This window comes from Castanea sativa, chromosome 11 (genome assembly GCF_040712315.1).
Source record: "Castanea sativa cultivar Marrone di Chiusa Pesio chromosome 11, ASM4071231v1".
NCBI classification, from domain to species: Eukaryota; Viridiplantae; Streptophyta; class Magnoliopsida; order Fagales; family Fagaceae; genus Castanea; species Castanea sativa.
The window spans coordinates 5,154,299-5,298,477 of NC_134023.1; the positions used below are offsets into that span (position 1 = coordinate 5,154,299).

The 144,179-nt window shown below is 34.8% G+C and overlaps 3 protein-coding genes, 1 long non-coding RNA gene and 1 pseudogene across 4 annotated transcripts in view; 2 read left to right on the forward strand and 3 right to left on the reverse strand.

Moving 5' to 3' along the window:
* Window positions 1–1,511, reverse strand: part of LOC142615498 (uncharacterized) — a 3,431-nt gene extending 1,920 nt beyond the window's left edge. Inside the window, exon 1 of the long non-coding RNA XR_012840776.1 lies at window positions 1,462–1,511. This is a non-coding gene — a long non-coding RNA (uncharacterized LOC142615498). The remainder of the gene's footprint in view (window positions 1–1,461) is intronic.
* A 4,386-nt stretch (window positions 1,512–5,897) lies between these two features.
* On the reverse strand, window positions 5,898–67,798 carry LOC142615938 (beta-amyrin 28-monooxygenase-like; annotated as a pseudogene).
* LOC142615496 (beta-hexosaminidase 3-like) lies at window positions 34,129–59,428 on the forward strand. Its single transcript, XM_075788237.1, has 14 exons — window positions 34,129–34,624; window positions 35,284–35,358; window positions 36,373–36,408; window positions 36,537–36,648; window positions 37,393–37,463; window positions 40,126–40,256; window positions 40,345–40,410; window positions 41,566–41,666; window positions 41,860–41,919; window positions 48,032–48,065; window positions 49,231–49,329; window positions 49,407–49,466; window positions 52,512–52,762; window positions 58,853–59,428. The coding sequence occupies exons 1-14, from the start codon at window positions 34,292–34,294 to the stop codon at window positions 59,017–59,019; spliced, it is 1,596 nt and encodes a 531-aa protein (XP_075644352.1). The 5' UTR covers window positions 34,129–34,291; the 3' UTR covers window positions 59,020–59,428.
* Window positions 67,799–122,828: 55,030 nt separating the features above from the next.
* On the reverse strand, window positions 122,829–123,266 carry LOC142615939 (uncharacterized). Its single transcript, XM_075788841.1, has one exon. The coding sequence runs from the start codon at window positions 123,264–123,266 to the stop codon at window positions 122,829–122,831; it is 438 nt and encodes a 145-aa protein (XP_075644956.1).
* Window positions 123,267–136,114: 12,848 nt separating this feature from the next.
* The window catches only part of LOC142614763 (beta-amyrin 28-monooxygenase-like), a 16,918-nt gene continuing 8,853 nt past the window's right edge, over window positions 136,115–144,179 (forward strand). Inside the window, exon 1 of the mRNA XM_075787393.1 lies at window positions 136,115–137,057. Within this exon, the coding sequence (XP_075643508.1) occupies window positions 136,115–137,057 (943 nt within the window). The remainder of the gene's footprint in view (window positions 137,058–144,179) is intronic.

A 144,179-nucleotide genomic window follows, 5' to 3' on the forward strand; every position in this document is an offset into this window, starting at 1 on the left:
CTCAACCTACCACAGACTTTCCATTTGACATTCCGTGTGACAGATAAACTCATAAAAAGTACAAAATGTTGAAAATCATGCTAATTAGTACTAAAAAAAGGGGGGTATAGCCAAGCCAAAAATTTTCAATTTTGAGAAGAGAAAAAAAGACACCCATTGAATGAAAGAAATATTGGGTATGCTCCTATGCATTGAATCTGTTAGATTTGTAAGACATGTTTACTTCTGGCTACATGTAATGATTTAGACTAGTTCTGTGCACAAAAGTATTGGATCCAATTAAGTCTCTAAATGAATGGGGCCATGTTGGGTAGTAAAAGAAGAGCCTAGTTACAGGCTTATGGATATAACTCATTAATTAGTATGAAAATCAGGCAAATAAACTAAAATTCAAGGGGCACTTATTATTATTATTTTTTAAATTAAAATTGTTGATAGTGCATAATACAAATTCAATAATTTTTTTTTTAATTACCCTCTTAACAAATTAGAAAAAGTAGCATGTCCTCACTTGCTCCAAAAAAATAGATAGAATAACATCAAAGAATCCAAGATTCATATATCATCCCAAAGGAAATGAAAGTATATAACTAGTATAAAACATTAAAACTCCTTTGTTACGCAAGAAGTGAAAAAAGATAGGACGGATTTATTAATTAATAAATAAAAATAAAAGATAATTAAGAAGAGCAATAAACAGGAAAAGAAGAAGAATAACTGATACGGACAAAATAAAATATTTGAAAAACGGTGATTAAATTAAAATTATATAGCTTCTATTTTGCCTTAAATTTAATTATTTCATCCAAACAATTTTGCGTGAAATTAATTTCTCTATGAATAAGAAAAAGAAAAAAAAAAAAGGACTTAGAGATAGAGTGGATAAATGGTGATCAAGTATGAACAAATGTTTTTGTCATTTGTTGAATTGGGACTCATTACAAGGAAAAAAAATTATTATTATTATTTTAATAAATATATATTAATTATCACGTTCACACCTCCATTGACCAACGGTCATTAGAGGTCTAAAATTTAAAAATTAAAAAAAAAAAAAAACGATTCATCAGGGAATTCTAATTTTCTTTCTTCTAAACATAATTTTTTTATAAAAAATTTCATTTATTTATATTTTTATTTTTATTTTATAGATATGACATGATTTGAATCATATGTTATGAAAGCAAATCTTTTTTTTTTTCATGTTAGTGAAATTTGAAATTAAGTTCTTTTATTTGACAAAAAGAAACTTTACTCGTTTGAGTAAAGAAGATTATTTTTCTTCAATAATTCAACAATCGGAGAAGTGAGAATAGGGATTTGAACCAAACGTCTCTGTTGCAGACACTGAAAAGTACGAGTTGAACTATAAAACTCTCGGCTAGAAAACCATAATTTTTAAGAACAAGAAGAAGAACAAAGCAGTAGTAAAAGAAAGAAAGAACGATAGAAAAAACTGACCATCTTTGCGAGCCTTAACGCGAGCAGAAACAGCAAACCAAACACGTCTGACATGGACTTGGTACCATACAGGCACTCCTATTGTTTGGCACAGACTACATGTTTACTTGGAAGTTCACCTAAGCCAAGTTTCCAACGATTGGCAATTATCATCTCTCTGGTAATAGAGATTCCAGAGGATTTTGTTTATTTATGGGAACACAAAATCTTGTTGACAATGAAAGTAACATGGAATATTATTGCGGGACAACAAATTCAGGCTGTGTATCATAACAAAATCTCTTTTTAGCTAAACAATATATAGCATAAACAATAGCACAGTTGAATGTTCCAGTTGGAATATCTTTTACTGGGTTGAGTCCAAAGGCCTCTTTTACTATAGCTTCCTACATGCTGTAAGAAGTATCTTCTAACGTAAGTGTGGTACTCGAGTCAATTTCAACAAATCCCTTTTTTTTTTTCTCCAAATTTTGGTGATCAAGTACTGTGTAATCTTTAATGTATTTAATGAAAAACCTTGATTTAAAATATTTAAATAATATCAATTGTGATTAATACAATTTAAAGGATAATTACAAATGACTTAATGAATGAAGTACTTATCTTGAAGTATATAAATTTTCTTGATAAATTAATTTTTGTATATGCAAAAATAATATATATATATATATATATATATATAATAAATCATATTAAAGATGTGTTTTAGAAATAGAATTCATATATGTGTGTGCTATTTTGTGAATTATAAAAAATTATTGATATAATTATATTGGACCTCTGAAAAAAATTTATGTCTTTGCCAGTGAGTGACAAAAGTTACTATCATTCATTAAGAGAGAGAGAAAAAAAAAAAAAAGGAAAAAAGGCTACTATTATATGTAACCTTGTTACTATGAGAGGTACCATACTAAAAAAAAAAAAAAAATTGTGTAGTAAATTTTCCGTAAATCAATGTGTGTGTGTTTTTGTTTTATTTTTTATTTGAGAAACTGTGATTCTAACACTACAGGGGAAGGGGAAAGCTATGTAAACTGTAAAGCCTTTAAAGCAATTACATAACCCCCAAAAAGTACTACAAAAGTGCCTAACTCTTGTAGTGATAGATGTGGGTACCAAGTACCACATAGGTAGTGTTTGATTCAAAATTAATGTGTGTTTGTTCTTCACAAATTTGGCCAAAATATGCACTTGGTATTGGTAATGCGATGAACAACAAGGTACAAGACTTAGGCGATAAAACTAAATCTATTTATTTCAAGAAACTCTAGTATTGCTAAATATGTGTATATCCATGTTTTGGGACTAGTAGTTATTTTTATTTAATCAACAATAAACATAAATATGAAGATGGAGACTCAAAATATAAGCAAATGCCAAAGATTTTATCGGTTTTGCTTAAAAAATATCATGAATTGATGTGAAAATAAATGTAATAGTGTTATTCTAACCTCATACTAATCGAATTTATGTGGGTTTTTGTTAGCTCGACTGATAAAGTTTTTCTCATTGAATCAGAGATTTGAAATTCAAATCCCGCCTACACTAAAAACCATTTGGTATATGAAATTCAAGGCTTTAGGGTAACTCTATTATAAAATTCTTTCCATTCATCTTGAAATGAGTAAATTGGATTTTACCTTATCATCAACATTCAAAAAAATGTTGAGTATCATAATTTTATTTTCTAATTTAAATATTGATAATGTGATAAAATTTAATAACTCATTTCAAAAGAATGAGTAGAATTTTAGAAACTTCACAGTCAAGTTCTTTAAAACTCTAGAGGATCATAATTCGGTAAAGCCTTACAAGGTCCTAAATCATTGGTAGAAGTTTTTCCAGGATCAAAGAGTGAAGGGTTTTGATGATAGCATTGCACAAAAGGTGTACAATGTACATGTTTTGATTTGCTTCAAATAAATGATGGATGGTTGATGCCATAACCTAAACTACTTGGATTTGTGCCTGTGGATGATTTCTATGATAATGTACATTGGATTATGTACTGTGAAAAGATGCGTGTGACGAAAATATATATGTAGAGAAAAAAATGATAAAATCATGGCTAGGGATGTGGCTGAGTAAACTAGTGCTCTTAAGGCTCACTAATATACTGTAAACAAAAATTTGGACCTCTTTTCAGTTGAGATACTTCTTGCATTTATAGAGATATCTATTTTCCTTATTTTTAAGGCTATGAGGTCAAGAATTGGGTGGAATTACTAGAGTGTTGATTAGCTATGAGGTCAAGAATTGTGTTTTTCCATCATTCAAACCCTAATTCATTAATTTAAATAAATGCGTCATTTGATATATATATTATAAATTCAAAAATTTTAAAATTAATAAAAATATAATATTGTTGATATGGAATTTTTTATTGCTTGCAGGTTTACCATAATTAAAATTTTGAAACAATAGGATCTTAATTATATCTTTCAATTAAAATATCAATTAATCATTTTGTGGACCAATTAAAATTAACATAGGATAATCCTATGTACGCATTTGTATAATATGATCATGGATCTACCAATCACATTTAAGCATTCATAAAACAATTATTAGGGCAATGTTTCAATATTGAAAAGGACCAATTTACTCTTTATTTCTCTATGACCACTTAGAATATGAATTTTAGGATCAGGGACATTTACTATATTTTCACTTCCATAAAATTTCCTCATTACGACTTGTGCTAAGAAAGGGTACGTAGCAAAATATGGTATTAACAGTTGTAACCCTATGAAACCAACCACAAATCAAGTGAACTCGTTAGAGAACTATGAAGTTGGAGGAACAGATTGAAACCCATATGAGAGAGTTTTATAAAAACTACAACATAGTGGTTGTGAGATAAAGAGAGAGTATTTTTCAAGGAAGTCAATACCGTACCGGAGGCTGTACCGGTTTGGCTACTGGTACGATATATTTCGGATACCGGTCAATACCGGTGTCCCGTTTCGGGTTTACCGCTATTTTATATATAGATATATATATATACACACACACACACACACACACACACCAAAATCTCTAGAACTATGTTTATAAGCATATAGTATTTCACTTATATTATAGTAAATATAAAAGTTTATCATAAAACATTACCTCAATTCAGAACAAATTATTCATAATTTTAGACTTTAGTATCAATTAAAAGAAAAAACAAAACACAATATAAAAAATAGAAAGCTTAGTTATTCATTGCATACTAAGAAAACAAATTATGCTAATAAGTTAATGTAAATAAGTTACCATTATGCCCTTACGAAAATTCAAAAATTACAACAAAAAAAAAAAGCTTTTTTTTTTTTTTTTTGGTACCGGCCGGTATTGCCTGAAATTGGCCGGTATGGCTGGTACGCGGCCGGTACAGTCTGTATTTTTTTCGGTACAGAATAGAAGTGTACCGGTACCGGTGCACTGGCCGGTACGGTATCGACTACCCTGATATTTTTCACTCTCGAATAGGCACCCTTGTATCCAATATGGGGTTCGTATGGGAGAATCCTGGGGCTCAAAAGAATTTGGGCACCAAAATTTGAATTTCAAAATGGACAAAGTTTAGTTACAAAATTGGTTGTAGCTTAAAATTACAACCTTACTCAATAAAATAAATGTTATTACATATTTTGAAAATCAAACCGCTGAATTGTATGTTCTTTATATTTTTAATACACATGTCAAATTTTGTGTCATACTCAATAAAATAAATATTACTACATATTTTGATAATTCAATCGTTGAATTGCATGTTCTTTACGCTCTTAATACACATGTCAAATTTTGTGTCAGTTGGATTTTATTTACTTTATGATTTATAAGTTTCTATTTTATGTATAATTTTAAACTACAAAAACTTGTAATTCTTATAATTTAAGCGATTTATTGATGTCTGATGACATAGTTATTGATCTTTAATTTTTTAAAATTTTTGCAAATATGGAGGATATAAAAAGAAGATGTAATCCACTAGTTGATTTGTCAAAATTCACATCCAATATAAAGATATTGAATAAGGTTGTAGTTTAAGACTACAACTAATTTTGTAGCTAAACTTTGCCATTTGAAAATTAAGCCAACGTTATAAATTTACTCACCGGAGAGTGATTAGTGATGTTCATGATGCCTGAACGTTATAAAAAATGATTTCTATAGTTTTTTGTATTTGATGGGATTTCTGGCTGATGGCCTAGGGAATTAATTCACTAGTTGTCTTTGTCTATATAAGTTGCTACATGGAGAGAAGTTAAGCCGAAGCAGGATGAATGGTTTAAGTGGATAATATACACTTGGTTATGCAATGAACAACAAGGTACAAGACTGGGATGATAAATCAAACTTTTATTTATATCAAGAAACTCCGGTATTGCTAAAAAGGTGTCCATCCATGTTCTGATTATATCAAGAAACTCCGGTATTGAAGCAATTTAATATTTATGATTATGTGGCTTAAGGTAAACCGGTAGACCCTCAGCTGGATTAGGTGCTGGCTTGTGATTAATCTTTTCATCTGGAATTACTTTCTCCCACTTGAACCTTGTCACCACATCAATATATATATATAAAAGCAGAGACCTCATGCAGAAGTGCATGAGGTTCTACCACGTGGCACTTTGTATGAGTATTTTCTCATTTGGCTTTTCACCTCTCATCTTCTTATCAATAATTAGTTTAAGCCATAAATGTAGAAAATTAAAAGATTTGGTTCTACTCCCTTTTTTTCAACTTTTAATTTCATTAATTTAATAAATGAAAGGTTTTCTCAATTTAATGTTAGTTTTCATGTTCTTTTATATATTCCAGTTTCACAAAATATCAAAAGGCCAAAAGAAAAATAGGACTAGAGAGATAGAGAGACAAAGAGTGAGAAATTAGTGTCAAAAGAGTATGAAATTGCTTTTGGTTTTAGGTGCATATGCTCTAAACTCCTTAACAACATTATCAAAGCTTGATACAATGCTTTCACAACATATGAGGTTTCTAAAAGGTATGTGTTTTTTGTTTTTATTTATATTTTTGGAAAGTGTTTAATCTTTGTAAGTGATTAAGGTACTCAAATGTAAGTATAATTAAACTTAAGATATGAAATAGTATAAATTTATATTTCCCTGTTCAATTATTGTTTTTTTTTAATCTCTTCACATGTATATTTAGTTTTAAGAATTAGAAACCTTAAATCTTAGACGTTTAGAATTCAAAAGTTCATGTGTTTTCTTTAAAAAAATAAATAAATACTTCTTAAAAAAGAAAATGAAATAATAAAAAAATTTATATTGGAAACAGTCAAATGTAAGAACTATATACATGTACACGTGATCAAACAAAAAAGGGCATGTAGTGACATTTTTAGAGTCTAATTAATTATTGTTACTTATGGATATATTGTGTTACAATTTTTTTTCATTCATTATTTTAGTGATATATAATACATAATTGAAATTAATTTTTCAAACATTATAATACACATGAGTATTATAAAATAACTAATAACGAACACGCGCATCGTGCGGGACATCCACTAGTTATGTATAAACACTAGAATTTCTAATCGAGCGTACTCCCTCCCAGGGAAGATTCGTGGTCCTCCTCCAAATAGCACAAAAGTATAAGGTGCTGGGCCCTTCCCTTCAAATCTTAGAAGGATCAAATTTCTCAGGATCTGGAAAGTATTCAAGGTTTTTGTGTGTCGAATATGGAGACCATAATATCTGCAAAAATATGGATTTAGAACAGTAAGAATCACCATTAAAACATAGTGCAGATGTAGATTTTGGCTAATGTGATGGTATGAGTGTCACATACCTTCCCTCCATATTCCACACACAAAAACCCCGAATACTTTCCAGATGCTGAGAAATTTGATCCTTTAAGATTTGAAGGGAATGGCCCAACACCTTATACTTTTGTGCCATTTGGAGGAGGACCACGGATCTGCCCTGGGAGGGAGTACGCTCGATTAGAAATTCTAGTGTTTATACATAATGTGGTGACAAGGTTCAAGTGGGAGAAAGTAATTCCAGATGAAAAGATTAATCACAAGCTAGCACCTAATCCAGCTGAGGGTCTACCGGTTTACCTTAAGCCACATAATCATAAATATTAATGTTCCTTTGTTCCTGCTATAGGCGGTGTTAGTCTTAGGATCTCACAAGCCACATTCCAATAGTACTTCATCTTCTTAATGTCATCCCAATTTAACAAATCATTCGGACCTTTGGATCGGATCTTGCAATCTCCATTTGCTCTGTTAAATAATATTTCAAAATCACATTTATGAAATATGTCATATGTGTGAAGAGCTACATATAACATACTGAGTTTAAAAATGAAAGAAGCATTACATAATATTCATTTAATGGAAAGAAGCCATAATCCCATAGCATGTTTTGAAGAAATGCCTTTGAAGACCTCACTATAAACCTGAGGATACTCTGCCAGATACTTCATCACATGGTTGAGATCTGTGACACTCAAAAACAACCTACAAGCCAAAGAAAATGTATACTTCATGGTGAGTGGAAAAACCTTCACTTGTTTGTTCGGAGACCAATCTGCCTCCCTTTCGCATGGAGTCCATGATAGGTATGCAGTATTGAAGAGCTTCTGGCTTGAGATATTGAACTATGGCCCTCCTTACTTTAATAGAATCTTCGGGGACAAAGTTTTCAATAGATTCAGGGGAAAGCGTTACCTGATCCGCGGAACGTGGCCACCAAGTGGCGACAAAATTTTTCTCATTCGAGAATAGAAACTTGTGTCCTGAAGCACCACAACACACAACTATGTTCTCCCCAAACATTGAGGTTTTGAAGAGATCCTAACGCTCTGTTTGTTTCAGCATCAACGTTTTCTAGAAAATAGTGCATTTTTCAAAGAACATTTTCTAAAAAACTATATCATTTTTCAGTGTTTGGTAACGACCTTGAAAATGAGATTGAGAATGTTTTCTGGTGTTTGGTATGCAAATTTTTATTTTTATTTTTTATATTTCTTGTGTAATTTAAAATATGTGTATTATGTAAACCAACTAATGTAATCAATATAAATAATAAAAAAAAAAACCAAGAATGAATTTGGTTTTCATACTAAAATTTTGACAATAGATACAATCAAAATTAGTTGTCAAATTTTCATGATTTCTACCACTCATCTTGCTCATATATATGGACAGAAACATCCACACACATATACATACATACATACATACATACATACATACATATATATATCAACCATTTGTCTATATACATAAAATTGATAAGGGAATGCGTCTTTAATAAGTACAAATAACAATAACTTTTAATTTTCTACTCTTTTTGCTGGTATATTAATTGTCTACTATGGTCAACCACAAGTCTTTAATATTACTCAAAATTATGTATTCATATAATGCATCTACATAATATATCATCACTGCATAGTATCTGCATAATATATCTATCAACAAAAAATATTATCCTATGTAAAAGCAATTTAGAGCCATATAGGTACTGTGTTAAAAATTTTGACTTTTACTTCATTCATTCATTCTTTCTTCTTTTTTATATTTTTATTTTTTTAGCACTTTTATGTGCAAAAAAAACTTCTACCTGGAATCCATCAAACCAAAAATTTCTTAGAGAAAAAATAAAATCAAGTTTGAAATTCAAAGTAAAGAATTGAGATTTTGGTAGAGAGGAATGAAATAGTTACCATTGCAAATATGTTCTCTTTTGCAAGTTGGTAGAGAGGAATGAAATAATTATTGAGCAAATGAGGGGAAAAAAATCTACTCAGAGAACTTTGTTACAAAGGGGAAGAGAAATATAGAGAGAGAGTGAGGGAGAGAGATCTATGGAAGAGGAGAAAGTAGAGTTAGCGACTGTGAGGGTGTGAGGAAAGAAAAAGAAAAACGAAGAGAGAAACAGTGAGAGAGCGTACTGTGAGAGAGAGATTGTTTTCCAAATTTTTTTTTTGGAAAACAACCTATACAAAACAAGCTTTATTTTTATTAGGATTTTCCATTGACTAAAGATAGTTTTCCGTTGACCAGTTTTTCTTTGTACTACCAAACACTGGAAAATGTGGAAAACTATCTTTACAAAAAGTTTTCCAGTAAAACAAACAGAGCGTTAAACTCCATTTTTTCACTCACATAAAATAAAACCGGTCTGGTTTCACATATATATATATATATATATATATATATTTTTTATGGAAAGACTGAAACTTTTATTGCTAATGAGAAATCGAGTTTACATCATGGATAAGAACTTACTTCATACAGCAAGGGTTCTCTTCAATCCACGTAATATAGTCAACTATGCTAGATGCATGCTTTGCTAAAATGTGGGGCTAGTACTGATGATGCGAATAAAATCAGTAGGCTTAATGCTTCGAACTTGAAAGGACTACTAGTTGCCTTGGTGGTCTGAAAAAGAAAGAAAAACAATCAAAGGTAACTGGGGTTGCCGGCCAAGAACCCTCTGATGCCAAAACTAGTTTTCTCTCTATAATTTCGGAGTTCCAAATTTTTGGGAAAATGTAAAAATGTACCTTTGTTTGGTCTGAATGGGCGTTTATATAGTGTCCTAAAAACAGTTACCAAACTTGTAACCTCCCTTGGATTTAAGGAGGTGTGAAGGTTTAGGGATAACTTTTTTAACTGTTTAGGAGTTACATTTTCCTCACAAAACGGTCAATGGAAGTTATGCGTATGATACAGAGTTGTTATATTCACTTTAGGAATTTTTCCTAAGTGTCAAGGACTCGTCTAGGGTCCTCGTCCAAGGAACCTCCAGTTAGGCGCATCTTACTTCCAAGTGAGGTCATTCCCTTCTAGACGATCTCCCAAGACGAGGTTGATGGTTCTCTTTGGATGACATGGCATAGCGTTGAGAAACTTTAACCATGCAAAGCTTCGTCCACGCACCTTACTGCTTGGACGGCCTTATCCTGGATGAGGTTCCTACAACCTTTGCCTACCTGGTTTTGTCTTGGATGACCTCCATGGACGAAGGTGGAATTGTATTTTTTTTATACCTCATCAGTTGCCCCCTTGTCCATAGGTTGTCCAGGGAGTACATTAACTAACGTCATCTTTTGGACGCGTGTCATTATGTAAGCTGTTGTGGGTGCCATATGTCATGATCTAATTGGTGACCGGTCGTGTCAGCTCGTTTTTCGAGGGACGTGCCATTTGTCACATTTTAGTTGGTTGCGTCGCTTCGGGTACTAGGGTTCATTGCCTATAAATAGTGGAATTCCTCCACTACCCTTCTTATTTCTGAAATTTTATTCTTTGACATCCCTCTTCCTAGCGCCTCGTCTAGAAGTTTCTTGCGTCCATAATCTCTCTTCGTCTAGATCCAAGTATTTTCTCCATCCTCGTCCTCAGGTTTTTAGCTTTCTTTAAAAAATGTCTAAGGTAACCCTTTCTTCGTCTAGCGATAGTGTTGTCAAAGCCATAGACGAGTATCATGACTTTAGTAGTTTTAGTGGATTTAGTGATAGTAGTAGTGATTGCAATAGCAGTAGCGAGGGAAATACTACGGACGAGTATACGTCCAGCATCCCTGGAGTTCCCATAGAGGTACTTCAGGAAAGCCTTAGGACGAGGGTTGAGTCCAGGTCTAGGGCTGGTACGAGTGCTCCCTTGTCTTTTGCTCAGGATGAGGAGGAGGTAGTTTATAGTTGTGCTGTGGGGGTTACTTCTAGACAGACGAGAGAAAATTAGACATTCTTAAGACTTGGTATCAAATTCCTAAGGACTTGAATCCCAGGGTACCTATGCGTGGTGAGTGGTGTTGTCAACCCCGTTTTGGTGTTGGTATTTATGAGGCTTACCTCTTGGAGGGTTTGAGGTTGGCCCTTAATGCCTTTGCCAGGGAACTGCTTTCTAGGCTAAGTTTAGGTATATGTCAGTTTAACCCCAATGCATGGAGGCTGATTGTCGTTATGCAAGTTTTATGGAGGGAAGTGTTTGAGGGGGATCGTCCTCTTACTGTGGACGAGTTCCTCTTCTGCTATAAGCCCTTCGAGATTAACCAATCCCTTGGCTTTTATCAGTTTATAGCCAGAGGGAGAGATTATAAGTTGATTAAGTCCTTAGTCACCTCTGATAGGAAATGGAAGACAGAGTTTTTCTTCGTCTCTGGCTTTTGGGCTGGTCGCCCTATTGAGGTTGACAGGGATCCATTTCCTCCCTACACAGGAGAGTTAGGGAACCTTCGTCCTGAAGGTACGTCTGTAGCTAAAACTTTACTTTTTGTTACTTTTGATTGTGGTCGTCTAATCACTTTCCTCTCTTTTTTGTAGGTGCTAAACGACCTCATTTGAGTAGGTTTTACCATGAATGAGTTCAGAAAGCTCGTCTTCACCCCGAGAGGGACTTCCACTCTTTGGTCACTTTCCAGCGTCTCGTTACTTGGGGGCTTGGTCCTAAGCCTTCTCCTGAAGCTATAGCCCACGAGCGTACAGTCCGTAGACGTAAATTTTTACTTTGAGTAATCTTTTGTCATTTCTAGAAGTGATTTTAACAATCTTCTCTGCAGGAATGGCTACCATGAAGGAGAATAAAGGGAATGAGGTAATGGACCAAGATGTGGGGCCAGAGGTTTAGCCTCAACCTCGTCCTGCCCTTGGTGAGTCTCCTCGTCCTGTCCTAGAGGAGTCTCAACCTCGTCCTTCCACTGGGGATAAAAGGAAGAGCTTGTTTCTTGGAGTTGACTTGGAGAATCTTCCAAACAGACGTAAGAAAAAAAGGGCTAAGCATAGGTCGTCCAAGGCTAAAACGTCCAAACCAAAGACGACTAAACCAACCCTGTCCTCGTTCTTCAGGGTCATTCCGTCCAGATAGTAGATGTTGATTCTGAACTCAAGGACCCCTTGTCTGCGCAAATCCCATCCAAGGTCGCTGCCCCTGCCTTGTCTCAACCTTCTCAACAGGTGCCTCAGAACCTTCTTAGGGGTGAAGATCTCACCTGGGAAAGGTTTGAGAAAGCAGTAACAAACGAGGACGTGATGGCATGCTATGACATGTCTTTGAAGGATTTTGAACGTTCTGGCGTTCATGACCTCTTCAAGGTACGCTTTTTTTCTCGTACGTGCCTCGTCTTGTCAATTACATATATACATATTATAATAAAAAATTTAATTTGTGCAGGCAATGTCAAAGTTTATCTTCGCGTCTAAGTAAGCAACCGAACTAGACAAGACGAGGATTCTGCTAGAGAGGACGGTCTAAAGGGGAAGGACGAGTCTAAGAAGTGGGCTGAAGTGGCTGCCAAGGCCAAGGAGGATGCAAGGAAGCTGAAGAGCAACGTCGAGGGGTTGAAGACAGACGTCAAAGAGAAAGACGCTCATCTTGAGCTTCTCCAAAAGAAAAATGACGAATTAAGTGCCCTCCTTGCAAAGGCTAAGGAAGACGCGGTTGCAGGGTTTCAGGGGTCCAAACAATTCACTGATTTATTGGACTCTAACTACGCAGCTGGGTTTGAAGATTTCAGGATGGAAGCTGTGAAGAAGCTCCCTAAAATTGACTTTAGCCTTGTTAAGCTTAACCTTGGTGAAGCTGCTTCAAGTTCCCTCCTCCAGATGAGTTCAAAGGATGTTAATATTGAGGACGATGCCTCTACAAAGCCAGCTCAGGACAACCCCAATGCTAATGCTCCTCCTGCCTGAAGACGAGATTTTTGATGTTTAATTATTCAAAGTGTTTGTTTTGTTTATCTTTGTTTTGGTCCACTGTTTTTAGGACCTTTTTTAAGATGTATTTGAATACAATTCTCTTATCTAGAGTATTCTGGACGAGTTTATTAACAGTTGCCTTTTAAGGCTTACTTTGTAAGGATTTTTGGATGGTGATCGTCTACCATTTTTAATCTTTAATGAATGTCTATTTTCATCCTTTATTGTCATTGCATGGATGAGGTCACCCTCTATTACTGCTGTTATTGAGATTTTCATACTTCTATGTATTAGAGGGTCGTCCATATGCTTTTCTTATGGACGATGCTCGAGGTTTGTCCACACATCTTTCCTGTGGACGACCTGTTTGTGTATGGACGATTCAAGATAGCAACAGTCTTGTCAAACCTTTGCCTCGTCCATGGGCTTGACTTGGCATTTGCCTTTTGTCAAGACGCTTTTAGTGTTTGACTCGTCCTAGAGCACCTGAGCGTCTTGGTCGGATGCTCGTCCATGGACTAGTACTTCACTGTATGGCCTTTTATGCCTTGGCTTATTTTTTTCTTTACTTTATCCTCGTCTTGAGGAAAGCTTATGAACGTTACAACCATGCATCCAGAGATTTTCATTCGTCTTAGGGTTTTGCCCCCTTTGTGGGTATTATTATGGAAGTTAGATTTATGTATCAAATACATTGGAAATCCAAACCACATCATTATAGAAAACATTATTCACAAATATGGCACTTGCTTAGAAGCTAGTGCCTGATGAAAGTACTTAGAAAAATACTTAAGAAAAATACATAACCTCGTCTTTCACAAACTTGTTTGTAGACAGTGCAAAAATTTAAGAACTAGTGCATATTTTATTCTTAATACACACCATAGTAGCAATAAGAACACAGCAATAGATATAAGTAAATACATAGACCATAGCTGTAACTGTCCATAGCATCAACCTTGTCCCTGGAAAATTTTGTCCAAGCTCATCACTAATAGTACCTCCTCAGGTGTTCCACGTTCCAGGGGTGCTCTAAATTTCGTCTGTCCAGGGCTTCCAGGTAGTATGACCCCTGCCTTTTGTAGTTGATTACCCTGTAGGGTCTTTCCCAGTTGGGTCCCAATTTTCCATGAGCTGGGTTCTTGGTTGCCAAGGACACCCTTTTTAGAACGAGGTCCCCGACGTTGAAACGCCTGGATTTGACCATGGCATCATGCTGCCTAACCATAAGATTCTTAGATCTTGCTGTCCTCTGCTCCGCATCCATCCTTACCTCGTCAATGAGATCGAGATCAAGAAGAAGTTGTTCCTCATTTTCTTTCTCTTGATACTTCATCACTCGATGGTTAGCCATATGAACTTCTGCCGGTATGACGGCTTCACTTCCATAGGCTAACTTGAAGGGGGTTTCTCCTGTCAGGGTTCTCACAGTCGTCCTGTAGGCCCAAAGAACACCTGGTAACTCGTCTGGCCATATCCCCTTTGCCCCCTCGAGTTGAGTCTTGATAATTTTCAGCAGGGATCGGTTTGCTACTTCTGCTTGTCCATTTGCTTGTGGGTAGGAGGGTGAGGAATAGTGATTCTTGATTCCAAATTGTTCGCAAAAGTCCCTGAAGGGTACGTTATCAAACTGACGTCCGTTATCTGATACTAGTACCCTAGGTACTCCGAACCTACATAGAATATTCTTCCAAACAAAATTCTTGACATTTTGCTGAGTGATTTTTGTAAGAAGTTCGACCTCTACCCACTTGATAAAGTAATCAATCCCTACTACCAAAAACTTCATTTTTCTGGTTCCCATGGGGAAAGGACCTAGGATATCCAATTCCCACTGTGCAAAGGGCCATGGGGCCATCATTGGGGTCTAGTACTCCGACGGCTGTCTAGAGATATTGCTATAGTGCTGACACTGATCACACACTTTGACGTAAGCCTTAGCATCTGCCTGTATTGTAGGTCAGTAGTAGCCTACACGGACGACCTTATGGACAAGCGATCTTGCTCTTGAGTGATTTCCACATGTTCCTTCATGAACTTCCCTCAAAACATAGTTTGACTCGTCCGGAGCCAAGCACTTTAGGTAAGGTTGAGAAAATTCTCGCTTGTAAAGGACTTCGTTTATGAGGACGTACTTGGCTGCTCTGACCATTAGCTTCCTAGCTTCGTCCTTGTTTTTTGGAAGTCTTCCATCTTTAAGATAGATTACTATTGGACTCATCCAATTTTCTCCCCCTCCTATTTGTTGTATCTCTGGGAGGTCTATGCTTGGCATGTACTGGATCCTGTCGTACGCATCCATAACTTCTTCCCCCGAAGCTGCTTTCGCCAAGGCATCCTCTTCCATATTTTCCTCCCTTGGGAGTTGAACAAAACGGCACCAACTGATGATGCGAAGAAAATCAGTAGGCTAGATGCTTCAGACTTGAAAGGACTACTAGTTGCCTTAGTGGTCTGAAAAAGAAAGAAAAACAATCAAAGGTGACCGAGGTTGCCGGCCAAAAACCCTCCAATGGCAAAGTTAGTTTTCTCTCTATAATTTTGGAGTTCCAACTTTTTTGGAAAATGTAAAAACATAGCTTTGTTTGATCTGAATGGGCGTTTATATAGTGTCCTAAAGACGGTTACCAAACTTGTAACCTCCCCTAGATTTGAGGAGGTGTGAAGGTTCAGGGATAACTTCTTTAACTATTTAGGAGTTACATTTTCCTCATAAAACGGTCAATAGGAGTGGAGAAATGTTACATAGTACATTATAAACGACCAAGGAGTCTCCTTCCAGAATGACATCACGAACGCCAACATCTTTTGCAAAAAGAAGACCAGCTTTAAACGCCTTTGTCTTTGCCTCAGCTGCTCCCATTGGTGCTGTGATTTTTTTGCATAAAGCTGCCTCAAGCCTCCCTTTTTCATCCCTTATAACCACCCCAAATCCCACCGCTTTCTGTGCTGAGAAAACAACCCCATCCACATTAATTTTGAAGTCACCACCTTGTGGAGGGGACTAAGATGCAACCTGCCGTGACATAGGCCCAGCTGGAACAATTTGTGCAACTACCGCCCTGTACTCCATAAGATAGTTTGCTGCCCATCTGATCAGTTGTTGCCTAGACTTCCTCACGCCACCATATTTTAGCTCATTACGATTGTGCCACAATGCCCATGCAATAGTTAAGCTTGAGCCACCTAGTCGTCTCCTACATCGCCATTTACCAACAAATCCCACATGAGATCTTGGAAAGACAGGATTGTCCCTTCATTTTGCAAGATTACCAACTTTGAACACTCCCAAGCTTCTCTAGCTTTCGGGCAACTCCACAGTACGTGGCCCATTGTCTCTGGCGCTTCCTTACAGCTTTCATAGAGTTCCTCCTAGATGACCTTTCTTCTCAACAAATTGTTCTTTACTGGCAAAGCATCACGGCAAGCTCTCCAAACAAAATGTCAGATTTTATACGGAACGAGAATGTTGGAAAATCTAGTTTTATATCTCATACAAAACACATAGCGGAAGTAACAAATATTGATCTATTTCATTCATAATTGATAACATGCACAATGTAGATTTTAGAATTTAAGAACAAGATAGCGTACCTTGGTGCCGTGAAATTCAAAACAAAAGATTAGAAGTACTTGAAAACATTTTTAATCTTTACTTCAATTCCACTTTACGCCCAAGAAGTGTAGTCTCTCAATCAGTTTCCATGGGAGAATAATTGAGTGGCTTCACTTACACATACACACCATTTCACAATGATATATCTCTTTTTCTTAATAAAAAATTATGTATATTTCTCCCTTTATAACTAACTAATTATCTAATTGGGTTGGCCTATTGGGTCTTCCCAATTGGGTTTTAGTGTGTGGCTTGGAGTTGGACCAATAAGACACTAGCTCTAATGGGCCTTGGGCTTTTTTGTCAACTCTTGACAAGTCCAAAGTTACCATTAATTATATTTAATACAATTATACAAATATAATTGCACTCTAGGCCTTATTGATAAATTATATCTCAAGACTCTAATAATATCATTTGACATCTCCATGAAATATCCATAGTGAACAAAATCATAATAAATTGTCACTTTGTAAACAACTATTTTATCCTTGAGTACCTGGTTTAATCTTTTAGTCATTCACATTTATTGAAATCCAACTTTAATAAATATAAGCTTTAGTAACTCCTTACTAAAGTGAGCGCCCTGAATAACCAATTCCCATTAAACTTATTTCAAGGGGATATTTCGTGTCTCTATAAAAAGAGATTATGGATTCCATCTTGAGAATATGTGTTCCCTCAACTCTACGTGTGTTTACCCAACATACTGAGATATCAACCATGACTATTAAATCTCACTCTTGATATATCAAAGTAACCTACATTTCATGATCAGATCCACTACCCTCTCCAGGTTGAAAGTCTATGAAATTAGAAGTTGTGAGATTAATTATTCGGGTGACAATTGTTGATTGAATAATTAATCTCAAGGCGGTCCAATTCAATATGTCTTAACTCTTAAGACACATCAACTAGAAGTCTCCACTTCCATGATCAAGACAAATTAAGTTGATGTGTTATAGTCTTCGCAAATGAAACGCCCAATTTCATCACTGATTACGAACTACATTTTGAGTTTATAAGGAATTTATGATTTACATCTTCTATGACTTTTCACATAAATCGCATACAATGCATCTCATGGACTATGATAATGTCCCATTAGTTCATTTATAAATAGTCTCATATAATTAAACAATTTAATTATTTATGATATGCCAATAAATTGGATTTTTAGGGCATAAATCCCAACAATCTCCCACTTGCCCTCAAAGACAATTTACCATATATCCGACACTTATTTCCTCTTAGAGTAATTCAAAATCACTCTAAGGCAATGTTTGGAAACAAGTTTTAGCCTGATCTATTGTATAAATTATATTTTCTACTGCTACATCTCATGTACTCATATTTTTCTAATCAGATAATAATTACACTTAATGTGTATCTTCACCACCTAGGACGAACACATATCTTGAAGTCCAATATCATGAATCACAATCAAACTACAATTCAATATTTGTACAACCAGTAACGATCAAATCCTCACTTTGGTGGACAAGCATTTAATCCCTCATTCTCCTAAGATATTTGAGTACATGCTTTACTCCCACTAAATTAAGTGATCTTAGATTCAATTGATATTTGCTTACCATGCCCACCGTAAAATAGATATTTAGCCTAGTATATAGCATAGCATAAAGACTTCCTATTGATATGGTATAAGGAACCGTCTTAATATACTCTTCCTTTTATATGTCTTAAGACTATAGTCCTTTATAAAGGAAATTTAAACTTAAAAGGAAAGAATCATTTCTTGAAGTATTACATGCTATACTTGACTAGAATCTAATATATTTAAGCAGTTTAAGATAGACCCAACATCCTAATTTCTGAGTTTTAACAAAGTTTCAATTCTTAGGATGTGACCAGTCTTTCCCAAGTACTTTATATCAAACTAGACTAGATAACAAAAATCTCCATTGATGACAATAACTCTACATCATTCTAAATGATTAGAATGTCATCAACATACATTAAGAAATTTTTTATTCTATAGAGCTTTTACACACATAAGGCTTTTAAATACTTGATCAAAATCAAACAACTTGATTGCTTGACCAAAGATGATATTTTATGATTCAAATGCTTGCTTTAGTCCATAAATGGACTTTAAGCAACTTGAATACTAAACACTACTGGTTCTTTGCTATGAACAAGTCTAATTACATCAAATAGATGTTTTCTTTAAGATTGCTACTAAAAGAAGCTTTCTTGATATCTATTGTCATATTTCATCCAAATGAAATATAATGGAAAAGAGAATCTAGATAGGGTCAAACTTGACTATTAGTGAAATTTTATTTTCATAATCGAACCATTTCTTTTTGAATAAATCTCTTCGCCACTAGTCTTGACTTTGAAGGTTTGCACCTTCAAATCTATCAATCTCATTTACTTGTAAACTTATTTGAAAACAATAGGCTTAATGCCACTAGGCGCCTCTACAAGTTCTAGACTTTAAATAGAATTTAATTCTATTCACATAACCTTGATCCAGTAATTCATATTCATATCATCTATTACCTTTACGTAGGATTAAGGATCAAATTCATACCTTTGTGAAACGACTTCAAAGGTTTATTCCAAAAGTATGAATTTATTTGGTAATTGATAATCCCCCCACTATGATATTGTACCGTGTAATAGTTATCTACAGAATAATGTCTTGTGGTGTATCTAATACAACCATCTCATTTCTAAATGTATTTTATAGTTGTCTTACAACAAATTCTGACATTTTTCTTCTAGAACATTCTACCTTTAAAATAGTCATATTTCTCCTTTATGTATGCACTGACTTAAAGAAGTCATTGAAATTTTATTCCTTTATGAAAATGAGACCTAGATCATATTATCCTCTAAATATAATTCATAGACTGAGAATATAACAAAATAATGGTTCTAAAAGCCCATCTTTCACCAATCTTAAATATCATTTAGATTAATAAGATCTAGACATAAGTGCCAAAATATACAATACCAAAGGATGAAACTTTCTCTTTAAAAAGTAAAACATGTAAACTTCCATCTAAAAGACAATCATGGACAATGCTTAGCTTTACCAAAATGGAAACGCTTTACCAAAATGGAAACACTTTTGGTCATAATTTTAAGTCTAATTTCCTTTTGGCAACTACTATGACAACTAGCATGTCCAACTGTTTGGTATTATAATTCTTATTCTTGCCACCTTTTCCTTTCGGTCTAGGCCAAGAATTTAAATTAAATCATCTTGATCCTAGCCTTAGCTTTTAGGATGTCTTCCGTTGCGTAGAACTCACTCATCAATTCAGATAATATAAAAAGAATTTATTTTTAAAAACAATCTGAATTGATCAAATGATTTTAACAAGGACCTGTAGATCATATCCAAATGAGATTAACAATTAATCTCTACATCCAAGAATTCTAACTCATTTTAAAAATATAAATCATTTTTCATAAAATGATATAGAATTGGAACTCCTTAAGTCTTTTTTAGTACTCAATATGATTCATACCAAATATCTCATTTAGACTTAATATAAAGTCTAAAACTGGTACTAACTCTTGCATCTCATGCTTTAGTACAATTGAAATATAAGCCAATGTAACATTTTAGCATTTCTATGGAGACTATGATCACATTATAAGCTATATTCCATAAATGCATCATGTATAGGAAATTATGACAATGCTGAATCGAAATATAAATATGTACTTCAGCTCCTTTAAGTACTATGTCCAAAATTATTTCTTTGTTAATGTGATTCTATTAAAATAGTATTTAGAGAACAACAATTCATGACAACTTTATTTTGAGACTATGAACATAATTACAAGGACATTATATTTTGCATCCTTAACCATATAATGTGGAACTCGAAAACCATACTATACTAGTTGCAATGACAACCTAATCCTACAATTAATATTCCTCAGCATAGAGTGAATATCAACCACTATGATCAGGTGAGAATTACTCTTATTATTAATGCTATCATGATAACCCTTACCAAACAAAAATAATTTACCGCTCTTCCTTTAGCCTCTAAGTAATAATAGCAAGAACTCAGCATAGAGAATACTATCAAACTTAGTCTAGTGTATACCATTGCCTAGACCCATGTGTAGCCACATAACTCTACCCTTGTAAGGTTTAATCTTGTGGTACCATGATGCAAAACACCCTCCGCATGGAACACAAGGCTCGAGGCCAAGACGAGGTGCTTGCCCCACACCACTATAAACCGAGAAGTTCAATCTTGTAGTACCATGAAATAAACATCCTTCGCATGGAACGCAAGGCTCGAGGCTAAGACGAGATGTTTACCCTACACCGCTATGAACCGACAATGTAGGTCGTGAGATCCAACCCTTGAATCTCTCTCCCACTAAAAATTTTAGAATAAGTGGATTGTATTGAAATCATTGTGATCTTATCACAATTTTAACCTTACACATCAAATGTGTTTAATCGTTTAAATTCAATGTGATGTTACTAAGTCAGTCACAATAGCGTAACGAACATTCGCGCAATCACAAAGAAGTTTAATCATGTAATCCGTGAAGTAAATACCCTCCGCTTGGAATGCAAGACTCGAAGTCAAGACAAGGTATCTATTCACATTACAATAAACTTAACAAAAGGGTCATTTCAGCACTCCCACTCGTTATTTGGGTTTTTCTTAAATAATTGTGATCTCATCACAACTAATAACCTTGCACTTATTGAAGACTCTAATCTCATTAGAATCACTAACTAAAATGGAAGTCCTAAACTATTTAGGATTCCTTAAACACTAATGAATAAAAAAAAATTAGTTACATAGAACTCTATCCTTAATTTACTAAATAAAAGATTCTAATCTCATTAGAAATTATATACCTTTTAATTAGAATTTTAATCTCATTAAAAACCTCTAATTAAAATAAATTACGGACTAAGAGTTCTATTTAACTAACATCTTTGATCTTATTAGGTCTTTTAGTTAGATAATGATTAACGTATATCCTTAACTTTATAGGACTATAAAATTAATCACACAACCTTGCTTTTTATTAAAGTTTTAACACTTAGTAAAAAACAAGTGAAAATTCAAAATTCAGTGCCTTCGATCGGTCGAACCTATTACTTGATCGATTGAAAATTGAAGAAACTCATCACAAAGCTTCTGCCTCGTTCAATTGATTCTCGATTCCTGTTCAATCGATCAAAATTAACATTTGATCGGTCGAAAAGAATTCTCGATCGATTGAGACAATGAAGAATTTCATCATAAAGTTTCTACCTAACTTGATCGGTCCTCGATTCCTCTTCGATCAATCGAAAAATACATTCGATCAATCGAAAGGAATTCTCGATTAATCGAAACTCGCAAAATTGAATTTTTCAAGAATTTTCAAGTAACCGTTTTTGACATCTTCATTGTTCTTCCATCAAAAACACCTTTTGATTTTATCAACGAAGATTTACAGATCAAACATTAAGGTTTTCAAGATGATTATCAAGAACCCTAATAATGTTAGATACTTTGAAAACATAATTATAATCTCATCAGGAATAAATTTCATAATCCTAGCATTAATATGTATAAATACATAAACCAAGGCAAGCAACAATACGATGAATCTTTTATAAAAAATTTGCATATAAACCCAATTTATGTAATATAAACCCATATATATATATATATCAAATAATATACGGATTCAATGTAAATTGTATATAAAGCATTCTATACATCCAAGGCACATATAACATGTTTATAATAATCAAACCATGCAAGCCTTATATATATTTATATCCAAGCGGTGCATTAACATCCAAGCCATGCAATGAAGGATTCTAGCAGTGCAAAACAAAGTCCAAGATCCAATCCGTATGATTATTACATTATATAATAATGCAAATGCATGATGGCCAAGCGGTATAATAAGCCAAACAGTACAATTAGAATCCAAGTGGTGCAATAACTTGATTCACACACTGGACGGTTATAACAATAACTATATATCATGCAATAACCAATAAGACTCGGCACCATTACATTATAATCATTGGCCACTTAATAGTTATTACATTAACATTCCATAACCATATATATGCAATAACCATTAAGACTCGTTTCACGCACATGACAGTTATTGCCTTGATGCAATAACATGGAATTGGTCTATTGAATCCTTATAGATTATAGATTAATTCCATATTATAACATACAGATTCAACCTTTTGCCATATCAAACTTATATCATATGGATTCAACCTTTGGCCATATCAAACTTCATGAATACAGCACCATTAAAGCATGAAAAAGATTTCTTTGATTCTAAAACTCAATCACATGTTATACAAGCACGAGATGAAAACCTGGCTCTGATACCAATTGTTGGAAAATTTGGTTTTGTATCTCATACAAAACACACAGCGGAAGTAACAAACATAGATCTATTTCATTCATGATTGATAATATGCACAATGTAAATTTCAGAATTTAAGAACAAGATAGCGTACCTTGGTGCAGTGAAATTCAAAACAAAATATTAAAAGTACTTGGGAACACTTTTAATCTTCACTCCAATTCCACTTTAAGTCCAAGAAGTGTGGTTTCTCAATCAGTTTATAAGGAAGAATAATTGAGTGGTTTCACTCACACATACACACCATTTCACAATGATGTCTTTCTTTTTCTTGATAAAAAATTCTGAATGTTTCTCCCTTTATAACTAACTAATTATCTAATTGGGCTGGCCTATTAGGTCTTTCCAATTGAGCTTTAGCGTGTGGTTTGAAGTGGGACCAAAATAGACCAATAAGACACTCACTCCAATGGGCCTTGAGCTTTTCTGTCAACTCTTAACAAGTTGAACGTTACCATTAATTATATTTAATACCACTATATAAATATAATTGTACTCTAAGCCTTATTAATAAATTATATCCCAAGACTCAAATAATATCATTTGACCCCTCCATAAAATATCCATAGTGAACAAAGTCATAATAAACTGTCACTTTGTAAACAACTAGTTTATCCTTGAGTACCTGGTTTAATCTTTTAGTTATTCACGTTTATTGAAATCCAATTTCAATAAATATAAGTTTTAGTAACTCCTTACTAAAGTGGGTGCCCTGAATAACCAGTTCCCAGTAAACTTATCTCAAGGGGATATTTCGTGTCTCTATAAAAAGAGATTATGGATTCCATCTTGAGAATATGTTTTCCCTCAACACTACGTGTGGTTACCCAACATACTGAGGTTTTGACTGTGACTATTAGATCTCACTCCTGATATATCAAAGTAACCTACATTTCATAATCAGGTCCACTACCCTCTCAGGATTGAGAGTCTATGAAATTAGAAGTTGTGAGATTAATTATTCGGGTGACAGTTGTTGATTGAATAATTAATCTCACAGTAGTCCAGTTCAATATGTCTTAACTCTTAAGACACATCAACACATCAACTAGAAATCTCCACTTTCATGATCAAAACAAATCATCTTAGTTGATGTGTTATAGTCTTCGCAAATGAAATGCCCAATTTCATCACTGACTACGAACTACATTTTGAGTTTACAAAGAACTTGTGATTTATATTTTGTGACTTTTCACATAAATCACATACAATGCATCTCATGGACTATGATAATGTCCCGTTAGTTCATTTATAAATAGTCTCATATAATTAAACAATTTAATTATTTATAACATGCCAATAAATTGGATTTTTAGGGCATAGACCCCAACAGAGAATACTCGATATCTTCTTCCAAAACCGTTTGTGGGTGTTGTTATCAGAGCTCGTGCCTCTATTAGATGAAAAGACCTGATTCATTGCAAGGTGATAGGCACTGCTTACTGTGAACAAACCACTCCTAGTCTTCGTCCAAATAAGCTTATCAGGTGGCAACCGAGAGCTAATGGGTATGCTCTTAATGATATCAGCTTTGTGGGGTAAGAATAATGCATCAATGACCGTGGATTTCCATTCAGCAGTGGCCTCATTTATCAAGTCTTGTACTCGAGTGTCTGATTGCAAAAATAGCCTTGGAGATGTTATTTTATAAGTGGATGGAATCGACAACCACTTGTCCTCCCATATACGAATACTTGCCCCGTTACCAACTCTCCACCTCAGTCCCTTTTTTACTAAGTTTTATACTGCCATTAGGCTCCGCCATGTATACGAGGGATTATTGCCAAGTGAAGCATTTATAAAATCACATCTCGGGAAGTATCTTGCTTTCAAAACTCGATACACTAAAGAATCTTGGCCAACTTGAAGTCTCCATCCTTGCTTTGCCAATAAAGCCAAATTAAATAATTTTAAGTTCTTGAAACCCATCCTTGCATCTTCTCCCAACTCAACCAAGAGATCTTGTTTTCGTCCTTCCTTTGTTCCCACCAAAACTTTCTGATCATAGCTGTCAACTCGTCACAAAGAGAGTCCGGCTACATTAATCAAGACTTCTTTTCCAGATTTAGATAGCATCTTCTCCTTCCATCTGGCCAATTTCCTACCAAGCTTCGCTTTTATATCAATAAATGTGTTCCTTTTATTCCTTCCCACAAGTGATGGCAAACCTAGATGCTTTTCATGCTACTTGATGACTTGAACACCAAATCTTTCTTTTATCTCTTCTTGAACCTCTTTAAGGGTGTTGCTGCTAAAAAACAGGGATGTTTTGTCTCTGTTCAGTTTTTGACTTGATACTTTTTCATATGCTTCCAATATTCCTTACAAAGCGTCATATTCAGCTATTATTGCTTTGAAAAAAATGAGATTGTCATCTGCAAAAAATAAATGGGAAAGCTTTGGTCCACCACGGCAAATAGCAATCCCCTCCATGCTTCCATTGCATACCGAAGCTTTAATCATTGCTGACAAACCTTCTGCATACAAAAGAAACAAATAAGGTGATAGGGGGTCTCCTTGGCGGATACCCCTAGAAGGAATAATATGACCCTCAGGGTAACCATTGATCCTTATGGCATAGGTAACTATAATAACACATAGCATAATCAACTTCCTCCATTTATCCTCAAAGCCCAATTTTTCCATAATTCTTTCCAAACATGTCCACTCCTCCCTCTCATAGGCTTTGCTCATATCTAATTTTACAGCCATCTCACCCACACCACCCCCCTTTTTCTGACTAATATGATGCATGGTCTCAAAAGCTACTAAAACATTGTCAATGATTAATCTTCCGTGCACAAAACCACTTTGGGTTAAACTGATAATGGATGGAAGGAATTTTTTTAATATGTTTGCTATGGCTTTTGAGGCAATCTTGTAGGTCACATTACATAGGCTAATAGACCTATAATCAGAAATTGTTTTTGGCTCTTTTATTTTTGGGATAAGTACAATATGAGTTTCATTAAAATTAGGAGGTAACATACTATTATTGAGGAAATCCAAAACCGTAGTTGTGACTACCCCACCACATGTAGTCCAAAAATGCTGGAAAAAAAATAGGGGGCATGCCATCAAGACCTAGGACTTTGAGGGGGTACATCTGCTTCAGGGCCACTCTAACTTCATGAGCTGTGAAAGTTCAGGTGAGTTCTTCATTAATGGTAGTTGATACTTTTGGTTGGATGACATCTAGGAGTTCGGTAAAGTTATATTGGACTGTTTGAAGTGAAGAGCTTGTTGTAATAATCCACCACCACTTCTTTGATCTTGGTTTCATCTTCCTGCCAAGTCCCATGGTCATCAAACAAACCTTCAATGTAATTCTTTTTGAATCTTGCTGAAGCTTTTGCATGAAAGAAACTAGTATTTCTGTCACCTTCTTGAAACCAATTAAGTCGTGACCTTTGACGCCACATCTCATCTTTTTTCTCTAACCAACAATTCAGGTCCACTCTTATATTTCTCATAGCATGAATCATGTCCGGACTAGTTGGTTGTAATTGCAACCACTCCAACCTGTTTTGAAGTTCAGATATTTTCCTACCCACGTGACCAAATTCCGCCTTATTCCATGCGTCTAAATTAGATCTGCAACGTTCTGAGCAGCTTCTTAATACCCCATCTATGCTTGATTGTAATCCCTCTTCCCATGCAACCCTTACAATTTCCTCACACCTATCATCTTTCAACCACATGGACTCAAATTTAAATATTTTCTTTACTTTCTTCCGCTTCTTTTTCTGCACCAAATGAAGTGAAAGAGATGAGTGATCCGACGCCGATGTAGATAAGTGATGAAGTTTTGCAGCGGGAAACAGGTCTATCCACTCCTTAGTAGCCAACGCCCTATCAAGCCTCTCACGGATTTATGTTCCATCTGACTTCTGATACAACCAAGTGTACTTCGGACCTATAAAGCCTACATCTCGAAAACCACACTAATTTATGGCATCGATGAAGTTTTCAATCTATCTTCTTGGTCTTTCACTGCCTCCTTCCTTCTCTGTGAGATCCGTGATTTCATTGAAATCACCGATTGCATGCCATGGCAACAATGACGCACCTCTAAGAGATTTTAATTTGGCCCAAGACTCTGGTCTTTTTGCTGTGTCGGGATTGCTATAGAACCCCGTGAGATGCTAGCAGCCCACATCCAATCCCCCTTCAACCCATGCATCTAAATGATCCTGAGAAAAAGTCTTCACATCCACCTTAATCCCATCCTTCCACAACATGGCTAGACCACCCTTGCTTCCGTTGCTGGAGACTATAAGCCCATATTTCATTTTGCACCGATCCTTTACTTGTTCCATCTATTCTCTGTTTGACTTTGTCTCCATCAAGAAGATGATATTGGGATCTTCTTTATTCACTACCTTTTCCAAGGCTTTAATTGTCTGGAGGTTCCCAAGCCCCCGACATTTCCAGTTTAAGAGACTCATTGGTCTCGGCGGGGTTGCCCAACAACCTTCACCGCTCTTGTGTCAATATTTTCATTAGCCAACTTCTTCTTTTTTTCCTGAAACACCTCGTTTGCTACTGCTCTATTCAAAGCCTCTGTTTTTCTTTTCAAACCAATCTCAACTTCTAGAGATGGGCTTGCACGAACGTCCGGCCTTCGTGTTGCCTTTCTAATCCACGTACCTTGCTTTGGGCTCTTACCCACGGTAGGTAAGACTTTACCTTGTAACACCACGAACCCACTTTTGGGCTTTAGTTTTGGCTTCCTTTTACCCCTACTTTTAGTGAGCCTACTTTTATTATCAGCCCCACTCAAGCCTGTATCAGCCCAGCCCATATTAAATTCTACTACAGAGTGTTTGGCGCCACTATTTCTTTCCATCTGATTAACCTTTGATTCCGGCATCTAATTGTCCCAACTAGGATCATCTTCCATGATTTCGATATCTATTAGGTTGCAACTAATGACAATTTGATTTCCTTGTATTACGAGATCAGAGATATTTGAATTTGAACCCATATAGTTATTATGGATAGCGCCATCAATATCCTTTAATATTTCCTCAAAATTCGGGATATGCTTCCTCGAAATCCGTGATTCCTCTTCATATGTTACTCCGCCATCCCCTGACACTGCCCTTTCGCCGTTTTCTTCCATCGGCGTCGCTGCCTATTGACCTGACACCGTCGTTCTTGTTCCTGGGGCAGTTTCTGCAGACCTCCCTAAACTTTCCTTCACTACCTCCTCTGTTTGCGCAACATTGGATACCTACAATTGTGGTGTTGCCCTCCTTGATTGCTCATTGCCCTGTACCTTAACAATTGTCTTCTTGGCCTGGCTTAGGGGCCCTGATCCAAGGTCCAAACTGTTGTTCCTTGACCTGTAGTGTACCTCTGCTACCTAGCCACAACACACAATCTTTATCATCATGAAAGACAAGCCCACACTAGTAGCATATGTTTGATAAACGTTCATACATAATTGCTGCCCAACCCTCACATGACTGATCCCATGAGATTTTCCGTCCTCTGCATAAAGGCTTTGTAATATCTTCAACTCAAACCTGTATGAAACTACCACCTTTCATTTCACCAGTATCCTTTGGCCGAATCACTTGCCTAATTGTTTCTTCGATGGTGAGCGCCGTCTCCACCGTTAACAGCGAGAAAGGGAGATTGTGAATTTGAACCCAGAAAATAGTCGTCTTAAAAACTAAATTATGAACTGGTATCGAGCTGTAGTATCGCTGCAAGGCAACAAGGTGACGATCAAACACCTATGGCTGCCCTTGAATGACTTTCTCCGCATCCACTTCTAGCTCAAAAGCTACCAGTACCACGTTGTCTTTTCCATCACTCACCTCGAACTTTCCCCTGGTACGCCATATTGGACGGAATGTCTTAGTCACCGCCTCAATGTTTACATTCCTCCGTGTGAAGAATTTCGCAGCCAAAACAAGCCCCATCTTCTTCTTATCCCTCGTTAAGTCTACCTTTGATTCCTCCACTTCCGTCAACGAGAGACTCTTCCACCTAAGAGTTAAGTGATTAGCCTTGTTTTTTCAGCTTCCTTTTTTTTGATCTCGGAGATGTGACTTATTATCTTCTTAAGGACTTCAACTTGCGCCTCTGTATACTAGAGCATCTTTTGCATGAGGACCTTCTCACTTGAAGCGTCCATCTTTCCCTCTTGAAGGGTCTTCCCTTTGAATGTCTTGCCTTCCATTGGACTTGGATTGGAGCGATATCTGAAAAGAAGTCTTATTTTCATTAAGTTCATGTCCCAATTAAAGATTTTTAACTTTTAAGATGTCTTTAGATAATTCTTAAGTTCATTTTAATGAAGGTCCAATTACAATATCACTCATTTCCCTCTCGTGGATTTTCACGCCTTGTTTCATTGGACTTTGGTCCATTTATAATAAAGCTCTCATCTTACTTTCATGGGCTTTCATTATAATATACTTAGAAATTTTCAACCCTTTGCCTTAAACATGAGCTTACAATGTATTCATCACCTTTTGGGCTTTACATTTTTATTATTATTTTCATTCTTTTCTTTTTTGTTTTGAAAATAGCCATTTAGCTAGAATATATTGTAGCCTTCCTCTCAAAGTCTATGAAGTTCTCATCATTTTGGGCCTAGGTATACAACAAGGAGGCCCAAGATAGGGAATTTTATATTGGCTTTGTAGGATTTTTGATGCTAAGTCCATAGCATATTTGTCACCTTAGGCCCAAAGTCCTCTTTTTCAAAAGGGTTTTTTCCACGTGGGCTTATGATAGCAATTAAGCCATGGTCTTATGAACCTTTCAAGTTAAGATATACCTTTAGATTTAGGGGCAAACCTCTTATATGTGAGAACTTCTTTCCTGTTATCCCATAACATCTTAGGGTATACCATAACTTTAAAGTCATCCCTTCCATTTTATATCTTTTATTTGTTCTTTAGAATTAGGTGAACACATGATATATGGTTGAATAAACAAGAGATATAAATGGTCTCCTTTGTAATAGGGTCTAGGATCTCTCTAGTGTGGGTAGGCTCCCTAAGGCTAAAGGGATAGATAAGTAGGTCACTCACAACTAGGTGGGCTACGATTCCAACCGAGGGCCTAAATGGACCCGTAGTGGATTGGTAGCAAACCTTTAACGTACTCAAAGCCCATTATAGGTGAAGACATCGATTGTGAGTTGGGGGGATGAACTCCGGAAGATTTGGGCTCAAATGGAGCCTTCCATCTTCCCACTCATCACCAATCGAGGTTAAGGGACAAAAGAAAATAAGTGATGTGTGTGCAAACAAGTATTAAAATAGTTTTTATTAGAGTTATGAAATAAGACACATAGGAATTAAACTTATTATCCCCAGCGAAGTTGCCACTGTGGACATAAGGGGTCTCGGAGTCGCCACCTAATTTTTGCAATGGTTTAAGAACCATATATATAGCGTCCTTTCGAGGAGGGACCTTTAATCTTACTATCAAAGTATGAGTTCAGAGTTTGGGTATGCTATTCAGAAGGTATTAGGCACCTAAGATCGTCCAACCCTAAGGTTAGCCTCCCATCATTATGTCTTACGTCTTAACTTCATTAAAAACACTTTTAATACTTGGGTCTTAAACTCACACACACACATACTAGCATGCATCTAAACATACAATCATGGCATGATTATCCCAAAGCACACATTTATTTATCCATAAAGCAAAAAGAAGCCAAACCACACACATATGCAAACCCTAGCATTCATCTAACATGTGAAAACCCTATCATATATCTAAAATAAGGCAAAAACCCCAAACATGGTAGCAAACATATCATGACAATCACAAAATCATATAAAGCATATGATTGGAATTGAAAGATACAAAACAAACACTCAACAACATACACCATCCAATGCATGTTCATAACAATGCATAACTTACTTTTAATTACCTTTCAGCAACACATCACCTATGGCATTGATGCATGGACATGTGAATGAATGACATGGTATTTAAACAATACATGAACATAAAACCCTAATTTAAACATATTAAGAATAAGCAAGCATACATAATAGAGACTCATGTACTTATAAACATGTGAAATGGGCTTAAGCAGAGGTAAAACATGTGAAACAAGCAAACCAAACAACATAAGAAATTAGGGTTTTTGGGCAAGTGCTTGTGTATGTAGCAAGAGGCCTGTATACGTAGGGTTTAATTTGCCCACACATGCTCATGACATAAAAAGAACTATAAAACTAACCTAAGCAAACATACATAAACATAAACTAAGCAAAAAAATAAGATTAAAACGTAGAAAGAAAAGCTAAAAAGAAAAAAAAAAAAAGGTTGAAGCTTGATACCTTAAAAAGGAGTTTCCAAACTTTGATTTTGGCTGTTCCCCTCAGTCAAATCTATCATATTCAATAAACATGTGATTAGTAATCTTGAACTCAAAGATTACGGCCAAAAAAGGTTCTAATCAAATAAAATTGACTTGAGGGTGTTTGTGAAAAACTTTCTTTTGATTCACTATTTTCTAGTGAATCTTAGGTTTTTTCCGTGAGATTATTATGTGTTTTGAAAATGTACCATTTAAGGTTTTACATAGTGGAAAAATGGAGTTTGAACCGACTTCTAGATGATGTGGAATTCATTCCAAACCTTAGCCATTATTGCAGAAAACTTGCATTTTTTATGTTTCTGAAACCCTAGCTGCGTATGCAGGATTGTGCCTATGTACGCATGCTTTGGTCCATGTACGCAAGTCGTTGCCCACGTATGTGGGCTGAGGGTCTCTATGGTCAATTTATTTCCAAAAATAGATTTTTCCTTATTTAAAAGGTTATATTTTCCACTTTAACACTCCTTAAGTCAATTTGACATCTGATTGGGCTCCAAACTAGCTTTAGTCCTTAGAGTTTGAGCATCATTAGGGAACGAGGGTTTGAGTCGTAAGGGGTACAAAATGCAGTGTTTACAGGTATGATAAAGGCATCAGGACGAGAGCCTTTGTGCCTAAGGATTTGGTCCTAAGAAAAGTTGTGAGAAACATGAAGAACCCTACATGAGGGAAGTTGGGCCCCAACTAGGAAGAGCCCTATTAGGTCACATCAATGGCTAGGACAATGACTTATCACTTGGAGGACTTAGATGAAAACCCACTCCTTCGACCATGTAATGTAAATAACTTGCGTAGATACTATTATTAATAAAAGGAGCTAATTATATTCATATTTTTGACTTGATTTAAGTTCTTGTCTTTTCTACGCTTTCTTACTACTATGTCTATTATGATGGGTACTTAGACTTGGGTCACAAGGGCCAGCCTCTCTATTAATTTTTAAAAATGGTTGAACAGAACTTCGGCAAGGTTGGACTCCGCGAGTCATTTGCCTTGGGTAAATGAATTTTTTTTAAAATGGTTGAATAGAACCTCGGTAAGGTTTGACTCTTCGGGTCACTTGCCTTGGGTAAATTAACTCTTACAAAAGAAAATTAAATGGTAAATTAACTTCTACAAAAAGTTTTGAGTAGGACTTCAGCTAGATTCGACTCTTCGGATTACTTGCCTCAAGGAAGTTAATTTTAAGAAGTTCCAGGTTGATTTGAGTTCTTCAGATCAATGACCACAGTAAATCGTACTTTCATCATACCAACAAAGGAAAAACAAAGTAAAAAAATAGAACACTTGTCATAAGGAGAGGAAAAATACTTGTCATTAATCAGAGAATGAGGAATTACAAGTCAAAGCCCAATTAAAAAAAAGAGGAGCCAGTTATCGAGTCCTAAGCCCTTTTCTACAAAATTTTTCTAAGTCTCCTAACCCTCATTTCTTGACCTCACCCCTCTTCTGCCCCACCTTCAGCTAGAGCAAACGAACTGGGCCCTTGAGGAACATGTTCCTATTCGGGTTCCTCAACTCCGAGGAAGGGCTCACCGTGGCTGCATTAATGTTCCTTCTTGTTGTCCGCTACGTGCGTGATGCTGATTTTTCGCACCGCCACCACTAGATCAGAATCCAACAGCTAAGATTTAGATCTAGTAAACTATTATCGACGTCCAGATTATCAGGCTGGTGGACCCAGATGCAATATGTCTGACTCTGACACGCCCAAATAAGTTCATTTTTGTTATTTAGGAAAATATTTAAATGGATCCAGAAAATCATACATATGTATTTGGTCAATATATGTAACATATATATGTAACATGACATTTGAACCAACTTTAGAAGAAAAAAAAATCACCAACGAGCAATAATGCTGTGTGATACTGATACATGACTAAAACTTTAGAAAATAATCACACCTATGGTTTTTTTTTTAAAAATATAAACGTGCTCATTGAAGAACAAAATAATAATAATAATAATAATCGTGATACATGTAACTTTAGAAAATAAAATCACACCTATGGTCTATGTATGCACCTTGATACATATTAAAGTTAACAAAATATTCTACAAAAAAAATCACCTATATATGGACATTATATGTTTTTTTTTTTTAGAAAAAAAAAAACTGAAATAAAACTGACATATTATTAAGAAACAGAAGCAAAATGGGCAAGATAAAAAGGATGAAACTTGTGGAGGTACATTTTGATAGAGTGCGTAATAATTTTTATTCTTAACAAAAAAAAAAAAAAAAGACTTGACTCATATAGTTTCAACTTTCATACAAAGAAAGAAAGTTAAAAAAAAAAAAAAAAAAGAAAGAAAAAAAGAGAAAAAAACAAACGTCCATATTTATTCCCTCCTATTTAACTATTTAATTTTAACCCAAATTCTTTGTCTTCACTCTTCAGGAGCCAATCACAAAGTTCCATTCTTTTGTGGGTAAGGCTTTTGTCCACACGTCCAGATTTAGACATGGGTTTAATAGTGGACACGCGTTCAATGGAAACTTTAACCGGACACAAGCCGCACATCCTTTAAGATTCCTCCACCCAAACCACACTTTTGCTTTATTCAGCCAAAAAAAAAAAAAAACACACTTTTGCTTATCTCTATAAAATTAAAACCAATCACATTCTCATACACTTCCTTTCCCATCTTGTTTGGTAGGTAAAGCTGTACTAAATACTACCTACCTGTAGCATTGTGCATATTGGTGCAACCTCATTGTGCATTAGCTTCTTTCTTTGTTAGTTTGACACAGATTTTTGATGATGGGGAAGATAGTGTGGGTGTTATTGGTGGTGTTGTTGTTGGTTCAAGCAGTGCTTGCAATAGATGGTGTTAGTGTGGACAGGTTGAACATATGGCCCATGCCACATTCTGTGAGCCATGGACGTGAAAGTCTGTTCTTGAGTAAGGATTTTGAGCTCAACACTGAGGGGACCAAGTACAATGATGGTTCTGGGATTTTGAAAGATGGGTTTTCAAGGTTGCTGGATATGGTACGGGTGGCTCATGTTGTAGATGGTAATTTTTCTAAGATTGATACTTCGCTTCTGCTTCAGGGTCTCCATGTGGTTGTTTTGTCAGCAGATGGTCAGGTACTGTTTCTTTTCATGAGTTGGTTGATGTTTCTATGTGGGTTTTGCTTATTTGCAATTTTTTTTCTTTCTAATTCCTCATGAATTGGCATTTGGCACTGGATAATTTTTTCTGATTACATTTTTTTTCCTTTGTCTATTTCCAACGAGTTATGCATGTGGGCATGAACATGATTAATGATTTTGAAGATAGAATTTATTATTTTTCATATATTTATAAAAAGATTGGCTAGTTTCTAATGAGGATTTGTGTAAAATGGTTTTCTTTTGGGTCTTATAAGAGTAAGGCACAAGTATATTCATTTGCATGTTGCTTGGTGTAAACTTTTGGAGAAGAAGAAGTAATCTGAACAATTGGATAATGTGTTAAATCCTCCCTTTATTTTCTCAAACAAGGGAAATGAGGGACTTGCTTGGGTTTTTTTTTTTTTTACTGTATTGGGTAATAGTTTTGGAGATAAATATAGTAGCTTCTATAATCTCTCTCTTTCCATACCTTCATATATGCAGTCTCTTGGCTTATCTGCCTCTACTGTTCAAAATACTCCAAGGCTATTTTATTGGGGAAATTTCCAATTTCATATGTGCTTTTTTTATTTGTTTATTTATAATAAATGAATGCAGACATCAATCACTGAAAGCTCTTCTTTGCTGTGCAGTTACAATATGGTATTGATGAGTCATACAAGTTATCAGTTCCTGCATCTGGGAAGCCTGGTTATGCTTATCTTGAAGTGGGTGAAAATAATCCCTTTTCTGCTTCTTAGCACCATATGAAGTTTCATTTTGATACTCTCTAGTGTTGGTGATTAGAAGTCTGCATTACCACCTGCTTAAATTTACAATTATGCAGTTTTCTTGTGCTATGTTTTGGGACATTATCACTTAATATAGATTGGATTTTATTTTACACGTTGAAAATTTACATATAAATAAGGTTCTTCAGATTTACCTTGACATATTGAGAATTACCTTGACCTTTGTCTTGAGGATATTTACAAGGGTATCTTTCTTTAACATGGAGAATGAAAGCAAGAATTAGTAAATCTGGCATTCTTTGAAAATATTGCTGTGACATTTAATATCTCATTACATACATGGTGATTGATTTCAACATAGAAAAAAGGCTAAAGTATTCGTCTACCAAATTAACTTTTGCTCCATTGAACTAATAGCCTAAGGAAATATTGACACATTTTTATGAAGATTATTATAACCATTAAATATATCTTAAACAAATTTTGAGGTGGCTGGACCATAAACCATGTAAAATTAACAAGTGTAAGTTATTTCTAAAAGCTTCAATCATATTGCATATATTGGCCACAGCTTTGTATTTTTAGGCAGCTTGAATCCTAATTTTTTAGTGCTAAAACTAAGCTAATTATTTCTGTACAATATACTATTCATGGAATTTTGTTCCGCATTGAATATACTTGATAAAGGCAATCTCCACAAATTTGTTAATTCTTGTCTTATATATTTCTAAATTGTCCATGGAATAAATACGATGGGGGGGGGGGGTAATTTAGTTGGATACTGTAGCCAGTGTTGGTTTCTAAGATGGAAATGTGTTGTTTGGACTTGGCAACCTGAAGCAACATGACCAATAATGCATGATTTGGTTGTCAATATTGAGATGTCATATGGATGGCCATTTATCAGATGATTGATGACTAGCATAGGTTGTATTGTAGCTTTTGATTAGTTTATTATTTTGTGATCAATTGTTTTCTGAAATGATGCAGGCACATACAGTTTATGGGGCGTTGCATGGATTTCAGGTCATGTGCTGCTTTTCATGACACTAAAATATGTTTCTTTTTACCTATAAAAAAAAAAGTTTCTTTTTTTCTTAGTTAATTGAACGTGTAAAAATCCTTAATGTTTCTTTTGAAATTAAATATTACAGACATTCAGCCAATTATGCCTTTTTAACTATACAGCTAGGGTAATTGAGGTTCCTATGGTCCCATGGACTGTTATTGATCAGCCAAGATTCTTTTTTCGAGGGCTCTTAATAGGTGAGATGCCTTTCATTTACTCATGAACAATATATATATATATATATATATATATGTATTATTGTTGATATGTTCTATCCTCTATCTTTGAGGATTTGATATTCATAGTTAACAATCTTTAATTCCTAGTTTTCTATTTTCTCCTTTTAATTATAATGTGCATATTTAACATTATTTGATTTTTTGAAATTGTAAAGATTAGATAACCTTTAGTTCAACTTCTTCATATCAATGATTATTCAGTATGGCCGCTAAGTTTGATGCTCAACTTGTACAAAACCTCATACAAAAGAACTAATGAGATTGTTCTGCTCTGCCTATCAAAAGACTAGCCCTTTTTATCTTTCATAGTACTAGACATTATAACTTGTACGTCCATCTCATCATGGTCTGACCATGTACCTAGAATGGTATGATACATGATTGATGGATATGGACCAGTCAAGGACAATATATGAGTTTAGTCATATCTTTAGTCTACTATATCCAGTAGACCTATTTCAGAAATTGCTAGTTTATGCTAATAATTTCACAAGAAATTATCAAAGAATTATTTGTTCATGATAGAGGCTTTATAAATTGCTATATTGTGCCACATAACTCTAACATGTCTACCTCAAAATTTCAGGATACAAATGAGAACATGGCATAAGTAGATCTGAGACTTTTGGTTATTGACAATTTGAAGTAAGAAAGAAAAATTTTAAATTTTTGTTTGCTGACTTGAGGATGAAATTGTTGCAGACACATCTCGACACTATCTGCCATTGCCAGTGATAAAGAATGTTATTGATTCGATGGCCTATGCAAAGCTGGTATGGGCTGTATAACTCAGTTTATGCTGTTTTCAATTTGTATTTGCCAACCATGCTCAAGAACAGAAAACTCCAATTTGCAACTGTTTTTGTGATAAAAATTTATGCAGCTTCATATCGTAGCTTAGTGCTGCAATTGTTCTTGAACCTTTACTTTGCTAGATTTATAATTTAGAGCAATTTTCACTGTATTTTGTTTGAGAACAAATATGAAATTACTGTATGCTTCACACTTGTACCGTGGAATAAAATCAATTATCAATGCAAATAAAATCTTGACAACTGTGCCTTAATTAGTTGTCTTGTTTCTTATTCGGGTGGACCATACTATTAGCACATTGAATACTTTAAGTAGAGCGATTTTTTTGCTCAAGTTTGTAATAACTAGTAATATGAATATAATGTAACTGCATATTATTGCCACTTGCCAGCCTTGTGGTTGCTGTCATTATCAGCATGAAGAAGAGAGGTAGATGGTCATTAATAGCCTCAGTCATGGTGTTTGGAAAAGGTTTTCTAGAGATCAAGAAAATTTATCAACTGTTAAATTCTCCATTTTGATTAATGGTAGCCCATCTAACTTTTTTGGGAGTTCTAGAGGTTTGAGGCAAGGTGATCCGCTTTCTCCTTTTCTCTTTGATCTTGTCATGGAGGCGTTGAGCCGTATGTTGGGTGCTGCTATGGTGGCAAGACAGTTTTCGGGCTTCTCAGTGGGGAATGCAAATGGTTCCTTGATGACGGTGTCTCATTTGTTGTTTGCGGATGATACTCTTGTTTTCTGTGATGCTTACAACAATCATATAACAGTTCTGTGTGGTATTCTTTCTAGATTTGAGGAGGTGTCAAGGCTAAAAATTAATCTAGGAAAGTCTGAGTTGGTTCCAGTTGGAGATGTGCCTAATTTGCATGAGCTAGTGGAGATTTTGGGCTGTAGAGAGTCTGCTCTTCCGCTAAAATATTTAGATCTTCTGTTGGGTGCTACCTTTAAAGATAAGGCGGTTTGGAATCCTATTTTGGAGAAGATGGAGCGAAGGCTAGCTGGATGGAAGATATTGTATTTATCTAAGGGGGGCAAGGTTACCCTTATTAAGAGTACTTTCTCTAGGTTGCTTACTTATTTTCTTCCTCTCCTTCCTATCCCAGTTACGTTGGCCAAGCGGATGGAGGAATTACAAAGAAATTTTCTTTGGAATGGTATTGGTGTCGAACGTAAACTTCATTTAGTAAATTGGTCGAAGGTTTGTAGGCCAGTGAAGAATGGAGGGCTAGGCATTCGGTTCTTGAGAAGGTTTAATTCTGCCCTTTTAGCCAAATGGTTGTGGCGTTATGGTGTGGAGAATGATGCCCTTTGGAGAAGGGTCATTGGGGCGAAGTATGAGAATGACTGGGGTGGTTGGTGTACAAAATCTGTGTTCGGGGCTTATGGTGTTTGTATGTGGAAGTCCATTAGAAGTGGTTGGTTGAATTTTTCCAAGTTCCTTTGGTATGATGTGGGTGATGGTACTCGTGTGAAGTTTTGGGTTGATGTGTGGTGTGGGGATAGTCCTCTTAAGGAGGCGTTTCCAGATTTATACAATATTAGTAGGACAAGGGATGCTTCGGTCTCTGAGGTTATGTGCTATGCAAATGGGAGAGTTTTTTGGGACCTACAATTTCGCCGTTTTGTGAATGATCAAAAGTCACACTCGTTGGATTCATGTATGGCTTTGATCTATTCCACAAAGGTGCGGGGTGTAGGTTCTGACAAGCTTTGTTGGAAGCTAGCTAGCAGGTGTGGTTTCGTGGTGAGTGGGTATTATCACTCCCTTCCCCCCCCCTACCACTCCTTTCCCTTGGAAAATGATATGGCAATCGAAGGTTCTCCCCGGGTTGCTTTTTTCTCTTGGACTGCTGCTCTAGGCAAGATTCTTACTATTGATAATCTTCGGAAAATGCACTTTGTTGTTCTTGAGTGGTGCTATATGTGCAAAAGGTGTGGGGAATCTGTAGATCATCTCCTCCTTCACTGTCCTATAGCTTATGAGATGTGGAGTATGGTTTTTTGCTTGTTTGGTATTTGTTGGGTGCTGCCGCAAAGGGTAGTGGATCTGTTGGATTGTTGGGCTTGCAATTTCAGGCGTCATCACAATATAGTGATTCGGAGGATGGTGCCGCACTGTTTGATGTGGTGTATCTGGCGGGAACGGAATTCTAGAAGTTTTGAGGGTCGCAAATGGTCCATTCTTGAGTTTAAGTATTTTTTCTTTTTTACTCTTCTCGAATGGTGTTTAGTTTTACCATCTTTTTCTCGTCTTTCCCTTCTTGTTTTGCTTGATCATTGTAATTTGGTTTCCTGATGTTTTTGCCTCTTTAGTATATTTCCTATGTACGGGGCTGTGTTCTTCTCTAATATATTTTTTTCGTTACTTATCAAAAAAAAAAAAAAAATCAATGCAGAGATAAGTATGAACCTAGAACAAAGAAAAGTTCTTCTTCAATTAATGCAAATAGTCTTCTAGAGTTTGGTGTATCCAAATTAAATTTCTACCTTGAACACATATATCCCTCTGATTGGTGTGAACAATATATTTACTTCCATGCAATACCATACCTTTATCTATCAAAAAAGTGATACCATATTTTTGCCTAAGTGACTGATATGCTGTCTCCCACTTTCTTGCAGAATGTGTTGCACTGGCACATTGTAGATGCACAGTCTTTCCCTTTGGAGATACCTTCATATCCAAAACTGTGGGATGGTGCATATTCAGTTTCAGAACGATATACATTTGCTGATGCTGCAGAAATTGTGAGGCAAGTAATTTTTGAATCTACTTCACTATCTAGTTATTACCTTCATTTTTCATTATTCTTCTCATATATTGATTATTAATATTTGCAGTTATGCTCAAAGACGAGGGATCAATGTATTGGGTGAAATTGATGTTCCTGGACATGCTCGCTCATGGTAGCTACTACCTCTGCCAAGTCTCATTGTAGTCTAATTGCAATGTGTATAGAAAAAAAAAAAGACTTAACCAAATCTATTTATTCCTGATACTCAGTACATTGAATTTATCCTTTCTGTTACTTGTTCTGCATTTTACAAACTATCCTTTATTGTTTTTTTTTTTTGTCTCATCAACCTTTCTGCTTTTTGAAACTACCTCTTGCATTATTGATTGACATCTTAATTCTTTTGATTAACAATAATTTCTCATTGGCATTTCTTTATTAAAATTTCATCTTTCTCCCTTCATCTGATTCTTGGAAATTGGAATATTAAACATCTTGTCAAGCACTACAGCAATGACTACTAGAGCTTCTTTCACTTCAAACTCCGCATGTACATAAGTTCCATGGACTGTCACTCTGCCCTAACGTAACTACTGAATAAAAGAATTGCCAGCTGCAGCTAGAAAAGTTTGTATAGCTCTCTAACATACTCTTAGCAAGACATTTTGGCCTTGAAGTTGTGTGGAGAATTGTTGATCCTAGAAGATTGTTAAATTATTATCTCCTTATGATAGGGAAAAAAAATCTAATTGTTGTGTATTTTGTTTCAGGTAGTCCGTAAAAATTTATGAACTTTATATATTGTTTAAGAGTACCTTGTGATCCAAGTTTTGAAGTTAATTATTAATACCACTAGTAAAATTTCTGTTACTTGTCTTAATGACTCAAACTAGTAAGCTTTACAACCACGTAGTATTACAACATAGTTCCATGAATTGAAAAACTTCTGAGCTCAAAGACACCACTCTAAAGAACTTACCTAGCCAGAAAAATTCAAGACACCAATGTAGAGATGTTAGTGCTTTGAATCATAAAAAGAGAAGTAAATCTTTTAAGAACGCAAAGTACAATCAATATAAATTGAAAAATGACAGGCATTGGTTGTTTCCCGAGCAACATGTTAGTTTATATCTGTCACACACTTCCCTATATAATTAAAGTTCATTTTGAGATATTTAGAAAGTCATAGCAACCAAAGAAGAGAAAGGGATCTAATGATATTCTTAGTTTCTTATATGCATAATGGTCTTCTAACTTCTAGAGATGAACTGCTCTTGCAATGACTTTGCACTAAGTTGTCATGGGAGCTCACAGTTTAAATGTTTAGGGGGATTGGCTATCCTTCCCTGTGGCCGTCCAAGGATTGTCCGGAGCCACTTGATGTCAGCAACAATTTCACCTTTAAAGTAATAGATGGAATTCTATCAGGTAATATCACAATTTCCTTTGGAAAAAACATTGCACCATTGTTCCCATTAAGAAAATGGTACTTTTAGTTTCTGAAAGCATTAATATATATATATTTTTAAGTTGCAGTAACATAGTTAACATTAATGGAAAATGGAATAACCAATGTTTAAAAAAAAAAAATTATATATATATATATTTTTTTTCTTTTCAGATTTCAGCAAAATTTTCAAATTCAAGTTTGTTCACTTGGGAGGTGATGAGGTTAATACAAGTAAGTTCAATGATCTTTCATATATATATATATATATATATAATTAATGTTTATTGCTGTTATGAATATTTCCTATTAGTCTCTACTGATTAGTTTAGATAACAGGATTTATTTTAATGACCTTGGAAATTATAGAAGAGATGGAGTTTGTTTCCTTTTGCTTCATCTTGTATTTTTGGGGGTGGGGAAAGGGGTGAAGCAATGAGGATATATCCTCACCCATGCACACACACACTGGGTGAACCTGTGAAAATCATGTGGAGCTGGTTCCTTTGGGGAATAGTCAAACTAAGGACCTCTGCTTTATGAGGCATGGTAGTCGGCAAAACTTGCTTAACCCTTAGTATTCAAGTTTTCAGTTGATGAAGGCATATGGCCAAGCTGGGAATTTTCTCTTGGTTTGGATGATCGGATAACTGTTTGGATGCAACAACCAAAGAATACTATAAATGGTGTCATGGGCATCAAGGAAAACATAAAACTAGACCATGAAGTATCAAAGATATATGAGGCTGTCTTTTTAAATGAAAAATGGACGTCTTAGAAATGTGATCCATAAGTTGTAAATGACTAATCTATTTAACATTTCCTTGGTTTCTCTCCATCAGGATAAATTTTAAGAATCCACAACTTAATCATTTCTTTTTTGGTATATGCCTTTTGTAGATGATATATTTTTAATGGATGAAATACTTGAAGGTAATTTGAAGCTGGAACTTTGTCATGACACCCTAGAATCTAAAGGTTTTCGGTTAAGTGGGACTAAAACAAAGTAGATGGAATGTAAGCTTAGTAAGAGTAGAACAAAAATGAAGGGGCTGGAAGACTTGATGGTCAACAGATAACAAAGAGCGAAATTTTTTGATATCTTGATCAATAATCCAGAAAGATAGAGAGATCAAAGAGGATGTGAAACATAGGATGAGAGTAGGGTGGATGAAGTGGGGAAGCAAATTAAGAATATTGTGTGATTGTAGAATATCGACTAAGTTTAAGGGAAAACTTTTTAGGATTGCCATAAAACCAGATATGCTCTTTGCATTGAATGTTGGGTTATTTAGAAGTAACATATTCATAAAATGAGTGTAAACGTATGAGAATCTTAAGATGGATATGTGGAAATGCAATGAACGATATGATTCATAATGTGGAAGTTCTCTTACAGATAGGGATGACTCTTATTGATGAAAAGATGAGTGAGAGTTGCTTGAGATGGTTTGTTTATGTTTAGATGAGAGCAATTAATGCACCAATGAGAAAAGAGTAATTTAATTCTTTTTTATTTAATAATTATGTAGTGCTGTTTAATTAATAGTAAATAAAAAAATTAACACAAAGGATCAACAAAGTACAAGAATATTAAGTGGAAGATCTAAGAGAAGCTAGGAACTCAAAAATGGAGGAACATTGTGCTGAACCTCAAACTCTGGATCAATCAAAAAGAGTGCGCAGAAGCAAAGATTTTAATTGATCCAATGTACTTTCAGTATCCTCAAACGAACGAAGGTTCCGCTCCTTCTGAACAATCCACATCAAACAACCCAACACCAAATTCCAAAAGTTTGAGCCATGATTCTCTAGCCAATTTCTCCAACAGAACATTAAACTCGCAACAGACCCCGACATGATCCAGCGAATTCCAAACATCTGAAGTACATCTCGCCACAGAGAAAAAACAACATTGTAGTGAATGAAAAGGTGACCCATTGTTTCCCATTTCTTCGACAAATACAATACCAATTCATCAAAGACAAATCCCTCTTCAAGTTAAGGGAATCTAAAAAGATAGAAGTAGTAAAAAAGGATATGCCAACTAGGGAAGTAACAAAGTGTATAACTTTAGATATAATAGAATGTTTGATTAGATGTAGCCGAACCTAAGAACCAACATTTAGGGTTTGCTTGGAATCAACACTAAGCAGAAAAACATAGGAATCAACACCTAAGTTGCTAGGAATTATCACCATTAGGAAGATAACGCCTTTGGACGACTCCAATTAAGTATGTAATATAATATATAGGGACACCACTTAACCCAAAAGATTAAGCTAACGACTTTAATTATATTATATTGACCACTCACTATTGTCATTAGTATCCCATGTAACTTAATTAATCGCACCATTCACACATGAATGTTCCAACAAATCTCCCCTTATGTGTAAGCCTTCTACCAAGTCACTTGTGGCATTTCAATTACTCTTTCCCTTGAACTAGAGTCTTTTTATTAACAATTCTAGTGTCATTCAGTACCATCAACAATAGAGAGCCCGTTACTCAACCATAGGTGGAGTGAATAAGACAGTTTTCCATCTTCTACTTGATGGGATTGGGTTCCACTAATGAACACTTGCCTAGTTGAACCTAGCTCTGATACCACTTGTTGGGGGAGATAACTCATTGGGGAAACTCTAATTGAGGGGTAAATATAATATATAGGGACAACACTTGGTCCAAAAGTTGAATGTTGGGGAAAGAAGACTCCAATTGAGAGGTTAATCTTCTTTTGATAAATTAATCTCTAAATTGGAGTCTCTTATTCCTAACATTAAGAGATTAATATAACATATAAGGACATCACTAGTCCCAAAAGTTTAAGCTTACGAGTTTGGGCCTAATTATTTTATTTGAACCACTCACTTTTGTTATTATTATTCAATGCATGATTTTACTCACACATGTATACCCAAAAATTTTCCCCTCGCATGTGAGTTATTGCCTCTTTATGGCTTTGAAACCTCTTTGTGGGTCTTGAAAAAATCCTATTAGCTCTCCCTTGCCTATGTGTTTTTTTCTTCATCAGAACATCATCCATGGGCCTTTCGTGTGCTGTCCATGGAAACCATTTCTTAACCCCATATGCTCATCAATGGGAACCCTGCATAGCCATGTCCATGGGAACCTTGTACACACTGTTCTTTTTGATCTAGCGCCATTGTCAACTACTTTGTTCGGCTTTTTCCAAGATCATCTAGTTTTATGGGCTTCCCTCGTTCGATACACATTTGTGTGGGCTCTAAGTACACACATCTTGTTCCCCTCCAACAGTAAAAGGGACCCTGCATACTTTGTCACCTTGCTGTACGTTACCATTTGCTATGGTACCACTTGTTTGGGAGATAAAACCTTGGGGAGAATCCAATTTAGGAATTAGTATAACATACAGGGAGACCACTAAAAGGCTTAAATTAATAAGTTTAGGTCTAATTTTATTATATTAACCGCTCACTCTTGTCATTAGTGTTTCATGTGGGACTTCAACATTTAACTAACCATACCACTCACACATAAATATTCTAACAATCACGCAATAGTTGGAAAAATTCCAAGACAAAATTTTATTCACCAAGGTCTGTGATGCAGGACAACCTAGGCTTCCCACCTAGATTAGTCCTACCGGAGAACCTTAGGCTTCCCACCTAAGGTGTTTGGAATCACCACCAAACAAATCAATGCAAATAATCTCAATAATAATAATAATAATAGTATGTAAAATACAAAAGAAACCATCTGGAGCTTTATATATAGCTTCTAGGAATCACAATGATAAAGATAAAACTCTCCTAAGCAAATCCTAAACAACCTCAAATACTAATACGATAATCCTAACAATCTCAAATACTAATCCAATACTAAAGATAAACCCAAATAAAGATAACATAAATGATAAAGATAATCTTCACAGATGTGCTATCATGTGGTGTCTGCACCAACTCCCCTGGGGTGGGAAGAACTCGACCCCGTCGTGTAAAACTCATAAGGATCAAGTTACATTAGAATAAGCTCCATCAAGCCACAAGCTCACTGGGTTAGCATAGCGCCTCCGTTGACGCTCATATGTGCGGGTGATAGGAGGTAGAGATGAGGTGGTAGCAAGTGTATCCAAGTAAGCCTTCAAGAAGCGCTAAACTGTTCCATCCCTAGTGAAAAGAGACTGCTCATCCAAAATAACATCAATCCTATCTTTATGTGCCTTTTGGAAACAAGATGGTGTAGGGCTAGGGACAGGGTTAGCCAAAGAAGAAGAGGGTGGATCATCAAAAGGGTCATAGGGAATAACTGCTGGACCTTTAATAGCAATTAAATCAGCAATATTAAAAGTAGAACTAATACCATAATCTGAAGTTATATCAATCACATAAGCATTAGATCCAAGTTTCTTTAATACCTTGAATGGGCCAACACTGCGGGCCTACAATTTCTTAACGGTTCCTGAAGGATACTGTTTAGGCCTGATATGAATCATAACATAATCTCCTACATCAAAATCTGAATGACATCGATATAAATCAACTTGAGTCTTATACTTAAGATTACTAGCATGAATTCGTTTGTTGATCTCTTTATGCAGCTCATGCATGTTGAAAAATCATTAATATATTATATGCATTTGGTCTAAACCATTTCAACAATTTGAGTGGTCTAGTACTACAAGCTTGCAATTGCCTAACGGCTTTGTAGGGAATCCGTTCGAGCCTAATTGGAACTATGACCTAATCCCCCACTTGAAATTTCATATAATCTGAATTGACCTGAGTGTTATCTGGATCATTACTTGAAATTGTTCACTGACCTCAGATTCTTATATGTCTACTGATGTAGGTGTTCAAAAATGGGGTGAAAGTGGGATGGGATCTAAAGGTTCCTAGGCTTGACCTGATCTAGGTGTTCTAAAATAGGATGAAAGTTGGATGGGATCTAAAGGCTACCTGGAAATGGATTAATGCCTATAGACCTAGTGATGGGACTGTCATATGCAAGTTGGGTGGCAGGTGCTCTTTGCCTTCTTAAGACTATTCTTAGGGAGTTTATCACGAGGTGGTATAAATTGAATGCAACCAAGTTTAAATCCCCCCTTCCACCTGGCACTCAATCATCTAGGTCCTCAATTTCATCAATGTTGGGCTCAGTGATTTCATTTATGTCCTTGATTTCTTCTTCTATATCGTCCACATCTCTCTTTTTTTGTTCATGAATGGTGATGATGAGGACAAGGAAGAGATCAAGGAAAAAGAAGATTAAATATACAAAGATTCAAGAATTGTGGCCTAGTTTTGATGTTGGACCTTATTAGCACCTTTGATAGGTTGTTTTAATTACTATTGAGTCATAGTATTGAGTTTTTTAGGTTGGGAAGCTGTTGGATCAGTTTTAATTAAGTTTGGATGGTGATACATGTCCAAAAATGGACACATGTCTCCATCTCAACAGATCTAGTGCCGTTGGACACTGGACCCAAACCGCCCCCATTTACTTTAGCTTTTAGTATGTATCAAGCTGGACATTCTGCAATTTTGGCCCACTTCCGTAGGCTGTCAGGAAGCTTAACATGCATTAAGGATGGCATGTATGTTAGCTATCTCCAGCCTGAAATTTCAGACCTCTCCATTCTTTTTTACCTTGCTTTTATTGCCTACTCAGTTTCCAGTAATCCAAGATAAGTTATGAAATCTTGACTACTTTCATTTTTCCAAAAGCTTGTGTTCCTCTTTCCATTATGTAGTTATTCAATAAAAAAAAAAAAAGGATTTTCAACTTCGTCTCCATTATCCTTTGCTCTGGTAAATTTATTTGGGTGACCATTTCCTCATCGTTCATGATAGGTTTGAAGACTTCTCTATCATCTTTCATGATAAGTTTTGAGTTCTAATTCAAAGCCTTTACAAGTCAAGATAATCTACAAATCACTGTTGAATTTACACTCTAAATGTGTTTGAAGGGCTCTCTTGTTATAGAATTGATTCTTATGGCTCAATATGTGCGCATATTCCATTTATAGGTAGAGCTTAGATCTATAAAAGATGCATATTGTCCTATACATATATTCTGTCCCAGCAAAAAATAAATAAACATACATAATCCTAATTGTTCGATCCTAAGTAAAAATTGCCCGTTGGTTTAGCAATATGTATTAGACTAACATTTGTTTAAATTAATTTTTATTATAATCTTTTGTATCATTACCTATTGGTCTTTCCTGATCTGATTTTGGATACTTGTCTCTCTCTCTCTTTTTTTTTTTTTTTTTAAATTTTAATTTTGGGTCCTTGTCTTGAACTTCATAACTTAATAATGTCAATTTACTGACACACAATTGCATATTTCATTTCAGGTTGCTGGACACTAACTCCTCATGTAAAAAAATGGTACAATATTAATGTTTCACTTATCAACTCTATATATCTTAAAAGTAAAATTAATGTCAATATACTTCTCAGTTGGACTAACTGTCTGTTTGAATACCGTTTATTGCTGAAAACTGAAAACACCGTAGCAAAATAATTTTTAAATGTGTGAATAGTGCCGTGGGACCCAGTTTTAATGAAAATTTTGCTGAATTCCGTACTTGTGGGTTCTGTGAACAGTGCACAGGACCCATTGTTTAAACGCCAGACACAAAGATGCCAAACGCCAGACGCCAAACGCAATCCAAACTCATACTAAATTGCTTTTGGTCATTTCAAATGCCCTGATTGTGCAAGTGCAGGAAGTTCCCATGTAGTTTCCACATTTTCTGCATGCAAAAAGAAAAAAAGATCTAGTATCTTAGAAATTTAGAAACATTCAAACTTTAAGTTTCTATGAATTTCAAACATAGATGATGGATCATGCTCTATTTTGCTATTTATTACCTTCTAAAATTAATTTAATTGTATGTACGTATTTTATAAATTTTGATTTTTAATTTTTCTTTAGACCCAAAAACTAGCACAAAATATATATATTTAAAATTTATATCAATTAAATACTGTGCCCTGCCACATCATATCCTAGGTTTTCAAGAATTAACATATCATTGTTTCTGTACCATGCTCTGTTTCCCGTATCGATATCAGTGGTTCATATGGTTGATATGCAGACACAAACATTCACATAAATAATATCCGTTCTGGCATGCAATATTATATTATAAAAGTGCAACTTAACCTTATTCAAACAATTTGGTGATTTTTTTCTACATGTACTGATAAGTTTATATGACCATTGTTGATTAGTACTTGGTTTATATAACCATGCTAATCCCTCATCTCATATAATTTGGGTTTTTGCACTAAACACCAGAAGCCTCTTTCTGGAATATCTCATTAACTGGGGGTCCTCAACACCATACGGTCCTAAAACTGTCATGCTAGTGCTGGCATTAGGAGGCTATTTTAATGTGTTAAATTTTTGCTCATGTTTGCAAACTTATATTCTAAATTAATTTCATTGTTTCAAGAAGGGCAGGGAAAATCTATACTCACTCAATATTTATTAGCCCAAAGACATTTGAGAGATAACATATGATTTTCTTGACTGCCCTATGTACAGGTTAACTAAGCATCATATGAATGAATCTCAAGCATATCAGTACTTTGTATTGCGGGCACAGAACATAGCTTTGTCCCATGGATATGAAATTGTTAACTGGTATATATTTTAGGCATAAGTTTTTGTAGGGTTTTTTTTTAAAAAAAAAAAAATCTTACTCACATGAAAAATTACAGGGAAGAGACTTTTAACAATTTTGGCAATAAACTGAGCAGAAAGACTGTGGTGCACAACTGGTATGTCCTACTTTGCATATTTAACATTTGAGGCTCCTGCATTATTCACTTCTGTTATATGGATATTGTGCCACAATTCGTATTTTTATTCTAAAAAAAATGTTCAGAAGAGTGTTGACCTTATATTTTCTTCTCTCTGGATAGTAATTAATGCAAGCATAATGATTGGGGATCTTGCTGATTTTACTATTAACTTGCAATATATTGAAAATATTAAGATACATATTAGAAATTTACATCCGGTAAAAATTGTTGAAAATTTTCTACTATAATTTAGTAGAGAATCAAGTACAAAATTATGAAATAAGGATAATACATACTGCTTAGCATGATCAGGTATTTTTGTCTTCAAAACATGTTTAAGATCCATCAACGTTGCCTTTTGTTGTGACATGTTTAATTATTATTGTTAATGACAGAGTTCCTTAGATGGATGTGGGCTTGTTTGTAGGTTTATGTATAAGTTAAGCCTTTGATGAAGGACAAATTAAGGATTTGTCTACGTTTAGTTCTGGTGGGTTTAGGGTAGGAAAGAAGAAGAATTAGAGAGAAATTAGGGCCGTTTAGGGGCTGTGTGAACAGTACCCGTTAACGGTAACCCTAGAAAGAAAGAAGAGAAAATAAAGAAAAGAGAGAGAAAGAAACAACAAAGGCCAACGTGCCTATCACTCAAAATACTCAATTATTAGTCAACCCGTTTTGTTTTCTTTGAATTCATTCACTATATATATATATATATATATGTAGACTCTGGTAATATGATTCCTACTAGTATTAGGACCATTAATAAAACCTAATAAATACTAACTTGGACCCAAAGTAAATAAACCTAAGACACTTAAAACGCTAGAAGGTTCTAGACTCAACAAAATTACCAAAATATTCTTAATTTGCAGGAATTGCAGAAATTACAGATTTGCCCCTCAATATAAAACTGACCATAACTAATAAAATAAAAAACCAAATTAAAAACTGTTTAACCCTAAAAGACTCATACTTAGACCATTAAAAGGGCACTACTTTCACTTCAATAGGACTTCACATGAGGACCCAATAAAATAATTCTTGAATAGGTGAATTTGCAAAGTAATAGCATATTAATCTTCCATGACTCCATCATACTTCTCTAGTTGGAAGAAACTCAACCTCGAGTTTTAAAGTGTTGAGGTATAAGGATCCTCAAACTTGAAACTTGCACCAACTCTTCAATCACCTTTGGAAGCACCAAGAAAAATAATTTTTCTTTCTTTTGCATTGTATCATTAAATTCATTTGGAATGATGAAATCAATAACCAAAGGAATATCCAACTTGAAACCTTTCTCGGATTGATCTATGGTAGTAACATCAACATCTTCCTTCATCTAGATTTTTCCAATATCAATTTTATGCTCGCCTTGCTCCTTTGTGATCTCCATTGCAAGAACACCAATATCTTCCTTGGTATCAACTTTCCGATGATCAAATTTATTCTCATCTTGCTCCAGCTCTCTAACTCCCTTTGGTGGTACTATAGCTCTGGAGTTTCAGCAGCATCCTTGGGCTTGACCTTTTGTCTTTGCCTTAGCTGTTCTAGTTGTTCTGCACTCATAGACTTTAACACAATTTGTGCATTATTGAACATAAATTTATATGTATTGTCCTCTTCAATATGACACACATCTCGGTCATAAAGCCAAGGGCGACCTAATAAAATATGAGTCACAGTCATAGGAATAACATCACACCATATAGAATCATTATATTGCCCATGAGAAATAGAAACCAAGCATTGTTTTGTATCTGGAATAAAGGTGTGATTTATCCACGCTACCTTGTATGTTTTGGATGTGGTTCTATTGGTAGCTTCAACCTCTCAACAATAGCTTCAGAAACAACATTCATCTCACTGCTACCGTCAATAATAAGCATTCTTTCAGTTTCACAACGCACTATGGTCCTAAATATTGAAGTACGCTTCCAACCCCCCTCTTGCCTGAGTATATCTTGAATATACCTAACAATTGAGAGAAGAGATGCATCTTCTTCATCTTCCTTGAGATCACCATCTTCGTGCATCAACATGATCCTAGATGATAAATTTTGTCAAGCGGCTGAAGAAGATTTTGGCAAGGACTTGTGATAAGATTTTTGCGTTGATACCAAATTAATGTAGGACAATTAGGGATTTTGGCTACGTTAAGTTGTGGTGGGTTTAGGGTAGGAAAGAAGAAGAATTAGAGAGAAGTTAGGGCTGTTTAGGGGATGTGTGAACAGTACCTGCGAACAGTAACGTGAACCATAACCCTAGAAAGAAAGAAGAGAAAATAAAGAAAAGAGAGAGAGAGAAAGAAACAACAAAGGCCAACGTGCCTATTGCTCAAAACACTCAATTTTATTAGTCAACTCATTTTGTTTCTTTGAATACATTGAGCACAGTATATATATCTAACTTATACTAGTAGTAATATGATTCCTACTAGTATTAGGACTACTAATAAAACCTAATAAATACTAACTTGTACCCAAAGTAAATAAACCTAAGATACTTAAAACCTAGAAGATTCTAGACTCAACAAAATTACCAAAATATCCTTAATTTGCAGGAATTTCAGAAATTACAGATTTTCCCCTCAATATAAAACTGACCACAACTAATAAAATAAAAAACCAAATTAAAAACTACTTTAACCCTAAAAGACTCATACTTAGACCATTAAAAGGGCACTACTTTCACTTCAATAAGACTTCACACGAGGACCCAATAAAATAATTCTTGAATAAGCGAATTTGCAAAGTAATAGCATATTAATCTTCTATGACTCCATCAGCCTTTCTGCCTAATAGCTTAAGCTTTTCGATTGGATGCTTTAACCATTTTAAAACAGATACAATAGAAACTTGGGGTCTATGGGCTTGAGTTGCTTGACTCACATTTACTTGGAATAGTTGATGATGATGAAATGATTGATATTTGGATTGCAAATTCTTTTTACAAGGGTTATTTGTGGTCCACTTGTTATAAGATTTCTGGTGGGATCATTTTTGGCTTAAAATTTTCTGCCAGGCTTGGAGCTGGTGTTGCTGAAAAAGTGGTAGCAGCTGGGTTACGGTGCATTGTAAGCAACCAGGACAAATGGTATTTGCATCACTTAGATGCCACATGGCAGCAGTTCTATATGAATGAACCACTCACAAATATCACAAATCCCAATCAACAGAAATTAGTTCTCGGTGGTGAGGTATGCATGTGGGGTGAATACATTGATGGGTCAGACATTGAACAAACCATATGGCCACGTGCTGCAGCAGCTGCAGGTACTTATTTCATGTCATTGTCAAATTAAATTTCTGGAATTTTATGTTTTTCACCTCATATAATTCACAAGTGATACTGGAGAACTAAGATTGAACAATCAAAGGCAGACTTGTTAGTATCGTGACTGTCTATTAACTGAGTAAGCTTTTGTAGATGCTTAGGAAATTGATGAAAAATGGACCACATAGAATATGGGCGATCAATATGTCACCAGAGGTGAAATTGTCCCTTTTTCTGGTGACATTGTTCCTTTTCATTTATCAAGTAAAACTATCAGAATTTCATCTCAAGTCACTGTAGGCATGTATTATAGTAACAATTTATAGGATGCCTGTGCACGTTGGCATTCCAAAGTGATCAAGTAAAACACGAAAGCATAATCAAGAAAAATGCGAGAGAGCCACACTCCAAGCAAGGAGAATATGTAAGAAAAAAGACTTAATCTCTAGCAAGGACCGTTTACATCCCTCAAAACATCTAGCATTCCTTTTACTCCAAATTCACCATATCAAGCAATGCGGCACAAGTCTCCAAAAGTTTGTATTGTCAAGTCGCTCGAACTTACCTTGCCAAGCCTTAAGCAACTCAATTACCTTACGAGGCATAACCCAGTGGATTCAAAACAAACAAAACACCAAAGACCACAACTCAAATGCAATGGGGGCAATGAAGAAGACGATGATCCACTGACTCCTTACACCTCTTACACATATAACATCAGTCAAGAACAATAATATGCCTTTTGCGAAGGTTATCTATTGTAAGAATCTTACTTAAGGAAGCAGACCATGAAAAGAAAGCTACCCTTGATGGAACTTTTGGTTGCCATACCATTCTTCAAGGGAAAAAAGTAAGATTAGATAAAATCCTCTAACCTCGAAACCTCTACTCCTTGTTGGCTTCCAACAAACCTTGTTAGGGCCAATCCCCTGCACAGTTGAAGAGTAGACAATGTCATAAACCGATCAAAAGATTCTTGCTCCCAATCTTGCGGTGAACGACGAAAGTGAACATCACAATGAATCCTCCTAGCCAATGAAGAATCTCTTGCCCTACTAAGACAGTAAAGTTTAGGAAAAGCCACAAGGGTACAATCCCCACACCACATATGCTTCCAAAAATTCACTCTAGTATCATCACCCACATTATACTCACATCATACTGTAGAAGTCTAGAGAAGTTCAACCAACCACTTCTAATAAACCTCCAAAGGCTAACACAATACGCACTTGTCACCTTTTTTGTGCACCAATCGCCCCAAACATTCCTATATTTTGCCTCGATAACCCTCTTCCATAAAGCAATCGTCTTTATGCCTTACCTCTACAACCACTTACCTAACATGACAGAGTTAAAACTTCTCAAATGTCTTATACCTAGCCTCCCAACTTGCATTGGCGAACAAACTTTAGCCCATTTCACTAGGTGTAATTTTGAATCACCACTAATACCACTCTAAAGAAAATCTTGTTGGAAAAACATAGTTTGTATCTTATACAAAATATACGCAGCGGAAAATTAACGAATTTACTTCATTCACAATGGATAAGATGCACCATGTAAGTTTCAGAAATTAAGAACAAGAGAGCGTATCTTGAAGCGGTGAATTTCAAAACAAAGATTAGAAGCACTTGGGAACACTTTCAATCTTCACTCCAATTCCACTAACGCCCAAGAAGTATGGTCTCTCAATCAGTTCAAGGGAGAATAAGAGAGTCTTTTTCTCATACATACACACCATTTCACAATAGTGTTACTTACCAAAATTCTGTATGTTTCTCTCTTTGTATCTAACTGATTATCTAATTGGGTTGACCTTTTGGGTCTTTCCAATCAGACTTTAGTATGTGACTTGAAGTGGGACCAAAATGGACTAATAAGATACTAGCTCCAATGGGTCTTGGACTTTTTTGTCAACTCTTGACAAGTTCAAAGTTACCATTAACTATATTTAATACTACTATATAATTATAGTTGCACTCTAGGCCTTATTTATAAATTATATCCCAAGACTTTATTATACATGCAACCTCTTCATAAAATATTCGTAGTAATACGAAGTCATGAATGCAGATTGTCACTTTGTAAATTACTACATCTTAATTTCTTGAGTACCCGGTTTAATCCTTTTAATGTTATTTATCATATATTTATGAAATCCAATTCCATAAATATATACTTTAGTAACTCCTTACTAAAGTGGTTAGACCTAACACTTTGAATAACTAAACCCATTAAACTTATTTCAAGGGAATATTTTATATCTCCGTTAAGAGACTATGAATTCTATCTTGAGAATATATATTCCATCAACACTAAATGTGGTTGCCTAACATATTAAGATTTTGATTGTGACTTTAGACCTCGCTCCTGATATATCAAAGTAACCTACACTTCATGATCAAATCTATTATTCTCTTAGAATTAAGAATTTATGTAAATAGAAGTCGTGAGATTTATTATTCATTTGACAGTCATTAGGAGAATAATAAATCTCACAGCGGTCTAGTTTAATATGTTTTAACTCTTAAAGCATATCAACATACCAACTATAAATCTCTATTTCCATGATCAAGACAAATCATCTTAGTTGATATATTATAGTCTTCGCAGATGAAATGCCCAATTTCATCACCGATTACGAACTAAAATTCTGAGTTTATAAAGAACTTGTGATTTATATCTTCTGTGTTTTTTTACATAAATCACATACTATGCATCTCATGGACTATATGATAATGTCCCAATATTCATGTTACCATTAAAAAATGTTACCATTATTTTTAGATAATAATAAAACAACTTAATTAATTATAATATTAAGTCATACATAATGTCATACATAGTATCATACAATAGGATGTAAGGGCACACATCCTAACAAATCTCTCTGTAATTTTTCCGTGCGATTAGCCACCTTCCCAAGTGTAGGAAGAATGGAAAGAAAATAAGTAGGTAAGGAGGAGTGAGTATTTTTAATAAAAGGTACCTTACCCCCTTAGATAAATAAAGCCTCTTCCAACCTGCTAGTCTCCTCTGCATTTTCTTTAAGATAGGATTCCATATTGACAGCTCCTTCAATTTAGCACCTAATGGAAAGCCCAAATATTTCAAAAGGAGGGAAGAATGCCTACAACCCAACAGTCCCACTAGAGCATCTAGATTATGCACCCCTCCAATTGGTACCAACTTTGATTTCCCCAAATTAATTCTTAAACCTGAGACCTCCTCAAATTTAGTCAGAATCTCCCTTAAAGTAACTAACTGATTATGGTTAGCATCACAAAAAATAAGAGTGTCATCCGCAAATAAAAGATGAGATACCATCATCGAAGTACTAGCCGTATTGCCTACAGATTAGCCCGAAAACTGGCCAGCAGTTGCAGCCACATCCAACATACGGCTCAAAGCCTCCATAACAAAATCAAAGAGCAATGGGGGTAATGGATCCCCTTGTTGAATCCCCCAAGAGCTTCCAAAGAAATTCTAAGGGCTACTGTTAATCAGAATGGAAAATTTAACAATAGAAATGTAACACATTATCCATTTTCTACACTTATGTTGAGAACCCACAACGCTGGAACATATATATTATAAAACCCCAATTCACATGATCATATGCCTTCTCCACATCCAACTTGCATAACACCCGGGAATCACTGTCTTCAGTCTGCTATCAATACATTTAGAAGCAATTAAAACAGAATCCAAATTTGTCTACATTTCAAAATGCATTCTGTGAATCTGAAACAAGCCCATGTGCCACCCTTCGAAATCGATTAGCTAACACCTTTGAGATAATCTTGTAAATCCCACCAACTAAACTAATTGGCCAGAGATCCTTGATGTCCATAGCATCATCCTTTTTAGGAATAAAGGCAAGAAATGAAGCATTAAAACTCTTCTCGAATGCAGCTTGAGTATGAAAGTTCTGAAAAACTTCCATAATCTTACTCTTCAAAACACTCCAACAAGACTGGAAAAAAGTCATGGAAAAATCATCTGGGCTAGGCGCCTTATCACCATTAAAGCCATTGATCATCCCAAACACCTCTTCCTCTTCAAATGGCCTATCTAACCTAAGAGCATCTTCCTCAAATATTCTAGAGAAATCCACATAATCTAGGATAGGTCTATGGGTCACATTCTTATAATAGGGCTGCCTATAAAAACAAGAAATACACTCTGTTATGGCCTCCGGATCCAAAGACATTTCTTCGTCCACCATAAGCCTATCTATGGAGTAAAATCTATAGTGAGAATTGGCCATACGAAGAAAAAATTTAGTATTCTCACTATCTTCTCTAATACAAAGAACTCTAAATTTTGCCTCTAACAAATATCTTCCAAAAGAGAGGCTTTTTCTAACTGAGCTTGAATTCTTTCCAAATCCAATTTTTCCTCCAGTAAACCACAACTTTCCTTAGTAGTCTCTAATTCACCAAGATCCTTCCACAAATGTTTCCCCTGTTATTCTACATTTCCAAAAACCTCCACAGTCCATTTTTTCAAATCATTTTTCAGAATCTTTAATCTGTTTGCCAACACAAAACTCGGAGCACCATGCAAATGATAAGATTCCCACCAAGATCGCACCTTTCCCACAAAACCGTCGTCCTTAAGCCACATGTTCTCAAATCTAAACAACCTCTTGCCCCTATGAAAGGATCCACCTTCTAGGACAATTGAAAGTGATCCGATAATAACCTAGACATTCTTTGCTAGCAAACAGTAGGAAACTTATCCTCCCAATTTGCAGAGAACAATAATCTGTCCAGCCTATCCTTTGAAGCAACTTCTCGAGAATTAGACCAAGTAAAAGTTTCCTCTTTCAACGGGGGATCAATCAGGCCTTGTTCTGAAATAAAATCGGTGAACTCACACATAGCAGCAGTAAAAACAGTTGAACTAGCTTGTTCAGAAGGAAATCTTACCATATTAAAGTCACCTCCCACACACCATGGAACATTTCACCAACTGCTCAAGCCAAATAATTCCTCCTATAAAAACCTTCTGTCACCTACTGAGTTAGGACCATAAACTCTAGTAAACACCCATATGAATTGATCTACCACACTTTTAAATTTACAAGATACTGAAAAATGTCCCACCGTTTCCTCCACTTTGCCCATAACACGTGTCCCACATCAATAACACCCCTCCAAAAGCTCCATAAGAACCCAAATATGACCAAACAACATGTTGGCCACCCCAAAAACTGCGAATCACAGCTTTGGTTATCAATTCCATTTTAGTTTCTTGAAGACAAACAATATCTGGCCTCTAATTCCTAATCAGATTTCGAACCCGAACACTTTTATCTTGCTCATTTAACCCTCTAACATTCCAAGAAATAATCTTCAAATTCATTGATGCACCGCAACAGTCTGCTCACTACTGGTACTTCTTAACTTAGCTAACCCATACTCAACATTCAAAGACCTCATTATGTTTTTCAATTCTCGATGACCCTTCTGCCCCGATTTGGCCATCTTCTTCTGACTACTACCTACCTCATGCTGTCATTTATTTATTTTCCTGGCCTCTAGAGCTTAAAAAAAACCCTGTAATTTACTCCTTAAAACCTTCCAATGAAGTCCCCACATATTTCCTAAATGCCTTAAACCTATTGGTTACCCATAATGATAACTGATGGCTATCAATATTCTCCTTACACCCAAGTTCCTTCACAAAATTATACTCAAATTCCATCGGAACTTCTGTGGCCAATGGTACCCCAACTAGAGGCTCGCCACTTCTCTCCCAAGTCATTGACCTTTCATCAAATTCCCAAATCTCATGTCTAGATTATAGGAACTTATAAGTAGTTGTTATAGTGGCATTTAGTGTTTGGACTAATCAATTCTTTATTATAACAATCTTGAATGCGTTATAAATAACTCATTCCTAATCTCACAAGAAACCTTGTAGAGATTTATAGACAAGCCATGGATAATTATATTCTATATCATTTTTGTGTTGTAAGAATTTTGGCAGTGGTAAGAGAGGCATGTTTATGGATAATTGTTTCATTAACGATTTTTTTTTTTTAATATTTTTTTTTTCTGTGTTATTCTTTCTGAATGAAGAGCGATTATGGACACCTTATGACAATCTGGCCAAGGATCCAAGGCAAGTTACTGGAAGGTTGGCGCATTTCAGGTGTTTATTGAACCAAAGAGGAGTTGCAGCTGCTCCTTTAGCTGGACTAGGCCGAGTTGCTCCTGAAGAGCCAGGCTCATGCTATACTCAATAGTAAGACAAGGACATCTCTAAATCTTAGAGTAATGGAAGCACCTGATAAAATCAGGAAGTATTTATTGATAAGGGTCGATGATTCATTGTCATGGCCATGTCCTTATGCTGTAAGTTTGTAACAAGCCGCAAGAATGCGTCTTCATTAATGAAAATTCTATTGTTTCAACTTTCTAATTGATGCCTTCTGGAAATGCCCACATATATGTTTTATCAAGTCTTAAAACTAGGAAAAATTACACAGGAGAGCACGAGTGCATGACTTTTAGACAGACAGGAAAAAGGATGTACAAAAGGGGTTATTTTTTGGAATTATATATATAGGCAAGACTTATTCATATTTCATATATTTTTGTTGGATGTGAATTTCGACGATTTTATAATTAGATTACATTTTCTTCTTATACTTACTACTCTTGCAAAATTTTAAGTTAATTAAAGAGTCAATAACTATGTCAGTTATTAAATGTTTAAATTTCAAGTTTTTGTATTGTAAAACTATGCATAAAAGACAAGTTTGTAGATTGAATGGTAAGCATTCGATTTGTAAGAAATTTGACATTCGTTAAGAATATAAAAAAAAGTGTAATTCAACAGTGAGATTTTCAAAATATAAATTCAATTAAAAATTATTAGATGATGTAATATAATTTGAAATTATCTTAGGTATAACTTGAAGTCAACTTTATAATAATGTAGCCCTAGTTTAGTGTAACAAAATAAATATTCAATTTACATTTAGTTTATTACCGTGGGAGAGTGGTCATCTAACCATATTCCACGGGCAGTGGGCCAAAAGCCCATAAACAGAGCAAGGTGATTCAAGAGATCGAGCCAATCCCACATCCTTTAGGAGAGAAGGGCTAGACCTAGTAAAGGGCCTACCCTAGGAAGTAACCCCTTCTTTTTGTTGGGAAAACTTGTTTTGTATCATATATAAAACAAGCAGCGGAAGCAACACAAGGATTTACTTCATTCATAAGAGATAACATATAACTTTAAATTCTAAAAAAATAGAGGATAGAAGGTGTACCTTGATGTAGTGAAAATAAAAAATATGAAGTGGATAATATCTTGAGAAGACCTTCAATCTTCATCATAATTTCACGTGGTGCCCAAGATGTGTAGTTTTTCAATCAGTTCTCACGTACATTGATTTTCCTTTTTGGAAAAGTGTATTTAAGAGATGTTATGAGAAAACTGTATTGTCTTTTTTTAATGATATGTACGTTTTTGATTTCTAGGCAGTTACTTTATTTAATAACTCTTATTAAATAAACAATTGTTATCTAATTGGATTAGCCTTTTGAGTCAATCTAATTGGACTTTAGTGTGTAGCTTGGAATGGGCCTAAGGGGGACAAATAAAGCTCTAGCTCTAATGGGCTTCGGGCTTCCATCTACTCTTGACAAGCCTAAATCTCCTGGGATGAATTCTCTGGTTTTCACATTCTTGTTGTAACCTCAGTTGGCCATTTGTTTATACTCAGCTAATTTGATCATGGCAACTTCCTTTTTCCCTTCCACCGTATCCAAACTTTTGTATAGTGCCAAATTGTTTTTTTTTTCTTGACTGAAATTTTCAGTTCAGGAGGTTGGCATTTTGACCTCGATAGATATGATTGCTTCGGATCCATAGGTCATGAAATAAGGGTTTCTCTTATGGACCTTGGTGTCGTCCAAAATGCCCAAAGCACACTTGGGAGCTCCTTAGTCCATCTTCCTTTAGAGTCATCTAGCCTTTTTGAGACCATTAACAATAGATTTGTTGGTTGCTTCACCTTGACCATTGTTCTGGGGGTAAGTTAGAGTTGAGTACTAACTAGTTATTGATCCCTAATTCGCTACAATATTTGCAAAAGACCTTGCTGTCAAACTGTACGCTGTTGTCTAATACCAAGGTCCGAGGAACTCTGAATCTGGTTACTATGTTCTTCCATACAAAGTGTTTTACATCAAAGTCTTGGATGTTGGCCAATGGCTCGGCTTCAACCTATTTGGTGAAGTAGTTAGTTGCCACCAATAGCCATCTTCAATTTCTTGTGATTCTGGGAAATGGTCTCACTATATCTAAATTTCATTTGGCAAACAACCAAGGACTTGCCAATAGATTCAGAGATCCACCTGGTTGGTGTATGCTGGGGACATATCTCTAGCATTGATCACATTTCTTAGTATATTCCTGAGAACTCTTTTGCATACTTGGCCATCGATATCCTTGAGTGATCGCCCGATGTGCTTGAGTTCGTCCTCCAGTGTGACTACCACAAGTTTCGTCATGTAACTCCTCCAAGAGTAGCTTTATTTCCTCAGGATGAACACATATTAGTTTTGGATTGGTATATGAGCGTTTGTAAAGCTTGCTTTCCCTAATAGCCAATATCTTGGAGCTTTTTTCTTGAATTTTTTTGCATCAAAACCATCCTTAAGAAGTGTTCCATCTTTAATGTATTCAATAATGGGGTCCATTCGATTAAGGCTAGGGTGGATTCTTATTATCTGTGTACCATCTGAGTGATGTATGCTCAGTTGAGATAAGGATTCCACAGTGATTATCTAAGGAGTAGGACTTGCAACCGAAAAGGCCAAAGTCGCTAGAAAGTCTGCATGACTGTTGTTTCCCTGAGGTATTTGAACTATGGAGATTTGATGAAATTGTTTCTACAACATTTTTACCTCTCCCCCACTATTTAACCATTTTTTTTCCCCGAGCTTCAAATTATCCATTAACTTGGTTGGTAACCAATCGAGAGTCGCAGTATATCTTTACCTTGGTTGCTCTAACTTGTTTGGCCATTTGTAAGCCACACAATAATGCTTCATATTCAGCTTTATTGTTAGAGGCCAAGAACTCCAATATTATTGACCGTTCGAGGGCAATTCCTTATAGGGAAATAAGGACCACTCCCAGTCTGAAACCTTGTGAGTTGGACGCTTCATTAGCATAAACTTTCCATGGTGGAGTTGGGGTTAGGCCCACATTATGTACTTGATTCAAACTAGAATTCCCCTTAATACCTCCTTGGGTAAATTCAACCACAAAATCTGCCAAAATCTCTCCTTTTATTGATGTACGAGGCTAGTATTTGATGTCATAGGCTCCTAAAGCAGTCCTCCATTTTTCTACTCTCCTCGAAAAGTTAGCTCTTCTCAAAACTACTTGCAATTGGTGTTCAGTTAAGACAATTACCATGCGGACCTGAAGAGTAGTGTGGTAGTTGCCTGGTGGCATGCACCAAGGCTAAAACGACCTTTTCAAAGGGAAGGTATCTATCCTTAGCCTCGAGCAGTGTCTTGCTTACATAATACATTTGTTTTTGAAGACCTCTTTCTATTCTAATAAGAACCACCCTAACAACATGGTTGGAAATTTTCTCCTTTCTTAGGTCGTAAGAGTATTGGAGATCTTGCTAAATACTCCTTTACCCCATGGAATGCCTTTTTGCATTCAGGTGTCCACTTATAGTCTTTCTATTTCTTAAAGAGCTAGAAGAAAGGTTTGTAATGTTTAGCCGATTTGGAGATGAATCGGTTAAAGGCCGCTGCCATTCCCGTGAGACATTGTACTTCCTTAGGATTCCTTGAGGACTGCAAACATTGTATGGTCGTAATTTGATCGAGATTTACCTCTATTCCTTAGTGAGTGATCATGAAACTAAGAAATTTCCCCGACCCAACTCCAAATGAACACTTTAAGCCATTTAGCCTGAGAAGATATTTCCTTAAATTCTGAATACTTCGAATAGATTTTCAGATGTTTTTGAGTTTGTTTGCTTTTGACTACCATATCATCAATGTATGCCTCTATATTTCTCTTGAGTTGATCCTTAAACATCCTCTTAATCGTTCTTTGGTAGATCGATCCCGCATTCTTTAGTTTGAAAGACATTACTTTGTAGTGGTAATTTCCTTTAGGGGAAATAAATGAAGTTTTTCCTGGTCCTTGAGAGCTAAGGTGATTTGGTGATACCCATAAAATGCATCTAGGAAACTCATCCTCGGATGTCTGAACGTTGCATCAACTAATTGGTATATCTTTGGAACCGAGAAAGGATTTTTTGGGCACGCCTTACTCAAGTCCGTGAAATCAATGCAAACTCTCCATTTCCCCGTTTCATCACCATTGTGTTGGCTAATCAATTTGGATAAAAATACTTCCTTTATAGCCCCAACCGGTTCAACTTGTCTACCTATTCTATTACTGCCTCGGTATGAATACGAGAGGATGTACGAGGTTTTTGCTTTTTGGGGGTGTATTCAGGATTTATGTTTGAAAAATGGAAAATGAAGTATGGATCCACCCCAGGTACATCGTAGGGGCTTCAGGCAAATATATCTAAATTTTGAATTAAACATAGAAGCAATTCTATTTTATCAGATTTGAAATTATTTGCGTAAATACATATTTTTACTTCTCTACAAAAAAACATATGAAATTTTTTGCATAAATACGTCTTTTTACACCTCTACAAAAACAGATATGAAATTATTTACATAAATACATCTTTTTACATATGCAAAAAAAAAAAAAAATTGATGCGGAGTACAAATGGCTAGACAGTAAGACCCCATGCACCTTAACTATAGCTTCATAGTGACAACCGTAGGATACATGTGGTAACACATAATGATCAATCCTAAAAGACTACTTTTTTGTCTAAGGATGCCTAACTACCACACTGAGAATTCCGCCGAGGGGGGGGGGGGGGACACTACGATTTTTCATATAAAATTCGTCCTTTCTACATCTATAGAAAACAAATCTGAATTTTTCTCACAAGTTCATTTTTTATCTCACCAAAAACAAAACTGTATTTTTATTTATTTATTGAAAGATCCATTCTTTTACATCATAAAACCATATCTATTATTTTTATTTAGAAATTCACAATTTTCATCTTAAAATCAATTCTTGACTTTCTAATCATGATTCTCACAACATGAATTAAATCTTTTTTTTTTGGCATAAAATAATTTGCAGATCTAGGATTTAGAATAACATTTTAACCCTATATCTAGGAAAATTAACATAGCGTTTTTTGCATCTCATTATCTATTGCATATGGGTACCTAGATGGTTGTTTAAAGTTAGAAGACTGAACTCTATTCAGCAAGATGGGTGCCTAACACCTTCCCATCCTGTAACCTAGCTCCTGAGTCTAGATCTTAGGTTCGCAATTAGTGTTTTGTCCTTTTGTTGATAGATTGTAACTAGGAAACAAAATTTTGTGGTATTTTTACTTAGATTGTAAATTGGGATGAAAGCCGCATATAGTTTCTTTCTATCAATTAGAAGTGTTCAAATCAATAAGAACTCAATATTATTCATGTATTTTGTATTTTATAGTTTTCGTATTTTTGTAATATAAAAATAAGTGACGACTCCACAAAAACCCAAAAAGCGGTACACTCTTTTTTGAAAGCCAGTCTCTCACATCACTAGATATTTTTGATGACTCTCCTGGATCACCCTTCAATGAATAGGTTGAAGACGAGCTACACAACTTTATGCTTGGGTCCCTTGCTTCTGCTTCACTTGAAGATCATGCACAAGATATTCCACCTCGTCACTAAACTTGGGTAAGATCCATTCTTGCACATTTACTTGATTATCATTGTTACACTACACAAGCCTCGCACTTATCGTGAGACTTTCACTGAACTTTTATGGCAAATTGCAATGAAAGAGGAATTTGATGCATTATCCAAAAATCATACTTGAGATTTGGTGAATCTCCTTCCTAGGAAGTTTGTGGTTGGTTGTAAGTGGATCTATAGGATCAAGACTGGCTTTGATGGGTCCATTGAGTGCTACGAAACTCATCTTTTTGCAAAAAGGTTTTATATAGGTGTATGAAATTGATTATAAAGAGACTCTTGCTCCAGTTGCTTGATTCTTATCTGTTCATCCTCTTTTAGTTGTTACTATTGCAGTAAACTGGATCTTTTTCAAATGAATGTAAAAAATTTCTTTCTTAATGAGAATTTAAGTGAAGAAGTTTATATGCAACCTACTTCTGGTCTCTTTATTGAATCGAACAAGATTTGTTGCCTTTGGTGTGCACTTTACAGCCTTAAACAAGGGTTTGCCAAGTTCAGCTCTACCATCTTTCGCTTAGGTTACACTACAAGCCCTTATGATTCTGCCTTTATTTCTTTGTCACAACGACGAATGCGTTATTTTGCTTCTCTTGTATGTGGATGACATGATTATAACTAGTGATGACCTCAATAGCATTCAAGAACTCAAGGATTTTTTAGTGAGCTATTTGAGATGAAAGATCTTAACATTTCAACTATTTTTTGGGTTTTGAATTACTCATTTCACTGATGAACTTTATATTACTCAAGCTAAGTATGCTTTTGAAGTTTTTTCTTAAGTATAATTTATTGATAGTAAGATTGTTGACACTGCGTATTTAACTTAACTAGTAAACCATTGTCTAATTCCTCTCTTTATAGACAATTGGTTGGCACCCTAGTTTATCTCACTGTCACTTGTCTAGACATTTCTTATTATGTTCACTAGGTGAGCTAGTTTTTGTCTGCTCCATGATTGACTCACTAAGCTGCTATCCTGCGCATTCTTCAATAACTGAAGTGCACTCTCTTTCATGGCCTTTACTACTCTGATTGGTCTCCTTTTATTCCTGAGCATTCTTTGTTGTTGATTGGGTAGGAGATCCCATCGATAGAAGGTCAATCACTGGTTATTGTTTTCTTCTTGATTCTTCTTTGATCTCTTGGTGAAGCAAGAAACAAACCATTGTGGCTAGCTCCAGCACTAAAGCAAAATATCGTGCCATTGCTAATACCATATCTGAACTTATCTCGCTTCAATGGCTTCTCAAGGATTAAGGTGTGTCAATGTCCTCTGCAACTCCTCTTTATTGTGATAACTAGAGTGCCATTCATATTGCTCACAATGATGTCTTCCAAGAATGGACTAAACATATCGAGATTGATTGTCATTTTATCTGTTATCATCTTATCCATGGTGCTCTCAAGCTACTCTCAGTCTCCTCTTAAGATCAACATGCAGATATCTTCACTAGGTCATTTCCTATGGGATGTTTTCATGCTTTGGTTGACAACCTCAAGTTGGTGTCACACCTATCTTGTGTTTGAAGGGGATTGTTAACATGTAATAGGCTTGTGGGCTTAAGGCCCACTTTACTTGTCTTGATTAGCACACATATAAATGCACTCTTGTATATGTTCTTACTTGAGAAATACAATACTATTCATTAATGCTCTGTTTGTTTCAGCATCAACGTTTTCTAGAAAATAGTGCATTTTTCAAAGAACATTTTCTAGAAAACTATATCATTTTCCAGTGTTTGGTAACGACCTTGAAAATGAGATTGAGAATGTTTTCCGGTGTTTGGTATGCAAATTTTTATTTTTATTTTTTATATTTCTTGTGTAATTTAAAATATGTGTATTATGTAAACCAACTAATGTAATCAATATAAATAAAAAAAAAAAAACCAAGAATGAATTTGGTTTTCATACTAAAATTTTGACAATAGATACAATCAAAATTAGTTGTCAAATTTTCATGATTTCTACCACTCATCTTGCTCATATATATGGACAGAAACATCCACACACATATACATACATACATACATACATACATACATATATATATCAACCATTTGTCTATATACATAAAATTGATAAGGGAATGCGTCTTTAATAAGTACAAATAACAATAACTTTTAATTTTCTACTCTTTTTGCTGGTATATTAATTGTCTACTATGGTCAACCACAAGTCTTTAATATTACTCAAAATTATGTATTCATATAATGCATCTACATAATATATCATCACTGCATAGTATCTGCATAATATATCTATCAACAAAAAATATTATCCTATGTAAAAGCAATTTAGAGCCATATAGGTACTGTGTTAAAAATTTTGACTTTTACTTCATTCATTCATTCTTTCTTCTTTTTTATATTTTTATTTTTTTAGCACTTTTATGTGCAAAAAAAACTTCTACCTAGAATCCATCAAACCAAAAATTTCTTAGAGAAAAAATAAAATCAAGTTTGAAATTCAAAGTAAAGAATTGAGATTTTGGTAGAGAGGAATGAAATAGTTACCATTGCAAATATGTTCTCTTTTGCAAGTTGGTAGAGAGGAATGAAATAATTATTGAGCAAATGAGGGAAAAAAAATCTACTCAGAGAACTTTGTTACAAAGGGGAAGAGAAATATAGAGAGAGAGTGAGGGAGAGAGATCTATGGAAGAGGAGAAAGTAGAGTTAGCGACTGTGAGGGTGTGAGGAAAGAAAAAGAAAAACGAAGAGAGAAAGAGTGAGAGAGCGTACTGTGAGAGAGAGATTGTTTTCCAAAATTTTTTTTTGGAAAACAACCTATACAAAACAAGCTTTATTTTTATTAGGATTTTCCATTGACTAAAGATAGTTTTCCGTTGACCAGTTTTTCTTTGTACTACCAAACACTGGAAAATGTGGAAAACTATCTTTACAAAAAGTTTTCCAGTAAAACAAACAGAGCGTAAGAGTATTTTCTCATTCTGTCCTTAATGAACATCTCTGGAATTCCCTTTTTCCCTATCCCGACAAATTCCAAGGTTTCCCCAATGATAGGCCATCCTTTTTTACCTGGTGGCAACTTGGCACGAGTCGATTTTTGTTTATATATGAGGAAGATGAGGGAGAATGAAATACTAAAGACTACAAGGTGAAGCATGATTTGAAAGAAATTCATAACTCCCAAAATTATACCAATGAGTGAGACCATATTTGAAAAGGTGATGCTTTCTATTACAAGATTGCAAACCTTGGTAGTATATTTATACTGAGATTGCAACATTAGTTTTCCCTTATAACTACAAGCCAAGATGCAAAATGGCAATAAATTATTTCCCATGTGAGAGTAGTTCGCTTAAATTTGGGACCTTTTTTCTAAAAAACAAAAATTTGGGACCTAGCTATATATTTTCCAAGGGGGGCCATGCCACCCCCCCTAAACTCAAATAATATTTAATAAATTGTAAGCATTTTTTTAATCCAAATTAAAAGCTTTAAGAATTTGGCATCCAAAATAGATTGCTCCCTCCCCCACCCCCCCTCACAAAAATCCAAAGTATAATCTCTATTTAGTATGAGCTATAAATATTTTTGAAGGAGTTTTAAGCTTTATCAATTTAATTTCAACAATGCACTTTTTGGATTATGTGTTCAATATGCGTAGTTTTAATAATTTCCTTAACTACTCAAATATTTTTTTCCCTTCAATGTATTGTTCAAGAATTTAGTTTGTTGATCTTTGAGACAAGAAAGAGTGTAGAGTCAGATGAGATATTATAAAAAAGAATCGAGTTTTTTAAGAGATTGATTGGTACGATAGTTTCATAAAATGATCCTTGATTGGTGTATTGGCTTTTTTTTTCTTTAGTATTTGTGGGTCAAATAATGGTTATATATGCTTGGGATTTAGTGTGTTGCACAAGCTTGTTAGAGCATTAGCATTGGAAGTTTTAAAACTCCCAAAATGTTATCTTAGAACCCCAATACACCAAAATACCACAACATCCGGTTTCTTGTAGCTAAAAAAATTTAGAACTTTGCTACAATTGGTTCTTACTTTTAGAACTTATACGGTAGCTAGCTGCCAGGTTTATATGCTCTTATTTTATTTTCTCTCTTTTCTCCCTCAGTCCTTCTCACTCTCTAAATTTCTCATCTCTCTCTCTCTCTTTCTCTCTCACACACGCGCGTGCACACATACACACAATTTTGGATGGTAGTTTGGGTGATTATGGATTAGCAGTTGGACTATGTATCAGCATTTGGATTGGTGGGTTGCAATTTGAGTTGATTTGAGCTTCTTTCATGGTTGCCTTGATCTGGGTTTCAATGGTGATTAGTATTTTGGTTTTTGGTGGTGGTGCTGGTTGGTATTTTGGTTTTCAGTTTTAGTTTAGGGTTTGAGTGATGGTAGCAATTTGGTGTTTCAGTGGTGGTGGCGGTGGCTGAGTTTTGGTGGTAAGTGGTTCTTGGCGGTGGTGGGCTTGCAGGATTTCATGGTTTGCTTGCTATATGGGTTTGTTGGAAGAGAGAGGCAAAGAGGAAGAGAAGAAAGAGACATGGGAGAGAAGAGAGAGAAATGAGTAGTTTATATTATTTTAATGAGTTGTATGTTAAAATAAAAGCTGAGATGCCCATTGTATTGTTAAATGAGATGTTACATTAGATAAAATAGCTTTTTTATGTTTTAAAATGAAGTTTTTATTATTATTTATTATTTATTTTTAGAATCTCGGATGCTAATGCTCTAATAGTATTGTGAGTGGTAAATGAAGTTATTTTATTCAAAATTTAAGTTCAAATATTTAAGAGTTTAAATGTTTCAATAAAGTAAGACATATCTCATTATTAATGAATAAGATAAAAATATATTACAAATGCCATATGAATGCTTAATTTAAATTTAATTTTTATATAAAAGATATCTCTAATTAATAAGTATTATGTGATTTTAATATAGTTATATAAAACAAAATATAAAAAATTTCGCTAATATTTTCAAGCAAAATAAAAAATGTATACATAATTTTTTTCTTAATAATTTTTTTGAGGGATTGATCACAATGATAGTTACTTAAAATAATTATACATTAGTGTTTACCAAACACATGCATAATCACGTGTGAGCATGTAGATATACAATTCTCAAAAGTGTCATTTAAATACCATTATTAGTCTTACGATAAGTGGATACACACCCATAAAAGATGACATAGTAAAATTTGAATCACAATATCATAGACTAAGTACAAATATTAAGTCCCCTAAAAAAAAGTACAAATATTAAGTCTTCACTGTACAATAATTTGTACAAAACATTAAACATATTAAGAAACTATGCTTGTGCATTTAAATAGTAACTAATAACGTTATTATTGAGAGCTTTCTTGTTAAAAGAACACTAGTTTTGTTTAATTATTTTAAATTTTTAAATCTCTTTTTTTGAGAGAGTTTGAACCCTAGATCTCTTATACAACCATCAGAGATTTTACCAATTTAGCTAGCTGGAACCCACTATTTTAAATTTATAAAATGAATGTAAAGATTGGTCTGTAGGAGCTTGGGGTCCATATCGTTGTGGCTTCTTGGGATGCTATTAGAGGTCTTTTTTTAGGTAGATAATGAAATAAGAGGAGGTGGTGAAGGTATATTTCTTTTAGTCATTATTTTTTTATTGTGTGGTTTTATGTATTCTATTTTTGGACAAATATTAATTACAAAATTGGCTGTACCCTTATACTACAACTTTATTCAATAAAATAAACATTAATACATATTTTGAAAATCTAACCGTTAAATTGAATGTTATTTACACTCTTAATACATATGTCAAATGTTGTATCAATCAGATATTATTTATTATATGATCTATTAGTTTATATTTTATGCTTAGTTTTAAACTACAAAAATTTGCAATTTAAACAATTTGTTGATAACATAGCTATTGATCTTTAATTTTCTAGAAATTTTGCAAACATAAAGGATATAAGAAGAAGATGTAATCTAATGATGAATTTGTCAAAATTTACCTCCAATAAAAAGATATTAGGTAAGATTGTAACCTAAGATTACAACTAATTTTGAAGCTAAACTTTGTTTTTTTTCCCCCATATTTTGTTTTTGCTAAAAAAATTAAATAAAAAAGAAGAAGAAGAAAAATAATATATAGTGTGTGAGAGTCACCCAATTATGCTTAAAAAGTCTAAACACTGATTTTTTTTTTTTATTATTTATTTTTTAAAGCTTGCAAAACTCGAGGAAAAATTTTGGCGTAAATTAGTCTTGGCATGGCAATAATTATTATTGTTTTCGCCCATGTCAACGCTAAAGTTGCTGTTAATTCCTTCTCAAAAACAAAAAAAAAAAAAGTTGCCATTAATTGTAACCTTTGCTCAAAACTGCGTAGTTTTAATGCGATTAAAAGGGCTTGTTTTGTCCATGTTAATATCAAAAAATGATTTAATACTTTATTTTATTTAGTTTCCTTTTCTATTAAATTTTCATTTTCTCTTTGACTTTCATAGGAAACAAACGCACCACAATATTTCCACCTTTTTCGTGGAATCCAAATGTGGAAACCAAAAATATTAGGCCAAAATGACAAAATACCCATTTCAGCCAAACTTTCCAGCAAAATGCCCATGTTCTGAAACTATTTAGGGATAAGCTCCTGTTTTAAACTCGATTTTCTAAAAATTGAGTTTCAATAAAAAACTCGATTCGCCCAAAATCGAGTTATAGCCAAAAAAGTTGCAAAAACTTACATGGAACTTGAGTTCCATGTAATTTTTTGCGAGTAACTCAATTTTGGGCAAATCAAGTTTTTCATCGAAACTAGATTTTAAAAATAGAGGCATATCCCTAAATAGTTTCAGAACAAAGACATTTTGCTGAAAAGTTTGGCAGATGGGTAAAACCTAGTTTTGGCCAACAATATTATGTACAAATTTTCAACAATCCTACATTCTTACATGTTAAAATTACATAAATTAAAAATGAATAAAAAAAAGAAGAAAGCATTGAAGAGTTCACAATTGAAAATGATAGGTAACATCAAGGGATCAAATAAAATTTTTTTAACTTTAACAAAAAAATCAAAATCACCCCAAAATTGTAAGGGCATTTATTTGTAATATATATATATATATATATATATATATATATATATTTATTTTTGTTCTCCTTCCCTTTTACTTACAAGCTACAACAAACAAGAAGAGGGGATCAATCAAGCAATACTCAAGGCAAGCTTAGTTAAACATAATAATAGGTTCACAAATGAGATCATGGAAGTAGAGATTAGCTATATGCACACACACACACACACACTATATATATATATATATATATATATATATATATATATATATATATATATATATATATATATATATATATATAGACACACACACACACACACGGTAGGAAACAGAGTTCGCCGATATGCGCAAGCAAAGTGTAACAAATCACATGGATATATAAAATTTTCAAAATAATGCGTAACATTTTTAAAATTAATGGTCCTTTTATGGTACTCCAATGCTTCTGGGGAATGATACCCATCGTAGTGTAACTGTTCAAATTGACATGAGCTACAAGTGAACGTTACTAGCTTGAGGATGCACCCTTTATACCAAGGAAGTCAATACCATACCGTAGGCTGTACTGGTTTGGCCAGCGATACAATATATTTCGAGTGCCGGTCAATACCGGTGTACCGTTTTCGGGTTTATTGCTATTATATATATATATATATATATATATGTATATATATATAATAGCAATAAACTCGAAAACGGTACACCGGTCAATATATATATATATATAGACATACTTGATTATTTATTTAGAATTATTTATAAATCTATATAAGAATCCTTAAATTTATAATAGCATATTTCTCTAAATTAATTGCTTATTTTTAATATGATTAATTTTTGCTCAAATATCAACCCATTAATGTAAGCTGACATACTAGATTGTAATAATAATAAAAAGATAAAAAGATGACATTGATTATTACAAAAAAACATAAAATTGCTTACCAAATGTGAGTGGCAGCTAGCCTAAAAGTCCCAAGCATATTTGAAATTTGAACTCATTAGAGTTCATGTGGGTGTGTCAAAACTCACACAAAACAATTAAACAAGAGCCACACACACACAACTAAATCAGAAGGCACAAGAAGAGAGTTTAGTCTCGGTCAAAACTAAAGAAGAAGAAGAAGAAGAAGAAGAAGAAGAAGAAGCGGTTGGATAAAACAGAAGGAGGAAGGCTAGGGGAATGGTCGACAACATGGGAAAACAACCAGTGAGGACGGTATCGTGAGCTTTCTACTATTGACTTTTTTCATTTTCTTCAAGTTTTTAGTACCGCCCGATTTCCATTGTTTGGCCGAGATGTCCGATATTTGGTGGTATGTCCGGTATAGTCCAGTAAGGACTGGTATTTTAAGCTGTACGAATCATGGGTGTTTTTGTACTAGTTCACCTGCCGGTACGATAAATTTTGGCTGTACCGACCGGTACAGTATGTAATTGACTTCACTACTCTATACTGATGACCTCTTTGCGCAAGGATGTATCTCTCTACCTAATTATTGCAATATCTTTTATTTTATTAAAAAAAAAAGAAGAAGATAATTTGGCATATATAAAAGACATTGTGTTCAACCATTGAATCATTGCATTGCCATCGAAGCACATTCCATCATTACATATTTTTTACTAAATTACAAATTACACCCTTAATTTTTATGAAAATTTTGATTTTCTCCCCTAAATTTAAAACTTTATTTCGCTTTCTTAACATTATTTTGATTGGTAGTTTATTGGTTCATGCTCGTTTTGAGGTGGCCGTTACGTGTCACATTAGCTCCAAATGATGTAGTTTTTTCGAAATTAAATTAACTTTTTTTTTCGACCATATCAATAAATTTTTTTAATATGTTATTTAATTTTTTAAATTAATCTTCAGTTTGTTTTTTCTATAAATTTTTCATCCTCTCTTTAATTTTATTAGGAAACAAAAATACAACAATCTTCCTACCTTTTTCTTATTGTGAAATAGTAGAGTTTATCATCAAGATTATTATATATATATATATATATATATATATATATATATATATATATATATTTTGTGTGAATGTCATCAAGATTAATTAGAACCCTATTCTGTAGCTCCAAAATTTCGGGTTTCTATCGATATTAAATTGCTCATAATAGCATATTTATAACATGCTAGGTCTGCTAGGGTTGAAATTGTTGCACATATATTTAGGTCGGCGAGAGTGAACCCTAATATTGTAGAGTTACTTTTAATGTAATTGTAACCTTATTAGTTTATTTTATTTTATTTCATTTTTAATAATCGTGCAATCTTATTAGTTATCACTACTATTAGAGATAACATGCATAAAGTATAAATGTGAGTACGAACAAGGTACAAAACTTAAATGATAAATCAAAATTTATTTATTCTAAATATTGTAGCATTTATGGCTAAATATGTTTACATCTAGGGCTTACTTGTACCATAGTAGCAGAAAATTGAAAGGTTAGTAGCTTTGTTGATTTGCCGCACCACCAAGTCCCCACACAACTGTAGAAAATTTTGCTAACAGTGTTCTCACAGGTGACTCTCTCTCTCTCTCTCTCTCTCTCTCTCTCTCTCTCTCTCTCTCTCTCTCTCTCTTCGCATTTGCCCTCTTCTTCTTTTTTATAAATTTTTTCAGCCTTTCATTTTCCCACTGTTGCTGCAGTTTTGTGTTTACAATATAAAAGTAAAAGTTTTGTGTGACTAGACTAGACAAGAAAGAGTGAAAGACAAGTATGGTAGAGGAGAAACCATAATCACTACCTATCTGCATGTAGAGAACGATTTGTCCTTGCATCTAAGAGCCTTGGTCATAGCCTTATGGTCACCCTCTAGTATGGTAGAGGAGAAACCACAATCACCAGCAAATCTAAGAGCTTGAACAACCACCATGAATTCCACAGTATTGAGCAAAGAAGGGAGAGCAAACTTGTCTGACATGGAGGCAAGAAGAAGTCCCAAGTGGTTTTTGATAACTACCCTAACACCTTCTTCATTCGAGTCTTGAAGATAGCACTGTCATTGTAAGGTTCATGTGTTTTGGTATTGTTAAGCAATTCCAAATTATGTGTCTTTTATTGAGTTTTAATGTATCTTAAAGTTGTAATTGAGGATCACGTTGAAAACACAAAGTTTGCTAAGAAAAACTCAAGAAAAGTGCATTTTCAGCATGTGCCTCGATAACAACCTCGATACCTTTTCAATCTATAGGGACCCTTCTTGGTACCCCCTTGATCTATCAAGACCCTTTAGGCCACTTTTGTTTCCTCGATAGTTGGCTCGATAACTCTCGATCTATCAAGCTTCGCGTTTCAGCAAAAATCAACAATGTGAAAAAGCTTACAACTTGTTCATTTGAATTGAAACTCAAATTGTGATCCGTTTGAACTTGTATTTAAAGGACATTATAAGTCATCTTTTAGAAAGCTTTTAGAGAGAAAAGCACTCTGTTTTGTGTGGCTAGGGTTGAATTTTCTATATGTATGTATGTATGTATGTATGAATTTTCTCTCTAATTTGCAAATTGGGGGTCTAAACGTTCATAGGTGTTTTACACACTTTTTGAACATCCAATTAGTATCAGAGTAGATACAGTTGTTGTGATTTAAATATCTAAGTGTGATCCTTGACCCCTTGTGTTTTTTTGCCATGGATAGTGCTTTGTATGCTTTTATGCATGTTTTGGATGTTGATGAATGTAACATGCCATGTGTTTGTGAAAATGCTTCTATGTGTGATAATCCTCATAATTGTGATGCTATGTTACATGAATCTTTGGGTGTTGTTGATATTCCTAACATCAAACTCTTGAAGCAAAATGCTAAGAAGTTTCAAAAGAATTTCGGCAAGTTCATTTGTGAAAAGGATGATTTGATTGCTAAGCTCAATGAATCTAATAAGTTGGTTGAAAAGTACAAGAAAATCACTGAACATTCTTTTGAAAAACTAAAGGAGTTTGAATGTTTGAATATGGACTTGGATGCTAAACTTGTTTCGTCCAACAAACTAGTTGATGATCTTAAATGTGAAAAAGAATCTCTTAAGACGCATGCCAAGTGTTTGATTGCTGAACCTATTGCTAAAAAAGATGAAAATATTTGTTGCAATTATGTTGTGATACCCAATTTTGTGCCTATTATGTGTTCTACCTCAAAGAAAAAAATCGGTGTACATTCCTCCACATAAAAGAAATCAAAAGATGGAGAGAAAGGCTATTAAGTCAAAGCCTCTGTTTAGGTCTCAAACTAAGGTTTTGGATGGATCTAAGTTTTTTCCAACTTGCCACCATTGTGGTGTGATTAGTCATATAAGACCTCAATGTTGTAAGTTGAAGAGAGAACAAAATCATATGACTAGATCCCTTCCCAAAAAGCCTAGTGGACGTAAATACATTGTTTGTCACCATTGTGCTGCTTTTGGTTATCTAAGACCTCATTGCTCTAAGTTTCATGTTCTTAAAAGAATCAAAAGAAAAGAGAAACTTGAGCTTCTTGGAAGTTGTGCTAAAAAGGGTAAACCGGATTTAAGTGAAAATAGCATGTTGTTAAAGAAAGTGTTTAATGCTCTTAACTCCTTGTATATGCGCATCTCCAATTCTCATTCTTTCAATCCTCATCTCACTTCTCATGAGACACTCATTCCAAACAATCGTTCTGTTTGGATGAGGAAGAGTTTCTATGGTTGAGCTTTTGCTCTTTTGGTCTTTGATCTAATTCTTTCGATCTTTATAGGACCCTTCATGCATTGAATGTCATATCTTCATGCATTTTTTGCATCTTGCATTTCTTTATATGCATTTCTTTTGTTTTGATCTTACTTTTATGTTTTAGTTTTGTGTGAGTAAAAATCCAAAATCATATAAAAAGTGAAAAATTCAAAAAGTTTGATCTTATATGTTTGAGCACATATCACGTGTGTTTGGCCTAGTACCTTCGTACAAATAGCTTAGTGCATTTATAAGCTTAACTTGTTATGTATGCACATCTATCTTTGTGGGAAAATCTTGACATCTATGTGTGATTGTTATAAATCGATCTTCAAGCTTGTCACGAATGATTAGTCAATAGTCTTGATGGTTTTGATACATGCATAGACTTGTGCCTATATTTTAGGCATTGATCTCAAAAAGAGATGTAAAGATAAAAAATGATCAAATGTTATGAATTGTAAAAAAGCCAAGTGAAAAGCTTCAAAGATATGTAATCATTTTCTTGTGGGATGTCATATATGTTCATTTTTATAATTGAGATAAACCACTTAACTTCGTACTAGTTGTGTATGACTTGATTAAATTGATCATTGAAGCTTCACTCTAGACTAAGGACTATTCCATATTTGATACACACACACACAACACACATGCCTAATGTTCAATGAATGCCTTATTCATTTGTTTGATTGTACTTGTTTAAATGTGATGTGTGTGTACTCAACTATATATGGATCAATCCAAAAATATTTTTGATCATTTTATATGTTTTTGGAAGTGATTTTTATCACTCCTTGTAATCATGTTTAGTGCTTACTTTGTTTTTCATTGTTTAAACGTGTTAAGTGTTGAAAAGCAGGTGACAGAATTTTTGGCTACTCATTTTGGCTACTCTCGCGAGTAGTGAGTTTTGGCTACTCGTTTTGGCAACTCGCCCAATCGTGAGATCTAGTCACGAGTTTACACAGAATGGTTTGCGACTTAAGTCGTGACTCGCCAGTCGCAAAACACCTAGGAACTGCTTTTTAAAGAGCTTTTCTTGGGATACCTGTTTTTAAACCTCTCCCATTTTCTCTAAAACCCCTCTTTCAATATTTTTACATCAAAACCCAATCAATTTGAATGGTTTTTCAATCCATTAACATCTCTAAGGTAATTTTAAATACATTTCAATGATTTGGACCCTTAGATTCTGTTTTGGAGAGTTTTGTGCTCCTAGTTGGGATTTTCATCTTAGGGGTTGGGGAAACTTAATTTTTGTCAAATTTTTGTATAGGATTGGTTTCTTTTGATGTTTTTTCTTTGGATGTTGGCCCCTTGTGGCAAAAAGAACATGTATTAAGGGTGGATTTCATGATGTTCATGCATTGTTTTACATTGTTGTTCATAGTATGCACGCTAGGTGTTTGATAAAATGCCTTTTAGGCATTTTCTCGCTTGTTTGGACTCCGATGAGTACCAAACTTTGGGGTTTCTCGTGTTTTCTCATTAGGAACATGTTTGGTTCATTGGTTGTGTATTTAACACACCTTGCCCCACATGTGCATTGCTTTCCATGCATAGGTCATGCCTTGCACATAGCCACCTCTTGCACTCACTTTTGCTACCCTTGTCATGCATTAGTCTATACCTTGTTTCTTCATCTTAGCATGTCATCTTTACCTTATGCTTTGTAGCATTTTGTTTTGTCTTAGGTTTGAGATTCATTTTCTCATTCATCTCGTGCCCCTCATGCATCATTATCATTGTTCGTATCTTCATCTCTTGCCCTCTTTTCTCCTTGACCTCTTTGTCTATTCATGTCAAAAAGGGGGAGAGTATACTCTAGAGTAGTATACTAGAGAGTTTTGTCATTTCTATATGGCTCTTATGCACATTCTTAGGGGGAGAAATTCTATTTCTTATGAACATTTGTAGGGGGAGAGATATTCCATAGGGGAGATGCATATACCAAGGGGGAGAAGACATAGTGTTAATAAGAAAACTTTGTTTTGTTTGTGTTTTTTTCTGGTTGTTTTCTTTTTTGCATTATGGTGCTTTGAGTTTTGTTTGGTATCTATGCTTTGTTGTTCTCATTGCATCATGCTTGTGTGTTGAACATGCATACATCCTTATGCTATTGTGCTTCATTGAATGAATGTTCGGATGATCATTTGTTTTACTATGTGATCATTGTAGTCATTTCTATATGATTGTTTTGGTGTGTGATCAAGTTGCTCACATGTTTCACATCATGTTTACTTGATCGCAATTTACTTGTTACATTATACTTGTCCTTCTATTACTTGCTTTACCTTGAGGGTCTAATGTGTTTTGTGCAAGTGTTTCTGGTTACAAGTATGTATGTTCCAAGTTCATCACAGCTCCTATGATTCATGATAGGGGGAGTGATATGAGAAAGAGAGAAAGAGCTTTGTGTTATATTAACTATGTTTTTGTTTTGCTCATAGTTCATGATAATGCTTAGCTATTTAAAATAGTACTTTATATTTGTACCTTAGCTTTGTAGCTCAATACTTTTAGTTAATGTTATACATTTCTTTTAGTACATCACTCTTGTGCCCTTGTTGGATTTTATATCCTTGATGCAATTACCTTGTGTTGTTGTATCGGTTGAGTGTTGGACATGCAAATGATTCTTTGCATGAGCTTATAAGCTTGCATGTCTGGATGTTCATTCCTTGACTGAATGATCATTGTAGTCACTATTTATAGTGATTGCTCGTTTTTGGTCAAGCTATGCTTTACTGATGTTATTCATTATTGCTTGATCGCATTGTGCTTGCTCCATATGCATTTCAAGTTTTCTACTTACAATGATCGTATTGTGTTGTTGTTTTCAGGAAATACTTGTCTGTATGGTTCAAGAGCTTCACAGATTCTAGAGTTAGGTGTGAGTGAATTTTGTTCAACTATTCCCAACTCACATGTTAAGTCTAGAGTTTGTTTTAGGGTTTTGTCACAGAATAGCCAAAGGGGGAGATTGTAAGGTTGAATTTATTCAATCATTTTGTTGGCTTTATTCCGTGCCAAATTTGCTTGTAATTCAGCATTTAGAAAGCCTGCATTCTAGGTGAGAATCATGTAAGGGTAGTGTGTGAGAGAGTGTGAAGAAAAGCTTAAGAGTGTGAAGAAAAGCTTAAGAGTGTGAAGAAATGCTCAAGAGTGTGCATCTAAGAAGAGTCTCGCTATTGGCTTGCGACTGGCGAGTCACCAAAAAAGCACACATGTGAAGCATGCAGGGGGAGCTGAAGGGTCATGCTAGCTGTCACACTACAGAACAAAACCTCCAACTGGCTAGACAGTTAGCTCACGACTCGTTCCAGTCGCGAGCTAGAGTCGCCAGAATACCCTGTTTGGCTGAAACCGACTTTTCACATTCCATACACACCCTACTATAAATATCCTTATACCCACGAAATGTGTAGAGCTTCTAGAGAGAACTTTGAGAGAGAAAATCTAAAGAGAAACAAGATTGACTAATCCTCAATCTTCTTCCTTTGATTCTCCAAATTCCTCTACTCTCACCCTCTCCATTGTTACATTCTTGAGAGGTACATTTAGCCAAATCCTTTTCTCACCATACCCATATCTGTGAGAAGGTTATTTGGTGCTTGGGAAGTAGTTAGGAAGGGACCAATTGATATTGGTTGATGCTATGGGCTATAGCAAAATCCGGTAAGCTAGAGAAGACAAAGGTTCGGCGTAACCTTGTTGGAGCAAGAAGCTTGGAGGGCTTAGAGACACTGGGTATATTAGACTTGGAGGGTCTTCTGCTATTCATGTATCCCAACTTCATTCTCTAGTGGATTATTGACCGCTTGGAGGGCGGTGAAAAGGTTTTACGTCGAGGACTTCGGTTTCCTCTTCGATAACACATCGTTGTGTTGTCTTTGTGTTTGCATATCTCTTCCCTTAATCTTTACCTTTTAATTGCTATTGTGATTGTGATTAATTTCGGTTTAGATTGTTTTACCAATTCTGATTTAGCTTATTTTCATATTTTGCACATACATTGTTTGATAATAAGCTTTGTTGGTAATTTGTAAATTGGGAGTCTAAATATTTATAGGTGTTTTACACACTTTTTGAACATTCAGATGCCTCCAAGACTGCTGTTACAGCGGATGATTATGAAGAACACCTAGAGGAATAGGAGAGTATTTAGAGTAAGATCTTGTCTTGGTTTATTAATACCTCTATTCCCTCCATTCATAATCTTCTTCCTCGTCTTGAAACTGCTGAGGCTGCCTAGAAATTTCTGTCCAATCGCTATAACTGCACTAATGATTCAAGCCTGGAGTTCCACATTGAATCAAAGCTTTATCAAATACACCAAGAGACAGGTCAGTCTATTTCTGATTTTTATTCTCAGACTTCTACCATGAGGGAACAACTCTCTGCTGCAGATCCTCCACTAGTATGTTCTAAGGACATTGAGCTCTTTGTCAAATATCGAGATCGCCGTAAATTTATGCACTTCATGATGGGTTTACGTGAGGATTTTGAGCCTACTAGGGCTTCTTTGCTTAGCCGGTCTCCTACTCCTTCTATTGATGCTGCCATCAAGGAGCTCATTTCTGAGGAGAATAGTCGGCCTACTTATCACATGTCATCATCTGATTATGTATTGCCTACACCATCTCCACAGCCTCCCATTGCTGCATTCACTGCTCCACGAATAAAATTTGGGCATCCCACCTCTTAGTCTTCCAAAGGTACTCGCTGCGAGTTTTGCAGTGCCAAAGGCCATGACATCTCAGTTTGTCGCAAACTGCAGAAATTTATGTAAGAGCAGAATAAAGCTTCTCTTCCTCAGGCAGCTGTTGTATGTCCTTCAGATCTATCGATTCCTATAGGTCCATATTTGGCTTCCTTACTTACTACAGTTGATATAAAGGTAGTAATTCAACAATTTTTATCCTGAACTTCCACTGCCCTTTCTGTCACCTCAGGTAAACAACCTTGGTTTTTTGATACTATATGTTGTAACCATATGACTCCTGATGAATCCCAATTTTCAGATAAGGCACCCTTAGACCACCCATCACCATTTACACTGCTGATGGAACTCCTATGCCTGTTAGTCATAAAGGAACAATCTCTTCTCCTTGTTTATCCCTTAGTGACACTTTTCATATCCCAAAGTTATCCCTCAATTTGCTTTCTATTGGTCAACTTTGTGAATTAGGCATAGATCTTCTATTTACTAATCATGGTGTGGATGTGCAAGATCCCTGGACGGGTCAAGTGCTTGGGATAGGCTGCAAGGTTGGTCGCATGTTTGAGATTCATGACTTAAAGATTCCTTCACAAGTTGTTTCTACAGCTACTACCACTACCACCCCTTCACTTGATCTATGGCATGCTCATCTTGGTCATCCATCCTTATCTCGTCTTCAGTTGTTAACTTCTCAAGGTCATTTAGGTTCAGTTCAGTTTCAAAAATTTGATTGTACTTCCTATCGTTTTGGCAAACAAAAAAAATTTCCCTTTAATAATAGTGACTCCTTTTCTTCTGCACCTTTTGATCTTATACATTCTGATATTTAGGGTCCTACACCTGTTTCCACTGAGGAGGGATCTAGATATTTTGTCATATTTGTGGATGATTTTTCTTGATATACTTGGATTTATCTACTTCACCATAAGTCTGAACTTGTGTCTATTTACCAAAAATTTCATAAAATGATCGAAACAGAGTTCAATCGCATCGTCAAAGTCTTTCGATCAGATAATGCTCAAGAATATAATGATAAATCTTTCCTATCCTTTTTAGATAGTCATGGGACCCTTACTTAACGGTATTGTCCTTATACCTCTTAACAAAATGGTCGTGCAAAACGAAAAAATTGTCACATTCTTGATGTTGTCCGCACCCTTCTTATTTTTGCCTCTCTTCCTGAACTACTCACAACAAATCACCATTCGAGCTTCTCTATGGTCACACCCTAACTACTATTCTCTTCGGGTTTTTGGTTGTGCTTGCTTTGTCTCTCTTCCTCCTCATGAATGAACAAAGCACTAGCCTCGTGCTCGTCTCTATTATTTTCTTGGTTATGATGTATCTCAATAGGGGTTTCACTGTTATGATCCCATTTCTCATCGCCTTCTTGTCTCCCGTCATGTTGAGTTTTGGGAACATCGTCCTTTCACTAGTCTTCAGCAGTTTCCTACGTCCTCTTTCTCAGAGTCTCCCATTTTTACTGATCTTTTTCTCCCTCTCTATCTTGAACTTGTGGAGGATTCTTTGACATTGGCTGCCTCTCCAGATGACTCATCTTTGGTTCTGTCCCTGGCATATGACCCGCCTGTCTTGGATCCTATGGCACCACCCTCTCTTGAGTCTCCTATTGGTCTTGAACTTCGTTGTTCCACTCGGGTAAGCATTCCTCCCCCTTATCTCATTGATTATCACTACTCTTTTTCTCTTGCCACCCTCTAAGAACCTCACACCTATTGTGAGGCCCATACTGATCCTCTTTGGCAACAAGTGATGAACGAAGAACTAGATGCCCTTCATAAGAGTCACACTTGGGATATGGTTGATTTGCCTCCTAATCAGTTTGTAGTAGGTTGTAGGTGAGTTTACAAGATCCAGACCAAGGCTGATGGATCTGTTAAACAATACAAGGCTCACTTAGTTGCCAAGGGCTTTACTTAGGAGTATGGCATTGACTATGAGGAAACATTTGCTCATGTTGCTCGCCTTACATCTGTCAGATATCTCATTGTTGTGGCTGTTGTTCGCCGTTGGCCTCTTTATCAAATGGATGTGAAGAATGCTTTCCTCAATGGAGACCTCCAAGAAGAAGTATACATGCAACCACCCTCTGGCTATCCACACTTAGGCTGCCAAGTTTGTCGCCTTTGCCGTGCTCTTTATGGCCTCAAGCAAGCTCCTCGAGCTTGGTTTGAAAAGTTTAGCTCCGTTGTTGCTCAGCAGAGTTTCACTTCGAGTACCTATGACACTGCTCTCTTTTTCCGAAGATCCTCTGTTGGTATCACTCTTATTTTTCTTTATGTTGATGATATGATTATTACTGGAGATGATTTTGCAGGTATTCGCTCTCTTCAACACTTCCTTAGTTAGCATTTTGAGATGAAAGATCTAGGTACTCTCAGCTATTTTCTTGGGCTTTAGGTTACCTCATCCTCTGATGGATACTATCTTTTCCAAGCAAAATATGCTTCTGATCTTCTCTCCAAAGCCGATATCACCGATAACAAGACTATTTCCATTACCATGGAATACAATGCAAAGCTCACACCCTTGGATGGTGAAACTATATTTGATGCTACTCGTTATTGTCAATTGGTTGGTAGTCTAATCTATCTCACTATTACTCATCCAAATATTTCACATGTAGTGGGTATGGTTAGTAAGTTCATGGATGCCCCTTGTTCTGTCCATTATGCTGTCGTTCTTCGGATTCTCTGATATGTCAAGGGTACACTTTATCATGGTCTCCACTACTCCTCTCGGTCTTCTCTCGAGCTTCATGCTTATTCAGATGCGGACTAGGCAGGTTATCTGACTGATCGATGCTCTATCACAGGTTTCTATTTCCTGTTGGGTACTTCTCTTGTCTCATGGCGTAGCAAGAAGCAGGATGTGGTTTCCCGTTCTAGTACTGAGGCTAAGTATCGTGCCCTTACAGACACCACCTACGAGCTTGTCTGGCTTCACTGACTCTTGGTTGACATGGACACTCCATAGCCCATTGCCACTCCTCTTTATTGACAATCATAGTGCTATCTACATTGCTCATAATGATGTCTTCCATGAACTCACCAAGCACATTGAGATCGACTACCACATCACTCGCTAGCATCTTAAGAAAGGCATTCTCAAATTGTTCTCCATCTCCTCTGCTGACCAGCCTGCTGATATCTTCACCAAGACCTACCCACCTGGTCGTTTTCAAGATCATATATCCAAACTCCAGTTGGCTTCCTCCTTGCCACCTCAAGTTTGAGGGGGGGATGTTAGTGTATAGTTTAGACTAGATTAGCCCATTGGGCTTAGCCTAATATATTGTACATGTAGTTTACTAATATTACTTGTACTGCACACATACCTAGCCTATATAAGACTTTCTATTGTACATTGTTATTCATATAGAATATACAGACTATTCAGTCTTTCTCTCTTACTTTATATTATTAACAGAAATAATATATTCTGCATGTATATAATATTATATTATTTTTTGCAGGTATATTGGACAACGAGTACCACAAATAAAATATTTGAAAAAGGGTGATTAAATTAAAATTATATAGCTTCTATTTTGCCTTAACTTTAATTATTTCATCCAAACAATTTTGCATGAAATTAATTTCTCTATGAATAAGAAAAAGAAAAAGAAAAAAGGACTTGGAGATAGAGTGGATAAATGCTAATCAAGTATGAACAAATGTTATTGTCATTTGTTGAATTGGGACTCATTACAAGGAAAAAAAATTATTATTATTTTAATAAATATATATTAATTATCACGTTCACACCTCCATTGATCATGACGGTCATTAGAGGTCTAAAATTAAAAAAAAAAAAAGATTCATTAGGTAATTCAATTTTTCTTTCTTCTAAACATCATTTTAAAAAAAAAATCATTTTTTGTATTTATAGATATGACATGATTTGAATCAAATGTTATGAAAGCATATCTTTTTTTATTTTTTATTTTTTCTTGTTAGTGAAATTTGAAATTAAGTTATTTTAGTTGACAAAAAGAAACTTTACTCGTTTGAGTAAAGAAAATTATTTTTCTTCAATAATTCAACAATCGGAGAACAGGGATTTGAACCAAACGTCTCTATTGCAAAAACTAAAAAGTACGAGTTGAACTATATGTGGCGTTTAGTACAAGAGAAATCACATTACTCCTGACATCTAGATTCTTAGGAATGTGATTCCTAAGAATCACATTTCTAGGAATGTAGCTATTCCTATGTTTGATTTCATTGAGAATGCGAGATGATAATGTTTGAATGTGAACTACCAAGTTCTTTAAAAAAAAAAACTTCCTCTAAATAAATAATGAAAAACCAAATATAAACTATTAATTATGACAAATTCATTAAAATTATAGTCTGACATTTCAAAATGACAAGTATAATACAAAAATAACTATTTAAATTCTTAAATGCTTTTATTCTTAATAATAATAATTTTTAAAAGAGTTTAATTCATAACAAAACAACTTGACAACTTTTTTTTTTCCCACACGTGAAACCTAAATAAAATTTTGTTAAAGAGTATATCAACATAGTTGTCTATCCTGTTTATATTATTTTGGCGGGAAAAAATAAAGACAAGAGAAAAGATATTGATGATTTGTTTTATATTTTATCTTAATTGCTTAAATGATAAGGAAAATGGGTTAAAATTGTTAATTTATAAAAAATACAATTTCGTTTAAACTTGGGAATCTGGATTTCCACCTATTTTAAAGGGAATCCACATTCCTACTGAGAGGGGTTTAAGGGGGGAATCCAGATTCTCTTGACATTTGATTCCTTAGCATGATTTGCAACCAAACATGAGAATCTTTAAACATTCTTGGGAATCTTAAAACATTACCTTGTACCAAACGCTACATAAAACTCTCGGCAAGAAAACCATAATTTTTAAGAACAACAAGAAGAACAAAGCAGTAGTAAAAGAAGGAAAGAAAGATAGAAAAAACTGACCATCTTTTCGAGCCTTAACGGGAGCGAAAACAGCAAACCAAACACGTCTGACAGGGACTTGGTACCATACAGGCACTCTTATTGTTTGGCACAGACTACATGTTTACTTGGAAGTTCACCTAAGCCAAGTCTCCAATGATTGGCAATTATCATTTCTTTGGTAATACAGATTCCAGAGGATTTTGTTTATTTATGGGAACACAAAATCATGTTGACAATGAAAGTAACATGAAATATTATAGCGGGACAACAAATTTAGGCTGTTTATCATAACAAAATCTCTTTTTAGCTAAACAATATATAGCATAAATAATAGCACAGTTGAATGTTCCATTTGGATCTTTTACTGGGTTTAGTCCAATGGCCTCTTTTACTATAGCTTCCTACATGCTGTAAGAATTATATTCTAACGTAAGTGTGGTACTCGAGTCAATTTCAAGAAATCCCTTTCTTCTTCTTCTTCTTTTCCAATTTTTGGTGATAAAGTACTGTGTAATCTTTAATGTATTTAATTGAAAACCTTTTTAAAGTTATTATTTACAACTATTTTATGTTGACTTTAATTCCGTGCCAAATTTGATTGTAATTTTGTTCAATCATGTTTACCCTGTATTTTATGTAGGATTTCATTATATGAGTTGTGTGTGAGAGAGAGTGTGAAGACTCAAGCTTGCATTGAAGAAGGAGTGGTTTTCATGGGTATCTTGAGAGTAAATTTCCCATAAAATAAGCCACATGAAGAGCACATGACTGGAATGTAAAGAGTCATGACAATTTGGTGACAGCTAGTTTTCACGATTATCTCGCGAGTAAGGCCTTCCCGTGAGATACCTGCGAAACATTTTGTTTTGTTATTTTGGCTTATCTACTCCACATGTCTTCACCCACACTATATATATCCATATTACCCACACATTGTGAGAAATGTTTTTCAGAGAGAAAACCCTTGCAAACATTCTTGAGAGTTAGAGATTGTATACCCGCAATCATCTACACAATCTTTTGTGATTTTTCTCATACTCCTACCTCTCCATATCCATATCCTTGAGAAGTTGATAGCCCAAACACTTACCACACTCAATTTGAGTGTCAAGTAAGATTTTGGTGCTGCTAGGAAGAATTGGAAGAAGCCAAGCTTTAGCGGATGCAATCGGGCGCATTGTGGGATTCGAAAAGTTAGACAAAATACGGTTCCAAGAAACCTTGTTGGAGTAGGAGCTTGGAGGGCTTAGGTGCATTGGGTAGATTAGGTTTGGAGGGTCTCTTACTATTCATGTATCCTAACTTATTGTCTAGTGGATCGATTTACCGCTTGGAGGGCGGCAGAGTGGTTTTTCGTCGAGTTCTTCGGTTTCCTCTTCGATAACACATCGACGTGTTATCTTGTGTTTGCATCTCTCCTCCCTACTCTTTTAGCTTTCATTTTACTACTGTGATTTGTTGAATATGGCTTAGAGTAGTTTTATTGTTTGTTTGCTCGCATTTACTCTTGTTTCCGCACTTAGATAAGTTAGAGTAAAATTAACCGAGCCGTAATTTTTATTTTGGGGTCTAAACAAGCTCTTGTGTTTTAATACAAATTCGAGATTTCAATTAATATTAGAGTGGGTGCACTTGATGTGGTTTTATTACCTAAATGAGATCCAAGACCCTTTTTGTGACGGATCGGTCACAATCTCACAATGCTCCACCATTCTTTGATGGAAGCAACTCTGCTTTTTGGAAAGTTCGTATGAGGGCATTTCTTTGTTCTATAGATGAGTCCATATGGGATTTCGTTGAAAATGGGTATGTTAGACGCACAACAACCAAGTCTGAATGGGACAAGACAGCCCTTGCGTTGGCAAATGCCAATAGCAAAGCAATTAACGCTATATTTTGTTGTGTGTCTACTGATGAATTCCACAGGATATCGCATGTGAAGACCACTAAGGAAGCTTGGACGATTCTTGAGATTACCTACGAAGGTACCAAGAAGGTCAAGGATACAAAACTTCAAATGCTTACCACTCGATTTGAAGAGCTTAAGATGAGTGACGATGAGTCATTTGATTCATTCTATGGGAAGTTCAATGAAATTGTGATTGCTAAGCTAAATCTCAGTGAAAAGATTGAGGATGCTAAGGTGGTGAGAAAGATCTTGAGGTCCTTACTAGAGAGCCATCGTGCGAAGGTTACTGCTATAAAAGAAAATAAAGATTTGGATGAGATTAAGATTCAAGAGCTAATTGGATCTCTCCAAACATATGAACTTGGATTGCCTTCTCACAAGCCAAGCAAATCGCTTGCACTCAAAACCATCAATGAGAGGATGGACGACTCTTCTGAAGAAGATGATGTGGAGAAAGAAGTAGCATTCCTTGCAAAGAACTTTCAAAAATTTCTGAAGATGAAGAACAGTGGGAAGTCCTTTAGCAAAGGAAAGTTCTCATCATCCAAAGGTGATAGAAAGGAGTTCAAGAAGAAAGATGAGAAGGACTCTCAATCCCCCCAATGAGTTGTGTGCTTTGAATGTAATGGCCATGGACACATCAAGAAAGAATGTCCTAACTACTTGAGAGGGAAGGGTAAGGTGTTTGCCACTACTTTTAGCGACTCCAAAAGCTCAAATTCAAACTCGGAAGAGGAGTGTGACAGTGATGGGAACTAAAGGGCTTTCATGAAAATTACCTCCATTGAATCTAAAGATGATTTGAACAATTTGGTAAATGAACTTGGTGAGCATTCCGAGGGTGAGGAAGTTGAGAATCGGAAGATGAAGATGTATGCCAAAATGAAGGAGAGAGCAACCTTCAAGAAGCATATGATTATTTGCTAGAAGATTGTGGAAAATATGCCAAGGTTGCAAACCATGCTGTGAGAAAGATGAAGAAAATTGAAGAAGAGCATAAGTGTACTCTTGTGCAACTTAAAGAGGCAAAATGTGAAGTAGAAGGACTCAAGGGAGAGCCAGTTAAAGCTTACTCTAAGATTAAGTTTCTAGGGCTTGAAATAATCCAAGCCAATGTCAAGGTTAAGCATATCTCCACCAAGAAACTTGACAGTGTATTGTCATCACAAAAATCTTCACATGACAAGACCGGTTTGGGCTATACCGGAGAAAGAAGCTCCAGTAGCAAACTGAAGAAGGAAGTAAGGTTTGTATCAGCCAAGAGTGTTGAGAAACTTAAAGAAGTGATGACTGAGACTGAGACCCCTATTGTTGAGAAAAGAACCCTTGGTGTAAGACCAAAAGTTAAAGGGAAGTCATTACCCAAAAATCAGAGGGGGCCTCAAGTGAAGCATGTGTGTCATCATTGTGGCATTCAAGGGCTCACAAGACCCAACTGTTTCAAGCTACATGCACTCAAGAAAGCCGATTCCATGCGTGGCCAAGAAAGTACAAAGAAGAAACCAAAGGGAACTCCATCCTAGGGAGAAAATGAAGGACATCTCATTGGAGACGTCATGAAAATGCTGAAAAACATCTCTCTATGCCTTGCTAGCTTCACTCTGAGGTTAGAAAGCTATGTTGGTCGTGCACCTCCATCCAGGGCTCTCACCCAAAACCTTTGAAAAGTGTGGGTGAAGAAGGGTACCCATGCATGATTTATATCCTATGCCCATGATTCAATTCTTTCAATGTTTAGGAACATAGGTTTATGCATCATGTCATGCAAAATCTTCTTGTGTCATTGCTTCCGATTCATAGCATGTTTCTTTTGCTAGCTGTCATTTTTGTTTTTGTTTTTATTGATCTTACTTTTCGTGTTATGTTTTTGAGTGTGTTGAAAAATTCAAAAACTCATAAAAATTGAAAAATCTTCAAAAAGTTTGATTGCTTGTGTTGTGTATATCACATGCGAGTTTGGCCTAATACTTTTGTACTAATGGCGTAGTGCATTTACGAGCTTAGCTTGTTATGTATACACATATATCTTTACGAGACAAATCTTGACATCTATGTGTGATTGTTGTAAATCGATCTTCAAGCTTGTTATGAATGATTAGTCAATAGTCTTGTTGGTGATACATGCATAGACTTGTGCCTATATCTTTTCTCACGTTTTTATATTTTTGCTTAAAGAGCTCATCAATTGTCAAATCTCGAAAAGAGATATTGAACTGCAAAAGCCGTCGCACATACTAGTATTTGATTAGGAAAAAGGGAAAGTGACTTGTATTGAAATGTATGGTACCTCAAAAAGCCAGAGACTTACTCACTTACAAAGTTGAAATATCAAAGTTTAGGCATCGATCTCAAAATGAGATGTACATTGTTCAAAAAATTAATCATTTGTTATGTTTCATAATGGAGCCAAATGAAAAACTTCAAAGTTATGTACTCATTCTTGTGGGAGATCATATATGTTCATTTTTATAATTGAGATAGTCCACTTGACTTAGTACTATTTGTGTATGACTTGATTAAATTGATCATTGAAGCTTCACTCTAGACTAAGGAATATTCCACATTTAATACTCACACACAACACACAAGACTTTGTTCAATGAATGTTTATTTCATTTGTGTAATTGTACATGATCAAATGTGATGTGTATACTCAATTGCATGCCAATCAAATCCAAAAATATTTTTGAGTATTTTATATGTTTTTGAAAGTGTTTTTATACTTTCGTGCTTTAAGTTTTTGTTCAAAATATATTTTTTTGTATTTTTCCTCAAAAACTGGTTCAGTGGCATTTTCGCGAGCAGCTCGTGACTTAGAGGTACCCGCGAAAAGTGCTTAAAGGAAATTAAAAAGTCACATTTTCATCCAGAGAGTCTCGCTACTGCCTCGCGATTATTTCATGACTAAACTCTACTCGTGAAATGGTTTTAAGCAAAAATTGGAATTTTTTTCAAGTTTATACAGAAACTTTTGCGAGTGTCTCGCAACTTTGTCGCTACTAAAAGCTTCTCGCAAAAGCTTCTATGTGTCCCACGACTAATCTCACGACTCTCTAACCCGCGAAAAATGCATGTTTTCAGTTTTTAAGTAGCAGATGTGACATTTTGTTTAATCACTCTTTTCCCTCACTTTGCCTATCTCGAACCCCTCTCAACCCAAAACTCTTTTTCACTCAAACCCCATCATTTTCCAAGAAAAATCTCTACAAACTCTCTTCAAGGTATATTTTTCTAAACATTCGTTTCATTTTTGTCATAGATTATGCAGAAATTTTCTTAAGGTTACAAATTTTGGGGATTTTCAAAACAAGGGTTGGGTTAATGTTTTCTAAACAAAATTTTTTCAAAATTTTGATTGGGGTGAATTCCATTTACTGTGTTTGTGTTTGTGTTGGCCCTGTGTGGCATTCTAAGTATGTATTTAGGCAGATTTCTTTGTGGTCTTGCATTGTTCATTCATGTGTGTTGCATGCTAAGTGTTCGACAAAATGTCCAAGTGACATTTTTGTGTTGTTTTGGACTCAAATGAGTTCCAATGCTTGGGTTTACCCTTGATTAAACATGTTTGACATGTTTTGATCATTGAGTGTGTGTTTTACACACTTTTCCTATTTTGTGCCTATCAATGCCATGCTATGCATCACCTAGGCACACACTATGCATCAGCACATGTACACACATGCACAATCATTTTTTTTATGCATTGTGTTTATGTTTACATGTTTCAATGCTTGTAACATGTTGTTTTGAGTTTATTATATTCTGTTTTAAAGTGTGTTTTCTTTTGATTTTGGACTAACTTGAATCTAATCAAGTGTTTGTGGTCTGTTTTGTGTTTCTGTTTCTCCTTTTGTGCTTTATATTTGTTTTGCAGATGTCTCTCACCAAGCACGCTGCTAAGAAACCATCTTCTAAGCGTGCTCACACAGATTCTGACAACTTCAAGTCTATTGAGACAGACATGAAGTACAATGACTTCCACAAAGGAGCAATTATTATCATGGAAAGGGCTGTTCAGTTAGAAACTCTTGCAGACACTTTCATACTTGAAGTGTTCAAGGAAATGACATGGACAAAATTGCTGAATCCAAGTGGAGTAGTGTACTCGAAGATTATTAGAGAGTTTTTCTCCAATGCTAGTGTTGAAGAGGATCATATAAACTGTTGGGTACGACACAAGGAATTTTTCATCACTAAGGACAACATTCAGGAGTTCTTAGAAGTTCGTCCTTCATCTAAACCAATCACGGTGCAATATGATGAAAGATTGGAATCTATTAAGGAGATGATAAAAATACTTGGCGGTACTTCTAAGAAAACCTCCATGAACACAATCAAATTCACTCTAGAGATGAGAACCCTTGGTCATGTGATGATCAACAACTTATACCCAGTCACCAACTTGACAACACTGTCCATGCCAAGGACCATCTTCTTGTTCGATCTCTTCACCCACAAAGAGATTGATATTTTTGGACACATCCTCCATCTTTTGAAGAAGAGCATTGTGAAGCAAAACTCCAGAACAGTTTTGCCATTCCCCTTAATTATAATGGGCCTAATTGCAAAAACAAGGCTCAAATTTCCAAGTGGTCTCACTGTGGTTCTGAGGGATTATCCTATTGGTGGTCACACAGTGACTCGAAGCATAGCTCACATCAAAGGATCAAAGACTGGTACTTCTTAAATTTCAAGGGCTACTGTTCGAGATGAAGGTAGTGACATAGAGGATGAGATTGATCACTTCACTTCTGCCCCAGAGACCTCAGCACAGCCATCCTCCTCAGGACCTACACGAGGATCCGATCGTCTTGATCACCTTCTAACAACGGTAGATCAGATATATTGCATGCTTGAGTCTCATGTGCATCATACCGTGGAGCAATTTACTTACTTCCAAGGTCAAATCACTGCCCTATCATCATAGATCGAGGATATGTCGACGGCTCATGGATCCGACTCCGAATTCGATCAATTCTTGCTTTTTTGGCCATTTCGGTCAAAAAGGGGGAGAAAATTTTGAGGGGGAGTAGTACATTTTGAGGGGGAGATACATAGAGCATAGCGGAACATAGTGTAGCACATGCACTTTTTAGACCTTTTGGTTAATTTTTTAGTTGTTTACTTGCTTATGCCATAGTCTAGAACTCTTTTATTTGCATTGCTTTCTTTTAAAAGCTTTAAGTACTTTGATTTAAATTCTGCTTTATATTCAGTACTGTGTGTTTATCTCATTGCTTTGTAGCATTTTTTTTTGTACTTATAGCTTATCTTGAGCACTACACTCTTGTGCCCTTGTTGGATCGTGTATCCTTAATGCAAATACTTTGGTATTTTGCATTGGTTGAGTGTTTTTGACATGCAAATGATTATTGCTTTGCACTTAAGTGCATTATGTGTTGGGATGATCGTTTATTAGTTAAATGATCATTGTAGTCATTCCGTAATGACTGTTCTTATATGATCAAGTTATGATTCATTGCTTATATCTTGTTGTTTATCTTGCATTATACTTGCTCATATACGTACCTTGTATTCAACTTATCATAAGCTTAATGAAAGTTTTGTTTGTGTGCGAGTGTTTTAGGATACAGGTGTATTCGTGCAAGTGCTTCATAGCTTCTATATTAGATGTGAGTGAGTTTTATCACTGTTCCCAAACTTATGTTAAATCTAGAGTCTGTTGTAGGGTGTTTTGTCACAAAATAGCCAAAGGGGAAGATTGTAAAGTTGTGATTTACAACTATTTTGTGTTGGCTTTAATTCTGTATCAAATTTGATTGTAATTTTGTTCAATCTTTTATACCTTGTACTTTATGTAGGATTTTATTGTAAGGGTTGTGTGATAGAGAGAGAGTGTGTGAAGACTCAATCATTTGAAGGCAGAAGATTTCTCACGAGTAGCTCGTGACTAAGCTTCCTGCGAAGTGATGCATGTGTCCTGCACATGGCTGGAATGCGAAGAGTCATGACAGATGGTGACAACTGGTTTTCGCGAGTGTCTCGTGGGTAAGGCCTTCCCGCGAGATACCCGCGAAAGATTTTGTTTTGCTATTTTGTCCTATCTGCTCCACTACATCCTCAAACACACTATATATACCATCATTACCCACATAATCCATTGTGGTTTTCCTCTACTCCTACCTTTCTATTTCTAAATCATTGAGAGGTTGATAGCCCAAACACTTAGCACACCTATACTGAGTAGCCAGTGAGTTTTGGTGCTGCTGGGAAGCATTGAAAGAAGCCAAGCTTTAGCAGATGCAATCGGGCGCATTGCGGGATCTAGAAAGCTATACAAGACACGGTTCCGAGAAGTCTTATTGGAGTAGGAGCTTGGAGGGCTTAGGTGCATTGGGTAGACTAGGCTTAGAGGGTCTTTTGCTATTCGTGTATCCCAACTTATTGTCTAGTGGATCGATTTACCGCTTGGAGGGCGGCAGAGAAGTTTTTCGCCAAGTTTTTCGTTTTCCTCTTCGATAACACATCGGCGTATTATCTTGTGTTTGCATCTCTCTTCCCTACTCTTTTAGCTTTCATTTTATTGCTGTGATTTGTTGAATATGACTTAGAGTAGTTTTATTGTTTGTTCACTTGCATTTACTCTTGTTTCCACACACTTAGATAAGTTAGAGTAAAATCAACCGAGCCGTAATTTTTATTTTGGGGCCTAAATAAGTTTTTGTATTTTAATACAAATCCGAGCTTTCAGATAACATATCGGCCTATTATCTTATGTTTGCATTTCTCTTCCCTACATTTTTAGCTTTCATTTTACTGCTGTGATATGATAAATATGGCTTAGAGTAGTTTTATTGTTTATTCGCTCGCATTTACTCTTTTCCGCGCTTAGTTTAAGTTAGAGTAAATTAAATCAACCGAGCCTTAATCTTTTAATTTGGAGTCTGAACAGCTCTTGTGTTCTTAACACAAATTCAAGCTTTCAATCTTGATTTAAAATATTTAAATAATATTAATTGTAATAAATACAATTTAAAGGATAATTACAAATGACTTAATGAATGAAATACTTATCTTGAAGTATATAAATTTTCTTGATAAATTAATTTTTGTATATGCAAAAATAATATATATAATAAATCATATTAAAGATGTGTTTTAGAAATAGAATTCATATATGTGTGTGCTATTTTTTGAATTATAAAAATTTATTAAAATAATTATATTGGACCTCTGAAAAATATTTATGTCTTTGCCACTAAGTGACAAAGTTACTATCATTCTTTAAGAGGGGAAAAAAAGGCTACTATTATATGTAACCTTATTACTATGAGAGGTACCATACTATAAAAAAAAAAATTGTGTAGTAAATTTTCCATAAATCAATGTGTGTGTGTTTTTGTTTTTGTTTTTGAAAAACTGTGATTCTAACACTATGTGAGGGTCCTTTTTTGGATAGTACCTAGGCCCATGTAGAAACAAGGATCCCAGGCGCTTTGCTTGTTGTTTGGTGGACTGGGCTTGGTTCACCGCAACTAAATAGGGGCTGATTACGAACCAAATTGTGTGTAAGTCACATAAATCTCCTTAAGGCAAAAATGCGATTCCTTCTAAGCAATAAAATACCATTATAAGTGTTTTAGTGCCATAAAATGATCCATTACCCTTATAAAATAAGTAAAATAAGTATTCATAATATTCACAATGAGAAGGAGATTGAAATAGAGTATTTGAGGCTTATCTTTTACTGTGTGAACATTTAAAAAAGTTCATTCACTTGGTACCTTAAGCGTATTGTCATGGTACCCCGGGCGTGAAGTCGTGATCCCCAGGGGTGCTAGGACTGTAAAAACCCAGAATACTGATTCTCTAAACTATACAATCTTTCTCTATGCTTATTATGCAATACAATCTTTCTCCATACCTTTTACTGTGTAAACATTTAAAAGAGTTTCTTCACTCAGTACCCCGAACGTACTGTCATGGTACCCCAGACGTATAAGGCCTGCAATCCTAGAACGCTGATTCCCTGATCTATACAATCTTTCTCCATGCTTATTATGCAATAGAGTTTTATCATTTCCCTTTACTTCTATAGGTCCCGCATAAGAATACACTACACAATACATATATTTTCAAATAATTGTTAGTTTCTTAGATTAGGATATGCATTTTAATAAATATACATATATGTAAATGAATTTCATGAGCATGATTCAGCCACAAGGATCCTGACCCCAATTCTCACAGACTTAGTACTTTTGCACAAGACTTGTGGGATTTTGAACTCAAGTCCAAGTGGCTTTGCTTGGGCATTGCCTTCCAAGATAGTTAGGTGAGGAGGATTTTTGTGAGAGAGAGTGATATCTGATGTGTGCATGTTTTGGCATATATTTCTTTGGAGGCTAAGTAATATTTTGAATGATCTCAAGGATATGGGACAAATTCCTCCACCTTGGCTCTCTTATTTTGTTTCTTTCTTTCTCTTCCTTGCTGGACTTTTAAAGCTCTAAGAATATGTGTTTTAAACCTCTGAAATTTTCCCTTAAATACCCATTTTTCTCCCATCCCAATCCCCCTTTTTGCTATGCCTTGTGTTCTTTTTATAGCAAACCTGGTCCAGTACCTTGGGCGAGGACGCCCCAGGTCTGCTGGGTAAAATCATGTCCTCTATAACCTGTAAACGTGCATTAGGCAGAGGTTTAGCTTATTTGGGCAATTATAACTTAAAATGGGCATTTAACTTTAGTTACAAATGGAAGATTCCTTCCTAGAAAGTCAAAAGAGGGGGTGGGTTGCTCAATACAATGAATGACAACTTTGGTTGAAAGTGACAGTTGAGAGGAAAATGTGGGGAGGTGTCATGCACATGGGGGAACTAAGCTTATCATTGGTTCATGCATTCCAAGCAAATATATGAATCAAGGGAAAGTTTCGGGATCCTCCGTTCACCGAAAATCACTCCCCTACCGACCAAACCATTCCTCCCTTACTATCCACTAGGGATCCCATGGGCTTAGACCATGGGTTACAAACATAATACCTGGTTCTTTTGCTGAATTTTTAATGGCTTGTTTTTTTTGTTGGAAATCTGAACATACATAGGGCCTTGATGTTGATTCTTCTTGTTGCATATCCTTTGGTTTGATTGAGATCCTTACTGCATATCCTCTGGTCTGACTGAGATCCTTGCTGCATGTCCTTTGGCCGGGATCCTTGTTCGAGATCCTATTTTTTTTTTTTTTCTTCTTTTTGGAATTTTGGGCATTCATGGTCCTTCTTAGCTTCATGAATTGGGCCTTATTTTGTTAAGGCCCATGGTCTTTCCTTACTTTTCATGGAATGGGCTTTCTTGTGAAATTTTGGCCCTCAACACACTATAGGGGAAGGGGAAAGCTATGTAAACTGTAAAGCCTTTAAAGCAATTACATAACCCCAAAAAGTACGACAAAAGTGCCTAACTCTTGTAGTGATAGATGTGGATACCCAGTACCACATCGGTAGTGTTTGAGTCAAAATTAATGTGTGTTTGTTCTTCACAAATTTGGCCAAAATATGCATTTGGTATTGGTAATACGATGAACAACAAGGGGTACTAGAAACAAAAAATCTTATACATAACAAACACGCACACAAATATATAGGAAGTGAAAGAGGGAAAAGGGGTACCAGAAAGAGGAGAATCTCGTGGGATATGATTTTTAGAAGTAGTGAAGTCCATTTGGCTCATTGGGCTTCATGAAATTACAAACAAATGTGAACCAAAAAAAAAAAATCTAAGTGACAACCTGTTAGAGAAAATAGAATGAAAAAAAGGCGTTGTAAATCCATAACACTTGAAATAAATAACACCACAATCCTCAATATCCCACATCGATAAAATACAAGTAAATTATTTTATTTATAAGGTGTTACGATAACTTGACTTAGTGACGAGCTTAGTAATGTAAGTTTGTAACCAAGTTGGGGCATTAAAGTGGTTGGATGTTTGTCAGGGTTTGGGATGTGGTGTTAATATGTTGATATTTCCACTATGTGGAGTCAATATTCAGCACGTCTCTTGCCCCTGGGTTAAAGGGCACCCCCACCCACAATGGATGGGTAGCCCACACATCTCAAATTGAATGGTTAAGGATTGGGGGTATCCTCTCCATACAAACAACCACTTTTTACTCTTCTTTTTTTTAATTAAAAAAAATATTGTCTATCTTGGTAAGGTTTTTTTTTTTTTCAATTACCTTTATCAATCTTATACCTTTACTCGCTTGGCCCATTAGGTAAAAAAATTTAAAGAACTCATAAGGTAGGGCATCTAAAAAAGTTAACTAATTAAAATTTATTTCTGTATTGATAAAAAAATGATAATACTTGGTACCATACAGACACTCTTATTGTTTGGCACGTCCAGACTACATGTTTACTTGGAAGTTCATCATCTAAGCCAAGTTTCCAACGATTGGCAATTATCATTTCTCTGGTAATACAAATTCTATAGGTTTTTATTTATTTATGGGAACACAAAATCTTTTTGACAATCAAAGTAACATGGATTATTATTGCGGGACAATAACTTCAGGCTGTGTACCAAAACACAAGTTTTTTTTTAGCTAGACAATATAGCATAATCAATAGCACAAGTTGAATGTTCCAGTTGGATCTTTTACTGGGTTAAGTCCAATGTCCTCTTTTACTATAGCTTCCTACATGCTGTAAGAAGTATATTCTAACGTAAGTCTGGTACTCGAGTCAATTTCAACAAATCCCTCTTCTTCTTTTTTTATTATTATTTTTTTCAAATTTTGGTGAGCAACAAGCTCGGTACCATTATTGATCAAGTACTGTGTAATCTTAAATGTATTTAATGAAAAACCTTAATTTAAAATATTTAAATAATATTAATTGTAATTAATACAGCTTAAAAGGATAATTACAAATAACTTAATGAATGAAATACTTATCTTGAAGTATATCGATTATCTTGATAAATTAATTTTTGTATATGCAAAAATAATATATATATATATATATATATATATATATATATAATAAATCATATTAAAGATGTGTTTTAGAAATAGAATTCATATATGTGTGTGCTATTTTGTGAATTATAAAAATTTATTGATATAATTATATTGGACATTTGAAAAAAAATTATGTCTTTGCCACTGAGTGACAAAGTTACTATCATTCATTAAGAGGAAAAAAAAAAAGGAAAAAAAGCTACTATCATATGTGACCTTATTACTATGAGAGGTACCATACTAAAAAAAATTGTGTAGTAAATAATTTTCCACAAATCGATGTTTTTTTATTTATTAATTTTTTTTGTGTGGAGAAACTATGATTCTAACACTATAGGGGAAGAGGAAAGCAACGTAAACTGTGAAGTCTTTAAAGCAATTACATTGCCCTAAATAGCACTATAAAAGTGCCTAACTCTTGTAGTGATAGATGTGGATACAAAGTACCACATCGGTAGTGTTTGAGTCAAAATCAATGTGTGTTTGTTCTTTACAAATTTGGCCAAAATATGCACCTTGGTATTTGTAATGTGATGAACAACAAGGTACAAGACTTAGGTAATAAATCTAAATCTATTTATTTCAAGAAACTCTAGTATTACTAAATATGTGTACATCCATGTTTTGGGACTAGTAGTTATTTTTATTTAATCAACAATAAGCATAAATATGAAGATGGAGACTCAAAATATAAGCAAATGCCAAAGAGTTTACCTGTTTTGTTTAAAAAATATTATCAATTGATGTGAAAATAAATGTAATAGTGTTATTCTAATTAGAATTGATGTGAAAATAAATGTAATACTGTTATTCTAATTTTCCATAACCTCATATTAATAAAATTTAGGGTAAACTATGTATTTGGTCCCTATTCTATATACCATATTTCAATTTGATCCCTAACCTTTTAATTGTGTCAATTTGGTCCGTAACCTTTCTTTACCATGTCAATTTAATCCTTACAGTTATCTTTTGGATGAAAATTAATGACATGTCTAATGGCCAAAATAAAAAATTAGCTTCTGTTGATGTGATAATAAACTAAAATTTTATTTTGGTTATTTGCTATGTAAACAATTTTCATCTAATATATAATGGCAAAGACTAAATTGACACGACATTAAAAGGTTAAGGACCAAATTAATACAATTGAAAGGTTAAGGACCAAATTGAAATATAGTGTAAAGGCTAGGGACTAAATATGTAGTTTACCCTAAAATTTATGTGGGTTTTTGTTAGCTTGACTAATAAACGTTTTTGTTATTGAGTAAGAGATCTAAAATCCAAACCCTGTCTACACTAAAAATCATTTGGTATACGAAATTCAAGGCTTTAGGGTAACTCTACTATAGAATTCTTTCCATCCATCTTGAAATGAGTAAATTGAAATTTACCCTATTATCAACATTTAGAAAAAATGTTGAGTACCATAATTTTATTATTTAATTTAAATATTGATAACATGATAAAATGCAATAACTCATTTCAAAAGAATGAGTAGAATTTTAGAAACTTCACAGTCAAGTTCTTTGAAACTCTAGAGGATCATAATTTGGTAAAGCTTTACAAGGTCCTAAATCATTGGTAGAAGTTTTTCCAGGATCAAAGAGTGAAGGGTCTTGATTGTAGCATTGCACAAAAGGTGTACACTCAACACTGTACATATTTTGATTTGCTTAAAATAAATGATAGATGATTGATGCAATAACCTAAATTAACTACTTGGATTTGTGCCTGTGGATGATTTCTATGATAATGTACATTGGATTGTGTGCTGTGAAAAGATGCGTGTGACGAAAATATATATGTAGAGAAAAAAACGATAAAAATCATGGTTAGGGATGTGGCTGAGGAAACTAGTGCTCTAAAGGCTCACTGATATACTGTAAACAAAAATTTGGACCTCTTTTCAGTTGAGATACTTTTCATTTTTAGAGATATCTAGTTTCCTTATTTTTAAGGCTATGAGGTCAAGAATTGGGTGGAATTACTAGAGTGTTGATTGGCTAGGTGAGACTCACTTTTAGTAATTTTGTTTTTCGATTTTTTCTAAATTTTACTTATTTGTTTTTGAGAAAATTCACTCTTTTTAGCAAATTCAGACTCTCTCATGATTGTGTTTTACCATCATTCAAACCCTAATTCATTAATTTAAATAAATGCGTCATTTGATAATATAAATGCAAAAATTTTAAAATTAATAAAAATATAATATTATTGATATGGAATTTTTTATTGCTTGCAGGTCTACCATAATTAAAATTTTGAAACAATAGGATCTTAATTATATCTTTCAATTAAAATATCTATTAATCATTTTGTGGACCAATTAAAATTAACATAGGATAATCCTATGTACGCATGCATTTGTATAATATGATCATGGATCAACCAATCACATTTAAGCATTCATAAAACAATTATTAGGGTAATGTTTCAATATTGAAAAAGACCAACTTACTCTTTATTTCCCTATGACCACTTAGAATTAATATGAATTTTAGGATCAGGGACATTAACTATATTTTCACTTTCATTTGCTGAATTGCATGTTCTTTATATTTTAAATGCATATGTCAAATTTTGTGTCATACTCAATAAAATAAATATTACTATATATTTTAAGAATCCAACCGTTGAATTATATGTTCTTTACGCTCTTAATATACATGTCAAATTTTGTGTCAATCGGATTTTATTTACTATATGATTTATAAGCTTATATTTTATGCATAATTTTAAACTACAAAAACTTGTAATTCTTCTAATTTAAGCGATTTATTGATGACATAGTTATTGATCTTTAATTTTCTAAAAATTTTGCAAACATGGAGGATATAAAAAGAAGATGTAATTTAATGGTTGATTTGTCAAAATTCACATTCAATAAAAAGATATTGAGTAAGGTTGTAGCCTAAGGCTACAACTAATTTTGTAGATAAACTTTGTCATTTGAAAATTAAGCGGACGTTATAAATTTACTCACCGGAGAGTGATTAGTGATGTTCATGATGCCTGAACGTTATAAAAAATTATTTCTATTGTTTTTTGTATTGATGGGATTTCTAGCTGGTGGCCTAGGGAATTAATTCACTAGTTGTCTTTGTCTATATAAGTTGCGACATGGAGAGAAGTTAAGCTGAAGCAGGATGAATGGTTTAAGTGGATAATATACACTTGGTTATGCAATGAACAACAAGGTACAAGACTTGGATGATAAATCAAACTTTTATTTTTTCCAAGAAACTCCGGTACTGCTAAAAAGGTGTCCATCCATGTTCTGATTTTTATAGAAACATCAATAAACATAAATATGCCATTTAGAAAGGGAAAAAAAATTGTAAGCTCAAACATACTAAGGATATTTCAAATTTATTACATGAGTGGTGGGACTTACAAACTCATATGTCACCACATACATACATACAACAAGATGTGAAACATATGAAACTTGATCATACACCAAAATAGTCATATGGAGAAGACTACAATGATCATATAGCAAAGCAAATGATCATCTGAACATGCAACCAACAAAGCATAATAGCATAAAGATGTATGCATGTCCAACACATAACCAATTCATAACACAAAAAGTATTTGCATTAAGGATACAAGATCCAACAAGGGCACAAGTATGTTCTAACACATAAACACGATGCAATGAGAGCAACAAAGTATAGATACTAAAAGTAACTCAAAGCACCATAAAGCAACGATAAAATAGGCATAATATAAAACAAAGCAAAACAAGGTTCACTCAAACAAATGTCTTCTCCCCCTTGGTATATGCATCTCCCCTATGGCTTTCTCCCCCTACGAATGTGCATGAGGTAAAATTTCTCCCCTTAAGAATATGCGCATGAGTCATATAGAAATGACAATACACATCGGTATACTCTCTGATATACTCTCCCCCTTTTTGTCACGAATAAACAAATAAAGCAAGAGGAAGGAGGGAAAGAAAAGAAGATATGAACTAGGATAACGATGCATGAGGGGTGCAAGATGAATGAGAAAATGAAGCTCAAATGAAGTACAAAAATAAAAAATACTACAAAGCATAAAGTAAAGATGATATGCTAAGGATGATGGAACATGATAAGGATGATGGAACATGATATAGACCAAGGCATGACATAGACACAAGAGCATGTTATATGTGCTAAAAGGTCGAAAAAGACTTAACTAGCATAAGTAAATGCAAAACATGTCAAGTGTTAGAGTGTGTGTAGCAAAGGTGCATGTAGTGTGCATGTGAGATACATGACCAATGCATGAATAAGCACTCACGAGACAAAGTATATAAAACACACCACCAATGATCAAAACATGACAGACATAACTAATTATGATGATCCTCAAAAGTTGGTACTCATCGAAGTCCCAAACAACGAGAGAATGTTATTTGGACATATTATCAAACACTTAGAGTGCACACACTACACATATATGTTAAACAATGTATGAACATATAAAAATCTTGCCTAAATACATGCTATTTTTGCCACAAGGGGCCAACATCCAAAGCAAATCAACATTTAAAACAAAACTCAATAAAAAAGATTGACAAAAAAAAAAAAAGTTTTCCAACTCCCATTTGAAAAAATCCCAACTATGAACATAAAACCCCAAAAAACATAATCTAAGGATCAAAATCAATGAAAAGAGTTAAAGATTACCTTAGAGATGTTTATGGAATTCTAAACTCTTGAAAATTTTGGGTTTTGATGTTAAAGCATTAAAATAGGGGTTTGGGAGAAGATGAGAGACGTCTAAAACAAATGTCCCACGAAATGTCATTTAAAAAGCTGATTTGTTGAATTTCATGGGAAGCTGGGAATTTTCGCTAGTTAGCATCTTGTGAAATTTCGCTAGTATTTCGCTGGTAAGCCTTACTCATGAAACTCTTTGACTAAAGCTGAAAAACTTAAAAATTGGACCATTTAACTCGTGACTGAGCTTACACATGAAATAAGTCACGAAAACACCTAAAAAACATGTTTTTCACACAAAAATAATCAAAAAACTTTGAAAAATATGGGTGATATAAATCACTTCCAAAAGCAAACACAAAGAACAAAATTGTTTTTGGTTTGATCCACATATGGTTGAACACACACACGTCACATTTGAACATGTACAATCACACAAATGAAATAGACATTTTTTGAACATTAGACTTGTGTGTTGTGTGTGTGTATCAAATGTGGAATAGTCCTAAGTTTAGAATGAAGCTTTAATGATCAATTCAATCAATTCATACACAACTAGTACTAAGTCAAGTGGTCTATCTTAATTATAGAAATGAACATATATAACCTCCCACAAGAAAATGATTACATATCTTTGAAGCTTTTTATTTTGCTTCTTTACAAATCATAACATTTGATCATTTTTGAATAGTATATCTCATTTTGAGATTGATGTCTGAAATTTTTGATATTTCAATTTTGTAAGTAAGCTTTTGACTTTTTGGGGCACCATACATTTCAATACAAGTTTTTTTTTCCTTTTTCCTAGTCAAATACTAGTATGTGTGATGGTTTTTACAGATTAATATCTCTTTTCGAGATTTTACATTTGAAGAGCTCTAAAGCAAAAACATAAAAACGTGGGAAAACATATAGGCACAAGTCTATGCATGTATCAAGACCAACAAGACTATTGACTAATCATTCATGACAAGCTTGAAGATCGATTTACAACAGTCACACATAGATTTCAAGATTTTTCCTACCAAAATTGATGTGCATGCAAAATAAGCTAAGCTCGTAAATGCACTACATCATTAATACAAAGGTACTATGCCAAACTTACATGTTAAATGCGCTCAAACATATACGATTAAACTTTTTGAATTTTCCACTTTTTATATGTTTTTGGATTTTTACACACATAAAAACAAAAGCTTAAAAATAAGATCAAATGCAAAAACAACAAAAACAATGCATATAAAGAGATGCATGATGCACAAATGCATGATAATGAAACATCTAATGCATAAAGGGTCATACAAAGATCAAAAGAATTAGATCAAGGACCAAGAAAAAAACAAAAGCTCAACCACAAGAACCCTTCCTCATCCAAACAGAATGATTGCTTGGAATAAGTGTATCATGAGAAGTGAGGCGTGGGTTGGAAGAGTGAGAACTAGAGATGCACATAGACAAGGAGGTAAGAACATTAAAAATTTTCTTCAACAACTTACCATTTTCCCCTAGATTCGGTTTTGCTTGCAAAACACAATTTCCAAGAAGCTCAAGTTTCTTTTTTCTTTTGATTCTTTTAAGAGCTTGACACTTAGAGCAATGAGGTCTAAAATGACCAAAGACACTACAATAGTGACAAACAATGGGTTTAGGTCCACTAGCCTTTTTTGGGAAGGATCTAATAGTATGGTTTTGTTCTCTCTTCAACTTGGGACAGTGAGGTCTTATATGATCGATCACACCGCAATGGTGGCAAGTTGAGACAAATTTAGATCCATCCAAAACCTTAGGTTGAGACCTAAATGGAGGCTTTGGCTTAAGAGCCTTTCTCTCCACTTTTTGATTTCTTTTGTGTAGAGGAATGTACACCGATTTTTCTTTAGAGGTAGAGCTCACACTAGGCACAAAATCGGGTACCACAACATGATTGCAACAAATATTTTCATCATTTTTAGCAATAGGTTCAGCGATCAAACACTTGGCATGCATTTTAAGAGATTCATTTTCACATTTTAGCTCATTAACTAGTTTGTTAGACAAAACAAGTTTAGCATCCAATTCCACAATCAAACACTCAAACTCCTTTAGTTTTTCAAGAGAATGTTCAACAAGTTTCTTGTACTTTTCAACCAATTTATTTGATTCATCGAGCTTAGCAATTAAATCATCCTTTTCACAAATGAACTTGTTGAAATTCTCATGAAAGTTCTTAGTCTTTTTCTTTAAGAGTTTGACATTTTGAATATCAACAACAACACCTAGAGATTCATGTAACATGTCATCACAATTATGAGAATTAACACTCATAGAGACATTTTCACAAACACATGGCATGTTACAATCAACAACATCCATAGAATCATACAAAACACTATCCCTGTCAATAAACACGAAGGATCACACTTAGGTAATGAAACTAAAACAAGCGTACCTACTCTGATTTCAATTGAAAGCTTGGATATGTGCAAAAACCCAAGAGCTTGTTTAGACCCCAAATTTTTTTTTAAAAAAATTACAGCTCGGTTGATTTTACTCTAACTTATCTAAGTACAGAATAAGAGTAAATGAGGCGCAACAAACCGATAACTACTCTAGTGCATAAACATGAACAATAAATAATAAAAGTAAAGCACAAGAGTAAGGGAAGAAAGATGCAAACACAAGATAGCACGCCAATGTGTTATTGAAGAGAAAATTAAAGAACTCGGCTAAAAACCTCTCCGCCGCCCTCCAAACGGTAAATCAATCCACTAGACAATAAGTTGGGATACACAAATAGCAAGAGACCCTCCAAGCCTAATCTACCTAATGTACCTAAGCCCTCCATGCTCCTATTCCAACAAGGCTTCTCAAAACCGTGTCTTGTCTAGCTTTTCTGATCCTACAATATGCCCCATTGCATCCGCCAAGCCTCATCGGCTTCTTTTGGTAAATCTCCAAAATTTTCCAAGTTTTAAAACACTCTCTACACTCTAAAAAGGTGTGGGTTATGTTTAGATAAAAATCTCTTCTCAAGGTATGACAATGGGAGAGGGAATGAGGAGATGTTAGAATGATTTCTCACTAAGGATGAATAGTTCTCTCTCTAAAAGATAGGTGTGTGTGTTGTAGAAAACTTATCTAAGATTTTTTTCTCTGAATGACCTCACATACTTTTGTGGGTAATGAGGATATATATAGTATGGGTGAAGGGTAAGAAAGTCTCACTTAAAAATCCTCTAGGCAGAGAGTTTTGTGGGTATCTCACGAGAAGACCTTACCAGCGAGACACTCGTGAAATCCTCCAGGCTGGCATGACTCTTCAGCTTCCAGCATGTGCTTCTCAAGTGGCGAGGGTTTTAACTTTTAATGGTTTTAAAAAATTAAAAAATGGATTCTCAAAAAAAAAAAAAAAAAAAAACGTTTAGGTGAAGGCTTGAACAAGAGATCACGTAGTCCTTAAAGCCACATCATACCAATAAGCTACAAACTCCAACGTGACTGAGTGTTACATATATATATATGTGTGTGTGTGTGTGTGTGTGTGTGTGTGTGTGTGTGTGTGTGTGTGTGTGTGTGTGTGTGTTCGGTTGGGTTGGTTCAGTGCCTTAAAATTTGCCACCGAAAACCGAACCTAAATTTTTGCATTGGTTTGAAGCAGTTTTTTTCAGTTCTTCGGTTTTTTGCACACCCCTAGATGGTGTTGGTTGGTATTTTGGTTTTCATTTTTAGTTTAGGGTTTCAGTGATGGTAGTAGTTTGGTGTTTCAGTGGTGGTGGTGGTGGCAGCTTAGTTTCGGTGGTAAGTGGTTCTTGGTAGCGGTGGGCTTGCAGGATTTCATGGTTTGCTTGTTATATGGGTTTGTTGGAAGAGCGAGATAAAGAGGAAGAGAAGAAAGAGACACGGGAGAGAAGAGAGAGAAATGAATTGTTTATATTACTTTAATGAGTTGTATGTTAAAATAAAAGCTGAGATGTCCATTGTATTGTTAAATGAGATGTTACATTAGATAAAATAAGTTTTTTATGTTTTGAAATGAAGTTTTTTATTTATTTATTATTTATTTTTAGAATCTCGGATGCTAATGCTCAAATAGTTTTGTGAGTGGTAAATGAATTTATTTTATTTGAAATTTAAATTCAAATATTTAAGAGTTTAAATGTTTTAATAAAGTAAAACATATCTCATAATTAATGAATAAGATAAAAAATATATTACAGATGCCATATGAATGCTTAATTTAAATTTAATTTTTATATAAAACATATCTCTACTTAATAATTATTATGTGATTTTAATATAGTTATATCTAACAAAATATAAAAAATTTCACTAATATTTTCAAGCAAAATAAAAAATGTATACATAATTTTTTTCTTTAAATTTTTTTTGAGGGATTGATCACAATGATAGTTTCTTAAAATAATTATACATTAGTGTTTACCAAACACATGCATAATCACGTGTGAGCATGTAGATATACAATTCTCAAAAGTGTCATTTAAATACCATTATTAGTCTTACGATAAGTGGATGCACAACCATAAAAGATGACATAGTATAATTTGAATCACAATATCATAGACTAAGTACAAATATTAAGTCCCCTAAAAAAAAGTACAAATATTAAGTCTTCACTGTACAACAATTTGTACAAAACATTAAACATATTAAGAAACTATGCGTGTGCATTTAAACAATAACTAATAACGTTATTATTGAGAGTTTTCTTGTTAAAAGAACACTAGTTTTGTTTAATTATTTTAAATTTTTAAATCTCTATTTTTGAGAGAGTTTGAACCCTAAATCTCTTATACAACCATCAGAGACTTTATCAGTTAAGCTAGTTGGAACCCACTATTTTAAATTTATAAAATGAATGTAAAGATTGGTCTGTAGGAGCTTGGGGTCAATATCATTGTGTCTTCTTGGGATGCTTTTAGAGGTTGTTTTTTAGGTAGATAATGGAATAAGAGGAGGTGGTGAAGGTATATTTCTTTTAGTCATTTTTTTTTATTGTGTGGTTTTATGTATTCTATTTTTGGACAAATATTAGTTACAAAATTGGTTGTATTCTTCGGTTACAACCTTACTTAATAAAATAAATATTAATACATATTTTGAAAATCTAACCATTAAATTGAATGCTATTTACGCTCTTAATACATATGTCAAATTTTGTATCAATCAGATATTATTTACTATATGATTTATTAGTTTATATTTTATGCATAATTTTAAACTACAAAAATTTGCAATTTAAACAATTTATTGATGACATAGCTATTGATATTTAATTTTTTAGAAATTTTGCAAACATGAATGATATAAGAAGAAAATGTAATCTAATGATGAATTGGTCAAAATTTACCTTCAATAAAAGATATTGGGTAAGGTTGTAACCTAAGATTACAACTAATTTTGAAGCTAAACTTTATTTTTTTCTCTATATTTTGTATTTTCTAAAAAATTAAATAAAAAAAAAGAAGAAAAAGAGTATATAGTGTGTGAGACTCACTCAATTATGCTCTAAATGGAGAAAATAGGCATTTGCCCCTTTAGCCAAAAATTTTCAACAAAATGCCCCATATCTGAAACTAATTAGGGAAATACTCCTATATTTAAAACTAGATTTTTGGACAATCAAGTTATAACAAATTGAAAAAATAAAATAAAACAAAAATTTGGTACTCGAGATCATGGAACTCGAGTATCATGTAAAGTACTCGAGTTCCCTAAACTCGAGTACCATGTGAAGTACTCGAGTTCCCTAAACTCGAGTACCATGTGAAGTACTCGAGTTCATGGAACTCGAGTTCCTTGAAAAAATTCAAGTGGAACTCGAGTTCCATGAAAATCAAGTTTACGTTCGCTATAACTCGATATCCCAAAAATCGAGTTTTACATTTGGAACTCGATTTTTAGAAAATCGAGTTTTACATTTGGAACTCGATTTTTAGAAAATCGAGTTTTATAACAGGGGTATTTCCCTAATTAGTTTCAAACATAGGACATTTTGCTGAAATTTTTGTGAGGAAGGGATAAAAGCCCATTCTGGCCATGTCTAAACACCATTTTTTTTTTTTAAAAGCGAGCAAAACTCATGGAAAAAGTTTGGCATAAATTAGTCTTGGACATGGCAATAATTATTATTATTTTGCCCATGCCAACACTTAAGTTGCCATTAATTGTAACCTTAGCTCAAAACTGCGTAGTTTTAATGTGATTAAAAGGGCTTGTTTTGTCCACGTTAATATCAAAAAATGATTTAATACTTTATTTACTTTTTAAAATTTTATTTTATTTAGTTTCCTTTTCTATCAAATTTTCATTTTCTCTTTGACTTTCTTAGGAAACAAATACACCACAATATTTCCACATTTCTCGTGGAATCCACACGTGGAAACCAACAATATTAGGCCAAAATGGCAAAATACCCCTTTCAGCCCAATTTTCCAGCAAAATGCCCATGTTTTGAAACTATTTAGGGATATGCCCGTGTTTTAAACTCGATTTTCTAAAAATCGAGTTTCAATGAAAAACTCGATTCGCCCAAAATCGAATTATAGGCAAAAAAGTCACAAAAACTTACATGGAACTCAAGTTTCAAGTAATTTTTTGCAAGTAACTCGATTTTGGGCGAATCGAGTTTTCATCAAAACTCGATTTTAAAAAAATCAAGTTTCAAAACAGGGATATATCCCTAAATAGTTTCAAAATAGGGACTTCAAAACCCAATTTGTTAAAAGGGGTAAAACCCAATTTTGGCCAACAATATTATGTACAACTTTTCAACAATCCTACATTCTTACATGTTAAAATTACAAGAAATTAAAAATGAATAAAAAAAACAAAAGCATTGAAGAGTTCACAATCAAAATGATAGGTAACATCAAGGGATCAAATAAAAAATTTTAAACTTTAGACAGAAAAATCAAAATCACCCCAAAATTGTAAGGGCATTTATTTGTAATTTATTTTTTGGCCAAAATGGGAAAATGCTCCTTTCACACAAAAAATCCAGCATTTTGCCCCCTTTCTCAAACTATTTAGGGAAATGCTCTTATTTTGAAACTCGATTTTATAAAAATTGAGTTTCAATTTAAAATTCGATTTTTGGACAATCAAGTTGTAGCAAACTGAAAAATTTTAAAATTTTTTTTTTGGAACTCGAGTTCATGGAACTCAAGTTCCTTGAAAAAATTCAAGTGGAACTCGAGTTCCATGAACTCGAGTACTTCACATGGTACTTGAGTTCATGGAACTCGAGTTCCAAAAAAAAAAAAAAAATTCCTAAGTCAACGTTCATTATAACTCGATGTTCCAAAAATTGAGTTTTACATTTGAAACTTGTTTTTTAGAAAATTGAGTTTTAAAACATGGGCATTTTCCTAATTAGTTTGGGAAAAGGGGCAAAATGTTAGATTTTTTGTGTGAAAGGTGCAAAAGCCCATTTTGGCCTCTCTCTCTCTCTCTCTCTCTCTCTCTCTCTCTCTATATATATATATATATATATATATATATATATTTTTTTTGTTTTTGTTTTTGTTCTCCCTCCCTTTTACTTACAAGCTACGACAAACAAGAAGAGGGGATCAAATCAAGCAATACTCAAGGCAAGCTTAGCTAAACATAATAAAAGGTACACAAATGAGATCGTGGAAGTAGAGATTAGCTATATGCACACATACACTATATATATATAATTATACACACACACACACACACATGGCAGGCAACAAAGTCCGTTGATATGCGCAAGCAAAGTGTAACGAATCACATGGATTTATAAAATTTTCAAGATAATGCATAAGATTTTTAAAATTAATGTCCCTTTTATGGTACTCCAATGCTTTTGGGGAGTGATACCCATCATAGTGTAACTATTCAAATTGACATGAGCTACAAGTGAACGTTACTAGCTTGAGGATGCACCCTCTATACTGATGAACTCTTTGCGCAAGGATGTATCTCTTTACCTAATTATTGCAATATCTTTTATTTTATTAAAAAGAAGAAGAAGATAATTTGGCATATATAAAAGGCATTGTGTTCACCCATTGAATCATTACATTGCCATCGAAGTATAATATCCCGAGCTTGTAGAAGGCTCCTCCACACGTACGACGGGTTGCTTCCCAATTCCGCTTCTAAGAACAAAACACTAGGGAAGTACCTGGCTTTGTACACTCTACAGAACAGAGAGTTCGGCTGGTTGATAAGCCTCCAAGCTTGCTTGGCTAGCATAGCCAAGTTGAAGGCGATTATGTCCCGAAAACTCATCCCTCCTTTCCTCTTCGGTTCACACAGCTTTTTCCAGTTTATCCAATGTATTTTCTTCTAATTTTTCGACTGTCCCCACCAATATTTTGCGATGATAGAATTAATATCATTGCAGAGTCCTTTTGGCAGTTTAAACAGACTCATCAAATACGTTGGTATGGCCTGTGCAACGGATTTAATAAGGACCTCCCTTCTCGCTTTCGAAATGAACTTTTCTTTCCAACCGGTAACCCGCCTAGCTATTCTTTCCCGGAGTTCCTTGAAGGTATTCACCTTATTCTTACCTCCCACCATCGGCAAGCCCAAGTATTTCTCAAACTCTGTCACTATCTGAGCATTGAGCATATTATGAATATTTTCCTTCACTTCCGTAGCCGTGTTTGGGCTGAAGTATAAAGCCGTTTTCTGCCTATTTATAGCCTGGCCGGATGCTTGCTCATATAACCCTAGAATGTGGAGTAGGCGACTACATTCAGATGGAATGGTCGGGCAAAACAGTAGGCTGTCGTCGGTGAACAACAAATGGGAAATACTAATCCCATTTTGGCAAGACATAATCTCTTGAATGTGTTGTGCTTCGATTGCTTTTCGGAGTAGAGCAGAGAGTCCCTCCACGCAAAATAGGAACAAGTATGGTGACAAAGGGTCTCCCTGCTTTATACCGCGGGACGGGGAGATGAAACCTCTAGGTTCACCATTATTGAGCACCGAATAGCTTGATGATGAAACACCTTGCATAATTAAATTTACCCATTTGTCCGTGAAGCCCAGTTTCAGCATCATCTTATGTAAAAACTCCCATTCCACACGGTCATATGCTTTACTAATGTCGAGCTTAATTACCATGTGACCTACTCTGCTTTGTCTTCTATTTCTCAGTCTATGTAGCATCTCATATGCTACCGCGGTATTGTCTGAGATAAGTCTATCGGGAACAAAAGCGCTTTGGGAGTCTGAGATGATGTTTGGGAGGAGAGGCTTTACTCTATTAGCCAAAACTTTAGACACTATTCTACTCACCACATTGCTCAAGCTAATGGGATGGTAGTCTGACATAGATTGAGGCTCCTTCTTTTCGGGAATGAGCAAAATATGTGTGAAGTTCATCTTATTTAGGGCATGACCAGAGTTTAGAACTGAAAGTACTGCCGTTGTAACATCGCCTCCAACTATATGCCAATATTTCTAAAAGAAGAAAGGCAACATACCATTCGGGCCGGCGATTTCAATGGGTGCATATGAAATAAGGCCCTACGTACCTCTCCTCCAACAAAAGGCCGAAGCAAGTCCCGGTTCATCCCCTCTGTTACAACTTTGTCTACCGCTTCAAGCACCTAATCCACATTACTCAGGTGGGAAGTAGAGAAAATACTATGAAAGTACTCTTCTGCCACCCCACCGATACTCTGCTCCTCGGTTCTCCAAACCCCATCCCCATCCAACAAGCCATCAATTTGATTTTTCCGACGTTGTTGGCTTTCCCGTCTATGAAAGAACTTGGTGTTTTTGTCCCCAGCCTGGAGCCAAATAGCTCGAGATCTTTGCCGCCAAAACACATCCTTCTGCTGAAGTAAATCATTTATCTCCCCCCTCACCTTACTGATCTGATCCAAGTTGCCACAATAGCCCGTAGTGGTCAACACCTGAAGTGTATTTTGTTTAGCCTCCAACCTATGTCTTGTGTTACCAAATACCCCACGGCTCCAAGCAACCAACTTCATGCGACAATGCTTAATTTTCTCAAAAAGTTTGAACATTGGGCTGCCATTTGGATGGTGCTGCGTCCATGCATTCTCAACTATCTGTTCACACTCTTCATGGGACACCCATCTTTCTTCAAAACGTTGGAGCCTCCTTCGCCGTGTGTGTACCTGATGGGCCAAGTAATGAGTATTTAAAAGAATCGGATCATGGTCGGAATAGGATACCTGTAGATGGATCACTTTAGCCGCAGCAAAAAGAGCTTGCCAGGCCGTGGTAGCACACACCCGGTCCAACCGCTGTTCGATGAAGGCATCACCTAGCCGACCATTTCTCCAACTGAACGTATATCCTTGGTACCCCACATCTTCTAAACCACAATGCAGGAGTGCTTCCTTGAATGCTAACATTGGTGCAAGAGGCTTGGTGCGCCTGCCTCACCTCTCATTTGAGTTGAGTATTTCATTATAATCACCCATACATACCCACGGCAAAGAAGACCTAGCACATAGGTGTTTTAGGAAGCGCCAGGATTCCTGCTTTCGATTACCCTTCGGATGCCCGTAGAAACTAGTTAAACGCCATGACTGTTGGTTCTCTGTCAAAATGTGTGCGTCGATATGGTTTGGAGAAAAGGTCTGTATGTGAAGGTTACAGTCCGCTTTCCAGGCAGGACAAGCTTATGTGGACTCCTATTTCCAAGGGAGTATTCTTAGTCAAGTCATTTGACGATTTTGCCCTCACCTTTTTCTCGTTCCCCTCTGAAACAAAGCGAAACAGAGAGAGCTCTCTCTCTTCAGTCACCCATGGCAACGCTTCGTTCCAACACAGCTTTCGTTTTCTTCTTTCTCTCTTACATGCTATCAAAGTTTCCAGTACGTTTCATTCATTTTCCTTTTCATAATTTCTTCTGTAAACACACTCAAAAGAAAATTATTTTTGAAAGATTATTGGTAAAGTACTTCTGGTTGGTAGTGCATAATACAAGTTCAATAAATTTTTTTTTAATTACCCTCTTAACAAATTATAAAAAGTACCATGTCCTCAACTTGGTCCAAAAAAATAGATAGAATAACATCAAAGAATCCAAGATTCATATATCATCCCAAAGGAAATAAAAGCATATAACTAGTATAAAACTCCTTTGTTACGCAAGAAGTGAAAAAAGATAGGACGGATTCTTGGCATCTTACTGCTCTAACTCTAATACCCTTAAGTCCCAACATCAACAAATTTATGTTAATATTTATAATAAAAAAAGGAAGATATAATGCTTGTAGGCAAATGCGATGTTGTTTCCAAACATTTCAAGGGTTTTAGCTAATTGGTCATGCTCATACTCTTTCATCTCCATCTCTACTCCTACTTTTTCCACCACTCCTACACCTTTTAAGAAAACTAAAATAACCCAATGATGTCGTTTAATGCAATCTCTTTTAACTCAATAAGAAACTTTGAAAGTGTACTATCCTACATATATTGTGCTATCCTACATGTATATGAATGTTTCATAATATATAATTCATATTACAAAACCATTATTGCAAGTGCATTATTCTTCTTCATTTGTTTCTTCTTCAATGAATAATTCCTTTTATTCTCATACAATCATTTGAAGCAAAGCTCACATGTTAAAACATATCATGACTATGCCAATGCAATTGAAACAAATCAATTCAGAATATCAGATTGATAGATTGGTAAGACTAACATTAATTATATTGAAAAGATTGCATTATGAGCTATCTAATGATCTATATTGATGGTTTTGTGCCGACTGGCTAGGCAAATGATAGCGCCTATTGCTAAATAGCCTTAAAATTATCAAGTGATTGTAGAAATATTACTTGGTAAGCTCAAATTAAAAAAAAAAAAAAAAAAAGCTACCCTGATGGGTTAGTTTTGAACATAAGTTGATTCCTGGAACACATCATGTTTTTACTGCAAAAGAGACCAGTAAAGCCTTTAAGCATCCTAACAACAAATGCCTCAATGAAATATGAAGCAATTCGCTAAATTGCAGTGCCTTTAGGAGAGGCAAGATAGGAAATATGTTCAAGCCTGGTATTAACACTATGAAGACATTTGGCAGTTACATGGCTAGCACATTCTCCAAGAAGTTCTATCAATTGCAAACCTTCTTCCTCAGATCGTGGTGATCTAAGCCAGGGGTATGGTGATCCTAATCTAGGCGAGGATTCATGGGATGAAGTTAAAGAAGATCTGCCTTCTTGTTTTGCGTTTGCCGTCAATAACTGAGAGCATACTCAATGCACTGGGAATGGAGACCTGTATAACAGCTAGAATGGGATTAGATGTGAAGGAGAATAAATTTTAATTGCTAAAATAATAACACTACACCACTTGATGATAGAGAAAGTTGAGGGAAGGAAGAAAGAACTATATCTTAAATCTTTCCCTCCCTTTTTGTTGTTAGGTTTGTTTAAAAATTATAAACTTAAGCCAACCAAGGTAAAAGTTGTTTGGTTTTTCAATATATTTTCAAGTAACAGTTTTGGTTCTCATAGGGAAAAGAAGCAGTTGAAGAACACTTCAAATATATTACTCTTAAAACATAATTTTTTCTTCTTCAATAAATTCCTTTGGAAGTAAATGTAGGGCGATTTGGTTTGCTAATTACTCACAAAATCAAATAATAGTTTCAAGACAATGGAACTTTTCCTTCCTATATCTCAAAAGCATAAGCCAACTGACAATAAATTAGAATCATAAACTCAAAGAAAGTTTTAAGAAACAAAAAAACCAATTTGTGTCCCTAAATTTTAAGCTGCAGATGTTTCAAAAATTAAATAAAAAGATCAACAAAAGTAATACAAAACCATTTTTCAAGTTACCAAAAAAAATAAAAATAAAAGGCCAATCAAAATTAGTTTTCCCAGGAAAATATATTGCTTTCTTGATTCCATAAAACCAAAAAAATAAAACTTAAAAACTTTTAAAACCTCAGTTCTATTTTGCTCCAACATTTTCCTAGTAACCAAATACAGTTTGAATGAAAGCCATGTTAAATTTTTTTTTTTTTTTTAAAGAAAACTTAAATGCAAGGAGTTCAAAAGAAAAGATGTAGTATATTACTTGTCCAATGCCTCCAGAAAAGCTCCCTTAGTTCTTCAGTTGTCACGTCTGGGGCCTCAGCAGAAGCAACACCATAACCCCCCTCGACCACCAGTACCATGACCACCATCATATCCACTTGGTGGACCAGATAATGATAAGGTGCAACCACAAATGGAGTCAGCCTACTCAAATTCAAAGACTACATGATCACAATCATTTTCAAATAGAAGAGATAAGATAGAAGGATTCAGATCATCTAGAGTTCCTAGGGTACTCTACCAAGTAGAGTTCATTAAATTCTAACCACTCTTTAATGATTTAATGGTCTAGATTTTGCCATGTCAGCATTTCATTAACAATCATCTTAATTGTTTTGTTTACAACATTATTTTATTATTTCAAGAATATTATTAATGAAATGCTGACATGGCAGAATCTAGACCATTAAATCATTAAAGAGTGGTTAGGATTTAATGAACTCTACTGGTAGAGTACCCTAGGAACTCTAGAGGATCTGAATCCAAGATAGAAAGAAGCTGAAGCTATATTCTAGGAATTTTGTTTATGTTGATCTTTGTAGTTTAAATTTAAAAATCTATATTGTAGTTATCCAAATCTGTAAATCGAATCTAGCGTATAATATCTACATAGAAACCTTAACCATTGTTTTGGTAAGGCAGAACATTACCTCATATTTGTTCAGTCACAATGGCCTAATGCTTGTCGTGCTGCTTTATCTCTTAAGCTTTATCTTACGTCTGGCTTCCTGGATAGCTTCTACATCTGCTTGCCTTCATGCTTCCACTCACCTTAAACTAAAATCAGAATTAAGAAGCAATTGACCAAAAATTCAGTTCAAGCCTTTCGGTAACAAAATTAATGGCAATGCAGGCAATCCATAGTATAATAGAGAAGAAAAAGCACTTAATATTTCAATATAAAACAAATATTGAAATCAATAGAAAAGTAAAAACACCAAATAAGAGATACGATAAAGGGGAAGATTTGACAATTGCTTCTTCTTCTTTGGACATGGCTTCCCATTCAACACCATGAAATTCATAAACAAAATTAAAAAAGAAAAAAAAGAAAAAAGAATTTGGCTTTAATTAATAGTAAACATCAAATACCAAATCAAATTCACGTATAAACAACTAATTTTTTTCCAAGTTTCACACTGTAACAAGAAAAATAAAAAGAAGAAATAATAAAAGAATTGCCCATTTCATAAAGCAAAACATTCACATACAAAATGACAATTCCTTAATCACAAATAAATTCAGCAAAGAAAGAACAGAATGAATGAATGAATCATAATTTCCCAAATCAAAAGTTACCAAAAAAAAAAAAAATGAGCATAACTTACTGATCCTGTGAAGGAGTGAACTAAGGTAGGGAGAGAAACATGGTTGTGAAGAATGGGTCACGCCATTATTAGAACAACATTCAATCCTATGCTTATTTAATCCCAATGATTTCGTTAAGATTAAATCAATATTTTAGTGATTTTTGTAATCTAAAAAAAAATATCTAAAATTGAGAAGACAAACATTTTGGTAGAGAATCCCCAAACCCGAAACACATATGAATCAAATCTAAACTGATCCAACAAAAAAAAAAAACACAATTAAAAGTAACCTTTCATACCCAAATCTAGAAACTGCATCGTAATTTTTTTTCCCTTCTCTATCAATTGTCATCAAACTTAATCAGCTGTCATCTTCGATCAGTTTCCAACTTCACTCGCTCTATACCATGCCATTGAGAAGAAAAGCATCCACAACTTGCAGGTAGCATCAAACTGAGGGCTCTACTACGAATCATCAAATTGTTCCACAATTGCATTCCCAAACCCTACCCATAAGTTGTTCTCCCTCTCTGCCTCTCTCTCTCTCAAAACCCCAAAACCATAACCCTTAAGAACTCTCTTTGTTGTAGAGAAGAAATAGAATAGAGCGCAAAGCAGATCGGCGGGCAAGGTTTAAGAAATATCAGCATAACATTAAATTCTATACTTATCCCAATGATTTTGTTAAGATTAGAAATGGAAGTACAAAACTAAGCTTGAAATTTCATGGAGAAACTATAAAACGGTGCAACTGAGAGAATAGCGTAAAATTGAGAAAAAAAAATCTTGGAGAACTCAAAAACCCAAAACAAAAACAAATCAAAGCCAAAATCAAATCTAAACCTATACAACAAAAAAAAAAAACTCAATAAAAAGTAACATTGCATACCCAAATTTTTTTTTTTTAAAAAAAAAAAAAGAGAAAAAAAGAAAAGAAAAATGTACCTGTGCCAGTTCCAATGAAAAAAAAGGGAAAGGCTTAGTGATATAAAAAAAAAATTGAATATTGAGAAAAGGAACATTTCCATGGAGAACCCAAAAGCCCGAAACAAAAAAGAAACAAAACCAAAATCAAATCTAAACTTATCCAACAAAAAAACTCAATAAAAAGTAATATTTCATACCCAAATCTATTAAAAAAAAAAAAGAGAAAAATGTATCGGAGCTAGTTCCGACAATCTGATGGTGGCATATATATAGCCTAATGGTGTTGACGCCCATAGATTTTTCTTTCTGCTTGCAGCGGTGCTCTAAGTCTAGCGAGGGAATAGAGAACTCTCTCTGTATCCTGCGTTTTTTTTTTTTTTGGGAGAATTGCAAGCCTTTTCATTTTATTTTGATCGGTTTTTTTTTTCCTTTTTATACTGAGAGAGTGAGAGGCTATCACACAATGTGTTCAAGTTGCTGACCAATATAATTTATCGCTTTTTAACTTAAACGTGGCTGAATTTTAGATAGACATTTTTCCTACATGGTAATACCTCCTTAATTGTAGGAAAAGACTTCTGCTATTATATATAGTATATGATGATGATGATGATGATAATAATAATAATAATAATAATAATAATAATAATAATAATAATAATAATAATATCAAAGTTTGAGTTTGAGTCTAAGTTTAAGTTGAACTTATTAAAGAGATAGAGTTTTACTCCTAGATAAGTTTGGATTAGATAAAAAAAAAAATTATTTAAAAAAATGATGAGTTTGAGTTTAAGCTAGACTTGTTAAAGAGATAGAGTTTCACTCTTTATTAAGTTTGGACTAAATAAAAATAATTTTATTTAAATAAAATGATAATTTCATTTAAATATTGTGCTGACATGAAAAATTGTGAGAGCTTCATAGATTAGAGATAACATGCATAAAATATAGATGTGAGTCAAACAGGGTACAAAACTTAAATGATAAATAAAAATTTATTTATTCTAAATGTTGTAGCATTTGTGGTTAAATATGCTTTCATCCATTTTGTGTGACCAAGTGAGGTAAGTCTTATAAATATATTGAAATGCTAAAATTTCAATCAATTGTACAACAAAACACTTAGAAATTAATGTATCAATAAATGTTGTTAGAGACATTTTTATGTAATTGGCATATCCTTTGACAAAACGCACTTTACTTGTATTTGGGTAAATCTAAATAAGTTCAAGATGATCATTACAAGTAGTTACATTGAAGACATGTAGATTACTCAAGAATTGCTAAGAAAAGTGCAATCTGCAAGTCTCGATACCTCCTTGATAGAAGCTCAATCTGTCGAGATTCATTAAAGCTCGACACATGTCTCGATCTATCGAGCTTACGGGGATTCAGACTATAGCCAGCAACATTTTTATTCTAAAAGGCTCTTTATTTATGGGTTTGTATAATCCTTATAGGACTAGGAAAACCCAAGGTTTGTGAGTTTGTATAATTCTTATAAGACTAGGAAAACTCATGGTTTGTGGGTTTGTATAATCCTTATTGGACTAGAAAAACCCAAGGTTTGTGTAAACCTATTTGGAATAGGATAGCCCATTAAGCTCCTATATAAAGGAGGAGGAAAAAGAAATACCTAACCCTAGAGAGCTTCATAAGATTTCATTTTGAAACCCTAGCCTCCTCCTACAGAAGAAAGAGTTTTTGCTGCGTTTCTTGTATGCCTTTAGGTTCTGTAACCAAGCAAAGTCTCTCACACTATCATTGAAGGTCTTATTAGTGTTTCTATGTGAAGCTACTACAAATCAACTACATCAATCAAAGGGTTGCTGTGGAGTTAGTCACGTATTGGGATTCGTGCAAAGGAGTAAGCCGCGTACTGGGATCCACGCTTCGATTGATTAGTCACGTATTGGGAGCCATGCATCAAAAGGAGAGATTGTCACTACATTGTAAGTCCAATTGTGTATTGAGGTAAGGGTTCAACTGTAGGTTGGTATAAGGTACTGAGATTCCTTTACTTGTAACCGCTTGTTTTGATAATAGTGGATTCTATGGAGTGGTGACCTTAAATTCACCTGGTGGAGTTTTGCCTCGGTGGTTTTCCCCATTCGTAAACAAATCACCTGTGTCAAATTTAATTTCTACTACATTTAGTTATTTTATGATTTGTTTGTGCTATGATGTCTATTGCATGTTAAATTGATCTAATTAATTTACTTGACTAATTAATTGGTTAATTTACCCAACGGGTCAATACATTCCTGGCCTATCAAGTGGTATTAGAGCGGACACACTTTGATTAGGTTTTAATCTTTGTTGTGTGATCCATTGACCCTTGTTGTCATGGAGACTCTTGATTGTTTTGATTTGCATGATCTTATGTTGAATGATGATGATGATATTCAAGATGCCTATTGCAAGCTTTATAATTTTTGTATGAAATCTCTTGAATATTCTACAAAATTAAAAGCTAAATTTAAAAATATCAAGATTGGAAAAGATGATTTGATTACAAAATTGGATGAAGCCAATAATTTGAATAAGAATTTTTAAAATCAAATTTCATCTCAGGTGGACAAAATTAAAAGTTTGGAAGAGCAACTAATTGAATCTAAACTGAAGTTGAAAAATTAACTAGTGCCAAACTTGTTGTTGAGCCTAACTTAAAAGAAAAAGATTTTTATATTCCTCCATTTAAAAGGAATAATGAAGAGTTGAAGGCTAATATTGCTAGGATAGACAAATGTTAAAATTCTGATGTTAATGCTGAAATTTTTAAACCTATGTCTAAAACTCCTCCCAGGAAGAATAAAATTTCTGAATTTGTTTCCACTTTTCATCATTGTCATATTATTGGCACATTAGGCCAAATTGTCCTAAGTTTTCAACCTTTATGGTTAGACCTCCTTCTAGGAAGCCGAGTAACTCTAAAACTACTCATGTTTATCACCATTTGTTATACTGCTAAGACGACGAACAATATATGATGAGGAAATTTACTTATTTAGTTATCTAGTTGTGGATACGCCCCTAACACGACGAGTAGAGTAATAGTGCCCACTGGTTGTACTTTTATTCCTCCAAATCCAACTAAGAGTGAATTCACTGGATGAAGTTAATCTCGTCCAAGCCTCATCTGTTGGACGGCGGGGTAATATAGGATATCTGCTAAACTCCCATTATCTATTAGCACCTTTCTAGTCATGTAGTCTGCAATGAGCAAGGTCACAACAATTGCATCGTTATGTGGATGATGGACCCTTCTAGCATCCTAGTCCGTGAAGGTGATAGCTTGCTCATCTGCTCCCTTCGTCCTTGGTGGTCGTCCAGAGAGCTGGACGTTCTATACCACCTTCAAGTAGGTCTTCCTTGACTTGGAAGATTGGCCTACTAAAGTTCCTCCTACAATAACTCTTATTTCTCCAAGTGGGGGCTGTGATGGCTCTTCTACCTTTCCCTTTAACTTCTCATCCTTATGATCTCGTCCAAAAAAATTTCTCAACTTTCCCTGCTTGATGAGATTCTCAACCTGTTGCTTCAAATCATAGCACTCGTCTGTGTCATGCCCATGGTCTCTCTAGAAGTGACAATACTTGTTCTTATTGCGCTTATTAAGATCTCCCTTTTTCTTCTCCAGCCACTTCAAGGATGGTTCATTCTTGATTTGCATAAGCACTTAATCAAGTGGAACGTTCAAGAGCATGTAATGTAGGCTTCTTCTTGAAGACAAATCTGCCTTCATGTTGTCTTTATCCTTCTTCTCTCTCGTCCAGGTCTTCTTTTGACGAGGGTATTGTTCAATGTGACGTGGAAGCTCCGCTTTAATCCGTTACGCTTTCTTTATCTTCTTGGCAATGATCACATCTTCCGTATTCATAAAGCTTTGGGCTGAGTGGACGAGTTCAGCCATGGTCTGTGGTTCTTGTTCATAGAGCTTGTGGATGAATAGATCTGAATTGACTCCATTGTGGAAGGTTGCCAAAAGCAGCTTATCATCCATCTCATCCACAGTCAAAGCTTCCCTGATGAAGCGGGTGATGAAGGACTGCAAACTTTCATTATCTCCCTGCTCTATAGTCAATAGGCTGGATAAGGAATGCTTATGCCTTTGACCTTTAATGAAGCTATTGACGAACAACTTACTCAGCTCTTCGAAGGAACTAACAGTACTTGGAGGTATCTTACTAAACCACACTCGTGCTGGTCCCTTAAGGGTGGTTGGGAAGACCTTACACATTATCTCGTTCGGAACCCCTTGAAGGTGCATTGTAGTCTTGAAAATAGAAATGTGATCACATGGGTCACACATTCCATCATATGAATCAAACGTAGGCATCTTAAACTTGGAAGGTAGGAGATGACTATTGATGGACGTTATGAAAGGGGAATTAGTTTGATGAACTAAGTCATCTACATGATTTGTCATTCTCATATTTTCTCTCATCTCGTCCACGAATCTCCTTATTTGATCCATCTACTTTTCCAAGTGTGGCACCCTACGTGAAGCAGTACCCCTTGAGTGATTCTCGTGCTCAATATTTGCTTTTTCTCTATTTTCTTGGCTTTGAGCTTGCCCTTCCACACATCGTTCATGACGTTGCCTTCTTTGATTGATCTCCCGAGTCAACTCTTGATTTTGACGAGTTAACTTTGCCATGACGGCTGCCATAGACTGTATTTGTGGACGGAAGGCAGTTTCACAATGGGTGTAGACTGTTGAGCACGATTAGGGTGGTTGGAAGCATTTCCAGTCTCTTGGTGACCTGGACTAGTGGCCATTGACCTTGTCCAGACCATACAACCTTTTGTCAAAGAAAGATAAATTGCAAAACACAAATTTAACTTTCCCACAGACAACGCCAACTAATGATGCATAGAAAATCAGTAAGCTGAATACTCTGGGTTTCAATGGGTTTGTGGTTGCTTGGAAGGCCTGCCAAGATAGAAACACAAAATCAAAGGTGACCAGGGTGAACCGGCCAAGAACCCTCTGATGCTTAAGTTACTTTTCTCTCTAGAACTCAAGAATTCCAACTTTAGGAGTGGTGGAAACTTACCTTCATTTGATATGGATGAGTCCTTTTATAGTGAGCTTTGGAGTGGTTGCTTGTTTAGTAACATCCTCAACAGGGATGAAAGTTAGAAGGTTTAGACTTAACTTCCACAACTGCTATGGAAGTTAGAAGGTTCAAAATTAATTGAGATTCTGCAAATGCATAGACCTAACTTTTCTGATTTGATTAGTCCTACATCTTCAATTGCACCTATACAACAAGATAGATTTGCATTATTGATCCAATCCGTTTATTTTTCAGTTACATCCAATTAAAGCATAATGATTACAAATGCAATCTAAGAAAATATCAGTGCAATCCTCAACTTTTTCCTTTCCTTGTGGTGTATAACTAATAATTTCTTCATAAAATTTCATTAAATTTAATTGAGAAAGTAATAAATTAGGGGTATTTGCTAATTTTTCAAACAAAGAGAAGTAAAGTGACCGGTTTCAAAGATAAATGTGGGGAATTGTGAACTACTCTAAATATGAATGGGGGAAATGCTTTCCCCCTTTTTTTTTCTTTTTTTCTTTTTATTTTTTTAATTTGGGTTGCAATAGACTTTTGAGGTGCTGAGGTTGGTAACATATGCTTATAACCTACTTAGACAATTAAAGTGGTTAAATGTACAATCTAATCGCTAGGGTGGAATAAGAGGTTAATTGTTTTTTTTTGTTTTTTTTTTTTTTTTTACAAGATAGAATTTCTACTCTAGCCTAATCTAAGTGTATATGTGTGTGAAGTTCCCTCCTGGAGACTTGAACCCCGGCCCTTACCCCCCACACCCCACAAGCACTTATAATATTTGTAGAGTGACCATCGCACCAAGGGTGTGCAGTGGTAGGAGGTTAATTGTTGGTTTGTCCACATTTTGTAATGATCATTAGGGTGCCACTTGTCCCTTGGATTATAGGACGTTGCCAACCACCACAGTTTGGTAGCCATCTAACTTTGTCCGACATAGATTGGGATTTCCTCAGAAATCAATACAACCCTTCCTATCATGCTACCTGGTTCTTCCCCATACAAATCACCACTTTTTAGTTTTTACTCTTTTAAAACAAATTATCTTTTTTCCAATCTTTGTAGAAATTCTTTTTTTTTTTTAATGAACTTTATCAATTTGTTTTTTCTTTAGCTAGACCTTAATGGTTCTGAAATTAAAAGGCAATATTGATATTGATACCAAAGGAATCAATTTTGTACCAAAGGCAGTTTCAACTTGGCTAAGGAAACAGAATATTTCAATATTGGTTAATACCAGTGTATTGTCATGGGATTATCTCTTTATATACATGTGTGTGTGTTTGTATTTATTTATGCAAGTATGAATTTATTAATTTTTATGTTTATCAACATAACATTTTAAGTCTACATATTTTATAAGCCTAAAGATTAGCTTAAATACATTAACTAATTCCATAAAAAATACATTAACTAATATATAAACTTAATTAAACATGTTTTTTTTTTTTTTTGAAGAGTTCAAAATTATAATTGTTTTCTAAATTTTTTTTTTATTTTATCAGCCAAAATGCTAACACCAGCTAAAACACACAAAAGGACAAAACATACACACCTAAATACTGTACGTAAATCTTGCCTCATCCAAAATATGCCTAATACAATTGATATAGGTAGGTACAATTCAACATTTTTCCCAATACACTTTAGAAGAGTACCAATACCGGTTCAATGGCCGGTCAGTGGCAGAGGTATGTTGGGGCTAGGGGGCCCCCCCCCCCCCCCCCCCCCCCCCCCACTAGCTTTTTGAAAATTTCAGTTACAACCTTAATAAAATGATAAATTATAACTAAATTGTATGTAAATTCAATTTCTGGCCCCTCCTAGAATTTGAGGAGTAAAAAATGATACCCAAAAAAGAAAAAAAAAGAAAAGCCATTCCTTTGCTCATTAGCTCCTCCATTATTTTTGGGGGTAAATCAGCCCCTCAAATCAAAACACCAAAAATATCTATAACAAATCCCCAAACTTGAAATTTATCAGTTGAAGACTATCAGTTTGGTTATTTAAAAAAAAAAACCTGGATAAAATGAAAAAAAATCCCTTCTCCACTCTTCAACGACTTAACAATCTGCTTTGTTGTTGTTGTTGTCCGCTCCGCTCCGCTCCAACCTCCAGTAAATCTCTCTTCCCTTTTCTCTCTATTTTGCTTTGTTATCTTCTGAGATTTCCCCTGTTTGGTAAAGTCTCTCTATTTTGTTGAAATAGTGTTTAATTTGTTAGTGCTTGTAGATGACGCCACTGCATCAGTTCATGTTTGATTAGTGACTTATAACTGGAACCTTTTTCTAATATGTTATATTATCTATTCTTGATTGAATATTTTCTGTTATATTTAATTTGATAACAATGGTTACTGTTTATTTCATTGATCCTCTCTTAAAATATGTTTATATTTGACAAAGTAGTATGTGTAATTTTGCTCCAAAAAAAAGTAGTATGTGTAATTATTGAATGATTGTTTAATTGTGTATAAAACAAATAGGCTACTATAAAATTTAATTCAAGATCAATTATAAGTAGTTTTAGTTCCATAAAAAAACTTAGAACACAATTTTTTAAGAAGTTTATCAATTGTACTAATTAGCTTGGCCCCTCCTAAACAAGTTCCTTGGCTCCACCACTGTGGCCGGTAAGATATATTTTTCCAGTAAGACTAGCACTGGTACGGTATTGACTTCCCTAATTGATAATCCTTCATTATTCAATTCCTGAGCCTAAAAGATGCTGCATTTGCCAAATCTTTCTGAGGCAACTATTATTCATTCACAAGATGCTCTTTCTTAAGGCTGCTCTCAAGCTACCTTTTTCTCGAAGATTTGTCATTTACAAGTCAACATTTTGAGGGAGAATATAATGCATATGTATCTATGCTAAAACGTTTTACGTATGCGATAATTTGGATTTAATGACTTTGAAATAAAAGTTGAGATAAATGCCCCAACTCTTGAGTACAAAAATTATTATGATTGAGAAAAAAATAATGATGTTGAGAGTCTTGTTCCTCAATTAGTTAACGTCTCCTGATGTTTTCTTGCCTCTGTTATACAAAAATGACTATCTTCTGAATAAGATAAAAAGGATGGGAGCCCAAGGCCGGTTTAACATTTGGAACTTGCAGCAGATCCAAACGTTAACTGGCAATCTCAAAGCAAAAGTGTGCATAGTCTCTGATTCTGCCTTGGATAGCAAAATCAAATATATCTTTTAATGCATATTCAACCACTAAATTCCCTAATTAGAAATAAAGAAAAATTTCATAGAAAAGTGAAACAGTAGAAAATTTTGGTACACTGTTTGATAATTTTTCTGGGGTTGGTCAGTCAATGGGTTGTTGTCAACGATTAATAAAAGTTTGCCACTTGACCAGGGTCCACATCAGCCGCGATTAGGAGCCATTATCACTGTTTGTGATGTGACAATGAAAGGCTTGAGCTCATTCTCATTAGTTATTCAAATAGCAGGCAAAACTTATGTCCGGTGTATTGGAAAAGATACGAGACTAATATATGTCATGCCCATGTTGCGTCCAAAGCCCCAATAAACTTGACACAAGACAAACCCTTGAATAGATTTAAAGAGAAGAATTTGTATTTTATTTAAAGGACTTGAATAAAGTATGAAGTGACAATTCTTTCTTGTTGATGAAATTTTATGAATAAATCTAAGCATCGTTAAATAAATGGATTTGAAATGATTAGATTTACAATATAATTTTGAATCGATAATGTTACAAGTACTTTTGTTTGAACAAAATCTCTAAAACATTTATTATTATGTGTCATTAAATTCATATATGGTATTTTAACTAGAAATAATTTTTCAAATCCCTCGATTTTTAAATGCATCCCAGGCAAAGTTAATATCGATTGACTAAGAAAACCACTTGAAAAATTGGTCAAAATGTAAATTTTAGCCAATCAAAATGTAAATTGGTCAAAAATTGGTGAAAATGTAGATTTGTCAAAGTGTATTTTAATTTTTTTTATAAGTATTTAAAAATGGAAATAGAAAACATAAGATCCATTTTAATTTGAACATGAGAATAATGCAGCATAAAAAACATCTAAAGTTCTAAACTAATTGGTCATCTTTGATACATTCAAAAGTGTATTTGAAAAATTGAAAAATAGGCTTAATAATTTACATCATTCCACCGATCCTAAAGACAGAACATTTAAATGAAGATTTTCAATAAACTAGGGGCATAGTAAGTACCTTACAGAGGCCTTGGAAACATAGACAAGAGCTTAACATGCTCTCTGTGTACATATTTGGAACTCATAAGCAATTGCACTACGTGTAAAATTAGTCTTAAAAATATATAACATCTCTCTGAATCCAAAAGAACATATCTTAAAAAATGGTTTAATTTAAATACATCAGCAACGAACCAAAATATTGGTTTGATCAACATGCGTATGTAAGCTTTGTTGTTGATTATTACATATTGGGCATGTGAGATACTACAGAAAAATAAAGAAATCTCAAATCAACAATTCTACATTCTAGGATAGTCAAAGAAGTCCCTTCAGGGGCATCCAACGAAATTGGAATGACATCTAACTAAGGGGAATTCTATCCATGTGTACATCTATACTAGCAATTCCAATTTTTTGTTTTTGTTTTGAGGGGTGGGGTGTGGGGATAGGATAACTAAAATCCTTCACCTCACTTTCCTACTAAAACAGAAAAGTAGTTCACATTAAACAACTCTGACCTGATATTGAGGGAAATGACAAGTGAAAAAAGAAAAGGATAACACAAAAAGATCGAATCCTATATTTGTTCTCCAGTGAACGTGCAGTCTGCCAACATGTGAACGAAGGTTGAATATGTAAAAGAACAGGTCTAGATGATCTCCATCATTTCCAAGAATAGTGAATGCCTCATTATTCATCAACAATCAAATTGACATTTCTAAAAGCATTGAAAGTAAGTCAAGTGTTCCATAAGTTTTATCACATTTGGTGTCCCCTTCAGCTACAAGTAATAAAATTGACTTTTGAGTTTATACACTCAATAAGAAATTCATACATACATGATTAGCACACTAAAAGAATCTCAGGCGATTTGGAATCAGAAAATTTCCAGCTCTGAAACTCATGCACCATGAATAAACATCAGAGAGCACTAGGAATTTAGTTTAGAACTGAAGATCCATATATGTTAATACTGAAAATGGATTCCTTCATAATCTTCATTATCCAAAATTAGTAGGGTGACATCCCAAAAATAACAAATAAAATGGCATAATGTTTTGTTTTCCATAGAAGATAAAAAGTGCAAACAGGAAAAATAAATAAATAAATAAAAATTTGATACTGTGAGATAAGGGCACCTTGTGTGGATTGAGTGAATGTTCTATCAAAGAAGATGTATTCTCTAAAGCATCATTCTGAATATCCATTTTGCAGTTTTCCTTGATGAGGGAGAATTAGTCACATAACAACTCACTAGTCACACAGAAAAGTTCATGTATACTTCCAATTTTCAATAGATAAAAAACCTTCAAAGATTGAGGGTTTTTCAATGAATGATATAAGTCACCAATCTATGGAAATTATATAATCTCTGCAACAGTCTAAAGAATATAAGTCTTTCACACCTAGAATATACAGTTTCTAGTTGAAACATGTTCCACCATAATTAACAAAGCCTTGCAAAACAAAAATGAACTGTTTATCATTCAAATAAGATACTTATAGCTCAGAATTCATTGATCCCAAATGCATAACACCATTTTTAAAAATCAACCTCTTTTTAATTACTCAAATGAAATGAAAATTCCAAATAAAACACAATGGTGACAAACAATGAGTTTAGGTCCACTAGGCGTTTTAGGAAGGGATCTAGCACCATAGTTTTGTTCTTTCTTCAACATGGGGAATTGAGGTCTTATGTGACCGATCACACCGCGATGATGGAAAATATGAACAAACTTAGATCCACTCAATTCCCTAGGATGGGACCTAAACAGGGGATTAGGCTTAAGAGCCTTTCTCTCCACTTTTTGTTTTCTTTTGTGTGGAGGAATGTACACCGATTTGTCCTTTGAGGTAGAACACACAATAGGCATAAAATCAGGTACCATAACATGATTGCAACAAATATTTTCATCTTTTTTAACAGTAGGTTCAGCAATCAAACAGTTGGCATGCATCTTAAGAGATTCATTTTCACATTTTAGCACATCAACAAGTTTGTTAGACAAAACAAGTTTAGCATCCAAGTCCACATTCAAACATTCAAACTCTTTCTGTTTTTCAAGAGAATTTTTAGCAAGTTTCTTATTTTTCTCAACCAATTTGTTGGACTCATTGAGCTTAACAATCAAATCATCTTTTTCACAAAATAACTTGCTCAAATTCTTTTGAAACTTCTTAGTATTTTTCTTGAAGAGTTTTTCATTTGGAATATCAACAACACCCAATGATTCAAGTAACATGTCATCACAATCATGAGGATAAACACTCACAAAGGTATCTTCACAAACACATGGCATGCTACAATCATCAACATCCAAAAAATGCATAGAAGCATACAAAGCACCATCCATGGTAATAAACACAAGGGTCAAGGATCACACTTAGGTAATGAAACCAAACAGGTGTACCCGCTCTGATACAAATTGAATGTTCAAAAAGTATGTAAAACACCTATGAACGTTTAGACCCCCAATTTACAAATCACCAACACAAGCTTATAATCAAACAATGTATGTGCGGAATATGAAAATAAGCTAAATCAAAATTGGTAAAACAATCTAAACCATAATTAATCACAACCACAGCAACAATTAAATGTAAAGATTAAGGAAAGATAGATGCAAACACAAAGACAACATAACAATGTGTTATCGAAGAGGAAACCGTGTCCTCGGCATAAAACCTCTCCACCGCCCTCCAAGCGGTCAATAATCCACTAGAGAATGAAGTTGGGATACATGAATAACAGAAGACCCTCTAAGTCTAATCTACCCAGTGTACCTAAGCCCTTCAAGCGCCTACTCCAACGAGGTTACACCAAACCTTTGTCTTCTCTAGCTTACCGGATTCCGCTATAGCCCATAGCATCAACCAATATTAATTGGTCCCTTCCTAAATGTTTCCTAAGCACCAAATAACATTCTCACAGATATGGGTATGGTGAGAAAATGATTTGGCTAAAATGTACCTCTCAAGGATGTAATAATGGAGAGGATGAGAGTAGAGGATTTTGGAAAATCAAAGGATGAAGATTGTGGATGAGTCAATTTTTTTTTTCTCTAGGGTTTCTCTTTCAAAATTCTCTCTGGAAGCTCTCTACAATACGTGGATATAAGGGGTATTTATATTGGTGTGTGTTTGGAATGCGAAATGTCAGTTTTAGCCAAACAGGGTATTCTAGCGGCTCGAGCTCGCGATTGGAATGAGTTGCGAGTTTGAGTCGAGAGCTAACTGCCTAGCCAGCTGGAGGTTTTGTCCTGTATTCCGACAGCTGGCATGATCCTTCAGCTCCCCTGCATGCTTCACACGTGTGCCTTTATGGCGACTTGCCAGTCATGAGCCAGTCGCGAGGTCCAGTCGCGAGCCCCTGCTTGAGTGCACATTTTTGAGCTTTTCTTTACACTCTCTCACACACTACCCTTACTTGATTCCCACCTAAATACAAGAGTTTCTAAATGCCGAATTACAAGCAAATTGACACGGAATAAAGCCAACAAAATGATTGAATAAATTCAATCTTACAGTCTCTTGATTAAATTGTTGCATAATAGCATATTTATAATATGCTAGGACGACTACGGTTGAAGGGTTGAATTTGCTGCACATATATTTATGTCGGCAAGAGTGAAGTCCTAATATTGTAGAGTTATTATTAATGTAACCTTATTATTAGCACTAGTTGCTAACTCTTGCTATGCATGAGAACTTACCTATTTGTGAGTTAGACTAAAATAATTTTATAAAATCTTAAATTGATTAAGAAACTATATCATTACATAATTTGCTCTTGTATAACTTCAATTTGTGTTACAAAAAATTTTTCATACAATTTCAAATACTGCAAAAATAACTCAAAAATTCAGATATGAAAACTTCTAAAAGACCAAAAAATATTAAAGAATCAAATGATTCACTACTTAGAAATTATTGAAACAAAACAAAATATATATGACTAAAAAATAGAAAAATATAAGAAAAAAGATTGGGTTACATTCAAAAGAATAATCCATGGCTATAAGTTTGCACCCTATCATAAAATATCACGTTAATAAAGTAGAGAGATAATAATAATAATAATAATAATAATAATAATAATAATAATAATAATAAAGTGAAGCTTATCCTCTAAAACCACTATAAAATAGATGAAATATCTCATTTTCAGTACCAAGTTTCAAAAAGTCAAAACTCTGGAGAAATTTTGTCTCTAAAGTACTTGAAAAACATTCAAGGACTTGAAGAACAACAAATTTCTAACAACTCATAGCTAGAGTTTTGTTGTGAAAACCGTTCAATCCACAAATTTCTAACAGCTCATAGCCAGAGATTTGTTGTGAAAGCCGTTTAATCCATCTTCCAGCCAAAGCGAAGAGGATCTCTTGTTCAAGTCAAGTTCAAAGAAGATAGAATTAGAGGAGTATTCTTTTGTAAAAGAATTGAAACAAAAATTGTACTCACTATTTGATTAATACAAAAATATATTTATAACACCTTTTTCAATTTGTTTGATTTTTTGCAATTGAAAAATTTTATAGTTACAACTTCTTTTTTTTTTTTACCAAAAATTTTAATTTTAGAAAAAACTTAATTTCATATCACACTTTTTAAACCTAGACTGGACTGTATGGTCCGACCGGGTTAACTAAAAACTGCTCCATGAAATAGTTCTTTAAACACAAAAAACCGAAAATTATATTTTTATTGTGAACCTCTCAAACCGTGGTCAAACCGTACAATTTTTTGAACCGGGCACAGGTTTTCCAGTTTCTTCCTCAAAAAACTTCTTTGTAAAGAGCAAGAAATTTCTTCATAAAAAGCAGTTTCAGGTTGGCCGGATATGTTCTTTAGAAAGAATGAGAGAGACGAGGATAGAAAGAGGGACAGTGAGTAAAGGATGAAGCTGTGAAAGAGAGACTTAGGGGCTGTTTGGGTTTTTTTTTTCATCACTCATCACTCTTCACTCAATTTTCATCACTCATCACTCAAAATACTCCAATTTTTTATACCCCACCTGTTTGGCACATGTTTTCAATTTCTCATCACTCAATTTTTTCTACTTTTTGTGGGACCCATACCTGAGCACCATGTCAGGCATTCCTGTTAGCCTACCCGCCTCACACCATTTCATTTCATTTTCTTCAATGCTCACTTCATTTTGCCACCACCACAGTCATAGTGAAGTGCAACCAAAGAAGTACAAATAACAAAAAATCTCATCAATAAAAATTCTCCCAAACCCAAAAGCCATTTTCCAACCCTCAAAATATGCAGCAGCAAATCAAAACTCCATTCATACTTATTTATGATACACTAGCAAATCAAAAAAAAAAAACTGTGTAGAAAAATAGCAAGACCCATCTCAAACACAATCATTTTAATCAAAGCATAAACCCAACAAAGCCGGATCGATGGCAAACACAAACACAATCATTTCATAGATCCCTTTTTTCCTCTTTTGGATTGACGACAAACCCAAATCGAGTCATCAGATGGGTGGGCATGGGTTGGCGTGGGAAGGTGAAGGACAAAGAGAGATGGGTTGGAGTGGGTCTGTCGAATGGGTCGGCGTGTGAGTTGTCCGTCGGATGGGTTGGCGTAGGTTCATCGGATGGGTTGGTGTGGGTCGGCGTGGGCAAGCAGATCAGAGAAGAGAGGCTGTGAATGGGGAGGGCTGAGATTCTGTTGTCTTTGGGTGAGATTTTGCTCTGAAGAAGTACAAATAGAAGAACAGGTAAAGAAGAAGAGAGAAAGAAAGAAAATTGGAGAAGAAAGAAAAAAAAGAAAAAGAAAGAAAAGAGAGAGTGACTGGTAGGAGAGAGAAGGGAGTCTGACTTGACAAGACTGGTGGGTCCCATGCATGTGTGTTTAATTACGAAAATGCCATGAAAACTGAGTTTTGGAAACTGAAAACACCTAAAATATGTTTTCAATTTCCATAACTCATCTCTCAAAAATCATCAAATTGAGTGGTGGAAATAAAAACCAAACAGACTTCTCAGTCGTGGGTCTCATCATTTTTGAGTTGTGGATGATGGAAACAGAGTTATGAGTAATAGAAACAACAAATCCAAACAGCCCCTTACCTTCAAATTTTTTATAATTTGTTTGAGAACTGAGGAAGACCAAAGATGAGAGATTGAAAAGTAAAGGAGAGAAAGACACAAAATTTCAAATATGAGAAGTAGGTGCTGGAAAGAAAAGTAAAAGTGTAGAAGAAGTTATTAGATTGCTTGGAAAATGTGATTGTGGGAATGAGTTGTCCTTTTTATTATTATTTAAAATTATTTTTAAACTTAAAAGTTAAAATGGCAAACCTAGACTTGGTTGGGTGACGTGCTCAGTGAGATAAATCTCATGAGTTGACATTTTTTTTTAAAACAAAATAGACATTTTTTATATAATATTTTTGGTGAATTTTGTTTTTATTAATATCTTATTTAGTTCAAACTATTATATAAAAAAAGTAAATAAGACATGCCTATCAAGTATTTTAATACTATTTTGTATTTCTCATTATAACTTATACTTGAATTGTTAATTATAATTGTAATGTATTGTTTTATGCTTTATCATTTATTATTTTTTCTTGTTTAAAAGTTGTGATAATGTATTTGAAAATTATTTAATTTTTTCATGTTTCTATAATTAATATTGTTAATTTTTTTTTAAAATTAATATTGCTCTTTTTTTTAAAAAAAATTTATCTATTATTTGTATTTTAAATAATTATTAAATGATTTATGACGTCATCACGGTTTGACCTCGGTTGAACCTCGGTCCGACCTTAAAACCCACATAAAATCTCTCTATTTCCTGTTCTTTCTCTTCAACTTCACCTTCACCAATTTTCAAAATCTCTCTTCCACAGTACCTTTCTGTGAGATACCCATGGTTGAATCCCCATGCCACCGAGTCCCACACCACCACCACCGGCGGTGCTTGCCATTGTGGCCTTCTCTATCTTAAGGTTCTTTCTGATTTCTCGTTCTCTCTAGCCCAAATCTAGCTATGGCAGAGCTTACACTTGCACCAGCTCTACCATCGTTGGCGGTGCTTCTCACTTGCTTCACCACCACTAGTGACAATATTACAACAATTCATTGCTTGGGTTTGACTTTCATTTTAATTTTAATGTTAATTTTTGGAGTGCACAGAGATGTTTGTGAAAATGTCTATTAGAAACTTTGAAGTTATTATAAAAATAGGCGTGGGGTGGTTTGCTAATTTATTGTTGTTTTGGGTATGTGGGGTTTCCCCTCTGTATGGGTTCCTTTTGTTTACTTTTGAAAATTTAAAAGTTAGTGATTTATCACAAGCTCATTGATTTTTGTTTGTGTTTTTTTTCCTGTCATTCTAAATCTGATGGGAAATTAATATATAGGTATTTTCTTATCGGAAATTTATCTTAGATACTATCTTAAATTCCTTAATGTCAAATACATGTGATTGGTCTTTTCTACCGTGTTGTTGCAGGTTTCAATATCTTTGCTTAAAGGTTTCAATATCCTTTGAAGAGAAAGAACAAAAAAGATAGAGGTTTTATGTGGGTTTTAATTGCGTGTAATAGATGTATTAAATTTAAGTTTGATGGCTGACGTGGCGTTTCTGGATCCCTTTTACGCCAGCTCCGGACCTAAGTTATTCTCTTTTAAAAATGCAACCTTTTCAAAAAAAAAAAAAAAAAATAGAGCTACAAAATGTTGATCCAACTCAAAATGCCGTACTAAACACAATTAGGTGCGCCAAGTGCCAACTACCCCTATATCTCTTATTCTAGCTTCAATTTCAACCACTCGTTATTGATTCCTCCCTTGATAACAATAACCATGGCTGCTTTCCTCTTAATCCTATGTTTGATCCCTGTAGTTCTTGCTTTTTCCATCTTGGCTTTCACAAGAAAGTCCAACGATGGTCGTAAAAACCTGGCACCAGGGAGCTTTGGATGGCCTATCATGGGTGAAACCCTTGAGTTCCTATTTGGGAAGCCAGAGAAGTTTGTGTTTGATAGGATGAAGAAGTACAACCCTGATATATTCAAGAGCAAGATTTTTGGTGGGGAAACAGTAGTCATATGTGGACCAAGTGGACACAAATTCTTGTTCGCCAACGAGCAAAAGCTCTTCACTGCATTTCGTCCTCATTCTATGCAAAAGATCTTCCGTTCTTATCAAATGCAAACAGCTGCTCCAGCCCAAATCTCAAGCGATGCTGAGGCCAAAATCCTAAAATCACCTGGGTTTTTGAAGCCCGAAGCATTGGTGAGGTACTTGGGGAAAATGGACTCCATCACGCAGCAACAAATGCAAAGTTATTGGGAAGGAAATGATGTAGTCAAGGCCTTCCCTCTTGCCAAGACTCTAACTTTGAGTCTAGCCTGTAGATTTTTTTTGGGCACTGATGATCCTGAGCGAATTGCTAGACTTGTTAGCAAGTTTGATGATATTACACTTGGGTTGCATTCAATTCCTGTGAAGTTTCCAGGAACTATATTTTACAATGCAAACAAAGCTGCTGCGGCAATCAGAAAGGAGCTAAGGAGTGTTATTCAGGAGAAGAAGTCTGCTATGGCAACAGGACAACCTATGCCGGACATATTGTCACACATGATCATTGCTACTGATCCATCTGGGAAGTACATGCCAGAGGCTGAAATTGCTGATAAGATTATGGGTTTGCTTACTGCTGGGTATAGCACTGTGGCTACTGCCATGACTTTCTTCATGAAATATGTTGGAGAGAGACCCGAAATCTTTGAGAAAATCCTAGCTGGTACCAACTTGATCTCTTCTCCTTTTTAATTCTCCTACTCAGAGTATCTCCAATAACTTCTCTAAATTTTTGTATTGTTTAGACAGTGAACAGTAACATTTACTTTTTATCTATTTATTTTTTCAAATATACATTCTAACAGATTTTTTATCCTTTCTCCATGTCATTTAAATACTATTTCTTCATTCGTTCTTTATTCTTTTTTTAATCTTCATTTATTCTTCCTCTATCCATTTCCAATGACCATATTTTTCAATGAAAAGTATTACGTTTATAACATTTTTTGTAATATTTTCACAATAAAATTTTATGTGAAAAGTTGTTACTAGTTTTAATTTAAACCCACCACTGAAATTATTTTTTTCTCACTAATATTAGTGAGATGAGTTCAAGTTACACCTAGTATAACTCTAAAGAGTTATACATTTTTTAAACCATTGGATTTAAATAGATCTAATGGTAAAAAAAGACCATCATTAATACTAATATACTAATTGATCTCATTTATTATCTTTTATTTAATACATTCCATACTTATTTCTAACCCAACAAAATTTATACATATGACTCTCTCTCTCTCTCTCTCTCTCTCTCTCTCTCTCCTCCACCTGCACGGCCAGATCGTCGGCACCAACAAAAAAAAAAAAAGCCATAGCCATCGGACTTTGTTGAATAACACGACTATTGCTTTTATTTGTTCTCTGTCTCCACGTTTCTCTCTCTAGAGCACTCTCTCTTTCTCCTCCACCGCTCTTCCACCTCCACGAATAGGTTGCCAGCAGCCAAAAAAAAAACTGCCGGACATTGACGTTAAGGGCCCGTTTGGTAAAAGAGTTTGAGTAATGTTGTTTGTAGTTTTTTGAAATACGTGTGGGTGAAAAAATATTTGAAAATGGGTGTAATGTTGTTTAAAAACTGAAAATATGTTGTTTAACTACTCTACCAAATAGGACCTATATATTTTAGAAGAAATCAGTTTGAAATTCTAGTTTGAGCAATAATGTTTCCATCATTTTGTATTTGTGATATTTGTGAAATTTTTATAGAGACTGCACTTTTCGTTGTTGCAATTCAGTTGCAACTTTATAACCATCATAAGAAATGCTATTGCTTACATGACAATAGTGAAATTCTAGCGAATTCATTACAACAATGCAATCCTATTGATTAAGGTAACATACTAATTATCGAAGAATTCTTATCTTCCTTTACTAGAAAATATTTAAAATAAACTGAATTTTTTTTTCAACAGGTGTATTTCAATGAAAGCCATCCTTTGAGGCATTAACACGTGTAGTGGAGAGAGAGAGTCAAATGTATAATTTTTTTTGGGTTTAAAAATAAGTATGGAATGTATTAAATAAGTGATAATAAATGAGATCAATTAGAATATTTGCATTAATGAGGATCCAACGGTAAAAAAAGGTGTAACTTGAATCCATCTCAATATTAGCTAATAATAACCTATTACTTAAGATTTATTGTGAAGATATTGTGGTAGCATTTCCCAATTGTGATTTCTTATTCTTTATATTATTTTTCCTTTCTTTCATCAATACGTTTTTTTTTTCTTGTGATTTCTCCTCCACCCAGGCTTACCCACTCTTATCTCTATCCTCCATTCTTACTTCCATAACACATTCTCCAGCTCTCTTTTTCTACTTAATTCCAGAACATTCTCTAGCTCTCTTTGTGATACATCTCACATAATCTTGATTGCCTTTTGGTGTTATTATCTTCAAACACACACAGACATGCCCTTGCTCCACCACACTGCCACCGCCACTCCTTCTCCTTACTGCGGAGTGCGTGCAGCTAGGGGTGAGGGGTCATATCAGCTTCTATATTTTTTTCCTTGTTCTTGATTAATTGTTGTTTCTGATTTTAGATTTGTCAGATCGGCTTCTATTTTTTTTTCTTGATCTTTTATTATTGTTGTTCTAAATTGTTGTTGTTGTTGTTGTTGTGATTTTAGATTTGTTGTTTAAATTAAATCGGTTTTATGAGAGCAAGAATTGTTTTGTGAGAAGATACAAAGAGAGAGAGTGTGAGGCCCAAAAAAAAATCAAAGAAGAAAGAGAAAGAAGTGATAAAATATTAAGTGTTGGAATTTTTTAATGAAAAAAAATCAGTTGCTAATCTATAGTAGCCCATCAAACTTGACGAGCAGTTGTTCATGAGCAAATTTTTTTTTTTTGAGTTTTATAGAGACTGTTAGAGCTCTCTTTTCCCCTTTTTTCTGGTTTCATTCTCTATATTTTGGCTTTATCTACTCTATTGGAGATGCTCTCTGGCACGTCTTTTTAATTCAACAACATTTACAGATTTGGTAAGGTCCCATTAGATAATTATTAGTGGACCTCCCAGGGGCAGAGGTACAAACAATTGGCCTTCCAAATAAAAACACTAACACAACGTGTGTTAAATACTAATGTTTAGAATTTAACACACTAAACACAAAAAATAACCTTAATGAGATACGTTAAATACCAAATATATTTAGTATTTGCTAAAGTGAGGTTCTAAAAATAGAAGTTTACTATGAGATGTGCTATAAATACTTGTGCTTTTTTATTCAAACTTTCTCCCTCTTTTAAAGAGAATTGAGAACCATGCAAACTTTCTCTCTCTTCTATTACTATTAGGAACAAAAAAGTAAGAATAAAATAAGAATTAAAATGAATGAATAAATAAATAATTTTTAAATAAAATGGTGAAAGAATAGAAGATGTGATGAATGATGTATTGTAAAGTAATGTGTTAAAATAGATAAAATTACTTTTTGATGTGTCAAAATATCATTTTTCTAGAACACTCGATGCTAATGCTCTAATGGATTTAGCCCAATGATACTCCTAAAAAACATTGGTCTAATACTTATAGAGACAACTTTATTTTTCTCCATTTTATTTTTATTGTAAAATGTGTTTTTATATTTTTTAAATTTTTTTATAAAGTTTGACACTAAACATGTTTGGATTTATATTTTTGAACCCATTATGTGGCGATTAAACAAGTCATTAACTCATTAAAAAAAATTTGTGACTAGAACTATACATGAAATGTCTCTTTAGTTGCCACATGATAGATTAGAGCAAGATAGCTTCAAATATATTTGGAGCCAAATTTGTTCCTCCAAGTTTTGGATCATGAAGTTGGGATACATGAATAGCAGAAGACCCTCCATGTCTAATCTACTCAGTGCACCTAAGACCACCAAGCTTCTTAAAGTTGAATTTAATCAACCATGTGTTGGCTTTATTCCATGCCAAATTTGCTTGTAATTCAGCATATAGAAACCCTTTATTTAGGTGGGGATTATGCAAGGGTAGTGTGTGAGAGAGTGTGAAGAAAACTCAAATGTGTGCACTCAAGAAGAGCCTCGCGACTAGATCTCGCGAATGATAAGTCGCCAAAGGTGACACAAGTGTGGAGCATGCAGGGGAGCTGAAGGGTCTCGACAGCTAGAGCACTACAGGACAAAACTTCCAGTTTGGTCAAGCAGTTAGCTCGCGACTCAAACTCGTAACTCGTTCCAGTCGTGAGGTCGAGTCGCCAGAATGCCCTATTTGGATGAAAACTGACTTTTCACATTCCTCATAAATACTCTTATTCCCACGAAATGTAAGTATGGCTATTCAGAGAGAAAAACCCTAGATAAGTTTTCTACAACACACTCACCCTGTTAGAGAGAGAGCTATTCATTCTTAGAGAGAAATCTTTATAGTCTCTTTTCATTCCCTCTCCCATTGTTATACCCATTGAAAGGAGATTTGTATCCAAATACTACCCATACTCATTTAGAGTGTTGAGTGTTTTTGGAGATTTGGGAAGCATTGGAAGATGCTAAGGATGGCAGATGCAATGGGCGATTGCGGGATCCGGTAAGATAGAGAAGACAAGGTTCGGCGTAACCTTGTTGGAGCAAGAAGCTTGGAGGGCTCAGGTGCACTGGGTAGATTAGGCTTGAAGGGTCTTCTGCTATTCATGTATCCTAACTTTATTCTCTAGTGGATTATTGACCGCTTGGAAGGCGGTGGAGAGGTTTCCTCTTCGATAACACATCGGCGTGTTATCTTTGTGTTTGCATCTCTCTTCCCTTTCTCTTTACCTTTTAATTACTACTGTGTTTGTGATTAAATATGGTTTAGAGTGTGTTACCATTTTGGTCATAGATTATATCTTATTTTCCGCACATATATTGTTTGATTATAAACTTGTGTTGGTAATTTTGATTTGGGGGTCTAAACGTTCATAGGTGTTTTACACACTAATTGAACTTTCAAGGGTTATGCCGAACCTTGTCTTCTCTAGCTTACCGGATCCTGAAATCGCTCATTGCATCAATCAAATGAATTGGCCCCTTTTGAACTGCTTCTCAAGCACTAAAATACCTCCTCACTGATATGGGTATGGTAAGATAGGATTTGGGTAAATGTACCTCTCAAGGATATGTCAATGGAGAGGGTGAGAGTAAAGGAATTTGGAGAATCAAAGGATGAAAATTATGGATGAGTCAATCTTGTTTTTCTCTAGGGTTTCTCTCTTAAAATTCTCTCTAGAAGCTCTCTACATTTCTTGGGTATAAGGGTATTTATAGTAGTGTGTATGAGGAATACGAAAAGTCAGTTTCAACCTCGCGACTCGAACAAGTCGTGAGTCTAAGTCGCGAGCTAACTGTCTTGCTAGACTGGAAGTTTTGTCCTATAGTACTCTAGCTGTCGTGACCTTTCAGCTCCCCCTACATGCTTCACACGTGTGCCATTCTAGCGACTTGCTAATCACGAGCCAGTAGCGAGATCCAGTCGCGAGACTCTTTTGAATTGCACACATCTTAAGGTTTCTTCACACTCTCTCACATACTACCTTTACATAACTCCCACCTAAATATAGGGTATCTAATTGCTAAATTACAATCAAATTTGGCACGAAATAAAGCCAACACATGATTGAATAAATCTAACCTTACAATCTCCTCCTTTGGCTATTCCGTGACAAAACCCTAAAACAGACTCTAGACTTAACATGTGAGTTGGAAACAGTTGTCAAAACTCACTCACACCTAACTCTAGAAACTGTGAAGGTCTTGTACCATACGACCAAGTTTTTCCTAAAAAAATAACACAAGATGATGACTGTAAGCAGAAATCTTGAAGTGCATATGGAGCAAGCACAATGCGATCAAGTAGTAAAGATTAAAGAAATAAAGCATGACTTGACCAAACATGAACAATCACTATAAATAGTGATCACAATAAACATTCACACAAGGAATAAACATCCGGACATGCAGGCTAATAAGCTCAATGCCAAGTATCATTTGCATGTCCAACACTTAATCGACACAAAAACACAAAGTAGTTGCATCAAGGATATAAAATCCAACAAGGGCACAAGAGTGAAGTACTAAAGAAAATGCATAACATTAACTAAAAGTACTAAGATACAAAGCAAAGGTACAAAACAAAGTAAGCATAGTCAAGTACACAACATTAGTCATGAAATATAAATAAAGACTATAAAACACATAAAACACATGAAACACAATATTAAATAAGCTTGCTGCGACTGCTTTTCTTGCTACTCTTGCTCTTCATCTCCAATGCTTCCCCTTTGATCTAGCTCTCTCTCCCCCTATCATGACACTCCCCCGTAAGTTATCTCCCCCTTTTTGTTATGGAATAGCTAGTCTTCATCTTCCTCTAGCTTCCTTTGGATTTGGTCCAACTGAGTTTGGAGAGATGTGAACTTTGTATCAAAATAGGTGTGGTGAGAATACATGATAAATGCTAGACCGAATACTTTAGTGCTAAGGTCTTGCATAGAAGCAAGTATGTTGTCCAACTTTTCATCATTCGAGTGTGAACTAGATTGTGCACCACCTTGAGGAGCATTACATTCTTGCTTGACCCCCTTTTTGCTATGACCAATGCTAGCATTGAGAGTTCGAATGTTGATAGGACTTGGTTGAGGGTAGGGACACTCATCTTCCATTGAATGAACACCTTTGAGCTTCAATATTTTTTAAATGAGGAAGCAAAAAGGAACGCAATTCCTTGAGGCAGGTCTTTCAGCAGTTTTGCTCAAAATATGGAAGATATGAGAGCAAATATCAATTTCTTCTTCATTGACCAGGTCACTAAGGAACAAAGCTTTACCAAGATTCATATGTCCGGTGCTGGAATGAGGGTAGAGGTTGTGGAACATGAGTGTTGTGAGAACCCTTAATTCAGGAGATAGTGATGAAACACTAATTGATTTCCCATTGGGAGAGAACTCCAAGTTCACTCCTAGAGTTTTCTAAAGTAAATCCTCTTCCGGATACAAGTCATCATACACCGGTGGCTTTGGGAACATTGGTTGGTTGATGTGCAAGATATCCGTAAGATAGGTCGGTGTCATTGTGAAACTCTTTCCTCGAACCCAACATTCCAACTCATCTCCTTTTGAAATAGCATTTGCATAAAATTCCTTGACCATATTTTCATATGGTTCCTCAAAGCTGGTCAAAAGAAAGTTCCAATCCTTGGTGGCGAACCATTTCGGAATGTTTGTATAAAGAAGAGAGGCTTGATCCACCACCCTTTCCACCAACATGGAAGCATCCCTAAAGTAACTGTCATTTCTTTGAGCTGCTGCATAGGATCTAAACTTCTCGGTATCATAAAAGCCTGTGGATGACCGAGTCTTCTTGGACTTAGGGGTGAAGTTGTCAAGATCGATCGCAGGTTCTTTGCCCTTGTTGCCACTTCCTTTTACTACTGATTTCTTGAAAGGAGACATCATCAAGCTGTATCATGTAATATTGAAGAGCAAGATGATACACAAAAAACAACAAACTTGTTTAGCAACAAGTTAGTCCCTAAGAAGAGATTTTGAATTAACACCCTAAAAACATACACACACACACACACACACAGGGGAAATCAAAGAAAATTGACATGTGACAACATATATCATCAAGATATGATGGAATCATGAAGATAAGCACTCAAACATGTCAAAATGTGTGTGTGTGTGTGTGTGTGTGTGTGTGCATCAAATGCAAAAATATGCAAATTAGAGCAAATTAGGGCAAAGTGTAAAAACACATAATCATATGATGTTTCAAAATCAAAGAAA

What these genes read in the sequence shown, in the direction of transcription:
- LOC142615496 (XM_075788237.1), top strand. Translation starts at nt 34,292, where the DNA reads ATGATGGGGAAGATAGTGTGGGTGTTATTGGTGGTGTTGTTGTTGGTT. An exon ending in CTGGTTATGCTTATCTTGAA is followed by an intron (nt 35,359 to 36,372) that starts GTGGGTGAAAAT and finishes GAAATGATGCAG; the next exon opens with GCACATACAGTTTATGGGGC. An exon ending in AGGTGATGAGGTTAATACAA is followed by an intron (nt 41,920 to 48,031) that starts GTAAGTTCAATG and finishes ATTTCATTTCAG; the next exon opens with GTTGCTGGACACTAACTCCT.
- LOC142615939 (XM_075788841.1), bottom strand. Translation starts at nt 123,266, where the DNA reads ATGCACCTTCAAGGGGTTCCGAACGAGATAATGTGTAAGGTCTTCCCA.